The following is a 144,179-nucleotide window of genomic DNA, read 5'->3' as shown; positions in this document are numbered from 1 at the left end:
TAAATCTACAAATGCTTTGGGGGGCTTTTTAATACAGGCAAATTTCACACACCCCCACCCCCCACCCCCCGATAGTCCCCTGTATGAGTAGCAGTCTAGGAGACTGCAAATTCCACTCAAGACAAGATCTTGAGTGGCATCAGTGGGGCAACAAGCTGTTGTTATAACGAGTGTCCTCATGTATAGTTTTATACCTAAGACTGATACCAGCAATCACTATCTCATAAAACAAGTCAGTGGAAACACTTGTATTACATGTTAGAAACAGATGTAGACATTTTTCAAGGGGGAGGAGTCTGAATCAAAGATCAGTGAGCAGGAAAAGAAAAATGCAGTAAAAATGCATTATTTAGAACAAATTATCAGGCTGACCATCACCCAAGTCCTGCGAGGTAGTACAAGAAGAGAGAAAAAGGACTAAGCAGCATGAGACTTATGAAATTGTTATGATACAGGTCTGTTTCTACTGTATTTAATATATAAAAGCTTATCTAAAGAGAACATTAACATTTATTTAGCTCATGTGTTGGTGAAGGAACTTAAGAAGCCTCCAGTAGCTCCCCTGCTTTGACTAGAGAATATTTCAAAAGCAATATAAGTGTGAGCCATAACAAAGAAGCGTGGATAAACTACATCCAAAACACGTCAACTTGGAAAGTTCTGGAAGCCCTATTTTCCACTTATTTGTATGTGTGAACCCTTAATAATAAAACTGAAGTTCCACCAAAATAAATTCCAGCATCTCACAGATCAGACTGAGAGGCTGATTGGGCAAAACAGAGGGACAGCTTTGAGGAGCTTCCATTTGATTTTTATCTACTTCAAAGCAATATGGCTTCATGTTCTGTTTAATAGTCCTTACAACACCCTGTTTTTTTTCCCTGTGGTCTAAAAATGAATTTGCATTGAAATCATTTGACTTTTCAAACTTTTCAGATTTTTCATGGGAAAATAGCACCATCTGTAGGAGAAAGTGGACCCAATTTTATGAAAACATATTTTAGTTTCAAGCCATTAAGCAGAAGTTCCTACTTCCTAAGAGAGTAAATGTATTAATTGTCAAAGTAGGCTCATGCTTTATACACAGAGCAAGCCAAATGGACTTCTGCTGGTCTCAATGTCATTCCCATCTCACAATGAGAGAAGGTTCTAAGACAAAAAGCTTGCTACTGTCATCACCTCTAGCACAGTTCAGAGGTGCAGTAGCTGTAGCCTACAAACCCCAAATCTCTCTTGCAGACTCAACATTAATAGCTGCAACTATAACCTTGCTGTTGTAAAGAAGGTGACAACATTCCATGCCTGACAGTGGCACTACTGCACATTTTTGGTACTTCCAACTTTCCTGTGCATCACAAACAGAGAAGAAACTATTTGAAAAGAAGTTCCAGCAGTAAACTCTGAGTGGAGGCCTTGCAGATCATAGACTCACAAAACAGCCCAAGTTGAAAGGAACCTTGAAAGATCATTTGGTCCAAGCTATCATGGGAAAGGAAGCCTAGATGGGATTATATTGCAGTATGTTTCCTATTCCTCTCCAACTGCCACTAAAATGCTAACTTTGCTGCAAAATACCACCCATGGTGGATAACAGCATTCCTAACTTAACTCTCAGGATGTATTTTGTGTACTTTATGAGCACACACATTCAGTACAATTCACATACTTTCCTCTGTTCATAAAAGCACAGAATTCATACATGCCCTCAAAGAAAGGACAACATATGAACAGCTATTTACCAACTGTGCTAGAGTACTTTGCAAGGAGGTGACAGCGAATTACATGCAGATTGCACACTAATGCTGTAGAAACATGGCACTGAGCTTGAGTTCTTAAGCACTGGTGAGACGCACGTCTATTACTTCACGTGTTCACACAGCTTCTGGCTCTGAAAGTAAAGCAGCTACTGTAACATAGAGTGCAGATCCACCATAAGTCTCTGTATGTATCCATACAGAATAGATGTAAAACTGAATCAACAAACAACCTCACATTCCTCACACAGTATTTTTAGTTATCAGCATATCACACAGAGCAGGATATAGGGGCAGCCATCATTTGTACAACAGTCTGAAATGTCCTGTTACACAGGAGAAGTAACAAATTAGAGGCAGGAGGATAAGAACTGAAGTAATCCGTAACTGCTGCAAAAGAGTTCTTGGATATCTGAATGTAGCTGACAAAAAAAGAAAGGGTGGGGGGATGTAAGAAGCATATAGAGACAAAGAAATCAATTCAAGCTTAATCCAGTGTTCACTGAAACAGTGAGTTGAGCCTTTAAGGTCCTGTACCACCATGAAGGCAAACTTCTATCAGGCTATTGTCAGAAATATTTTTCCATTATTGCTAGGAAAAAAGAATTAGCCCCTTCAGTAAAGTTCCCTAACTGCTGGCCAAAGTTAGGTCTAACGTATGCATCCACTATCTTCCACTAAAGCACACATATAGCAGTATGTAGCTACAATAAAGCACTAGAGAATTTGGCTGCTTGTTGTGAATGAGTAAGATGTTCAACAAAAGGAGCTGCATAAACATTTAAAAGATTATTAGTTCCATGTTCTTAATCAGAAGATGCAACATCTCAATTGACAGGAATATGTTAACAGTGACAGTAACTATTCTGTAAGCCATTTGCTCTCTAAAGAGAAGAAAAGAACTCCCATTGCTAAATACTCCCTAGGAAAAAAAGTCACCAGTCTGGGACCTAGTCCCACTTCTACTGTCATCTTGCTGGCCAACACTGTAAAGTCATCAAAGCATTCTGTTTAAAATAAAAAGGAACTCTGTTGGCTTTGGAAATATTCATAGTTTATTTCATGCTGTTTGAAATGTTTATATATACACCACACCTTATTTCCTAGCAAGAATGTCTTGCAATTTTTTGAAAGGCTTTCAGTATGTATCATGACACTGGTTGCTTTAAATGTACAAGTAGAATTTCAATTAGCCTAATAATGGTTTCCTAGGAGAACAGAAGATTCACTTAGAAACACTGCACAGAGCAGAACAGCAAGTCTTCAAGCTAATGTGTGCATGTAGGCATGCTTCTATCTTTCTTCATCACATAGTCAGAATAGTGTTATTTGCCCATGGACATTTCTTTTCTCAATTTAGCCTTCACATTTCACTCCACTTTCTGTACTGACCTTTATTTCTTCATGGCCGTTAGACTGTGTCTGAATGCAAAATTTAAGGCCCATCCTTGTTCGCAAAGCCTACAGAAAATCCTTGTGGGTTTTTGTTTGTTTTTTTTTAACAGTAGCTGCACACAGCTGCACAAACTGATAATTGAAGAGATATTTCCCCTGTTTAACTGCTATGTTTTACCAGATAACATTATAGTGCCATTTTTTTTCATCCAGCCTTCAGGTGAGATGTGGAAGAGCACAGCTATTATCAAAAAACAATCAGCTTATCCCACTTATGTAACTGCTGTTACATGTGATAATACAAAAAGATGACCCAGCTGAACACATTAGACTGGCTACCCAGCTAAGGTGGCAGTCATATAGTCTTATAGGGGAAAAAACAAAAAATCATCTAACATCCAAAGAGCATAAATAGCACAATTTGAAGAAGCATAGGCAATGTGTTTTTACCCCAGTACTAGCTGCTGTCTCAAGAAAAGATAATTTCTGGAGAATACACCAATCTGGTAATTCAAAAGGTGAACACAGTTCTCCTCAGAACTACACCAACTCCTCCCTGGAGTCAGAAGGGCATGTGAAACCATTCTCTCCCAAATGCCAGTTTTGAAGTTACGGAACAAGATGTGAAGAGTGAAAGAAAAACCTCTAGGTTCCACTCCTAAGATCCTACTGGGGGCTAGTCTCACATGAAATGACATCCGATTTCTTTGGGGGGCGGGAAGGGGGGGAAGAGGCACTTAAAGCAGCAGCTGCAAACTCAAGTCTTGAACAAACTGAAGAAAAGCTCCAGTACAGCATCTATGCCAGGTGGCATTAGTTTCCAGTGAGATCCGGGCATAAAGAAGATACATGCTGTTCTCATCAATGGAGCACAGGGAGTTGTATTTAGTAAAAGTTGTAGAATTGTTTGAACAGCCCAGGAGATATTAATCAAAGACTGATTTGTAGCATCTGCCGTTCCCTCATCTGTCTTACATAACTGGCTTTGAAGATGGAGAGGGAGTTTGAGTCGCTGATATTACTTTCCATTTTATGGCATAACACCACCAGCTGTTGCTACCTTCTGGGCTAACACAGACTAGGTAAATCTCACCCATGTGGAGGCAGCTAGCTAAACAGAGCCTCCACTTCATTTACATGCTCCTTCAAGTACACTGATATATTCCACATGATGTCTGCTCCAGGTTTAATTTCATTCAACAAGCTCTTTTCATATCTAATGACCTTCTTACACAAACAGTGAGATTCCAGTAAGCTTTTTCATGTATTCAGAAATTTTCATGATACTTAAGATGATCAGGTTTTATTAAAACGTTTAAATAAAACAATGTTATGTTTATTGCACTCAATTTCCAGCTTCTCAATAGCCATAAAGGCTAGAAACATAATTTAAAAGGTAAACTGAAACTGCTACCACATGAATTCAGGAGGCTAAGATATGAGCAAAGCCTCAAGTACACAAGAAGCGTAATGTAATAGTGACATCACCACAGTATGTTGATATCACCTTCATATTAAAGTAGAAAAACGTAGCTGAGACTTGTCCATATCACAACTTCTAACCAAGTCTGAATCCAGAAACTGGCACAGTCAGTTTTCTATAATGTTACACTGTGCTGAAATGGTTCCACAGAATATAGCCAAAAATAACCAGTCAGTTGTTACAATGGCCAAAGTAAATTACTGAGAACAAGAGCTGGCACTTCTGTTTGTGAGGCATCTAGGACAATACAATCCTAATCAACTGCTAGGGGTTACCAAACATTACTACAGCATCAGTAAAAATTAAGTTTTAAAATGCCTGTGAAAAGTCAAGACTGCAGACAGCACACAACTTTTTCATAGAAAAGGAGCTTACATTTATTCATGGAGGCTGCGTATATACAACAGTTCAGATTTAACAATGAAATATAAAGCAGCATCAGCAAGGCCAGGGGCAAAAGAAAATCAGTTTTAAAACTCAGTATGGTTTTAGGACCCTATTTGAATTTTCATTAAGAACACTCTGCTTCATTCCAGCACCACAGAGCAGATACATGAAAGTGAGAATTTTGTTCTGTTTTCTCTCACATTCTTCTCAAACTCATCATTTGCAGCTCCCTGAGATTTGAACAAATTGTACTCAATCAGAAAATTTCCACTTTGTAGGGCAGCTTCCCCTCACCCCAGTGAAAATTCATGACTGTTATGTTTTCCTCTAGCTTATTCCTGTGCATACTACACTTAGCTGTGAACCTAGCCTCCTCACCAAAATGTGATGAGTAGGAATGGAATAAATGGGTCAGGTTTCAAGAGATGTCTAGCTTGCAGTGATATTTGAAGCTCAGGAATGTAAACTGGCAGACAAGCTGTCATGGGAGAAACACAGGAAGATCTCTTAGCATATTAAGTGAAAGTCTCCTTAACCACAACTCTTTCTGCTGTCTTCCCTCGCCTCACCTGCAGCTAAGGCGATACAGTGAACTACAATAACTTCAGCAGTTTCATGACTGTAATTAAACTTCCAAGTTAGGTGACAAACTCAGAGTAAAAAGATTTCACTAAATTCCACAGAGCTTTGTGTAAGTATATGACTTGGGCCTACCTAAGTGAATTTCAAGGCCTTACAGTTTTGTGCTGAGTCTGTAAAATTCATGTGTACACGCCTTTCATGCAGTATCAGATGGAAACTTAACTTTTCCAGTTGCATTTTAATTTTAGCCTGAGTCTACTGGAAACTACAAATGATAATAAAATTTCGTGGAAAAATACTGATGCAAAAGGAATTTACATAATACAGAAACTTAAGGCAATATTTGCACAAGTTCCTCTAAAGGCCAAATCCCAAGCATCACAGAGCAGCAGTCAGCATGTGTTGAGAAACACAAAATATTAATGACACTATGACAAGGCTTATATATTTCATCCTAGGAACAGGACTCCTACTGTTTATGTTTATATTCGATTTCTAAAAAGTAAGAACACGCATCACAGATGTTGGAATTTCTCCTGCTCTGATTTGACTTGGAAAGGCACGGTACAAACCGATAGATGAATACCCGGAGACTGATTGTCCCACAGAGACATTTGCATCTTTCAAGACCTATCACACTTCATGATATTGCACTGTGTAGCATAACAATGTGATGTGTCTGAATAACAAATCTTTGGCTTCCTGCTGAACTTATAAAGAAATAATAAACATACTTTGCCTTCCTTTTTCTTTGGTACATATTCTTGTGAGTGAAAATTATGCGACACTCTCTGAAGTCAAAGGACTGACAAATAAGGCTTCTCTGCCAGCATTCAAATTACCAAGGATGGAAATGTTTCATTTGTCTCTGTTTAAACAAGGCGGGCTGTTTTTATTTTTTAATGCTAGCATAGACCTATTTCCCTGCAACTCTCTCACGTTGCTCATCAGATGCATGCTCTACTGAGAAAACTCCCTTCTGAGGTTTAATATTGATGTCTCTGCAGACTGCTTTCATTGCACCGATTAGAAAAGGAACAACAAAGCAACCCTCAAATTAGGAGTCTTAAAGTGTATGTAAAGGTAGTCTTGCGAAATGAGCTATTGTAAATATAAGCAGAGTCCTCAGAATATCAGAAAATAGTAGATCATAAAGTATACAGGCACGTATGTACCACAGAACTGGAAACTAATTCAGAAATTGACAATATTGACCCATGCCAGTATTATTTCTTCAGTCCACAATACCCTTGTAAGCAATCACTTGCACCCTATAGCATTAAGCCAGTCAATGCGGATGTCAAGCCAAGCCTCTAAACTCTGCTCTCCTTCCAAGCCTGTCTTCAATAGGTTATCTGCCTAAAATTTATTACATGGCATCATCCCAGCATCTTATGAAAGCTTCATCTCTTAACTGAGCTACTTGCCCCCCCCCCCCCCCCAATTTTTATTTTAAATGAGATCAGAGAATCACCCAACTCGTGTCCATAGAAAAATCACCAGGGAGGCTTCTTATTGCCATTGTAAGGGACAATTATTGTCATTATTGTCATCATAGGGATAAGCAACTTATGTGTAAAGTCTAGATGTAACTGGAATACAGCTCCTTACTGCTTCACAAGGAAATCCAGAGACACTACATTTTCGAAAAGTACTGTACAGTCAAACTGACTCCATTTTATCTGGCCCAGTTTCTAAAGGCCACAACCATCCTTTATAAGCACTGATAATTATACAAGTGATTTATTTTATGCAGTGGGAACAGGATTAAAGGCATTCAAACAAAATTACAAAGACAGTCAACATAAAATCTTTAAATTCTTATTTTTTACACCAACCACTGCTTTAAAGAATCACGTCTTCACCATATGACACCACATTGTACATTAGGATTCTGTTACTATGCTCAAGTATTCCCTTCCAAAGAAACATACACTGGTTGCAAAGAATGCTTTGGAAAAGACCCTAATCAGGAGAAGCATGTAAGTGTCAAGAATGTGCCATTTACACTATCATCTATGATAATTTTCTAGTCATATGACCTTCATTAAAAATGTTTTTACCAAGTCAAGTGATTAAAGTGATGAAAGGTCATTTAGCACTTTCTACTCCTTGAAGGCACTCAGTCACACTTTGTGCTGCAGAGTATTTGTCTTCTCTTAGAGTGTTTAGAACTACAGAGATGGCAACCAACATTGCCATGATGAGAGAGTAGTTCATTTCTCTTAAATAAATTACACCTTATTACTAACAGCTTCTATTAGCTGACACTCTTCATTTGCTTGTTGATTACAGCAGAGGACAAATCTTACTCATTAATGATGAAAGATTTCTTCAAAGGTATGGTCAGTCTGGCCCTCTTTATTCTTCTACTATCAGTTTACATAAGCTGCTATAGGGCATTTCCAGTTACAGTAACTGTGTTTTAATATACTTTTACAAATATTGATGCAAACTAAGTTTATCTTGCACTTGTTGTTGGTGCCAATTCTTGAAGTTACTACAAACAATTTTAGACTATAACTACTGTGCTGTTTAAAAGAAACCCTCATTTCCTATGACAGAAAAATAAAAGTTAAGGCCCTATTCAGCATGATTTCCCTGCTTATAACTTGCTCAACTTCACACTGCAGACAGCCACTTTGAACATAACATAAGCCATCCAAATAATTTAGTCATTATTTCCAGATAAAACTTCAATATCAAATAGAGAACACTCTCTTCTCTCTAGACATATTCTTTCCAGATTACAGAGAAGAACTGCTGTCTGAGAGACTAAATTGAGCCTAATTCTATCATACAGAATCATAGAATCATAGAATAGTTAGGTTTGGAAAGGACCTTAAGATCATCCAGTTCCAACTCCCCTGCTGTGTGCAGGGACACCTCACACTAAACCGTGCCACCCAAGGCTCTGTCCAGCCTGGCCTTGAGCACCGCCAGGGATGGAGCATTCACAACTTCCTTGGGCAACCCATTCCACTGCCTCACCACCCTTACAGTAAAGAACTCGTTCCTTATATCCAATCTAAACTTCCCCTGTTTAAATTTTTAATATATTTGAAACAAGATTTTTCCCTCGATCTTTCCTGGTTTAAAATTTACTTTTTTTTTTTTTTAAGATTACTTCTTATATTTTAATTCCTGAATCATGTATTACTTTAAAGCTAGATTAAGCTATTTACAGAAAGTGTGGGCTATATATGGGGCATAATCTTACTCACTGTAAACTCAGTTTTGCCAAGTCATCCTTTCAAGCTTTGTTAAGTAACTGGAGGTTTCTGGGACCGCAGAAGCTGGTGGTTATGTTTGCTGACTGACCTTTTCTTTTTCTGTACAAATTGTTCTATTCCTTGGAAAAAATTAATAAACAGATTACAAAAAAAAAATCTAAATCCATGCTTGAGTACAAACAGTATCTTAACAACCACCACCAACATATGCACACATACACTGACACAGAATCACAATCTCTCAGAAGTTTCCTACAATTGTAATGCAGCCTCTCCTTATACGGGACACAGGTAGAGGAAAAATGAAACATGCAAAGAAGTTCTGATGGTCAGAACTCCCAATAATCGCTACTGCCAGTATAAAAATACCCTCATGATTTCTACATTTTACAGAACATTCAATGTTAACTTTCATTTTCTAAGAATTAACAGCATTGAGCACAACAGCTTGTAGGCATTTGCGTGTCATGCTTGTAGGTTCCAAACAAGACAACTTAGAGTTAGGTGGCAGCCACCTGTATTGTATGCAGTTTTTAACTCCATCTTTCTTAGATTAGACATCAAATATGTACATTCCATACTTCACTTGTACAATGTGGTTCATATTTTTAAATCAGAATACCCCTCAATAATGGATAAATTCTTTTCTCTGAAGGATGGAATTCATTTTAGCTACACAACAGAAAGCTACAACTGATCTACACTACAAGGTGCAGAAGATACTAATTTATCACCACAAAGTCTGATTGACTTCCATGGATGATAGAATGAAATGGAAAAATTACAAGGGAGTCACGGACAACGCAGAGACGATCAATGTGATCAAGCGATTGCCAAATTTATCACAAAGACTTAACTCCTTATATACTATTTCTTACATGCACTTACAGTGATTTGGCATATTATGATTGGATACGTCTTGAAGACCCTTAGTGACTAACATATAATTGGTTAAGTACAGGTGTGAGAACTTGACCTCGAAAGCTTGCCAACAGTCCACAGTTCTCATTAACTTGGTGAATTCCAGCTGCTTCTTATCTTGCTTGTTCAGGCTTCCTCGGCCTCTCATGGCCTTGCTGTATCTTTCAGGATTATTCAGAGTTTATGTACTACTTACGCATTCTCCCGTGAGAACACTGTCTCCACATCTCCCCCTTTTTGTTTTATATATGTTTTGGGTGACCCTACTTGAGCAGGGGATTTGGGCTAGATCGTATCTCCAACATATGCCAACTACAGGCTGCTGGGCCTGCCCCTTTTTTCTGCTGTATGGCTCTCTGATAACAGGGGAGGCCATCCTTCACATCAAGGTCTGGCATGTCATGTGTCCCCACCGCTCCACGCCTGCTGGGTTGCAGCCAACAGCGGAGCTAAAGGTTCTTCTTGGTGGCAAACACAGAGGCCAACCTAGTCTTGCCCTTGACTGTGGCAGCAGGCATTTTGTCAGCCTCAGTCCTTGCACCTTGTTGTCAATGCAGAGTTTCACCTGCTTCATCCAGTAACAAGTCGCTACTATAGCAAGGCACACATAAATTTACATTAGCAGAGTAACTATTACAGGGTGCAGCAGCATGTTGAAGATGCTGATGGCAGCGAGGGACTAGCCAAAGAAATTTCTTACAAGTGGAATTCTCCCACCCTCTTAATTTGTTCCATCACCTGCTTTATAACACTACCGTTGTATTAGAATCTTTCCAGCTTTTGCCTTAGCATTTTCTAGCAGCTACTGCAAATTTCCGTACTCTAACATCTCTTATACAACTGACAAATCCATACAAGGTGTAGTTCCTCATTAGCAACTGGCTAGTAAATACAGGTGGTTTTATACACAAAATCACAGCCTCTAATAATAGCTACTTTACAAGCACACATATTCAGGATGTTACTTTTCAGTTGCCCCCAAGTGATGTTTTGCAATCATTAGTTTTTCTCTTCCTCTATCTCATTCTGCTTGGGGTATTCACAGTCAGCTCCTGTAGCTGAGGCATCAGGTTTTTCCATTCGTCTGTTCAGCTCATGGCTTGACAAACTTTGCAGGCAGTAGCCATGGACCTGTAGGCAGGAGGACACAAATATACCCCCTCCTCCAGGTTATCAGTTCTTGAGAAGCTGACAGGTTAAACGGCACATTGTTAACAGTCACGGAGTTTGCTGCATCATTGCCTCTTTTTTTTTTTTTTCTGCCACCCTGATGCTGCTTAGGTGACGGCTCATAAAGCTTGTGGTTGCACTACCCCTCTCGCTTTTTTAGTTAGCAGTTCTTATTTCAACCGATCTACCTATTCCTCTATTCCTCCAAGTCTTGGATTCACCCCCAGGTTACCTTAAACATACTAAGCAAGGCTCCTAACCATGCACCGTGTTGCAGGTGCTCTTTAGGCTTTGTCTGTGGTGTCTCTACAAAGTGCCTCAATACCTCAATAGATTGAGAGGTTGGGTTTTGGTTTGGTTTGGTTTTTTGTTGGTTTGTTTGTTTTGTTGGGGTCTTTTTGGTTTTGGTTTTTTTTTCTTCACTCCTCGGCTCTAGCGTCCATCCTGGCCGTTCTGCCGGTGGAGCACCAGGAGCTGAATCGGAGGTCAGGTTTTTTCTGTTGTTTTTTTTTGGGTTTTTTTGTTTGTTTGTTTGTTTTTTTTAAAAAAAAGTCGCTCACCCTGCTTTGCACAGCTACAAACGCCAGTCTGCTCGGCAGCAGCTATAAAAGCCTGCCTGCTCGGCAGCAACCATAAATACCTGCCGGCAACCGCACTTTTGCATTAACCCTTTCTTGCCCGAAATGTTAAACTGCTACCGGTTAAAAACTTTTACATGAACCCAACAACAAAAAATACACAGAATACTGTCTGCCCTCAACACACACACACACATATGGGATCCCACAAGCACACTCCACACAACTACAATATTTGAAGCACAAAATCCAGACAATCATTACTCCCACTACAGTCCCACGTACAGAACGTGGCACAAGGACCCTGTGGAGACTAATAGCAAACCAGCTCCGAGAAGCATCATTGCAGTGCGAGGTGGCAGGCTCATCCTTAGCAGGTGTCCCCACAGAGGCTCTGCCTCCCCCTCATCGTATGAGGCTTGAGCTTTTATACTGACCAAAATGCACACTCATTCTGACACAGGTGGCCAGCCTATGTTGGAAGAAGTGGCCAACAATACCTATAAAGGTCTCCAAAGGTTTATAGAAACCTGGACATACTTATATTTACCAACTTCGAGTACATGAGTATCACAGAGAAACTGTATTAAATGAGTTGTATATGGGGTCCCAAGTCCACGGTCTGTCACAGTATGCCCAATACCCCTGATAAGAGCATAAGAGAGACCTTCCCACCACCAGAAAATCACACAATACATCTGTATCCTGCACTGATCTCGCTTCCCTGGAGGTTCAGGGGCGAGTGGGGGGTGGTTTTTTCTGTTGTGCTTTTTTTTTTTTTTTTACTTTAGCGTAAAAGAAAGGTTGCTCACTTCACTTTAAGAAAGGCTGAAAACATCCATAAAACGGATGTCCTGAGTTCAAATTCCAGTTCATTCAATCACTGACAAGGGGGGTGTCCTGGGGTGATGCTGACTCTTTCCAGTGTTTCACCCATCGAGCTGGCACCCACCGCAAACCGGAATCTGTAATTTACACACATATAACCTCAACCTGTTAGTTTTACTTCCACAGGACCTTTCCAAATGCCAGTTTCCAAATACTTGTACTGGACAAGAATACCCAGAGTTTTAGTCATATAACCTGAACCTAATGCCTGCCCATGTATTATAGCAGGGGAGTCATTAAAGTCTCCCGTCAATCGCAAAAAAAATCATAACATATACAGCTTGAGTATAAGAGGATTTTAACCCATATGTGGTCACTGCTTGTCAGGCCTCCTTAACTATTTTGAATCAAAAGCTTCCCACTCTTTAACCCCCTACTGTGTAGTAAACACAGGATATACAGAGAGGCCATTGCAGAAAATTCACCAGTAATAATAGCATCTTTGATTAACCCGTGCCAACAGTGCGCAGGATTTGTGCCCCCTGATACCTCTCCTACCCCCTCCCCCCATTTGCTTTCTTTAAGGAAGGGGTTTTGCAGAGGATAAGGTGGAGGCGCTGATGGAGATGTATCAATCCGAGTCTCGAGGGCTTCAAGCTTTTTCATCAATTGTTGCAGCTGAGTGTCTCCAAGGCCAGTAAGTAGTTGCTGATGAGCTGAGCAGACCGACCCGGGAGACAAAGAGTCAGAGTCTGGATGCAGAGGATATAAATCTGGCTCAGATTCAGGGGACTTGGAGTCTGATCCTGGGTTGAACTGAGGGTCTCCCTTGTTCGCAGCTATGTCTTTCTTGTCAGGTGTCTCCTTCAGTATGTGGCCATCTGCGGACCTAGCCTCTTGCTAGGGCGTTGATTTTTTCAGCACCGTTCCAGGTACCACAGGAGGTGCAAAAGTCATAGCCGCAGCACTATGATGGGAGGAGACAGCCTGTTCTGGAGCTGTGGTGGCAAATACAGAAGCTACTGCAGCCCTTTCCAATTTCATCTCTTTCAAAGTCCCAAACACCAATCTCCAAAGTGTAGAGTGTTTCTGTGCATCTTTGGTCCCTTTAATAACCTCGCAATCACGGGACCATTTTAACAGCCTCTGTAAGGCGGCACTATCATATTGCAGTCCTCTCTTAGAGAGAATGTGTTGGAGGAGCTTCACCACCGCCTGTTCCTCTTTGGATAGCAAGTGCCCCATCTCCTCCCCGGCCGCTCACCTGATCAGGGTGAGATTCCTGAAGTTTTGCAGACATCTGACTTCTCAGCGCCGGGGCAGCGCTGAATTTTGGTCAGCTCTCCGCCCCCTCCTTTTTGTCGGACCTTCAAACTCGTCTTTGTCGAGTTACCGATCGGAGGGTCCCTGTTCGGGCGCCACTTGTTGACGCGGGAGTCACAGACAACGCAGAGACGTTCAATGTGATCAAGCAATTGCCAAATTTATTACAAAGACTTAACTCCTTATATACTATTTCTTACATGCACTTACAGTGATTTGGCATATTATGATTGGATACATGTCTTGAAGACCCTTAGTGACTAACATATAATTGGTTAAGCACAGGTGTGGGAACTTGACCTCGAAAGCTTGCCAACAGTCCACAGTTCTCATTAACTTGGTGAATTCCAGCTGCTTCTTATCTTGCTTGTTCAGGCTTCCTCGGCCTCTCATGGCCTTGCTGTATCTTTCAGGATTATTCCGAGTTTATGTACTACTTATGCATTCTCCTGTGAGAACACTGTCTCCACAGTTCTGTAATGTCTTCACTCCATAGCATCTATTTGGAAGTTGTTCCCTGAAAGTTTAATCAAAAATAGAAGAGATCAAAATGCCAAGTGCCTATGAAGACAGGCCTGTGCAGTAATCAGCACCACAACTGTTACTGTAACCAGAGTTGGTCACAGCTAGCTTGGTAGGGAATGGCTTTTGAGCGAGCATTGCCTTTAAGGAAGAGGCACATTTTAGCTCTTCCTACTGCCAGTGTCAACTGCTACCTAGCATTGGTCAGGAAAATAAATAAAATTTTAAATAAAAAATGATTTTAAAAGCTACAAAAATTCCTGAGCTTGCAACACACTTGCAAGTTGGAATATTTTGGAGAGGTATAATGTACATGCCATTCAAGAGGTACCTAAAATGTTCACCTATAGTTAATAGCACTGTGATAAGCACACAAAGAATACAGTTAACATGATACAAACCCAAGAGTACCGTGTTCAGCCATAATAGGGTTCCATGTGTTGAGAAATTTTTTTAGTTTTAAATGAATGGTCTTAGTGCATGTCTTCCCACATATAGTAAAGCATGTAAGTGCTTTGGAATCATCCAGTTTATTAACTGGCTCGAATCCTAGAGTATGTATTTTCCATTACTGCATTTCACGGTGATCTCCCTTAGCACAGATTTTAAGGTGTTTTATAAGATGATTTAAAAAAAAAAAAAAAAAAAATTAAATCCCCAAACACAACAGAAAACCACACAAAAAAACACCAAACACCAAAAAACACAAAGCACACAGTTACTGTGTGATAGGTGTGTTACCTATCAGAAAACTTGAAAGAAAAACATAGGAAGGAAAAAACTCATTCAGGTGAGGGGATTTTCATGTTTTCAGGTATTTACATCCTTTTCTACTTGTTGGCCAACTTGAGCTGCAACATTAAAAACTTGGGCAGAAGAGAGCAGCGCAAGAGAAGTGTCACCTTTCTTATTACTGCTTGTACCCTGTGGGCCACACCTCACAAGCATGAAGAATCCCAGCCACATGAAGTACTGTCACCATAGTCAATGACAAAAAAGCCACATCACTCTTGCAAATGAAATTTGGCTGGAGTAGTAGCAAAGAACAGAACGCCAAGCATATTTTTGTTTGGCAAAATTAAAGGACGTTCTATCGTTTCAGCTAGAACCCATATGTCATTCATACCAAGAGATATCAGTAACACATTTTCTTCTGAAGAAAGAACACAATGAACTGATTAATCAAACCTTAAAACTGTGAATAAAACTATTACAGCCATTTGCTAAAATACAAAAAGGCATTAAGAAAACAGAGTCCTAGTGATATTTGCTATGGTTAATGCAATGATGTTTTCAGAAACCTAGCTTTACAGAAAATCAGCACCTTCTTTCTGGGACTTGAGTGCTTCTGAAGAAAGAAGTTTCTCTGACTCACTAAAAATTAAAAGATTTATTTTGTTTGTATCTACATGAATCAGGATAAGACTACTGAAATAAGTGTGCTTGATCCTACACTGGCTCAAGTCTTTCCTTATAACTGTGTGTGTCTCCAAGAATAAGTTTACTTAAAAATATATCCAAAAAATGTAACAGTCTTAAAACAGGTCTGTGGCATCAAGACAAGAGCGCTATAGAGATGAAAGATGGAAGAAGGCAGACAAGGCAAGTGTACAGCCATAAGGTTTCACCTCCGTCATGTGATCAGAGTTCATATTTTACCAGGAAGCACTATAGTTTTTCTGCCCTTTTCATTGTAATTTCAATTTTTTTCACTATGTGTTGTGGTTTAAACCCAGTCAGGTAACTCATTAACTCACTCCCCCCCTTCTTTCCCTCCCCCTGCTCCCGGAGGGACGGACAGGGGAGTCAAAAAGAATGCAACTCCCACGGGTTGAGATAAGAACAGTTTAGTAACTAAGGTATAACACAAATCACTACTGCTACCACCAATGATAATAATGATAAAGGAAATAACAAGGGAAGAGAATACAACACCTCACCACCAACTGACCGATAACTCGCCCCCCAGGCCCGACCAAGCACCGACCCATACCTCCTCCAACCCTGCAGTCCCCTAGCCCTTCCAGCTAACTCCCAGTTACAGCCTGGGCATGACATGCTGCGGTATGGAATACCTCTTTGGTCAGTTTGGGTCAGGTGTCCTGTCTCTGCTTCCTCCCGGCTTCCCCTCCTCCCTAGCAGAGCATGAGCCTCACAAAGTCCTTGGTCAAGGTAAACATCGCTATCAGCTCTGTTCCCAGGCCGAAAGTCAAAACACTGCACTGCACCAGCTACCAAGAAGGAGAAACATGACTGCTACTGCTGAACCCAGGACACTATGTCACACAAAATCTGTGCTAATTTCATTAGCAATCCTTCAATCTTCTTTCTCAGCAGTAGTAAGGTAAAGCTGAAGTGCTTAACAGCAACAAAAAGCATGGTGCTGCTAAAGCAAGTACTGCATGGTTCACAGCCCACTACAGATTGATTTCATTTTATCACAACAATTTTGTTTAGAAACAGAAAGAGGGGCCGTTCCATACCCTAGCATGCACTTAGCTGTAGTGTTACTGCAACCTGCTGGATAGCTTTCATGAGTAAGTACTGATATGGCCCTTGGACTGTACTTCCCTTAGAAGAGGGACTTTCTTATAGAGATACCTGCAGAAGCAGATAGAAGCAGAAGTAAAATGAGCCTATAATTTAGTCCACTCCTGTGCACTACTGAGGCATTTAACCAACAGTCTTGAGGACCTTTGCACAAGTAGTCATATCAGAGGTTTCAGTAGAAAGTCCAGGTGAGTGCTAAGGATTCCACTCCAAAATAAGGAAATTCAAACGAAGGCCCTTATTCCAAACAGTTAAAACAGTTAAGCATCTGCATACCTGCTTGAATGAACAGTACAAGTGACTAAATGAGATTGCTAAACCTGAAATTATACATGAGCAGAACCTTCCCAAGAGCTAACAAAAAAAGTAAAATTATCAAATTGGAAATGCAACACTCAGTCATTTAAAAGACAAAAGGACAAAACACTAGTGGTCACTGGTTTTCTTATTTAATTGCTGTTTCCTCAAAGCAATTAATGAGCAGAACTCAGAGATCACATATAATGCTGTCTGGATAGAATTTCTGTTTCCACACCATACACACATGAAATTCAAAGTGAAAGATTGGAAAGCTTAATGCAGTGAAGATAGAAAATATCAAACTTTTCAAACCATTCTTTCTCTGGCCTTTTCCTCACCCCAGTCTCTTATCACTTTTTTTTTCCCCCCCCTTAAAAGACATTATGTGTTAGGAGAGCAAAGCAGCCTGGGGAGGTGATATTTTACCATTGTCTGTGCCATTAATGCAGTTAAAAAATCCTCAGACTGGAAAAATCAGACAGATGCATCTTCCAGGTTCACATGTGCCAACTCCATCTGTCATTAACACACAGGCTTGGCAGATTCTGGAGAAAAACACATTTGTTTTCACTATAAAGAGGAAGAGTAAACTTTCTTTCTCTTCTTATAATTCTCCCCTCCCCCATAATTAATGTGAAAGACTGCATGAATGGATACTATTTAACATGCTACTGAAAAAGGCTTTAATTAAATTGGGATACGTGTGTGTTAAATTATACATCATAACCCAGGTTAGCCAAAGACATGGACAGTGGGATTGAGTGCACCCTCAGCAAGTTTGCTGACGACACCAAGCTGTGTGGGGCGGTCGACACACTGGAGGGAAGGGATGGGATCCAGAGATACCTTTACAGGCTTGAGAGGTGGGAACCTCATAGTTTCAACAAGGCCTAGTGCAAGGTCCTGCACCCGGGTTCGGGCAATCCCACACAAATACAGACTGGGTAGAGAATGGATTGAGAACAGCCCTGAGGAGAAGGAGTTGGGGTGTTGGTTGATAGGAAGCTCAGTATGAACCAGCAATGTGCACTTGCAGCAACCTTGTCTAGGGGAAGGTGTCCCTTTCCATGGCAGGGGAGTTGGTAATGTCCTTAAAGATCATCTAATTCCAACCCAACTCATTCTATGAATCTTTAATCTCTTAAACCAAAGTTTATAGCTACATTAAGATGTTTCATCATTTGCCTTTTTATTGCATATAAATTGTTACAGCACCTAGTTAAACACTAATTTTCCTTACAGGAAAGAACTTGTTCAGCACATGTTTAAAGGTGTAGTTTACATAAGGAGCAGCAAATCTGATCACAGAAAGCTAACAAGCATTAAATAAAGTAACTGATAACAACCTTTTTCCAAACTTGAAGAAAAAAATACCTTTCACTTTCAGGATAAACAAAAGCAGCAAAATCCTAAATTCAACACCAATATCCTGTATTTTCCCAATATCAATACTAAATTGATTTATGCATTATTTTTTCCACTGCAGTCACTGTACAACCATTTTTCACTGTGGCAACATTACCTATAGAGCATATGTCTAAAAATTGAGCATTCTGAATGCAACTAAGTATGTCTAAGTTCATTCTATATTGTAAGTAGGACAGTGTAAATATTTTAGATCCCATGACCTCCCACAGCTACTATTAAAAAACAGATTGCTGCTGAATGCATTTCTTTCTGTATTCTACAGGGGAACAGAATTTCAATCTCCAGACAGGGCTTTGTATTCTATTGAGGAACAGAATTTCCTTCTCCAGGCAGCGGCTTATCCCAAGAGCCTTCCAGACATTAATATTGAGAACATTCTACTTTTTTTCTTTAAAAGAAGAGTCTTTCACAGCATATCATTCCAAAAATGATCACAGACCAGTCTACAGTTTCTGTCAGCATTAAGGTACAGAGCTAACAATAATTGCTAAAATCACCCTCGACTTTGCACAATGCAGAAGCATGATAGCGTTTTTTGACAAGTACATGGCCATTTCACATAGCCAGAAAGGGCCTTTTCATTTCTTTGAGTAATGATAAATAAGATCATCATGATTTTGGAGGAAACCTCTTTTCACAAGACTAGTTTTTCCAGACAGGAAGGCTTAAAAGTACACAGTGAAGAAGTCATTATTTCTGTGAGCACCTATCTCCTTAATATGAGTATTTACCCATATATTAGAAGCAGTAGGATCCCTTCAAGCTTAGTAGTAGAGAGATTTAGACACAGCTGTAGTGGCTAGAGGGGAAAACAGAAGATTTCTGGGATCCAAACCTGGAGAGCCAAGTTGTGGCTAGCTATGAGAAAAGGGCTTGGACGTTTTTACCATGAGAGGGAAAACATTTTCCTTAGGCACAGAGGAAATCACCTTTCAGTATCTGGGTCCAAAACAGTACAAAAATTTACTGCTTTCTCAGCATAAGACTTCTCTCTTGGAAGATCTCCCAGCAAAGGGACAACTGACCCTTTTCCAAGGGAATTTAAAAATAATGTGTTTCCAATGCTTTCTTTTGGGAGTTTAAACTGAGCCTGCTATATTCAACTTTTCCCTGTAATGATTTACCTATTTTCAAAAGAAAGCTGCTCAGACTATGCCCCACTTCCAGACCAAAAGAAGAGGAATCAGTAGGTTTATTAGTGGATAGATGAAGAAACACTATTTCATAAGTGTGTACATTGTGAAATTTGAATTTACAAAAGGTAATAAAAATCCCATCAGCCCAGCAGAAGTGGTTAAGATGTACTGAAACAAACCAGTTACCAGCTTGACTTCTTGAAGCTACGCTCTGGCTCAATCTGATGAGGAGGTGGTAAAGACAGACAACGCAATACAGCAATTCCTACTCCTGTATTACACAAGCTGCTACATTTGGTTCCATGGTTTCTTTTTAGTAGTTCAGAGGCCCTCTGGAGGTTACATTTAAAATTTAGACAACAGACTACAGCATTTTAATTCCATAGGATGAAACATCTCCTTTCACAGGCAGTTCCACAGACAGCAATATACAGCATTAGATTTTGTCTTCTGCTGTCTGCAAAGGTTAGCTCAAGGCCAGAAGGCTGCTTAATCATACATAAATCAAGCTGAACTCAGGCAGTATGGAGGTCTCATATAGGCACTCTCCCCAGGATAAGTATTCGCTTGTTAAGGACTGTAGAAGTTTACTTGCTGCAGGTGATTGTGTTTGCACTTTCTACATGGGGCTTTTTATGTGTGTAAAATAAAAACATAGCATAAGACTGGCTACCCAAATTTATATTGTTAAAATACTGAAAACTATGGTAATTTAAAAGAATGCTTTATAGATTTAGAGGCTAGAGCAAGTGTTTTAATTTCATGAATTAAAATAAGCTCAATGGCTTCTTGCTAGAGAAATTACTCTCAATTAGTCTACCACATCTATGGTATTTTTAGTTCCTGTAATAAGAGGTGTATTTTTTAAAGAACTACTACATTCCCAAAAATTAAAACAGGATAGATTAGGTGTTTGCCAAATGGCCAGTGAGCATGTATCAACATGAGATTTGGACCCACTATAAGACTGCAGCCTAATGTCAAAACTAGACCCTTCCTGTCTGCACACAGCTTTCACAGCAGGGAAGCAATTTTATATCCTGCCCCAGAAAACAAAATGTCTTAACACAGTTCTGGGCATACCCAAACCTCTGTCCTTCAGACATTACTAGCTGACTCCATTTTTAATAAATTCCACAAAGAATGAAGCACTCTGCATAGATGCTTACTTTGCCACAATGCATTAACAGATCCAGAAACCCAAGCCTTCACCATTCTCAGCCAACAGCTCAGTAAATACAATGTGTCACACTGCACACATTTCACTGCTTGAACACAGGATCAACTTCACTGCAATAAATGTCTCATTGCTCTGCTGTTACATCAGTGTAACTCCACAGTTGTCAGAGTGGGCTGGTAAGAAAGAAATATAACCAGTACAAAATACGGCTATTGTAGTTGTTAATAGAAAAACAGCATAAAATACTCCTACAAATAACTGAGCTTTCCTCACACTCGCAATATATTAAGTGTATTCACAATCCATAGACATGTACTGGAAAAACATTATTATCAAGAGTCTTCAGATTCTTCTGAATGCCAAGATATTATTTTAATACTTTCCTATTGGAAATGCTGAGTATACATCCAGTTGGTGGTTTACTTTCCAATTACAGTTTCCTAATTACTTTTGGTTTTAATAACATCAGTAATTATAAGCATGTTTTGTTGATAGCTTAAAAATTATTTACTGAGAGGCCATTAAGAAAGAGAAAAACATTCCAGTGTTTGCCATTTTCCACTTCTTATTACTTGTTTGGTTTGGGGTTCTTTGGATATTTTAATAACTATCTCCTTGTCTTGAGAGAAACAATTTAAGGAATTCTGGGAATTTTTATAGACTTCATTAACATAAGGGGGAAAAAAGGGGGAAAATATTTAAAGATAAGTATGTTCACATTTATGTAGAAGTGTTTCCTATATATCCAGAAGTCCCCTGTACTTTGTTCATTCCCGTTTAAGCTGTACATGTCTGTTCAACCACACACAAATAAAAAAAAAAAAAATAAAAAATCACATAGACAAAAGATGAAGTAAATGTGACCAAGAGACAAATTCTATTAACCATTATAAACTGAGCCCAGGGTGAGTGATATGTACCTTTACTGTCATTAATACACACTTAAGCCAACCTGCTACAATAGTAGGTAAATTATTGTGTTCCTTGTTCCTTAAAAATGCAAAAGGATAATTTCATATTTGTCCATCTATTAGTATTTGAATACATGTCAAAACTTCACATTTACTAGTTCAAACGAAAAAAAACACATCAGTAGTTTGAAAAATTCAGCAGCAGGATTATACAAATTACACTTGCATTGGATTTTGATTCATTTTTAACTTTCAATAATATATATTCTATTTCAACTCGGCAGTTGTATTTGGAAATTTTATTTGACTTTTTCGTGGTTTCTTGCATTTTTACAGCTATTTCATATCATCATTTTTCCTCTAGCATTCTTAACAGCAAAGTGGAGAAATGAACAGCTACTTCACATAAAGATGCCTGCTTTTACAAAAGAAAGGATATTCCACTGCACTATCTTCAAGTTCCAGTAAGTCATCACTACCTGCTATTTTGTGCATCAAGGCTCATAAAACAGACTTTAGCCTTGAAACCAAGACCTTGCTTTATGCGTTACATGACTGCAACCTTCATTCCTGTCAACAGTCCTCACAAAATGGCTGTGGGAATTGCAGTTCTTTCCAAAAAGGGGTTGGAATATTTCTTTGGAACTGGCAATTCTTCTGCCTTTTTTAAATGCATGAACTACATTCCCACCTTTCACTCCCATCCTCCTCCAAAAATCCCATGAAAAATCTGATGGGATTTATTCTAACTGGTATCTTCACATAGATCTGATGATGAACTATGTTCTTCATCATCAACAACTTAAGTATTATTCTTGTATTTACACAGTCCTAGAAGATAGAACCTTGGAAAATTGCAGAACCATTGCTTTGAGTCACAGTATCACAGAAGGGTTTGGTTAGAAAGGACCTGTCAGATCACCCAGTTCCAACCCCCTGCCATGAACAGGGACACCCCTCACTAGACCAGGTTGCTCCGACAGTTTCCTAAATATTACTTATGTACCACCTAAATATGGCTGGGGTCTACATAGGGCACTACTTACAGCTTCTCCAATGAAAATAAACCTTGGTTAAGATCAAGTGGAATAGAGTTCCTCCAATACTGAGCAACAGAATATTTACAATATATTTACAACCTTACCACTTTTTATAGAATCAAAATAACTTCACTGTTAAAGCTTTACTCAGGTAAGACTAAGCAAGTAAGGTACAACACAAGTGTACCAAGTAGAAAAACAAAACACAGGCATATCATAGACCACAAAAAGTACTTTAAGTATTTTCAAACAAAAAAAAAAAAAAAAAAAAAAAAAAACCCCCCCCCCCCCCCCCCCCCCCCCCCAAGACAAAAAAAACCAAGACAAAAACCTTATTGTAAGTATGTACTTTCTTGAAAGTGTTTTAATGCATTTGCTGAGAGAACGCACAGGGAAATGTATCTGAAAGAGGCAGTAATTTCATCATGTTATGGTTGCAAATAGGGAAATCTGAACTAATAACAAATACTCTCCTAAAGTAGAATACATTTAGATGCTGATATCCATTATTGTCTACAATCACCCTCAAGGGAATCAAAATTACATGGGACTAACAAAACATTCACTTGTTTTAAAATTTACAGGAGGCTCAGAGAAGTTCCACATGCATTTTACCTCAGAAACAATGTGCTACTTATTCTTCCTAGTGATGGTATTTTATATAGCATTCCAGGATCAAAACATAATTTCAACAATAACATTTTTCTGACATTCTCCAAGGAAAAATTACTAGTTTCTTCCCTCTAAAAGGATTTCGATGGAATAACATCTGTGTTGAGATTATCGTGAATATGTTAAACTGACAGCAAGTCTCTAAGGGGCATTGCTCATTAATGTTTGTGCATAAAATTAAAACTTGAAATATATTTTTCAATCCATTTTGAATCATTTAAGCAATTCTCATGCAAAGAAACTATTCTGCTGCAATAATATATTTGCAGAGTAGGATATGAAAGCTATTAAAATGTCCTAGACCCCCTGCCTTTCACGCAAAAGGAAAAAGGCGACTCTGAAACATGCAGAAACATGCACTGTATTGAAATAAAAAAATTCTGTCAGACCATGAAGAGTTTAATTTCAGTTTATACAATGTAACAAAATTCAAAATTAGCTCTTTTTCCTTCATCTTGAATTCATCTTGTGCCTAGGTACTCCAGATTGTTATCAGCAGGAGAATTCTGGTAACTGTTGCACATTGGCATTTACAAGGAATTTTCAGCCTGAGTAGGCTACAGGGGGTGCCCCGGTCCCCTGATCTTCGACATTGCAATGAGGTGGCATTCTGCAAGGTCTCTGCAGCCAGAGCTGCGAAGTAGTGCTCAGAGACAATGCCAGTTAATGAAGAACTTTGATGAAAACTTGTCCTCCAACTTAAAAGTGACAAACCTCTCCATACCAGCAGCAGAAATGTAATTGTTTGGAGGGCATGTACACTTCACAGGTTACAATACAATGTAAGCGTATCCAACAGGTGTTATGTAAAGAAGTGTCTCATAAATCCTTGTTTGAACAAAAAGCAATGAATCCACTCAAAACCAAATGAAACTCCAGGAATTACTGAATGGTATCTAAATTCGATTAAGATTGTTCATGCCTTCCAAGCACAGATATCTGCATAAAGCTGTTGCTGTAAGTGCCATTTTATGGCAAGAAAAAGAAAACATATTATTGTTGGGAAAACAGACATACCACTTGCTGTTCAAAAGTCACTGGATAATTACAGCCACACTAAGATGACAGTTCTAAGTTTTGCTACAACATACAATGGTTCTAGCCAGACCATTGAGCTCCTTTCATAAATGGAAATTCAGGAACTCCAATTAACATACTCTGCATGTGATAGATTTTAGAAGGGGCTTTTGGAATGAAGCCAGTCTATAGTGTCAATTGGACTTTGTTTACTTAAATCACAGCAATCATAACAAAGCAGTCTACCTTTCAGGCTGCCTATCTCTGAAATATTATTTAGAAACATTAGCAAAAGACACTAAAGTTATATTTACAATATCCTCTATTAGACTTCCACACCTAATATTATAAACCATGGAGCAACAAGCACAGAACTGCCAGTACTAATTAATATTTTTTGGCAAGCATTTTCAATGCAAGAGCCTAAGCACAAATTCAGAACTGGATGTGTAAATGCCTCAGCAAACAGCTTCATTTTCAGAGGTTCTGAATTGCTGACATTGGAGGGGAACAAGCTCAGTGTAGCTGGAAAAAATATTGAAGCTGCTTTGTAAGGTTTTAGATGTGAAGATGGCAGTGCTTAGAGTGTGAAGTGCAGGCCTTCACAAAGCAAACCAGAGAATGTGAACTGGTGTAAGCCATTGTGGGCTTCCTTATGAACATTAGCGTTCCCCCCTCCCTCACTGCTGTTATCTCCCATCAGTGCAGTGCATTTGTTCTACTTCTCCAGCCATCAAACAACCTGGTCAGAGCCCTGACAGTTGCCTCTACAGAGCTGCTAGACATCCTGCAAAAGCTGCAGCACAACAGGAACGTATAAGACTTACTAGTCACATACGAGTTTGCAACACAGCTCTGGGACAATTCCCTAAATCACTAGCATGTGCTATTCATGGTACATGTATTACATTGCACTGTCTGAACCTCTCTGATAGAATACAACATTTACAAACATCTATCCCAGCAGGACACACAGCTCTAGAAGCTGCATGGCCCCCTGTGCTGTAGCTGTTCCTATGAAGAAACAATCACTGTAATGCTTATATCTTCACAAGAAGATATATTTCTGTTACACCAGATCTTTACGGTTGCTAGTGTGTTGCAAAAGCATTTAGAAAACAAGTATACAATTCAAAACTTGATTTAGTGGCAAATTCTTCTCATCTTGGAAGCTTTGAGCTCCCAAAGTTGAAAAACATTCATACTTCGTCATTTGCATTGGTGCTTTCCCATTGACTATGGCAGCTACTACAGTTCATGATACAGTACACTGTTATAATGTGGGGTAAGGACAGAACTGGATGAAGAGTCTCCCAAGCACTTCCATGCTGCTACACACCTGAGACTACCAAGAACCAAGACAGTCCTTAGCCAAAACATGTCTAGGACCTCCTCTAAGCCCAGCCAAGATTAGATGCTCAGGGACCATCTCACCCAACCACAGTATTAGGTGCTGCAGTGCCCCAAGCCAGCCCTGCCTTCGCTTACCTTCTATATATACAGGGCAGTAAAATAGCAATAGTTTTTTTTATATCACTCTGTACTTCTCATAGACAATTCTCACTTACACACACCCAGCCCCCAAAGGTATGTGTGCGCAAATGTCCAATCTGAACAACACAGAGCTCTTCCTGAAGAGATAAAGGATTTAGATCCAATTGTCATTCTGCGATGAATAATATAAAATAACAACTTATTGCCTGAGAACTAGAAAATGTAAAAAAAAAATAAAAATCCTCTTTACAACAAAAAATGAGCTCTTCCTTTAGCTTTCCTACCCATTCTCTGATGAAAGGCAGAAAATTCTAGTTTCCAATTGGCAACAGCATTGAGCGCAATAAACCTGCACAGTTGATAGCATAATGCTGGAATCTAGGACAGGGTCTAGGTCCAGCCTTGTAACTAAAAATTACAGAATAGCTAGTTTAGAGCACCACAAAGCATAAGGTATTTTATTCCTACATCTTTAGCACTTGAGCCCAAGTATCAACTAGAATCAAATCTCAGCAAGCTCAGTGGGAGTAGAGATGCTCATAAACAGCACTTACAAATACTTACATAGAGCCAAAAGAGAACAGATTTTTTTTCCTTTCAAATAACTTCAAAGATTATCACACAGAAAGCTATTGTGTGCCAATATCGACATTTTTCTCCATAAATAAGGAATATAAAAAAGCCTTAACATTTTCAGATCAAGGTAGACACGAGAGATTTCCAGAAACCAAAAATTAACCGAAACCCTGGAGACCATGAATGACACTAACAAAACCATCATTGCATGACACAAAGTCTTTTGCAGCAGTAGAGGTTTAAAATATCCACCTACCCTGGGTTGTTCACTTCAGCTCACGCATCATCTTTTCCTGTCTCCATTCTGTCTGCTGTCTTGATTGCAGAAGCACAGCTGCTTCTGGAGTGTTCTGTGAAACAGATTAAAACAGTGAGCTTTCTGCAGAGTCTATTTAAGTCACTTTGGTTCTCTGACCTATTTTGCAGAGCAGTACCACCTGTACTTGTGTCAACATAACATCCTAAATTTGTAGCTTTGTAAACACAAGGACTTAGCATTATCTTCCAGAAGTGCCCTCTGCCAAACCCTCTCACACTGCCCTGCCATGTGCTGGTAGAGGCATTTGTACAGCTACACAGAAAACTGTATTAAGGTTAAAGCAGATTGTTTTCCACATGGTTAGTTTTAATCTCTATCAGTACCCTAGCCTCCATCTGAACATAGCACCGCAAGCACGTCTACTGTCTGCTGGGAGAAGGGAGTACAAGGTCCGTGAAAAATCAAGACTGAAACCACTTCCCCAGTGGCAGGATGATGTCCTGTGCAAGTGAAAGGATATCTGAAACTCAAGATACTATCTGCAGCTCTCAAGATATAAACAGGTTGTAAATTCCTGAAGAACAGTTGTGAGTTCTTGAAGAATAGCCACTTGATCAACAGCAGCACTGCTGAGCATATATATTGGATATTGAATAATTGGATAATTCCTAATTGGAAGAGGACAGGAAGCACTGACATTTCAGCATTTATGGCCATATCCAGGTTAGGATTTACCCATCTTAGAAGATCTGAAGCATCAAGTGTTTAAACTTGATTCTGTTTAAACATGTGTCGTGAGTGATGTAGTATCTACTTCAATATTTGTCATGTGATGACAAATGCTGCTGTAGGTAAGCTACAAGATCCAGACTTTCAGCAAATGACTTCTGAATCAAAATGGACCTGTATCGCCAAGTCATTCAATATAGTTATAAACTCATTAAAATCCTATTTCACTTCTTCTCAGAGTGAAAGTGCAATTCTAATATTGTCCTATGCTCATAAGAGCCTAATAAGACCTACAACTAAATACTGATTTACTGCATCCTACAACTAACTGCTTATTTACTGTGTTACCTTAACTGAAAAATAATTCCGTTAAGTACGAAAAGAGAAAGACTGAACATTATAAAGCTCTATTTTCACAACGTTAGTGTAAGAAGTTTCATTCTCTCGACACATACTAAATCCTGACACATACTAAACTATGGATTTCATTGTTTTCATTAACTTTTTTTTTTTTTTTCCCCACAGAAAGCATCAGGGCTGTAGTAAGAGGACTCCTGATACAAGTGTGACTAAGCAGCAGGAGTTAATTAAGTAGGACAATGAGTAAGCGATTCTGGGTGTGAGAGGAGACCCAGCTGATTTAATTGCCAGTCTAATTATCAATTACAGCATCAAGAAATGGCATGCGAGTGAAATATTCTATCTGTTGATAGTTTAATGATGTTGAGAGACCCAGAAGCGTAGCATTAATGGCTATTTTCAGACAAGAGGAGTTTTTTCTTCTTACTCAAATAGAAGTTCTTAGTACTTCAAAAGTGACTAATAAATGTATATACAGCCTTCTCCTACTCAAATATTTTAGGTCTTTAGATCCTTTGCTCTATAAAAAAAATACAAATAAAAAGCTAGCAATTAAGCATTCCAACACACCACCTATAAAACACTCAGCTTAGGTCAAAACCTTTCTGCATTTATTTTATAATAAGGATAATAACTGTCCAGTGGTGTGACAGAGTCACATTAACTATTTACAGTGTGTTTGCACAAGCCAGTTTCCAGACAAAAAGAAAGGAAAGGGTCAGGGAACTATTTAAACCCGTAAGGGCAAAGAGCCAGTTGGCTACATTGATTGTTGGAATGTTTTACAAAGCAACTGCAAGAAAATAAAATTACAAAAAAAAAAAAAGTGATAGAAAGCCAAAAATATTAATATATTGGAGCATAGAGAACTTATTACAGACTCTAAGTATTTTTTGGGTTCTCACATGTAACCCTTGAAGTATGTTGAGGTCTTTCCCAGAACTTCTAATATTAGCATAGAGCTTATGAAGGACAACATCTGACAGAAAAAAAGAGATCACAAAAACACTGTATGTCACAATACTGATGGTATTTCCCACTACAATTACCAAAAGGCAATTTTGGTGTATAATGAGAGAAACTAGGGAGTGGAGATAGCAGGGTAAAAAAAGTAGGGAATAGAAGCAAACACCCACCATAGCACATGCAGTCTGAGCTTTGGACATGTTAACAAGCAGATCCCTATAAAGATAGGGACTCATCATCCTTCAACCATTTCTCATGTCCATTACAAACAATTAAATACACTACTAGTTTTTGGCTGTAGCATTGTCCCTTGTCCAGGTTTAAAAAAAGACTCCTAACAACTCAGTATCCCAAAAGGTGTCCAAATACTTGTTTTCTGCCAAGGGGAGCCTGGCTAATCAGTAAGCTGTGAAGTTTAGAGAACATCTCTCCCTTGAAACTCAGCTAACTCCTCAAGCAAGATACCAGCTTTTCACCTGCTTAATCACTGAATCATAAAATCAACCGGGGTGGAAAAGACCTTTAACATCACCCAGTCCAACCGCTCCCCAGCACTGCAGAGGCCACCACTAACCCGTGTCACTGCGGACCTCATCTACACATTTGTGAGCCCTTCCAGGACGGTGACTCCAAACGGTTTCCTACTGAAAAGCATTTTAAAACCAAACACACCACAGAGCATAGACTGATTTCCTCCGGGACACCAGAACCCCCGGGGGGCGGGCTCAGCCGCTCACCTGAGAGCCGCGGGCTCCGGGCCGACACCGCGCCAAACGGAAGGGGCGGTTGGGGCAAACCATCGCCTCAGAGCACCAACGGCCCTTCCCGCCCTTTTGCAACGGCCGCCGGCACGAGCACTGCCCCCTGCTGCGTTGCCCAGCAACGCCCGACCCGCAGGACCCGGCCGGGCCGCTCCGTGCCGCGGGTATGGCGCAGAGCCGCAGCGACCTGGCGAAGTCGCGCAACAAGACAGAGCAGGACAGCTGCTGGTAACGGCCCCGGGGCTCCGCTCCCCTCCCGCCCGGGGGAGGTGCCGCTCGCAGGCGGGCGGAGGCTGAGGGAATTTGCACACCCTTCGCGTGTGTCCGTCCGCGCGGTGCGTGGGCTCACCCGCAGGACGCCAGGTGCGCAACGCCCGGGGGTTCAGCCCCCTGAATGGCGTAGCCCGGGTTGAACCGGCGAAGCGAGTGATGGCCGCGGGCTTGCAGTGCTTCCCGCCGGGTGAGGAGGGACAGTGGGCCCGGGCAAGGGGCCCTTCATCGGTCAGTAAAACCGAGAGGATGTATGGAGGGGCACGGATACTCACTTTCCGTGTGTGTCATAGCACCTTTGACCTCCTCCACTTCCCAACAGGAACGTAATTTGCAAGTGCTTTCATACCTACTGTTTAATTTCCCCATTACTTCCAAGTCAGAAAGCTGTTAACTCATGCATAGACTTGATGATTATGGGGGAAAGGTCTCAAGCTTCATGCTGAAGTGTCGTGCCTTGCGACAGTAGTAGTTGGGTTTGCATTTTTCCTTTTATTTTAATGGAAGTTTTCAAAGTAATTTAAATATTTCTCTGTTTCAGGAAAAAATACATTGAAACTGAACTAGAGGCTGCAAAAAAATGGTCTCACAAATGGGGATTCTTGAAAACACCTGTTGACGAGGTAAAAATGAATGGCCTACAAGAAACACATGAAATTGCATGCAAATTGATGTAGACGTAAATTATGAGAACACAAGTGACTAGGAAAGCACTGAGTGTGCTTTACTAAGCCAAGTTCCGAGGTAACAAGTGCACTACTCTTAAGATGGATTCAAAGTTTCACTTTTCCTCTGAATAAAATCCGTAATTTATATGCTGTGCATATTTTGATATATTTCTCTTGAGAAGCATGACTTCCAATAGTGTTAACGAGGACTAGAGGCACACTGACAGGAAAATATTTCCCCTTTGTCTATCCATATGGTAGCTTAAAAGTCTAAGGGAGAAGGTTCTAGCTAATGAAATTTTCAGTGGGGGAATTTACAAGAAAATACTTGGAGAGATGTCTATTCTCAGTGCTGTTTAGATACTAGAATATAGTAGAACATAATGTACATTTGGAATCACAGTATTTCATTGCTAAAGAACAGGGTTGGTGCAGCCCCCGAATAATTATAAATGTATTTTCCATGGCGCTAGAAGTACTTAACCTGTCCTAGGAGTGTTTGAAAATTCCTATAGGCATCCAAGTTAACATCTTGGAAAACTTTGGCCCTTTAGGCTTCAATATCCATCATGCACATCTCTTTTGCACAGGCTACAGCTGAAAAGTTGACAAACTTTTGTTTGTTACTATTGTTACTATTGGTGAACATATGTATTTAGCATTTGTCAATCTTTGTTTTGTGGTCATATAAGATACGTGTGAAGGTACCTTTCTAGCCCTTTTGGGGCAGTGATGTAGTTAAGAGAGTTGGAATCAGTCAGCAATATTTAGCCTTTCATCTGAAATTCAGAATTATATCACTTTCTGAAACCAAAAAAAAAAAAAAAAATTACAATAGTTTCCAAAGCACTACAATAAGTAGCCCTGTTTTACATGGAAAGAACAGGAAATTGAGATGCAACAGTGAGGAGAATGGTGTCAATATCAGATATTACAGCATATTTCAAAAGACAAATTCCAACATTTAACATTGATGGTTTGGTTTTAGTTGATTCACCATAAAAAGGAAGAAAATACAAGCCCCAAGATAGAGCTTCCAGAACATCTGCAGGTTCGACCTGTGACACCTGTGGAGAAATACATTAAGGTTAGAAAATTAGATTTTAAAATTGCCATGCAGCAGTACCTGTCTTAAGAAAACACACAAGCTCTAAAATCAGTTGTCTTGTAGAAGTGGGCCTTTAACTAAAGGTCAAAGTAAATTGTATTTGCAATCTGAGCAATGATTTAAAAGCATTCATTTAAGACAAGGAATTGCCCTTTGGATATGGCTGTTAGTTCACAGAGCTTTCACTGTACATAAATCACTGTATATAATCATCTTTCTGTAAAGCACCTCCCCCATACACTCCATCTAGTATCACAACAGTGCAGCTCAGTGCAGAATGGTGATCACAGAGCTGTTTATGGCTGCTGACAAGCCATTGCTTAGATATATACATCTGTATTACTTCAAGTCTTACCAAAACCTAACTCAGTTTTAACTATTGGTTAAGATGCAGCCATTTTTCTGGCTTTAAGACAGTCTTCTTTTTGTCAGAGATAATGCCACTGTCCTCTTTAGTAGCAAAAATTAGTAAGAAGCCAGTTCTAATGGGCCAGTTAATAACTATCTGATTTTATATTATGTGAGTTATATTCACATATTCAGTCTAAAAGTTGTCAAACAGCTGGAAATGAGAGTGGAATGTGACTGATCATTCGACTTACAATGTGTCAGAATCACCAGTGAGTAGTGTAACTACACAGGCAGCTAAATCAGTGACATTGAGAGAGGACCATATTCATAAAAGGGGAAGCAGAATATGCTAACAAAAAGGAAGGTTAGTCCACTTAGAGTAGATTAAGGAAACAGAAGAGATTGGAAATTCCTACTTGCTGAACTAGCTTTCTTTCAAAGGATTCCAAGGGTGGGGAAATAAAGCGAGGAAGTAGTAAAAGCTTTTACTGAGATTAAATCGAAACGAAAGAGTTAGTGCTGAGTGTGGCAGAGAAATTAAATAGCAGCATTTTTGCCATTAGTGCTACTTGTTCTTCAGTTTTGTCTCAAGACTCCAATTTCAGTCAAGTTTACCTCTGCTTCAGCACAGTGAGGGTGTATGTGTGTGTTAGCAAATCATGCAGACAGCTATCAGCTGCTGAAGTAGCATGCATAGCCTAGTGCATACTGAACAAGGATCGTAGCTTCCATCTCACCTCAGAGTCATTATTTGCTAAGGAAGATAGATTACTTGTGGTTTAGGTCCCCCTTACATATTCAGAGAGAAGTTTTCCAAGTCCTTATACAGAACTATGTGTCTCTTCGCACATTTACCTTCATGGTCCTTATACAGAACTGTGTGTCTCTTCGAACAATTACCTTCATGGTAACAGTCATCATATCTGTTCTTCTCTCTAGGTTAGATTAATAATTGCTTTTTCATAGTCCTTTCCCCCAGACTGCAAGTGGGACATGGTTTCCTTCATTATCCTGCTCAGTGGGTGGCACTTTTGGCCATAAAAATTATCTTTTCAGAGGAACTGCTCCACCTAAATATCATAAACATTTTCTAATCTTGGCCAAAGAACAAAGTGAAGCAACTCTGGCAAGAGAACTGAAACATTGTTCTCTTGCTGTGTGTTTCTTTAAGTCCCCAGATGCTAAAATGATATAATGTGCCCAATTGAGATGATTCAGCCAAAGTAAGCACAGCAGTCAGTGAACAGAGTCGGTTGGCTTTTGTTTTGTTTCCTTTTTAGCTAGATTAGTTGCAGATTAATTTGATGCTTACCCATCCTTTAAAGTAGAAAGAAGGTGGAATGAGTAAGTAGTTCTTGATGCAAAAGGCAGCTTGGTCAGTAGTATCTTTAGCATTTGGCCACAAAACTATTATTCCATCTCTGCATTGCTACCAGATACATTACAGGAAGTATAAAATGCTATTTCTCCCATAGAAGTTAACTAGTTTTAAAGTATTATTATTATTTAAAGAAAAAACTTAAAGCTGAAGATAGGATTCTTCTAATAACATAAAGCCAGTAAAGCCTTTAGAAAGATATGGAATAAAACTTAAGTATGCTAACATACAATACTAAATAATATTTTGGGTTTTGATTTCCTGTTAAACGTACCAGTTTAGGCACTAAAAGACTGTTTTTTTCTGAAGGGTGGTAAATGAAAGTTAGTTAGTTCATTGGAATTTGGCAGGTTTACTCCTCTCTTTCCCTGTGCCTTGCTATAGAAGGCAACCTAAATTATTCTAATTACTTTCTAAATTATAAACTATCATGTATTATAAATCAAACTTGCTTGCAACTGGGCTATCTTTCAAAGTTCTTATTTCTTAACACTGATGTCAGTGTGTGCTCAATATATTTAATTCAGCAAATTGCATTTAAAAGCACTATTTTTCATAAGTTTTCATTTCCCTCCACACTACAGTACAAAAGAGGATGTTGCATGAGAGAAACTACAATCAAAATCCTTTTAATCATTGAATTCTACATGTTACTTTTATTTTAGGTGCTTCCATCTCCTCCAGTACCTAAGACTACCCAGCGGTTTATTGGTTGGAGATCAGCTGTGCCAGAGTTGCAACTTGAACATGGTTTTCAAATCCGAAGCTGCAAAGGGTCCTTTTTCAAGGATCTGAAGTGGCCACGTGAGCCCTCTGACTGACACTATGAAATAACAGCTAGGCACACAGATCCATTTGCATCCCTAAGGAAACATTCCAGGGTGGACTGCTGGACTGTTAAACATTCATGCTTTAAAAAATCCACACTAATTTTGGTAAAGCGCGAACATTTTAATGTGGCATTTTACTTGTTAGAGCTGTGGCATCCAAGCTGTTAACAATGCTTTAGGTTTACTTTGAAGTAACAGTGAATAAACTCCTATAAAGATCACAGAGCATGTACTACTTTTATTAGCATTAGTAAGATTATGAATTTTAAATATTTACTGGAAGTCTTAAAAAAAAATCTTTGTAATGACAGAGCACATTTTTATACTTGTTTCTTCATGAAAACCTCCATTCAGAGTCAGTTTCACAGCAGCTTTTTCAAACGTAAATACTGATTGCCATGTTCCTGACAATCCTATCCTGCTGCTCATTCCCAATTCATCACTTACCAGCACTGGAATCAGTGTTTAGAATTAGTTTTCGATTAGCACTCTGAACTGGCCCACTACTGAGTTGCTAAAGTGCCTGTGCTAGCACAAAGACATCACAAAGAAAGAGAATGAGAAAAGGCAGAGAAAAGTAGTAGGCATGGCTTAAATTGGCTCAGGCTGCCATGGAACTGCATCCTTGTATTTGGAAAGAAGCTTTCCTCATTAAAAACCAAAATGCAGCAAACAATTGAACACACCTGCAAAAAATAATTAGTAGAGTTCATCATAGTGTATCCACTGCAGCTAGACAAGAACGGGCAAATCAGAAATACGGTTAATTCATAATTATGAAATTCATTGTCTTTTGTGTTGTGTATGCCTTACTGGTACGCTGTGTAGTTGCAAATGTAAGTACTGAGTAGTTTTCAGTGCAGCTGCTGATTGCTATCAATAAAGTACACAAAGGCCACAATGACACCAAGTCACTTTCAAACATCAGTTTTGATACCAGAATAGGTTCTGTTCAATTAGTTGATCAGAATGCAAATGTGTTATAGAGTATTTATGTTATATCAGTATCTATACCAACCAGGACTCAGAAACAGTAGGGGGGTGCACTGGGAGTTACTGGTGTAGCTACCTCAGTGCTATGAAGCTCAGCCTTGCACTTCATGACCTACCTGAAGATTTGCCAGGACTTGTGAAAACTCAGAAGGAGAACCATTTAGTTGCAGCAGCAACTATTTGCAGGATATAGCTCCTACTGGCTAACATGTTTAAGCTAGAAGAATGTTTAAACAAGGAACAGCCTCCAAGAAGTCAACACAGGCAGCTCCCTGTAACTCTGTATTACTTAAAGAGGAAAGACTTTCGTCTTTAATCCTGCTGCAAGGTCTCCTTTATGTTCTGCAGCTAGCAACATTTATTTCTTGAGTCAGCATTAAGTCCTTGGCTTTCATAGCTGTAGGTCAGCAGCTAGTGTTTGTTCTTTCCTTCTTCCCAAGAAATGACTCACAATGATCAACATCCCACCTTTTTTTTCTTTTTTTTATTTCACATTCAGTTCCAAATACCCACAAAATAATAATATTTTACTTTTTCCATATTCTTTGCAAATAATGGAGAAGTGACTCATATCCTTTGGAAAGCTTACCCAAGAATAAGAATACATAGCAGAAGTAACTTCAGATACATTACTTAAAAAACAAAATAAAGAACAACTTGGAATCAGAGTCTGGAAATTTAAGCTAAATTGCAGTTTAGCTACCAACTATAACATGTATAAACTGTTCTTTGAACAAGCAACATAATTGTAAGAACAATATTTTAAATCAGTGTGCTTGCTTCTCATTGCTAGCTTTGTATATCTATTCATTTTAATCACAGGCTTCAGTTTATTTTAAGGTCACGTATAGATCCTCTGATTCTTGTCTGATTTATATAAACAGGTATTGTAAAAATTACTGTGTGATTTAGTAGCAGCAAAATTACATGAATTCAGGCCAAATGAAAGGGGAGCTTCAAGACCACTATTTTTTAAAACCTGTCATATTAAAGAACCAGAGCTGGCACCTAATAGCCAGGAGATGTTTGTGTGAAGTGAAATCCAAATCCAGATGAGCCATGGCTAGATTCTGAAAACCAAAAGAAGTTTTGGCCAGCATCTACAGTTGAACATTTCTGAATCTTATTCCCACTGTCTGAGTAGTAACTCTGTACTAACTGTAAGGGCTTTCAATTATGCTGCCCATCATTACCATTACAGCCTATTGGGATGTATAAGGAGTATCATCCAAATTTGAACTCATTCCTCTAGCATAAATTTGTCAGTTGTTAATTGAGCCGTGTATTGGGGTTTTGGTGTGCAAGAATATGAATCTACTTCTTTCCCCAACACTTTTAGCTTGACCCTATCTACTTCTTTCCCCAACACTTTTAGCTTGACCCTTTATACCTGAAAAAATTGTGTAGAATTGTAGCTGGGACAGGACTGCCCAATGAACTGCCCCAGTGGTGAATCCAAAAGGCCAAATACAGAATTATTAAATCATCTTGTACTGTTTCAAAACTGACATATAATTTGTGAAAATTAACCTATTTATTGGAGCCAAGTTGGGCACATGAATGTCACTGCACACTGTAAAATACCACACCATCGCCAAGGTCAGGACAGTGTTAGTAAACTCAATGCACACACCAGCAAAACACTTCAAAACACAAGTAAGTCATTTCAAAAATGCAGCAAAAGTCAACATAATTTTAATTCTATTTTAAAGTCTTAGACTTGCACTTCTGTGCAAGTCAGAGCAGAACAGGCCATTTCTAAACATACAAGATACACAGTTTATTTTCAACCAAAACCTGAAAGCAAGATGCAAGTGTATTTAGATGTCTTCTATGCTTCAACTTAAATTTTGTTTGATAAAGCTTTCTGTGGTCTAACGTTCACATTAGCAAAGTGGTCTGAATGGAAATCCCTTCCTAGCTGACTCCCAGTTTTTCAGAACACTGAAGCCATCTTATCTTCTGACTGTTGTTTTCACATAAACTAGTCATTTGCTAACAGGCTGATTTTAAAGAACTATGGATGGTGCTTTCTGAATTGCATAGGTAAAAAATGTACTGTATCGATACACAGTCACCACAGCAAGACATGAAAATAGGTCTGCCAGACATCTTTTGTCACCATGCATGTGTGCCTGTGTATACTTGCCTGGATGTGTGATGAAATAAGAGTAAAGGCTTATACAACGGCTGTATTCAAATTGAACTATGAAATGGGAATTGTCTTTCTCACAAGCACTTGCTTTATAAACAACAAAATTGGGTGACAAAAACCTGGTGCATTTTCCTTCACAATGTGTTCTTTTCTGTGCTGTTAGAACTGGCACAGAACTGGCACTTGCTATTTATAATTTCATTAATGTAAGACATTTTACCAGGAGCTCAGAGTTGAAAATGCATTTTGCATCAGAGAATAAAGGGGTTTTTATTAGATAATAGTGAAATGGTGATGCCGAATTAGTAGCAGTGCTGAAATTGCAGTCACCATACAAGTGGTTCTATATGTTTTGAAAGAAGCAAAATGAAAAGCAACCACAGCATGTGCATAGCCAATTGATCCAGCTACTATGGAAGGAGGCTGCTTCGAGAATAAAGCTAATCACTGTTCTGCACGAGACATTTCTACAGCTTCATGCTGTGCCTATCCTAAGGGATACCTGCTGCAGTCCTAACTTCATGCAAAAATTACTGCCTCCAGTTCCTGCTATTGGCTACTCTGTTAGCCTGAAGTAACACTAATTCTAAACTAAAATCATTGCTTACAAAACAGGAGGTATGTTATTGTTTCCTCTTCAAGGACCTAGGGCTCCACATTCCCACACATCATTTCCTCCTTTAGTGAAGGATTCTTTGTGGTTTCTTCCACGTTCTACAAAGTACCAAAGCAACAAACACTAGTATAACATAGCCATTGGCAACCAGAACAGAAATCTCTACTCCCACGTGAAGCCCAACCCAGATCACTTCTTGCATGAGGCTTCTAAATGTGTTGTATTTAGCTCCCCTTGAAACCATGTCAGTGTAGCAAGACCGATAAGGCCCACTCACAGACCATTACCTTCTTCCTGACTCCTGTGGTTTTCACATCCCATCAAATTGTTATTTAACTAGTTGAAAGCATGTCAAACCACTTCATAGGACCATAGTGTAATAAATCTAACTGTACTGGAAAATGATACCATTGTGCTGTGAAACTGATGAGGTTGCCAGTGCCCCTTCAGTCTACTCTGTCACACATAAGACCAGCAGTATGGAGAAATAAATTCAAAACAAACAAAATTGGAAACTTTGTGAAAACAGCACCAATCTGGTTTGTACTGCACCAGTGAAACAGAATACTGGAAAGGGTCATTGTTTTTGTCAGATGAATTGGAGGTAATTTTGACCTTAGGGTTTCAGGCTGCTCTCACATGTCTCAGGATTTGTTTTGTTACACAGAGAACCGTTCAAACATATTGAAATAATGCTCTTTCCTGTATACCTCAGTGATGGATTTATTTCCACAAGGGTTTCTAACTGGAAAATCTCTGATATAACCTGAAAAGTACTGCAGGGCAGGTTTTCATCTCCATGCAGAAAGATGCAGTGTTTCCACCTTTGAAGTAAGAAACACTAATGAGTCTGAACACTGGGTTTTACAGGCTCTGACAGAGGATGAAATGTCCAAAAGCATCCCAGGACAGCAGTAAGCCACCAGACATCTAGCACACATATCTTCTTATAGAGTAATTGGAGGTTGTGTTCATGAAGAGGGTTCTGAAGCATCTGCATTTTCTCTGCTCCATCCACAAACTGCCATGGCTTCAGATGGGCGTTGTGCAATGCTGTAGCTTATGGACAATATGTCAGCATCTATGTCAGCATCAGGGAGCCAGTTCACCGGATATTCAGAGAAGGATGAGATGAGCCCAGACCATCCAGTTAGTGTAAAAGCAAACATAGCAGCTTAATAGAATTCTTTATAATTTAAGCAAATGGAGTTATATTTACCATAACATGCAAGATTCTAGCTGGACACGAGGCAGTGTATTCTCCAGAACATCATTATGCCTGATCCCCAGTGTAAGATTTTCCCAGCATTTAATGCTTTAGTTATTCTTAAATCAGTCCATTGATCTCAAAAGTAACATTACAGAGCCTCAGTAAACCTTCTAAAAGTAAAAAAAAAACATTCAGTGTGTGTTTAGCAACAGCACAGGAAATTATAGATCAAAGGCTGGTTGTTACTTCTTGGTGCCTTTTTTTTTCCTCTTTAAGAGATGAGAGCATATGAAAACTTTTGAGTTTAGAATAAGCAACGTTCCTGTTCTTTGGAAATGCATAAGAGGGGTTACATTTTATGGAAGAGATGTGCTAGGTACAATACATCAAAGTATCGTTTTTAGACAGTATCTCTAAGGGTAATAACTTGTCATATCTTGTATATCATTTAAGTTTATTACTCCTGACTTGTGTCAATAACAAAAAGCTGAGGATTTTAATGCTACCTAAGAAAAAGGTAATCATGTTCCACACAAGTGGCACATCCAAGTTTTTGCTTCATTTCTCAATTTAAAATTATCCATAATAAATAAATTTCTAATTCTAGTTTACTTTAAAAATAATAATATAATATCTTTATGCTGATTATGTATTGTGTAAACTGATGCTGCCACAGCAGAGGGATAGAACAAAAGATTGTTCAAGATACCTTCCAGTGCTACTTTCATATGTCTCTCTAAGACCTAAAAGATAGCAGCATCACAGGGTCCTTTACATATTCCTCATGTATTTTCAATGTCTCACTGCAAACCACACCTGAAGCATATCTAAAGCCCTACAGCGCCCAAACCTTTGAACACTTGGATGCCCATTCAAACTTCAGATCAAACACAGATAAAACTGTTTACTCAACTGGAACTGCTAAAGCTTGCTCTGAATTCACTCGAAGTCAAGGAACATTAAATCTGTCACCATTCAATGTCCATTGCACACTAATTCCAATACTGATGCAAGCTGCTGGTTTAGGGATTTTCAAGTCTGTATTTATTCATTTAGTAGTTTCAGAATGGAGAGACAGAATTACATCAGTAAATCTGGAGCAAGAGAAATAAACTCTAATAATGGAGATGCAGGTTTACCATTTTTAATGGGAGGCAGCTCACTAGGTATCTGTTCCAAGCTCTGTTGTTCTTTCTCATGTGATAACCTTACACATCCTCTTTTAGGTGAGGGGCATGCTGCAGTTACACAGTTCTGCTGAAGTCTGGCTGAAATTTCAAAGCAAATAATCAGCACAATGTGTTTTTATCAATGTAAACCACACCCTGTGGTCACAGGTTGCCCAAGTTTGTCCCTTCACCTCATGTTTCGCACACCCCATGCTTTATCTGCTTCAGTAAAGAAGTGAAATAAACTGAAGATTCACTAAAGATTGAAATAAACTGAGAACTTCGAAGCACAAAAAGAGATGCAATCATGAAGAAATAAACAACAGAAAGAACCCTTCATTCCTACCACTGTCCTTTTCAGTTAAGTGGCTCCACTGACACCAGCTTCACTGGGAGCAGCTGTTTGCCCTGCCAGTACCAGCCTGGGATTAAACTGGTGGCTGGGCAGGGCTCCTGTTAAACAGCATTTTTAACATCTCCAATAACAGCATTATTTATCCTTTTAATACAGGGAGTTTAGAAGTAGCCATTTTCTCTCTCTACCTCCTTTACAAAGCCTCTTTATTCATTTTTTTCTCTCTGCTTTCCAGAATGATCATTGTTGTAGAGAACAGCCTCGCACCCAAACAAGGCATGGCAGCCTTCACCCCCGCACACACACACTTCTGTCTCTTGCTTTTTCCCAGCGATGCCTCCAGGCTGCCGTGTGACACCCAGCTAATCTGTCCTGCTGAGAGCTCCAGCCTGACCTAAACCTGACAATGCCTTCTCACTTCTGCCAGCCTGAAAGCAGCCCCCCCCCTCCTCCTGAAGTGAGAGACGGTTAATGCTTTTATTCCTCACCGGGGAGCAAGATGAACCCAGCTTTGCTAGTGAATCTCCTTTGCTTGCTGACATGCGTCAGACACAACATTCTCATCCTTAAAAGCTGGAGCAAAAACAAAAACAAAGCAAGAGCCCAAAAAGCCCCAGTGAGCTACAGTCCCTGCCTGGAAAAACTAAACAGCCATTATGCTCTTCCTGCCAGAGCACAGTCGTGTCCTTTGTTTAAATGAATGCTATAGTAATTTCTTGTGCTCCCCATCATGTGCATTACAGCTTCCATCTTAGCGTCATATTTGCTTAATGAACAAACCCCACATATTTAAAGTCTCTCCACGGAAGTCAAGGTACAGCTGACAGGCTGGAAAGAGTGCAGAGGGCCACTCTCCACTGGCTCACTGTTGTCTGTCCCCACCTCATTTCCTTCCAGGCTATAGTCACAGGCAAAGTTAGGAGTTGTCTTTGGCAACACATCCTTCGGAGCAACAAAACACTCCTTCTTGCTAAAGTGCAAGTTCTGAGAGGTCAGGCTGGCTGTGCTGCTTCTGCTGCAGGAGAATGGAGGTCTGTGAGCACTGGAGCTGCTGGGTCAGGGGCTGGGAGCAGGGAGAACTCTGACACCCCCAGCTCTTCCCTTGCAGCACAAAGCACCGGGAGATGGGACCTGAAGCTTGAAGGCAGGAAAACTCACTTTAGCCTACATTGCTGGGGCGTTTGAGCCACATAGGGTAAAGGGAGCACACTGCAGTGCAAACTAGACAGTAACTGGGCTCTCAAGGAGCACTGATGATGGTTTTTTACCTCCTAACAAGCTGTGTCCTTAATAATTTGAGTTCCTTATTTGCAAATAAGGAAAGCTTCCCCAGCTCTCAGCATAGTTCTGGCCAAAACAGGGTTTTCAATACATTTATTTGTCCTTCTGTTTGTTTAATGTAGGAGCCCTGAGGAACTGAGAGTTTTAATGTGATAGCCCCTAACAATGGACAGCACAAGACTAACTCCTTCACCTTGGGTCATTACTATTTAACTTGTGAGGGAACAAACTTTCATACTCAGCAAATCACAGTTAAAATGTCCCTCCTAAATTTGTGTGGTAGGATTTAAAAGATTCAAAAATTTAAAAAAAAAAAAAAAATTTAAAAAAAAGATTTAAAAGATTAAAAGCAGATTGCCTAAATCTGCTTTTAATTCTCCTTTGAGGATCAAGTGAAGGAACCTCTCCTGATGACTACAGACTTCTCTATAAAATTACTGCTTTATTATGCATAATTCAATTTCATCAACTGCTTTTCTTTATTGTCCCTTCTAATTATAGAATCATAGAATAGTTTGGGTTGGAAAGGACCTTAAGATCATCCAGTTCCAACCCCCCCTGCCACGGGCAGGGACACCACACACTAAACCATGTCACCCAAGGCTCTGTCCAACCTGGCCTTGAACACTGCCAGGGATGGAGCATTCACAACCTCCCTGGGCAACCCATTCCAGTGCCTCACCAGCCTTACAGTAAAGGACTTCTTCCTTATATCCAGTCTAAACTTCCCCTCTTTAAGTTTTAACTCGTTACCCCTTGTCCTGTCACTACAGTCCCTAATGAAGAGTCCCTCCCCAGCATCCCTATATATTATGCACACATACTTGTAATTTATTGGAATATAGAACCCATGCCCAAAGAACTTCACAGAAGTACATACACAGTTCCTTTGTAAGGAGAATGGAAATATCAGTGAGGCCAATCAGGAATTTCTTTACTCGTCTCATTCCAGATTTGGAGGCATTTGTATAGGTTCACAAACCACCTCTGAATTCTGTCTGAATCTCTCTTCGATTGTTACCCAGTCATTAATTAGCTGTACTCCCGAATGTATCACAGCACCTTCAGTTGGGTTTTATAAGTGAAAAACAAAGCCAGATGAACAAAAGTTTTAGTGCTTCTAACAGCCTATTGAGGACAACACTGTAACTCAATTTGTTGCTGCATCCTGGCTCAGGGAGACCAAGGTCAGGGATGTTTGATATTTCACACGGATTAATTTGAAGCTTTGCTGATCATGATTCAGGACTGGAGTCAAATTCAGACCTTTAAATGATACGCAACAGGATCCTTGCTTTCTCCAGAGAGCTGCAGAGGGAGTTTGGGCAATAAGGTCTTACCTTTCGACTTCAACAGCAGTTGTCTGAACTCAGTCAGTGTGGATAACCCCATCAAGGCAGAAGGCCAGGGCTGCACAGGAAGGCAGCATGTTCAACTTGTTCCTCCTGAGCCCACATTTACTGTGCTGACCTCTTCAAGAACACCCTTCCCTTCGAGAACATCTGCGTAGAACAAAACAAAGCAAACAAACTTCAAATGTATTTTTCTGCACATATCAAATTACCTATGGAATGTAATTCATCTCAACTGTACATCACATCTGCAAGTGTCAAGACAGCACACAGTCCGGAGGCATTTACGTACAGGAAAGATGGAATGCCTGCAAGTGTCTCCCAGAGGAGAGACTCGACAGGCCACTGGAATGGATGGTTTGTGGTATTGATTTATTAATTTGTTACATGCTAATCATTAATCAGCATCTGAGGCATGACAATACAAGAGGTCAGACAATCAGCCATGCAGTTTGTTACCCACTGGCCTGCAGAACTCACGGAGCATGAGCAGGCAGATGAACTGAACTTCCTTCAAGCCCAGAAGGAACTTCAGTTTCATAAACTAAATGCCAACACTGTTTTGCACTCCTTGGTTGAGCTCAGCCACGAAAGCACTCATGACTAGATTAGGGAGAGCTTGCCTCACGTCCCTAAGGTCAGAATTTGGCTAAACATATGCAGAACATGTTTGGCTCGTTACACATGTGCATATTAAATCAGCAGCAAGGGAACAGAAAGACAGTATATGGTAAAGATACTGGAATTGGACTTCAAAGATCAGGATGCAATTCCACAGACTCCCAGGGTGACTCTGGCCACAACAGTCACTCTCCCCTGCATCACTTCCCATCTGTAAAAAAGCAATATAACCATCCCTCATTTTTTACTTCATCCATCTTTGCAATTTAGACTCAGGAGTTCTTTGTAGTGGTGTCTCTCAAAATACATCCAGCTCCCAGCACAAAATGTCCTCCTCAGAACAGCCTTATGGAAATGCATCCAAAAAGAAAAGAAAACCCAACCAACCTTATAAAATAGCCACTGATGAGATGAGACCACCAGCACAACAATGCAGGGAACAGCTGTAATCTGTGGGAGGATTATTTCCTTGCCATAAATGCCATCTATTTTTCAAGACGCGAGTTATTCCCTTTCATAGCACAGTGAACTCAGTATCTGCAGACAACTTGCCTCCCAACCAGTGCGTTTTTCAAAGATGCCCAGTAGCATGTGATATTAAATAGAAGATGTCACATCTTAATGACAAATATTAGTACTAGCCTGCTTGACTAACATAATTTGCTTCTTCATTGGATATTTTATTCCAGATGAGCTGCTTTTCATCCATCTGTATTTCCCAGGGAAAAAAAATATGCATTCTGACATGCAATGCTAATGTGCCCTCTGCAGTCACCTCTTATCTCTAACTTTTCATTCTCGCCTCCCATTCTCTTCAGTGCATGAAATGAGGTCTAGCAGCAGCTACTGGTCAAGACTCTCACACACACACTGGATACCTGCCAAGGCTTTTGGGGTGTTTAGCATGGACAAAAGGTCCATTCCTTGGACACACATATTTAAATTTAGCACTAAACTGGTGGGAAAAAAAGAGAAAAATATGTAAAATGTCACTTTCTGACAAGCAGAAAATTAGAATTCATTCCCCTAAGAATTAAATGGACTTTTCTGCTTCCAGTCACTAACTATGACAAGGTTAACATTTTTCAGTCTAATGACTAAGGACATTATGTGTGCATGTGAATAAGAAATAAAATTACTAGAGGGTATTAGCTAAGTGTGTGACAACAGCCCAAGCTGACAACAGAACTCCAGGGATGCAGATTCTAACAGTGCCCAGTTGCTGTGGAGAACCAACGGGTAACAGAAACATGGGGTACCAGTACATGAGGTTCTAATAATAATGATGTGCAAAAGATGACAACATAAGCAATCACAGGAATAGTTACATCTCTGGATGGAATTAGGTCACATCTCTAAGTGCATCCAGCATGCGATCAGTACTCCAGGCAGGGACACTGAACTGGGTATCACATTAACTAGAGGCCACAAAAGCCCAAAGACTCTCTGGAAAGGAAAAATTCCACATCCATCTTTCATTTCCCCAAAGATTCTTTCACCACTGCCCCCCTCCCCATTCATGACTCAATTTTGATAAGGATTAGAGTACAGCATCAAGTCACCATTTGTGACTTGATTAGATTCCGTCCTTCCCAGTTCAGTTCTCCCTGTAGCTCCTCGCTGCCTTACTCAACTATGACAAACATAACACATGCAGCTGTGGCTTCTAAGGCAGCAGTGGATTTCCATCCAGTGTAGCACTGAGTAGGGAGGACTCAAAGAAAGGAGAAGCCTATGTGTTATGGATACGCTCTAGGTACTGAGATACTGGAAATCATCAACTAATGGCAATCTTTCTGGACATCAATGAAATTGGGGCAGTGAAAGGTAAGACAGGAAGATTATATCTTCAAATACCTAATTTGTCCTGTGAGAAGTGTAAAAATGATGTTTAGAGACATGGGTCACATTTAAGAAAGCACTCTTAAACGGTGATGGTTAACATGTATCTAACAGAACGAAGAAAGCTGCAAGGACATCAACTGACTTCAATGCAGAGAGCTCTTCTTTTATTATTTCTGCCTTTGATTGGGTTTCAAAAGCTACCTGGCCACAACTGAGGAAAATCTAAAGCTTACAATTGAGGGGACAAATGAAACACTTGAAATTAAAATAGGCATTAGAACTAAAAAGAAGAAAACCAGAAGAGAACAAGCACTTTCAAAACCACGGAATCCACCTCCAGATTAGCCAACTGGAAAGATTCATCAGTTTCTCTCTGCTTTACTGTGGCCCAGCAGGGTGCTCATCAGCCTGAAACAATACAGGGTTTTATTTTCCTACTCTAAAGTCAGTGTGATGAACTATAAGTTACAAATTGCCCAGTTACGGTTCGTGTTTTCTGTAACATCAAAAGCTGGATCCTCATCCATTCATCTGCTAGTAACAGATGCATTGCATCTTACAGTCTCTGAAGGCGTTTTGCTTGGTCAAACCAGCATGAGAGGATCCCTGCATGTTTTTATAGCAATAGAGAAGGCCTCACTATGTCCATCTAACTCTTGCCAGCATGGCTACATCCCCTCCATCTACCCCTTTGCTTTGTTTGCTCCCAGAAAGAGGGACAAGTATATTTGGAGATCTTCAAAGAGGAAGATCATTTACAAGCCAGTTCATGGATTGACAGTGCTGAACAGGAACCTCTTTAGCTGGACCAACCATTTCTCACCATGCAGTGAGCACTCATGTAGAGATGAGCTGTGCAGGAGAAGCATCAAGACAGCTTTCACCTTAGACACAACTTCCCCAGTGCCGCATGCCCTGCTCTGTATGTCACACCGCGCTGTGACTGGAGTCCAGTTACTTTGGTCCCTGGCCTCATTACCTCACAGTTCCCTGCAATAAACTGCATAAGCCACTTATCTGCTGTAATCCCTCTGAATGAGTTTTTGTTCCTCTGTCCCCTACCCTCCTGCCCCTACAACTTCCTCAGCCTTATTCTGTCATCAGCATATTTAAGGCACTTTCAAAATTACATTCTGCTCAAGGTCACTGCTCTGAATTCACTTCCCCCCCCAGCACATCAATGCTTTAACTCCCATCTGATTTATTTATACTGTTTATTATCAGAGACCAATTCAATCAATACAAGCTGGAATTCAAACACACACATGCACATTTGAATTATACAAACACTCATCACGAGATAGAATACAACTGCTATAGCCCAGATCATTCCTCTAACATATGGGCAGCTTATAGGTAAGGAGGCTCACAGCACTGAATTTTTATACCTTGACTTTTGCTTGACCCCAGTGGTTGTTTGGTTACTGGAAACCAAAGGAATTGGAATAGCATCACAAATTCCACGGAAGAGGCTTGGCAAGGGATCACTGCATTTCTTATCCCAAGCCAGTAAGACCATATTTTAAGATGGGCTCTTCTGAGTTAACAGTTCCTTTATTAGCTTCTGTACACATAGGAATTACAGCAGAACACCATCAAACCATAGCAGACAGTCATGTGAAGCAAACATTGCAAACAGAAAAGTATATGGACAACTGGAACTTGAAGGAAAACCAAAGCACTAACCTTAATTGCAGCCTAGGTTAGGCATTAAACCAACCAAAACAGGATGCTGGAAGCACAGTAGAAAGTGAATAACTTTTGGCTTCCCTCTGCAAACCACTCTTCTTTCTAAATGTTAATGGTCAGCAGGATCCTCAGGCATGGTTCACAACCAACTTCTGGTTGTCTTTGAACACAGTTGGTGGTTACAACTCAAGGAACACTGCAAAGTCACAAAAGGAAGGCAGAGAGAGCATGCCTGCATGGGTTCTGCTACAGACAGAGATCATGCTATAGACACAGGCAGACTATGCACACTGGACTGCAGTCTTCAGGGATTTGAGGCACAAAGACTGATTAATCAGAAAACTCCAGTGTGGTGCATGAAGTTTGGGAAAGAAGAGCACGCGCTGTTCTGTACAGAAGTGTTTTGCATTTGCTTAGTTAGCTTCAATGCTGACAGAAGTCTATTGTGCCAAGTAAAATGCAACGCAGTGTCCACCATCATCAATTTGGGGGTCTCCAGGACTAGGCAGCAGATCCCTGCATACCTATTACCTTCATAATCATAATCCCCAGCTGATCTGCAGTTCTTTCAATTTCTCTGTCCTTTACTACCTCCTTATTGCTCTTCTTTCTCCATCCTCTCCCTAGCATAGAGGATTCACAACCACATCACTCTCTCTTCCAATCACTCTTCTGGAAAAGTTGTTTCTATTTCTCATTACTGAGACAACATCTTCATCACACCAGAGCTGCACTGGTTCATACTGGACACAGGCACAGCTGTGGTGTCAGGGATTAAACCACAGCCACACTGAGCTCTCCTGGACTCTGACAGTGTTGAACTTCACGCCTGCATCTTCCCTGGCCTGCAGTTATGTGAGTTCCAGGAGTCTCTCTGAAATTTTGTTTTAATATTTCACCATTTATGCCCAGAGAATATTTTGGCTTCTCTATCAATACATTTCTGCTTGGAAACTCCCAGTTTGAATGCTGATTGTGTTTTGCATAAATTAACTAAATTGCAGCCCTTCTGTTTCATTGGTACTTTTTGTCTGCTTCCTTCATGAACAATGTCAGGGAGATTGCAAGCTGACTACAATTCTCTTTCCTAAGCAAGAGGAAAACAACATCTAAGAGCCCAATCAGTATAAGTTTCCTGATGTCTGTTGGGTTTTATAAGCTACATTGTACTCTGGCATTTAACAATTTCTGTACATTTGCTTCACTTTAAGGAATGAATGTAATGATTGCCACAGCACTCTGCACTACTGTTGTCTATTGATAAATATGGAACAGGTATAACAACAAGCTAGCTCTTTTATTCCATTTAAAAATTCACTGAGCTAACAAGCTATCTGTGCAATGCCAAAGTAATGACAGGTCCTTGCTCTTGAGTTTCAGCACTCAAATTTCCCTAGGGAGTTACGCTGCAGACTGCATTTCACAAGTAAGAGAGGACCAACAGTGATGTTGGGCTTACAGGAGTGTTGATAAAACACATGAGCACAAAACTCCATTCAGGTGTTGCTTGAGTCTAGAGGGACCCATAGTCCCACAGCTAAGGAAGTTCCATCAATAAATGGTACATTTAAAAAGAAATTACCTCTGTCCTCATTGAGAGGAGCTTCTAACATCAAAGACGTTTCCAGGCTATGAACTGGGAGCAGAGGGAGAGGTTTGTCTGCTGCCTTTGGGTGCACAGCTCTTGTGGGTGGAACCCAGATGCTACACAGGGAGATGCATCATTCACCTGGGGACCTTGGTATATGAAGCAGAAGATGCTGAAAAGTAATGCTGCAACACGGGCTGCTGTACTTTACTCCTTTATAGGCACATCCATTCACCACAAGGCACTTCCTTGTAGCACCTCACTTTGGGCAGCAGCACCAAACCTTCCTCTTCTGCAGCATCTGCATGGGAAGAGCTTGGCAAGACAAAGCAAGCATCAGCAAGCGTAGCTCAGGTGAGATCAGACATTCTAGAGAAAGGGGAAGTGTTTGGGGAACATTTCACCACTGTTTGAAAGTACAAAAGGTGACAGTTCAGAGACATCCACAGCTCTCCCTGGCTACAGTGACTGTTTCTAAAGAGCAGGAGTCATGGTTTCAGGCTTGCTGAGCCTTGTTCTTGGGACTCTGGGGAGCAACAGCCAGCACAATGGCTGCAAGCAATACTGGAGTCTGCCCAGGCAAGGGAAGGGAGGGAGGTGGTGATAATGATAAAAGCCTGTGATTAATTATTCCTGTGCTTGTCATCTCTGTTTAAGCTACTGCCATTTCCATTCAGGGGAACCACAGTCCTTCCAAGAGAGTTGTTCTGGATTTCTTAATATTAGGAGACAGTTGTGATGTTTGTCCTGCCCTGGGCATAATTAGACTTAAGGCATTTTAGTGCCTTTTCTTCTCCATAATGATCTATCTCCCTGTTTCTTTATACGAGGAACCCAAAGTTCATTAACAAGTCCTTGCTTCTGGAGAGCTGTGCTGCTCTCCGAGAAGAGAAAGTAATGGCTGCAATGCGAAGTGGACAAATCTTGCCTTGCCTGTGTTTCCTTTCTTTGGAAAGGCTGTTATTACAGCTTCTCTTCTAGAAACACCGCATCGGTGCAATAGAGAAACAGCATTTGCAGAGATTCCTGACGCTATAAAAGACAGAAATCAAGTTCTCAAGATCCAGTATGAAGCAGCGACCAAGCAGAGCATGGATTTCAGGAATCCAGAGCCCCTATCTCTCCAACAGACACACTCCTGAACCCTGCATTGCAGTCTGCTCTCTCCCCTGATGTTTATATCTGGTGCACACTACAGCAGAGCTGCTTACTTTCAGACAGGCAATACGATCTGCTTTGTCTACATCCGATTTGTATTCCTCAGAATTGAAACTCTAAGTAACAAATACAACATTGCAACATGTAGAATCAGCATCCAGCAATGCTGCCCTGCAGTCCAAACAGTTCTCCAGAACTCACACAATAGCACACGCTGTTGCAGGGTTTGTCTCACCCCGACATAAATTCTCTTCTGATCTGCCCCAGCACAATTTTGGATTGGTGCCCACCAATCTATTTCCAAACTGCAACACATCAGTGACCACTGTTCTGTCTTCCTAAAGGATAAGGCTTCAGCTTCCAGAAAAGAAACTTGGTATTTGTCCCTAACTACAGTCACATAGCACATGATCAACCCAAAGCCCTTTCAGTTTACAAAGAAAGCTTAAGTAAGGGGATATTTTTCTTAGATCACTCTAGAGAATAAATTTGTGTTTCTCATCTCAGTCTTCATTCCTAGGTCTCAGCACAGTGCATAGTCTGGCATCAGGAACATGCAAGGAAGGTGCAAGCCCTGCTTTCAGGCCAGGCATCTACCCAACCCTTTACCTGAATGAGGCAGTCAAGGGCTTGGGGGGTGCAGCTGCATTTTTCAAGCATTCCAGGTTAGTATTTTAACTTCACTAACATGGAAACTTGGCTTAGGGACTCACTTCCAGGAAGCTGAGGATTGTGAGCACAGAGAAACAATTCCCTGAGCAGACTAAACTGCGTGAGCTAGGCAGCCCCATGTCTGGATACCTGCCATATCACACTTACTGTGCTTATCCTGAACAACACTCCGCATCTCTGCCTGGGACCATCTGCTTGGAAACATACATGGGAACATAATTCAGATCCCCTGATTTTTTCCTGGAATGCAGGGCACCTTTGCTTGGGTACTACAGCACCCTGCTCTGCAGCTCTTCCCACAGAACTAGGGCATTGTGACTTGCCTCCATTCACACAGTACACACAGTCGATGGGATCAGAGCACTCAAATCAATCCTTAGTCCACACCATTAGCCACAATCTCTCCCTTAAGGGACTATAAACTAAAGGTATCCCAAGTTTACAGCCAGCATCCTTCTGATCCTTGTTTCACCTACTCAGACAATGTTGCACAACAGGACACTTGATTTCTATTGTGTTCTGGCTATGGCTACTCCCAGGCACTGATCTGGAACACAAACTGCAGTTCTGAGGCCAAAATTCACTAATTACCTGGATATTTATGTAGCAGCTTTATGTATCAGTTAAAGAAAATGCTCTGACATAAGGAAACAAGAACAAAAAGTTCGTTATTTGTTGAGTCTCCCAGCTATGCACAGGGCTTTGCAAGCAAAAAGGCAGCGGGCCAAGTTCCCAGGAATGCTTGGTTCCCACTGAGAACCACCTCTTCCTCAGTTAATTGGAAGCTCAATGCCAAGCTCCTTGGAAAGGTGTCTCTTTAAGCAAAACAATGGAAACTGCTCAAGATATAGTCCTTAATAAATCCTCAGAAAATAGACCGGGAGCTGTTTCCTTCTACTGATCGTAAAGAGACCATAAGTAGTATTTTTATCTTTAAAGCATGTAAGGAACCCGAGATACTAAGAAACTTTGGAAGCAGATGGGCAAGTCCCTTCACCTCATCGCTGGCTTCAGGAAACCCCAACCTTAAAAGCCCTGAGGCTTAAAATGTTGGAGACACTAAGCAAGCACTGGGCAATTGTAATTAGGCACTTACACGCACATCAACCCTGCCTGCACTCTTCCACAGCAGACAAACTGCCCTACTTACAAAATAACCCTTAACTGATCTGCCAGAGGCAATAGAGCCAGTCAGGGCCAGAACTGGATTAAAGATCTAGGGATTTCCAGTCCCCTGAAATACCCATTAAACTGTATCGCCCTGGTCTATTGCCAACTATTAGGAAATTACCCAAGCAAGGAACATTCCAAAGAGCACTTGCAGATAAGCTCAAGCTCTGCTACAAGCCATATTAACTAAATGGATGGTTTGGCTGGGGAACAATGTTATAAATACTTAAGCTACAAATTAAAAGCGTGTTTGAGAGCTGTGCTGTCAAGTTAATTGTCATCTTAGCTGCAGCATCACCAGTACATGAGCTTATTTCATAACTAAAACCTCCAAATCCCACGCACTGACCTATATTTGAAGTGTGGGTCTCTGGGAAAGTTACTGACTGTCCCTTGAAATTTGCCAGAAGCAAGTGAGTTCGTATGTATTGCAGGATAGGGGACCAGGCACCCGCTGCAAGGCTGGATTCCCAGTGCTGGAGGGTGGCACAGCACCAGGGGATGTCCTCCTCCCCTGGAAGGGAACCATGGGTTGGTTGTTCTGTTACCAGGTCCACAGGCAGGCAAGGCTCACCCCACTTTGTCCCTTGCTGACCCAGCCAAGTTGTAGCTCAGTGCAGTCACATAGCCATGATGACAGAGGTGAAGGGCTCTCCTTCCTAGCAGAGTCTGAGAATGCAAATCCACACCTGCAACAAATGACACGCAGTGTGAGCGTGACAAGGCATACGAAAGGAGATAATGCCACCTACGGGCCACAGGGCACAATTATTTTCTGAAGGCAGATGCAGTTTGTTTCAGTCACATCTAATCAGTGGAATTAGCAAACCTGTCCAGTGAATAAATGCTCCTGCTTCCAGCTCACACTCTGCAGTTAAATACTTTTTGTTCCATTCAGGCACATTGCCACTGTTTCTGCACTGGGAGCTCTCACTAGGAGAGGACAGTGTCCTTCAACAGGGACAAAGTGAGGCGGCTCAAAAGCCTGGACTGAAGAGAGCATGGCCAGACAAGGTGAGGTTTCCTCCTCAGCACTCACTTTCAACAATAAACAAACAAACAAAAAAAATCATCAACAAATGCCCTTTTCTTCAGGACAACTGAGCAACCTCAGCTGACCCAAAGGCCTGTCCATTGTGCAAATGCCAATTTCTGGGGAAAGAGCTGATTTAGTGGTAAAGCAACAAAAAAGCCTAAATGTCAGCCCACAGAACTAGTGCTTACAACTCTGCCTGTGTTTCTAGGGCCGATAAAGCACTGCAGAGGCCTGATAAAAGCATTTCTAGATAATGAGAAAAATAGGACTAAATGAACGAGACTTAAAACAGGGAAGAAAAAAATTCAGAACCCTGTTTTTCCAATATTAATTTCTGCTACACCAAAAGTTGAAGAAACACTTAACAGTGTTTTGTGTTGCCAAGTCTATACCAGAACTAATGTGCTGAATACATTTCCCCCCTGAAATATGTGAGGTCATTTGGGTATTATTCTGTGGGCTGGGTAAGCAGGAAAGTGGAATGCTGAGCAGGCACAGCCAGAGAAGAATTGTGCTATCTGGGAATATTACTGTATCTCAGGAAAAACTTGGCAGTTTCAACTTGATCTCTGTGGCTGACAACAAACTGTGCCTCAACAGCCTGGTGTGCTGCCTATTCCTTCTTCTGCTCTGGTCCCAGTAACTGCATATGGCACAGTGCCTGCAAAGTCTTCTGTAGCTCCCAGACAGGTTGGCTGCAGAATAAACAAACTTTGTAGTCTCTTTCAAAAGAGCAGTCTGATTCACTTTAGGTATCAAAGTCTCATATCTGTTCTTACAGGATGCTTGCAGACTGCATAAATCACTCCAAGACCAGCTAAATAATACCTGCTTGTGTCTTATTGTTGATTCTCTTCTATCTAATGATATTTATTCATAGCCATCCCTTGGGGGGAACATTAACTTTGGTTTTACTTTTGTACGTAGTTAGTAAACAACACACAACCTAGAAATTTTCTTCACAATCCTTGTCCTTCTGTTAAATTTGCTGGAAACTGACCTGAGCTTTTGGTGAAGAGGACAAAGACAGCATTGCACACATAAGCCCAGGTTCCGTAGGAGGCATAGACTTCGGGCCTCAACTCAAACCCATGCTGCCTCAGTATCACATTCCTTCCCAGGAGGAGGTTTTTCTGCTAAATAAACCCAAACACATTAGTTCTAAAGTGTTGCTGAGAGGCCTCTTGGGAACAATTTTCAGGTGTCTCACGCTGCTGTTCTTCCTGAGAAACCATTTCCATGTTGGGCTGCATGTTCTGCAGTGCACCATGGTTTTCTCATCTAGTAACTGGAGGCACATTATTAGAACAGCCGTGTGGTTTATTTCTTAAAAAGAAAGTTTTTTTTCATTTGAGAATGAACAGTGTCAACAAGCTTCCTGCAGGGCTCTTATGCCAATGCACCTTTCATTTCAAAGGACACCATCTGTCTTTGTGACACATCCTTCTGTTTCCTGCTCTATACCAAGTAGGAAGAATCTTTAATAAACAACGAATTCAAAACATGGGAGAAAACCAAATGAAAGCAAACAATTTGTCCAGTAGTAAAACACAAGCCATTTGCAGCATGAGGCAGAACAGCAGCTTGCCAGTGAACTGAAACACTACACAATAGTCAACGGAAGGAAGCAAAGAGCCCTGTCCCATCCATTTGCAGTGGCTAGGGAAACACAGAGGAGCAGAATGCAATTAGCCAGGTTGGAATTTGGCCAGGGCAATGGAGATAACAGTTCTTTATGAAAGATGCCAAAGGATACTTCATGAAAGCATCTGTTCAGGCCTGGAGGTTTACACTACAATTCAGCTAGAGTACCTTGCGTTGCTGCTGAGACAGTATTTCAGGCCTAAATCAAGAAAGCAGCATGCCCTCTATTAAAGCACCACAGAAACTATTTGTTCTATAAAAAAAGCAAAGTTTTCTTACTCAGACTTAGGATCCCACACTCAAGACTGTCTGTAAACTAGCACCAGATTAAGTGGATGAGACAGGAAATGTCCCTGATTCTTGATTTTGGTAGTCATGTATCGAGTTCCATTCTTGTTCTGGAGTCAGTATGGTAAGAGGAGGATGGACTGTGGAAGAGAGTTTCTACCTCTGATTAACAGACAAGTCACTCAGCCTCCACAGAATCCCCAACAGACAATTTCAACCTTCTAATAGTGTTCTAAGATAACCAAGAAAAAGGCTGTGTTTACATACAGGGAAAAGCAGTTTGATAAAATACACTCAAATCAGTGCTACAGAAAGTTATAAAACAGTGAAAAGAACTGGCACTCCAAGTGTATGTGTTGTTTACTAGCAGCAGCAAGTCTTACTCCTAAATTGAATAGACCGCAGTGATGGAGGCCTCAGGTAACCAGGCCCCTCAAAATTACCATTTTCATTATGAACTCTTTCCAGTAAAAGTAATCTACTATGGCAACTCTCTTCCATTATAGACTTCCCCACAGTTTGCTCTGAAGTCTTCGTTTGTAAGTATACTCAGGGAACAGCCTTTCAGCTTTTCCACATACAGTCAGTACCCCACCCATTCACAGAAGTAACAGAATCAACCTTTCGTCTTTCCTGCAGCAGCTGCCTTGAGATGCTTCCAGCTGTCTCCTCACCAGATGTGCACTGTAATTGTTCCACCAGGGACAGTATCATTTGTCCTTAAACGTCAACATCTGGCAGATCTATTGTAGGGATTTAAAAGATAAAAGCAAGTCAACATATCCTCATAGAGGACAGAGCAGCTTAAAAAAAAGTTAGATGGTGACTGATGGTGACCGAATTATTTCACCTGTGCTGGTGTTCTCTGACTCTACTGTCATAATGCACAACAGACACCTTGGGTGCTGTGATTGATTGGTGAGCAGCTACACAAGGATTTTTGTTCCTGCCCACCTTTAGATTTTCACTTGGATGACAAACTTACTTGGAAGATACAGAAGTAGAGAACCAAAGTAGTTAACTCAGGTAAATACCAAAGCTGCCTGTATTTTACGTTCCTGTTTGCTTTGTTAAAATCTAGATCTCGACATACATGTTTAGTCTAATGTGTAACAAATAGATCATATGGCTGTTTAATCTGTTTCCAGTTTACTGCTCAGGGGTCTCGTGCCCCTCACTCAAGGCATGTGGTGGCTTTACCAGGGCACGCAGAGACTATTCTCCTCACTGCTGCATCAGCTAAAGTCTTGTAGAGAAAGAGAAGGGAGGTCAGGTATTCTTCTGCAGCAGCTGGCAGAAGTGCTAGAGCACACGATGGAGCAGCAAGTGTCTGAAAAAAGGCAACTGCAACAGCAGAATATATAGAAGACTCCTGAAATTAGAAACAAAGCCAATCAGCCAAGTGTCAATCATTCACATAATCCCCCCACCCTTCTCTAGGCCTAACAACTACAGAGTTTGTTACTGCAGGATGTCCAAGAGCAACACCACACCAAAATAAAGTCCAAAATGTCCTTCCAGGCTAAAGTTTGGAAAGGTAAGGATTTTGGATGAAGATCTGGATGCCAGTCTCAAGCAGCACACACATTTTCTTCATTCAATAAAGATCTTGTTTAGAGTTTCAGTTCTGACAGAACTTTAGCTGTAAAGCACTTCTGGTATGTTCTCCTCAAGGAGAAAGTGCAGGAGAAGCTACTTCAAATCTCTGAACATCTAATGGATTGTTTACTACACAGCATGATGAACTCCACATTCAGCCCGGGTTTGACAGATGACAGCATTTATGCCAGGGGACATTTCACTACTCAAAAGAGCACACTCACATTTCATCTAGACAAAAGTAATTTACCACACATTGGTTTATAAAACAGTCACAGGATTTATTGAGATAAATACAAACAGAAAGTTACATAGATTCTCTATTCCAACAAATGAACAACACTTCCAGAGTGTCTTCCCTTAACTGGGCTCTAAACAACACTGTGTACAGACACAACTGCCACTGGGGCAGTCATCCTGACTGATGCCAAGTGCATATCATGCACAAGATACCAGTGAGGCTGAGTTCTAAGCAATATAACTAACATGCTTTGGATTACAAGTGCTTGATAATTTCCTATAGCATCCAAGCAATATTGCACCTACCAGCGTTTTCATGTTCCTTAGCTAGAAATGTTTAAAACGGAGATTCTAACAGCTGATATGAAAGTGGTTCAACTACCTAACTTTGCTCCATCTGGCTTTTAAAATACTTATATTTGCATAATTTAAGCAACCCAGAGAACTGTATGCAAACACACCGCTTTATTCATCATTGCGTCCACTGGTCTAGTACAAGATGTAAAGTGCAGCCCTTAGACATGCTGAATCGTTTGGTTCAGTTCTAAACCAGAAAAGAGGCAAACCTTGTAGAGGGTAAACCTGTTTAATAGGCCTGCATATTGTATACCAAAAACCCCTCACCCCCAAACTACAATGACCCCATTAGAGCATGCAACTGTAGAGTTTTAACAGTTTTTAAATGCTCTACTGAAATCATACCATTTAAGCCAGACATGATTTCTGGAGCCAGAGAGGTACCAAAATACTGTTAAAACCAAAGAACTTTGTTTAGTCTTTTAGTGAACTCCTATAGCTGGTGGCTTACTGTTTACACATACTCTAATTAAAAACTCTTAGTGAACACTAACCAAACATGCTAAAACAGATGGAAGCTTGTGTTTTCCAGTGGATTACTGCAAGAAAAAGGTAACTATTTAAGAATATCTGACAAACAGAAATCTGGGTTGGGTTAATGTTCAAAGGATTTAATTTATATACAGTGCATTTCAAACATACTTACATATACACACACTTAAAAAAATTGGTTCAGTGCTGAGAAATGTAATGAACTTATAATAAAAACCAGAAGTAAAACCTTGTCAGAAAGGCCTTAGAAAAGTTGAACTGTTAGAAAATACCAGTATAATGCCAGCATTAGAAAAAAGATATTAGAACTAGGAAAAAAAAATTAACTCGAGGTCTTTTTGTTAAGAAATTGCAATCGTAAAAAGTCTGCACTGAAGAAGCATTTGCTTTAAATTATAAAAAAACCTGTAAAAAATAAAATGTAGAATCTTGCAGAGTTTACACTGTTGCTATACCAGCAGTGATAATTTCTGCCTGCCACTTCCAAAAAGCATTTTGTGGTCTCACAAGAAAACAATTTGTTACAAATACTGTACATATTATAATACAAGACTAGTTAAACCTATACAAAACTGAGCCCTCCAAAAACACAGAACCCAGCTGAGGAACCTGTTTGCTGTAACTGCAGGCAAGCCAAATTTAAATCAGAACAAAAAAAACCCAGTAATTTCTGTAAAAACCTTCACCTGTGTGAACTACTTACTAGTATAAGGAGTATATTTACTACTCATACTAAAAGGGAAATATTTACACAGGTATGTCTATAATAAAGTATCATGTTCAGAGAAACTAACTTATTACATGAAACCATTCTTTAGTATTTAACCATTTTTGAACAGGACAAAACTCCAATTTAAGAAAATAAGACTTGTTTTTTTTCAGGCCCTATATTATCTGCAAATCTGGAATACAACAGAAATCAGGATCCACCAAAAAGTATCAGTTTATAATTTTCCAACTGGCAGAAGCTATTCAATTTCAGTAACAGAACTTGGTTCTACCTGTATATTCTTTCTTCTGAAACACCTATTTAAACACACTGGAAAAGTCCTACTTAAGATTACAGATCTCCAAAACCTTCATTTATCATTTGCCCCAAACCTTGCCATACAATCAACAAGTCATAGAACCAACTGCGTCACCACCTTTCCCCTGAACATTCATTAGCTGGGGTTTTTCACAATTTAGAGTTCCTTCTTTTTCTTAGGAATAGTGACCAGTTTGGCATTTGAACACTGGATCAGTTAAAGGTAGGTTTTGTTTTGTTTGGTTTTTTTTTTTTCAAAGGAGGTGTATGTAAAACAAACAACAAAATCCTGTAAGATTCTGTCATACCCTTCTACAGATACAGCACATGCACTGAAGCCCTTAGATGAGCTGGACTTTGCCAGGGCAGAATAAATGACTTTCAGTTTGGGAAATGTACAGTCTACCTACTAGGAGAGCCAGCAGTGAGGAAAACAGACATGTTAACACCTGTAAGGGTACAGCTCAGAAATCACAAATTAATAGAAATTAATAGAAAAGTCACAATATACAAAGAACCTTGATCTCTCTGTGCTTTGAAAAATATCACATTAAGTAAAAATGAACCATGCCTTAATTCTAGCAGAAAAAAGTGAAATTACTTTGGAGCTCTTTTCCACTGATACAGAACTAAGTTCTTCATTGCTTTTTGATAAAATTCAAAACTATTCACATATATACACTTTTTTCAGTTAAAATGCAATACTTGAAACAACACAAAAACTACAATGAAAGTGAGGAGAGTATCTTCACGTAGGTTTGCTATAAAACAGGTTTGAAGGTTTAGAAACCATTTTGATCTTATAGTAGACTTCTCTACTACTGTAAATGTTTTGTTAAAAAGGAAATACAAATTTCAATTACACTGAAACACTGAATATGGTGTAGGACTTACATGAAACACTTAACTGCAGGTGAGATCAGTTATCACCCACATTTACAAAGAAACAAAAGATCAAAGGAAGTATTCATGCATATGAGACAAAAACACAGCCTTAAATGAAACACAGGCATGAAATGAAGACTCTAACAGTTTTAATACAACCTTTCCAGGTCAAGTAGGTAACAACTTCCTTATTTGTACACATTATTCATACCAACTGTGAAGATAAGGTGAATAACCATTGTGCTGTTCAGTGTTTACTGCAGAACACCACATTAGTTTTGTTTGTCAATGGTAGTATTGTCCATGTTACCCTGTTTTAGTTTTATGGTGGCAAAGAAGGACACATCTTGATCTCTGTCAGACTGCAGGGCTAAAATGGTCTCTTCTGCAGCTTCTAGATGAGGATTGCCAACGCTTTTAAAATAAGCTAGAAGGAGAGAAGAAAGAATTTTAATCAAAGCCAGAAGAATAAACCCTAGAGCATAAGAAATACAGAGGATGCCAAAAACATCTGGGGTAGCTCATCCAATATATAGGCTCCTTAGAAAAACTACAGGAAGCTAAGGAAGGCAACAGAAATATGCTGCTTCTTACCTTATTAGGTGCTTAAGCATTTCTAGGAGAAATTATTTTTGCTAAGCCCTAAATCAAAAATGTATCAACAAGTAAAAGCAAGCTCAGGAAGCTGCTGCTGTACAATGGGCTACAAAACACTCCCCATACTTTAATTCTGAAAGGAAGATAGGAGGAGATCTCTGTGCATGTTCCTTTGAATAATCTGAGATCAGATGATTTTGTCATTGTTGTTTTTAAAGAACTGTAGTACAGAAAACTGTAGCAGCAAATGATTACATTATTTCCTGGCTTAAGACGAAAGTGACAAAGCAAACCATTTCAAAAAAAGGTGTAACAATTCACCTGAAGGACCCCAAATGCAACTATTGCATCGACATGAAGGTTTGAAATACATCAAAATAACCTAATGTTATGTTTAAGAAAAAGTATTTGCCAAACACATGCCAAATCCAATCCTCAGCAGTAACTGCAGCACTTTTGGTCCTAAACAAGGCCATAACTGCCCTCTAGAGGATGAAAACCCAGTTCTTAGATTATCAATGCCAATTTCTGGCCCTTTAAGGATGATAAATATTCTAAGACAGAAACACCACAGTACGCATTGCTAAAACTAAGTTTCAATGCAGTATCCCAGTTTACAATGTGCAATTCCATTTTCAGTAATAACCGAACCAAACAGCCTTTTAAACCAATTGATAACAAACTGCAGTGGCAGAAAAGCCAGCACTTGTTAGATGTTAGCTCTTTGAAAGGACATTGATGACCACACCTTTCTCCAGTAAGGTCTGCCTTAGAGCCTTGGCCAGCAGAACCCTTACATTTGGCACAGGATCTGAAGCAAGACTTAACAGACTGGGGAGTAAGTGTTCAACAAACTGGTCGACAGGCATACATTCTTCTTCTACTACGGCCTACAGGATAAACACAGAACAGAAGCAAGCAAGATTTATGTTAATAATACACAATTTGCCATTCCTTCCTATGCTATCCTTAATTTGGTCTGGCTATTAAACAAATACACTCTATGTTGGTGAAGCAAGTACAACCTTTGAAATACTGTTATGAAAATATGTCTTATTGTTCTGAAGTTCATCTGAAGATGACCCAACAAGAGCAGCTATTTTTCTGTGAACTATATTTTAGGAAATATAGTTCTCTTGCCTGTATCACCCTTTCGCCTTTCAACACTCAATCCTTCCTCCTCATTGCTCCCAAAGTAAGCATTTTTGGTTTGAAGGCGGGTGAGTAAGTGGCAATAAGGAGGGAAACAGTTCTGGCACCCAGCACTCACAGGTAGTTTGAAGAGCACTTGTGAACCTTTATCCCAGCATATCAAATTATTACAAAATGCATCTTTGTTTAGGACTTTATTCTTGGACTTTGCCACTGGGATACCAGAAAATAGAAAGATCAGCTATTTCAGCTGGAGGCACAAACCAAAGCAAGGACCACAGCTTCCAACTGGATAGCCACATGCTAGTACTGAGACCAGACCAACTCTGCCACCATTTTCTGTGAACTCAGAGTCACAGAACCCAAAAGAATGACAGAAAAACTTGCGAGTCCAAATTTCAGTTTTGTCCACATTGCTGAAAAACCCTAAACTGGCTCCAAATTAGATATATACATAGAAACACAGAGAGAACATTCCAACCTGACAAATGAAGGCAAAAGCTTGTCTTCCAACCCACTTGGAGCAGTGGCGAAACCGCACCACGAGTTCATTAATGAAATTTAATCCCAGTGCATTTGCATTGTTTGCATAGAACTTCTGTAGTATTGCCACAACCTGGGAAGCAGGGGGGGGGGATTAAAACAGAGATGAGACTTTACTTGTAGCCCTTAAAAGGTTAACAAAAAAACCCATTATTTCATCCTACAGAGGGATACCAAAACCTGTAGTCAGTACAAACAGCTGCACCTGCAGGACTTTATGAATACTGTGCTTATTCTGGAGAAAACAAAGTACAAGCTATAAAAAAAAAGTTGTTTGTTCAAGTGAAACAAAAAAAACACTAAAAAGAACTTAAAACCAACCATTAAAATAATGCCCCTTTCCATGGCACCATGAAGAAAGTAAGACTGAAGGAATCTTTCTCCTCATTCAGGATATCTATGGGATGATAGCATTATTATGAAGTTCATAACAAATTAAATTAACTTTGAGGGAAGATCAGCAATTTTTTTTTTCCTCCAGAACTGGGGAAGAAATCTCCCAAATGTTCTATATCCTGGTTTTCATCCAGTTGCTAAAATCATTTGTAATTCAAATGCAACAAACAAAGATTTCAATATCTGTTCAAGTCTGACAATACAAAATACTTTAGAAATTTTTCACTTTTCCCATACTGTTTACCTTGTTTATTAAAACATCTCTATATGCCCTAACTTGTCTAAAAGAAAATAGTGATCTCAAGTATCCCTCTCAAATATCCTCATCTCCTGTCAGGAAGTGAATTAAGTCCCTACCAGCCTGAAAGAGATCCACCGGACTTCTGAAACTTTATCGGAGCAGAGAGTTAGTGCAATATGTCTTAAGTAGTCATAGACATCATTGGGATTATAGAGCTCCAGTATCAGGATTAGCTGCCTGGAACACAAAGAAAGTGGTTAACTCTAGTAAGTGCAACACTAACATGCTCTCATTTACACCAACTACTAAACACAGGGAAGGATCATTTGGAGCCTCAAAAATGCCACAGTTACTACAAAGCACCTGAACAGTTTGTTCTTCTCTTTACTTCCTAAAAGGTGCACATACCTATTGAAGAGTTATATGCTTTAATCCCTCAATGAGTACAAGAGATACTTTTATCTAAAGTAACTGCACCAGTTAAACAAAATTATCCCAAATACTAACAAAAGCTACAAACAAAATACAATGCAACTTCAGACCACTATTCTTGCAAAGCAAAAATGGAAGGTCTACTTTGGTGTAGAAATCTACAGTTCAGGAAATAGTTTGTGCCTTTGAACTGCACAGAACTCACTCTAGCCACACCACTGTCATGTTACCAGCAGCCTGCACAAACCAACTACAAAGCAACAGCTCTCCACTAGATGTCAGGGAACTGCTGTACAACACTCCTGCAGCACCAGAGCGAGATTTTGTTGTGCCAAACTACAAAGTGACAGCAAAACCTCAACAGCCCAAACAAAGAAATGAGATAAACATGAAGGTCAGATTTTGCCTGCAAGTTATGCCTACAAACATTCTTTGAGTGCTTCAGATATCAACAGGGCTTGTAGACAAGGAACTGTAGGATGTTACTTTATCTCCATTATACACAGTCATGTGAAAACACCAAATTAATAAACTATTTTTAAGAGCTTTCTTTCATATATGTAAGAAAGACTTTTTACATAACATTCCACTTACTGTTACAAGGCAGTCTAAAACTGAATAAGATCTGAAACCTCACTGAAGAGTACCTATCAGATTGCTGTATTTCATGAGCTGCAAGTGAACCAGCTCTCCATTTTAGTATAATTGCAGACATTTAAGTTTGTCACACTTGATTGCCACATAACTTGCCAAAAAAACCCCACCCCCAAACAGCAACAAAAAAACCCCAGATTAAATAGTTGTAAACCTTTAAACCTTAATTAGGATGTGTTAGCATATGTATGTAATTACCTATTTCCAGATTAGCAATATAGATTAAAAATCAGAAGTTAACCAAATTACATACTCTGCCAGCTCGTAACGAAACCTCCAGTTCCTGCTGTTATCAGTCACCACAAATTCCTGAAGTTGATAAAGATACTCTCGCCTTTTGTCTGCATGAAGTAACTAAAAGAAAAACATTACTAGTATAAAACTGGTAAAATTTTGTACCTGCAGTTCTCTGCTCTATTATGCCATTCATAACTGCGTGCATTTTCCTACTTGAAAGCAAGCAATTACTGACAAGATGCTTACTGAAAACCACGCACAATCAGCTGAGAGCCTGGACACACAGAACTACCATCCAAAAGAGTCCTGACTTCTACAAGGATAGCAAGTACCATCTCTGGGCACAAAACCAAGCAACCAAGCTCTAAGGATTTGTGTATATTATGCAGCAACTCCCAGCCCCAAACACAAATTATTAACAATCCAACTTTCCAGCTCAGCAGCACAAAATACTAATTCCTCCACAGGAATTAGTAACAGCTAATCGTATTAGTAAACAGGAGCATTTACAAGCACATTTACAGTGTCTTTCCAATCTTGATATTTTGTTGGGATGAGACAGAAGAGACATGAGAAACCTTAAAAAAGCCACAGACACACACATACACACACAAAACAGCAGTAGTGTACAAAACTAAACTAGATACTGGTTCACAGAATCACAGAATAGTTAGGGTTGGAAAGGACCTTAAGATCATCTAGTTCCAACACCCCCTGCCGTGGGCAGGGACACCTCACACTAAATCACATCACCCAAGGCCTCATCGAACCTGGCCTTGAACACTGCTAGGGATGGACGATTCACAACCTCCCTGGGCAACCCATTCCAGTGCCTCACCACCCTAACAGGAAAGAATTTCCTTCTTATATCCAATCTAAACTTCCCCTGTTTAAGTTTGAACCCATTGCCCCTTGTCCTATCACTACAGTCTCTAATGAAGAGTCCATCTCTAGCATCCCTATAGCCCTTCAGATACTGAAAGGCTGCTATGAGGTCTCCATGCAGCCTTCTCTTCGCCAGGCTGAACAGTCCCAACTTTCTCAGCCTGTCTTCATATGGGAGGTGCTCCAGTCCCCTCATCATCCTCATGGCCTCCTCTGGACTTGTTCCAACAGTTCCATGTCCTTTTTATGTTGAGGACACCAGAACTGCACACAATGCTCCAGGTGAGGTCTCACAAGAGCAGAGGGGCAGGATCACCTCCTTTGACCTGCTGGTCACGCTCCTTTTGATGCAGCCCAGGATACGGTTGCTTCCTGGGCTGCGAGCGCACACTGAAGCCGGCTCATGTTCATTTTCTCATCGACCAACACCCCCAAGTCCTTCTCCGCAGGGCTGCTCTCAATCTCTTCTCTGCCCAACCTGTAGCTGTGCCTGGGATTGCTCCGACCCAGGTGCAGGACCTTACACTTGGCATAGTTAAACTTCATGAGGTTGGCATCAGCCCACCTCACAAGCGTGTTGAGGTCCCTCTGGATGGCATTCCTTCCCTCCAGGGTATCAACCGAACCACACAGCTTGGTGTCATTGGCAAACTTACTGAGGGCACACTCAATCCCACTGTCCATGTCAGCGACAAAGATGTTGAACAAGACCGGTCCCAACACCGATCCCTGAGGGACACCACTTGTTACTGGTCTCCAGCCGGACATTGAGCCATTGACCACAACTCTTTGTGTGCGGCCATCCAGCCAGCTCTTTATCCACCGAGTGGTCCATCCATCAAATTGATGTCTCTCCAATTTAGAGACAAGGATGTCATGTGGGAAAGTGTCGAACGCTTTATACAAGTCCAGGTAGACGACATCAACTGCTCTACCCCTGTCCATCAGTTCTGTAGCCCCATCATAGAAGGCCACCAAATTGGTCAGGCAGGATTTCCCCTCAGTGAAGCCATGCTGGCTGTCACCAAGCACCTTGTTTTTCATGTGCCTTAGCATGCCTTCCAGGAGAATCTGCTACAAGATTTTGCCAGGCACAGAGGTGAGACTGACTGGTCTGTAATTCCCCAGGTCATCCATTTTCCCCTTCTTGAAAATGGGGGTTATATTTCCCTTTTTCCAGTCATCGGGAACTTCACCTGACTGCCATGATTTCTCAAATATGATGGCCAGCGGCTTCACAACTTCATTCTCCAGCTCCTTCAGGACCCACAGATGGATCTCATCAGGACCCACGGACTTGTGCACATTCAGATTTTTAAGATGGTCTCGAACCAGTTCCTCTCCTACCGTGGGCGCAAGGTCTTCATTCTCACAGTCCCTGCATCTGCCTTCCCAGACTTGGGTGGTGTGGTCAGAGCCTTTGCCAGTGAAGACCGAGGCAAAGAAGTCATTCAGAACCTCAGCCTTCTCCAAATCCTGTGTAGCCAGTTCTCCTGAGAGCTTCCTGAGGGGGCCTACACTCTCCCTAGTCTCTTTTTTATTTGCTATGTACTTGTAGAATCCCTTCCTGTTATCTTTAACACCTCTAGCTAAGTTTAATTCTAACTGGGCCTTAGCTTTCCTAACCTGGTCCCTAGCTTCCCAGACAACATCCCTGTACTCTTCCCATGCCACCTGTCCTTGCTTCCACTTATTGTAAGCCTCTTTTTTCATTTGAATTTTCCTCAGCAGCTCCTTACCCATCCAAGGAGGTCTCCTGGCCCTCCTGTTGCACTTCCTTCTGGTTGGGATGCAACACTCCTGAGCTTGTAGCAGGTGATCCTTGAACAGCAACCAACAGTCTTGGGCCCCTCTGCCCTCTACGGCTGTATCCCATGAAACGTTACTAAGCAGGTTCCTGAAGAGGCCAAAGTCTGCTCTTTTGAGGTCCAGGGCAATGAGCTTGCTGCACACTCTTCTCACTGTCCTGAGGATCTCAAATTCAAGCATCTCATGATCGCTGCATTCAAGGCTGCCCTGGAGAGTCACATTTCCAACGAGTCCTTCACTGCTGGTGAGCACGAGGTCAAGCACGGCACCTCTCCTTGTCAGCTCCTCTATTACTTGCAGAAGGAAGTTGTCTTCTACACAATCGAGGAACCTCCTGGATTACTTGTGCCGGGCCGTACTGTCCTTCCAACAGATGTCAGGGTGGTTGAAGTCACCCATGAGAACAAGGGCCTGCGAGCGTGAGGCTTTTCCTATCTGCCTATAGAGTGCTTCATCTGCAGGTTCTCCTTGATCAGGCGGTCTGTAACACATCCCCACAGTAATGTCTCCCATAGCTATATTCCCTTTAACCCTGACCCACAAACTCTGTGGGCTGCTCACCTGTCCCCAGACAGAGTTCCATACTCTCCAGCCTATCCCTAACATAAAGGGCAACTCCCCCTCCCCGCCTGCCAGGCCTGTCTTTTCTAAAGAGCCTGTAACCTTCCATTCCAACACGCCAGTCATAGGAGCTATCCCACTATGTTACTGTGATGCCTATTATATCATACCCCTGTAGACGTGCACACATCTCTAATTCCTCTTGTTTGTTCCCCATGCTACGGGCATTTGTATAGAGGTTCCTGCAAATCTCAAAAACACTCTCAATATAACAGGAAAAAAAAAAAATTGAGAAATTAAATTACACTTTCCTACCTTCAGGAAGTCATATAGATGTTTAAGGACACCAATACGCACTTCATCCAGATCTTTCAAGAATCCATTGAAAATTGGCACCAGGTCAGCAGCTGTTAGCTGATCCCCCAGGATAACTGCTAGTTCATGTATGGAGAAAGCTAGCGTCCGACGTACCTTCCACTGCAAACAGCATAAGAAGTGAAATAGATTAGGCACCAAAACTAAAGTAAACAAGCTTTTGAACTACACCTGTGTGAACACAGACAGCAGAAGAAACAGGACTAGTTACACAGCAGTAGAAAATCATGAAGTCTGACTTAAATCTTGAATGTCACATTTTTAATGCGTATTTAAACCCTCAACTATACAACTAAGTGAACAAACAAGATACAAAGGGTGCTGATTTATCATTATTTTTTACCTGTACATCTGAGGCCAGTGTCTCATACGTATCTTTCAGGCAGTGCCAGTTCTGCCTGCCCAGTGTCAAGGCCACTCCAGGAAGACTATACGCACAGTGTTTGGCTATTTCAGTATCAACAGTCTGGGCTCGAGCTGGGTCAGTCATTGACAAGTATTGGTCTAATAAAGGCTGAGGTATGATATCCTACAGAGAAAGACAAACACATTTTAAGAACAGAAAGAAAATACACTTGTTGCTACAGTATTCTCTTGCTACCAACCAGCTGGCAGCAAAACACAGTGTGGCAAGACCCACACTTTTTTGGGCCAGCTTTACAAAGTGACTCCTCGTGATCCTCTCACTAGGATATAGCGGTCAACAGTGAACAGTAATTATTACTTTATTAACATGTTGCATCAAACCAAACAGAAAATATCCTTTTTGCAGAAAACAGTAAGTCCAGTGACAAAATAGTACAGTTACTGCCCACCTTGGCTGCACAGATTGCATCTGTGCACCAAAAAGGCAACAGAATTTTTCTTGCTTTCCAATTTAAAACAGGATTTTGCTCAAGTGCCCAGAGCATTCCCTCATGCTCTGCAACTGATCAATTGCAAAAGATATCACTGTATTAAGCATTAAATGAACTGTACCCAGTACTCCAACAAAGCAGTTTCTATTTTAACCACCTGTAATTTTGACTTGTCATCATCCAGTGGCAAATTACTTTCTTGCTCTTTCTTTAAAAATACACTGGTTCCTCTATGTTGTTCCTCCGAGTTCTGTAAAAAGACACACTAGCTCGTGAAATTACAATTACCGCTGGTTAGGATATTTCAAAGCATCACACTACAGAACAATGCAATTCAGATACAGAACAGCCTTTTACAGACAAAGCCTTATTCAGTGTGCTTATACAAGTGCAGAAAGAGTTGTACACTAAGGAAAACACTACTAAGACCATAGCAGCAGCAAGGGGAACAGTAGTCAGATCTACTTCTAAAAAAAAAAAAAAAAACAAACATCTAATTCAATACAATAAACCCAATAGTCAGACAGATTTAGGTTACTCTCACTATACTCTTAACTATATTTTATTCTTGGCATGCATTTAAGTTATATTAAGACATTTTAGCAGTTGCTCCAAGTCAATCTTTCTTCAGTAAAGAAACTTTACTTGGTTTTGATACTTCTGGAAACCCCCAAGCATATGAAGCTAGGAAGCATATACCTCTCTCCAAATATTAACATGCAACTTCAAAGTAATTAAAGGTTTAAAGCTTCTAAAACATACAAAAGTTCAAAAAGTTCACACACCATTTTACATTTTTGTTTCTAAACAAGAAGAGCTTTTCCTTATTTTTCATTATTAGCTCCAGCAACATTATATACTGTGCAAACAATTCTTTTTACTCCTATCTCTACGTTATAATCAAGAAGTAGTAATCAGGAACTGTGTATGTGTCACCACCTGATTCAGCCTCCCGTCTGGTGATAAAAGACGAATTTTAGATTCATTACAGGAAGAGGTGAGACTATTTGCTACATTTGATCAAAAAACAAAAAAAAAAAAACAAAAAAAACAAAACCACCTACAAAACTACTGTAAAACTTTCACTCTTAAGTAATGTGTGTGAAAACAGAAATAACCCTCAATAGCTTTTCTTTCTCTTTTTTAATTAAGGTAGCATATGATACTTCTGGACTAATAATATTCAAAGGCTTTAGACCAGAAGCAGATCAATTATGCCAGGGACTACATGAATACACACACTACTAAAGCAGGTAAGAATTAATTTCAGACATGGAACACAACGCATACTTACTGTGCTTTTCAGTACACAGGTGGTAGACTGGTCACTGATGTTATCCTGGGAGGCACGGGATGAAAGAGTGCCCTCCTCCACCTGGCTACAGGTAGCATGTGAAACAGCTGTTTCATCTGATACTGTTTTTTTCTGGAGTTTGCCACTGCTTTCCTTCATGTTTTTGGTCTCATAGTCACCAACAGAATCAAACTCAGCAGCTCTGAGAGCAGCAGACAGCACTTGGACCTGAGCTGCATAAAGCAAAAGAAGCCTCTATACTCTCTTCTGCACTTAAAAGCATTCAACTTGTAGTTAGTTAATCTAGAAATGATATATTAGCAACTGCTCTTAGAAAGAAGAGGCCCCTTATTCTTCCACAAAACCAGCACAAATAAAGAGCAATGATTTGGAGGCATTAACAATTTCAGTAGAACTATTCTACTAGTTTCTACTGCTGAAAGGTATGTCCAGTAACCCCCTGTAATGAGGCATCACAGCATACCGGCTCTCCTCCCATTCTTCATACTGTCAAACTTTAATACAAGTTCTTCTGTTCTACTCTTTAACTGATTCAACTGCTTGGAAAAGGCATCAATATGCATTTAAACATTTCTGAGAAAAACTTTATGCAGAGGAGGGAATTAGTGAAACCATCTCCAAACCATTTTTTTTGCAGAAGTAGATATAAAACAAAAGGTCAGGTTTACCACTATCACCAATATTAGGACAAACTGTATTTGCACATAGCTGCACAAGCCTATGAGAAGTACAGTTTTAAGAGGAAACACCAGAGCATGCTTTAAAGATGAAGAGTACCAGATGAATTCAGCTGATAACAGGCAGCTCTGTCCCTAAAACCACAGTACTTGGTTACAGTACTTAAAGATGGTTTCAACAAATTTCAACAAGCTCTTTTCCCTTTTGCAGTTAGAGCGAATTTATTTCTCATATGAACAGGAGATAGGAACACTTCCCCACCTGTTCTAAAAAGAACTCAGGTCTTGTGAAAGAAGGCTGTTGCTTAACTTTCTACTGTAATTACTGCCAATTAAAATGCAGTCTAAGGGTTTGTAAAGGCTAGGAGAAAACATGCTCAGAGGAAATAGATTTTGCTGTTAAAGAGTCTCACCTTGAACATCTGGATCATCTATATGCTCTTGTAAGCTTTCTAGAACTTTTTTTATTTCAGTACTAGCAACACAGTTATTACATGGCACTGAACAACTATCTTTATGCGTTTCAGTCTTGAACTGAAGCAACTCCAGATCCTGACTTATATCAGGCAGAGGAGGGCGCCAATATAGAAAAGTATTAAATATGTCCTCAGCAGACTGTAGCCTTGAGCTCATTCCAGGAAAACTGCTGTCCTTAGTGACTTCTATGACACCAGCAGCAACTCTGTCACCCTGAGACAATCGAGACACATCTTCTCCAGGATTGGTACAACAATATGAACTTTCCTCCTGTGTGTCTTTATTTAGGTTCTCAACAGAGAGCTTTGTATGAACTTCAGCTGAAGTCTCTTCAGTCGATGATTCCGGTTTGATTTCCATTGGTTGTTCTGAACTGATAACAGACACAAATAAATACCCAAATAAAACTGAAAATTCTCTGATGAGTTTTCAGTGAAATACTTCATAAAACCCAGCATAACTACCTAAGTTTATTTTCCCTGCAAAAAGACAGAATTGGTTACAGCTGTGCTTTCTTTCACCAGTTTTCCCTTTACCCTCCTGTGAAGCCAAAGTGAGTATTTCAATAAAACAGCTACACTCCAATAGACACGTGTCCTCACCCTTCATACCTTTTCTAGAACTATATTCTCAAATTGAGATTTTTTAGCCATGAAATGCAAAAAAAATAATTATCTTTTTCTCTTCCACTACATCACACCATCTTTCCTTCCCATGATTTTACCTGGACAGTATAGCATTTGTACTGGAGGACATTAAAGTTTTATTGTTGCTTGGCTGACACAAATTGGAATTCACATCTTGCGTTGATTGTTGGATACTTAGTGTCCCATCTTCTTGAATGTAAAGACCAGCGCTCGAAGGGTTTGCAAAGGTAGAAATAAATGGGCCAAGAGACTGAAAAGCAGCCTGACGAACCTGTGATAGTATAAAGACAACAGTCAGGATTCATGCAATTCCCACAGACTTACTGCTGGAAAATAAAAATTTGGTTCCATTTTTTTACTAAGAACCAATTGGCTCATACTAAATAAAATGACCAGTTACCAAGTAAGTGACACCTAAGCAAAGAGTGTTAGAATAGTAAGCATTATCTACAGTCACAGAAACATTTTAGGGGTTAATAAATTTGACGGACATCCCCGTCTACTTCAAGGCATTTAACACAAGCAACGTTCTCAGAAAAGTGCTTACACTTACAGAAAAAAACTGTTGATAGAAATTTTATGTAGTCAAGAGGAAAAATAAGACACTGTCCTAGAGAATAGATTTCAGTAGATTAGACTCTAATCTCAGCAAGTTTAAACAACTTTTACAGCACACTCCTGACTTGCCCATTAATGGGCAAGATCTATCTAGGAAGACACATTAGCTATAGGGCAAGCGACTTACCCATCTGCAAGTGTCACTAATAAGACTGATAAACAGTGGGGATAGTTTGCTTCTGCGAACTTCTGGGGATGTGGTATAAGACACTGCCATAAAGCATTCAGCACAAGCTTTTCTCATTCCCCAAACACTATCAGAACAGAGCTCAAAGAATTTGGGAATCTGTCAAAAAATAAGCAAAACCAATAATTAAAAGCTAAACAGACTGCAGCAACTTACTATCAAGTCATTTTTTGGAAACTCTAGAGAATGACAACTCAAGGGAAAATAAAGTAAGTGAAAGATAGAAGAAATAAGGACACATTAAAAGCATAGATTAACTAAGAAAACAGAAAAACTATCTGTCTCCCATTTACTTCATCAGGATTTTAGGTATAACTATATGCACTAGGAAAGAAGAGAAAGAATTATTAATGGCCTAATTTTCCTGGAACTAGAACTTGACTGATAATCTAGTTCAGGGGAAAAAAAAGGGTAATTCTAAAGTGTGTGTGTATATATGCTCTCAATTACATTTTAAAAATTACTTTTCAAAACAAGAACTTTGCATATGTAGCCATTCCCAGTTTTGCCAAACTTGCAACCAAAGCTTTCAATAAATTAATTAAAAAAATGCAGGTACACTAATTAATTTACAGAGAAAATAATACAAGAAGTCATCACCAAACCTTTTGAACTGAGAAATTCAAGTCTTGTCAATTGATTTTGATTTTTACGTACCAGCAATCTTTCTGTGGCTTCTTGCCCAACTGCATTACAAATGTCACCAAAATTAGCTGCACAAATCTAAGAAATTAAAAAAGTCATTAATAACATTCTGGCTCTTTCAAGTGCATTAGTTTTATTATCAGCTTCACCATGCATTATTTATCCCATGTGACAACTGTATACATTTGACTATTCAAATTTCAGCCATGTAACTACATCCTGTAATATTAACTCATCCTGAACAAAGACTCATTAGATCAGGCTTCCATAAGCCACATGCCTTTGAAATCAATAGGAATAAAGGTTTCTGCATGAAGAATATCACCTAATTCAGTAATCACTAAAAGGGACAATAAACCTACTGGAAAGTTTAAATTACTTTGAATAGCAGCTGTCAAAACCAAAGCAGGCTGAACATGATACAAAGGTCAGGACTTAGATGTACTGACAGAAATATCTTTGCTATAGCTGTGATTGGCTTAAGTACTTTGCTGAAGCAAAGTTTAATCAAGGTCTCAAGTTAGTGCCATTTACAGTACATTACAAATGATATAATTAAGGGAAAATGGACATCCCCTCATGCTGGAAAAATACGCTTCCAAAATCTGAAATCAATTAAGATAGGGCTGTGTTAACATAGGATTTATTCATTCTTTTTTAGAAAACCATAATGCAGCTCAAATTCCAGCAAGCACAGCTTGTTAAGGACCAAGCTGCAGCTCTGCATAACCCTTAAGTCTACTAAATACTTTAAGACCTTTTATGCTACAAATTTCCTTTTGTACTTGACCATGAATTAAAGTAAACCTTACACATCGGGGATTTCTCCTTTCAATAATACCCGATTATTTATTTATTTTAAGGAAGGATGTCTCAAATATCTATTACTTTTGAACTTCTGGTTTTGCAATAAGAAGGTGGAAATCAAGTAATTTGTTTGCATCCCATAAACAAGCATGGTGGCTTAAAAAAAATATAAAAGAGGTTATGCAAAACTATTAAATGTACAAGATCAGTTTAACTGCTACACCAAAGCTATTCACCAAGGACTGTTACCTACTGTTACCTGTTTCTTTACTAAATGAGAACAACTGTAACCATGTCAATAAAACTGCTCTTCCAGACACTGTCAAAGTTCATCAGCTGAAGTTATGACTAAATTATTCAGGAAGCTATCTGAACAGCAACATACAAATTCATTTTTAAGTGGTTTAGGGTTGAAAACACACCAACCTTTCGGACTTGAAACAATTTCCCATCACTGCACAGTTCACAGAAACGAGGAAGCAGCAGGTGCTCAACTGTTGTTCTGCTCAACATAGAAGCCATTTTACAGATTATCTAGAAATCAAGAGGGGAATATGTGTAAGGAAAAGTATAAAGCTTGTAAGCACAGCCAAATATCTCTCCTAAAAATTACCTCCAAGACAGCAACTACCATCAAATAGGTTTAACTGCTACTCATTATTCATACTGTTATACACCTGTTAGATGTGAAGCACAACTACAGCTCTAATTTAAAATTATTCTGTGCCTGATGAGCATAACATTTCTGCATGTAATCATTGTCCTTTTTATTCAGTTAAATACGTTCATTAAAAACAGTTTCAAGGTGTTTTACGACGTGGCAGACACTGGTATTTTGTACAGAGAAGACAAAAGTTCCATTGCACTAGCCAGTACACAAAATCATAATCTTTAAGCATATTAGAAATATCTCAAGCTTAAGCATGCAAATAAGCTCCTTGGCTTTATCAGGACCACTCAGATACTTAAAAAAGAGCACAGTCCCAGCTCTTTATATGCTTGTACAACACAATAAAATACAAATTTGCCAAGCAACACGAGAGAAAGTGGAGTGTACGACAAATTAGTTATATATGGGAGCTAATGGACTCCTTACAGGAATGATCCTCAGAAATTTTAGGAGTTCCCATCACAGCAGAACTAAAGTTAGTAACATGCCCATTAATTTAGCTTTCTCTGAGGAACTGTCAATTTCAACTCCCATTACAAACCTTGTTTCTGCTGTGAAAATCAGCTGCTTTGGATTGCATGTTCCCTTTCAGCTCCAACTTTCAGGGATAACTTGCTGCAATTCTCATACTTGCAAAAGTAAAAAGGAAGGAGCTCCTATGCTCCTTTCTACTCAACTGCTCTGCCTGTAGCACGAGGAATTTAACACTTACAGAAGTGTTGTCAGATTAGCAGTACTCATATTTAGTCTTTCTACCTTCACAAAACCAAGCTTTATTCCTAGAAACGTTTGCCTTTGAAATAGAATGCCAAAGAAGAACTAAGGAAGACACCATTTAAGGACTTTCCAACAAATCTTCAAGCTCTTAAAATGCATCTGGTGCTCAGATGTCAGCCTGGAAAATTGCCTAAGCAATACCCAACTCCCAAATAAGGAAGGGGAAAATGTAGCTGGTATAACTGATTTACAGGTCAAGTGTCAGATACCCATGATGAAATGTAATTACACACCAGCACTTTTCTGTGGAGTCAAGTGATTTCTTGAAAGTGAAAAGGGCTTGTTTTTTATAAATGCCTATGAATTAAGATCAGGCCATCACTTCAACTTTTGCTCTATCAAGTTTCACAGTAATGTTTTAAATGTAAAGAAACTGTTTGAGAACATAATCTTAAGAAGTTTAACAAGGCTGCCAAGAACCAACTGCATTTTAAAGATATGTGGTGTTCAACACTACAAATGACTAAGAAACCTACATATTCAAGGCTTAGCAGCTTAGTGTACTTCAGGTTAAACTGTATCACAACAGCAGGCTCTCAATTCCCAACACAACAACTAACAAACAGGGAAAGCATAAAACAAAAATAGGAACAGTATAAAAAGTTTAAGCTCAGTGATTCAAGTAAAGCTCTCAGGACACTAAGACTGCAAGTACAATTTTTGTTTTCTGGGATTTATGCTCTTGAGTATCTCACACAGTTGTTATATTCTAGGAGTTTTATAACAGCATTGCTAAAAGCCAGAACAAATGTCACCAAAAAAGAAGGCACAGCTACAGGTTGGGCGGAGAAGAGACTCAGAGCAGCCCTGCGGAGAAGGACTTAGGGGTGTTGGTAGATGAGAAAATGAACATAAACCAGCAGTGTGCACTCGCAACCCAGGAAGCCAACTGTATCCTGGGATGCATCAAAAGGAGCATGACCAGCAGGTCAAAGGAGGTGATCCTGCTCCTCTGCTCTGCTCTCATCAGACCTCACTTGGAGTATTGTGTGCAGTTCTGGTGTCCTCAACATAAAAAGGACATGGAACTGTTGGAACAAGTCCAGAGGAGGCTATGAGGATGATCAGGGACTGGAGCACCTCCCATATGAAGGTAAGTTGAGAAAGTTGGGGCTGTTCAGCCTGGAGAAGAGAAGGCTGCGTGGAGACCTCATAGCAGCCTTCCAGTATCTGAAGGGGGACTATAAGGATGCTGCGGTGGGACCCTTCATTAGGGACTGTAGTGACAGGACAAGGGGTGATGGGTTCAACCTCAAACAGGGGAAGTTTAGACTGGATATAAGGAGGAAGTTCTTTAAGGGTGGTGAGGCACTGGAATGGGTTGCCCAGGGAAGCTGTGAATGCTCCATCCCTGGCAGTGTTCAAGGCCAGGTTGGACAGAGCCTTAGATGAGATGGTTTAGTGTGAGGTGTCCTTGCCCATGGCAGGGGGGCTGGAACTAGATGACCTTAAGGTCCTTTCCAACCCTAACTATTCTATGATTCTATGAGACCAAAGAAAGAAAAAAAAAAAGTAAAAGATGTAAGATTTCTTCCAAATTTACTTACATTCACAGCTTCCACCTTGTATTCATCATCACTGTCAGGAGCAGAGAGGTCCAACAGAATTGGACACACCTTATTTTCAATGTCACTCTGAGCAACAAGATCTTGTTCTAGCAGTATAAGCAGTGCTTCCTGACCTGCCTTTCTAACCTATTAACATGAGCAAACAAACATGTATCACTATGAATACATTGATGCAAACCACAAAAAGCATATTTTCAATGAACACGCAGATACAAGTTAAAAGAAATAAACCACAAACAGAAAAAGCTCTCAGTTTTTACTTCATAAGGAATTAGTAATAAATGCTACAGTTTAATATAATCGTTAGGTGACATTTCATCAAATTCTGAGGAGAATCCAAAAAGATAAAGACAGGACTTTAAGTCATGCCTCCTGGAACAGGCTGCATCAATACGCTGCTAGGCAAATCCTGTAAGTTTCCCCATTATCTGCTATAGAACAACCCCTCAGACCTCCCCAGCAGAGTGTGCTGAAACCAAAACACAAAGCTTTACATAAAAGCTGGTCATCGATCAACATGGAATTTCCTATTATCTCGTCCTCATGCTTTAAAATCACTGAACCGCACAGATTTTTTCCAACAATTGAACTCATGTGGTCTGGTTTTCCTACCTGATTGTTAACATCTGTGAGGTATCTCACTACTATGGGCATAAGGTATTCAAAAAACGCTGTTGGGAATTTTGGTCGATTTTCTTGCAGAAAAATGGCAATAGGAGGTATTTGTTCCATCAGCTCTGTACGTACAGTCGGCTCTAGTAATAAAAAAGTCAAAACAACATCCATAAGTGTGAAATTAAGATCAAGTATCTTAAGAAAAAAATGTAGCCTTTTTTTGGCTAATGCTTTCACCGCAGAGGAAAATTAAAATATTAAAAGAAATATCACCGATATTGCCTGTTCTTAAAGGAAAACTGAGTAAAATAGAACAGGCTTACATACATTGCAGTCCAGAGACTTGGGATCCCAAATAAATCAAAAAAATTGAGAGCACTAGCTAGAAAACCCAACCACCATGAATGTATGCACATGAAGTATCAAAACACACAACTGTACCGGACTACATACACCACACATTCAGGTGTAATTAATTCCTTGAAAAATATTACTTTGGGCCCTATACTAAGTAAGAGCCTTCATTTACACAGCCACCATGCAGAATGCTTCAAAACAGAAGAAAAAAAAAATTATGAACAGATATTGCTGTGAGATGATTTAGTTTCTTCTTTCAAAATATTTATTGCCATCTGTATTTCAGCTAATGTAAAATAAGATGATGATAAAAATAACAGCTTTCAAACCTGCATCTTCAGAGAGCCTGACCACTATTTCCATTACAGTCAGGAAGTCTTCTTCATTACTACTGAAATCTCGAAAGACATCCAAAAGACCTCTGGCAATAATCTGCCTGTGAAGGTAACAACATATTAATTGTTTTAATATCCTGCCAATGACACATAGATGTGATGTGAGGGGAACTTATCAAATGCAAATAGGCACCATAAAGACAACCAGGCTTTTCTCTGAGCTTTCAGACATACCGATTATAAAGTTCCCCCATGTCCCAACATAAAGATAGAATTGAGAGATCTTATTCAGATAATCAAGAATGAAAACCTCTTTTTATGGAAATGCTACATAAAAGTTATTGAAACAAATATTAGGCTTGTGCTTAGGATAACAACAGAAGTAGTGACACTATCATCCATGATACTATCAGTCAGTTATCAAGTTTACCTGTTAAATATGTTATCGCTGAAGGCATATTTTTCTAGACGAGCCAGTGGAGTTAAGTTGTCCTGGCCAGGAATATCCAAGAATGCAGTTATTCTCATGCTGTCACAGTCTGGTCCATAATCTTCGAACCCAACTTGAAAGACAAGAAGAGTAACCAAAATACAATAGAAATAAATCCAAGAGTCATCAAGAGATGTAAAATACATTACACTGATAATTATTTCTTTTTAGAACTATTCTTCAAAGGCAAAGTATCTGCACAGCACTGGAAACAGCCTACAAAATACATAATCTTAGGTGATTGTACTTAACCAAGTAAAGAACAACACTTCCACATAGACCTGTAAGTTCAAGCTTTGAAATTTAGTTCATTTCAACTGTCAAAATCTTTAGCTTTTAACACTTTACTTCATAATCTGAATGGACTAACCACATGCACTGAGTTAATAGGGCTCAGCTGACAAAACCACATGCCACAAACTGACCAACACATTCAAAAGGAAAGTCCTATTAAAAGAAACTGAAATGTTAAACAATGACAAAAAAAATCCCAAAGTGTATTGCTTTAAAATAGCAAATCCTTGGGCCTGTTTCAAAGTTCCTGGGATACATTTTTCTCACTGTAGTTACTGGGTCCCATGTATCTAAATTAGACTGGTTGCTTTGGGAAAAACATCGGCTTTGCCTTACTTGTGAATATTCTGGGAGCTGTCTACTGCAGACCTACCAACTACAAACTTACCATGTAAGCCTACTCTTTAGGAAGGGAGAAAAAAAATATCTTCTTTGTATTTGCAGCTTCAGATCCGAGAATGAACTTTGGCTTTAAACTACATTACTATTCATTGTAAAACACTTTTTATATAAAAAGACACCTCTATTGCTGAGAGGTACCTGGCCTCAGGTTTTTCCTACAGAAGAATTTCCTATTTCACATATAAAACTCTGCTTTCCAATTACTTAGCATGAGCCAAAACAGTCTCAGAAACACAGCTTATTTAAAGAAGAAATCACCTCAACACATTACAGCAAAACGTTATACCTGGATAAAGCAGACTGGTTTAAGCAAGCACAGTCTCCAAGATTGGATTAAAAGACTACAACAGTTCTCAATTCTGCTGCTCTTGCAGACATGCTCTGAACAGCAAATTCAAAAGAATGCAAACAGAAGAAAACTGTGGGATTAGAATAAAGATTCACATTTCAATTTTTCCACATAGATGCTACAAGTGAACCCACAGCTACAGGATCAGAAACATGCCAATTATTCATGGCTTTTTATAATTGCTACAAATTGTACTGGCCCCCTTATTTACATTCAAATGGTCATTATTATTTCTAGTGACTACTCTTTAGATAGTTTTAAGTTCTGTCAAATTCAAAACATTTATCTCCACAAGCATATAGAATTTTATCACACAGATCTGTCTGGAACTGATTTGTCCACATGCTCTAGGGCAAGCTTTCCCACCAAGCACAGTATCTAAAGATACATCCAGCATTTGCTGCTTCAAAGAAAGCCTAATATATCACTGAAAGCAGTTATACAGTGTACACAGGAGTGTGAATTTCCTCTAAGGTTGCCACAAACTCTCCATATCCAAACCTAACTCTGACCATCCTTCTATCTATGCAACTGTAACATGCATATGTATTTTTGAAAATGCACGCAAGTTGGACACACTTTCAGTAGCTGATTTTTGAGGCCAGCCATGTGTTATACACAACCATTTATTAGGGGTAATAAAAATAAATATACTTGCCATTAACTTTCTTTAGTGTCCACCTGTTCTTGAATTAAGAAGCAGGTTTAAAACTGCAGACTCTTACAAGTCCACTTCAAATATTTCAGACTTCCCACCAACAGTGAAGTAAATTCTCACTACAATACTACACCTGGGACTAATTTCATAAACACAATGAACATGCTTTCATTTACTGGAGTGGTTCTATTACTCATTTAAATTAGCTGAGCACACACCAGTGCTTCTTGGACCAGAGGGAAAACAGAACAACTATTTATGCTCAGAATCAGGAGGGTTAAATACCTGACTTTTTTTTCCACATACTCTCAGTACATATAAGTAACAGTCATGGCAGAATCCATTTTGTACTCTCTCAAGAATTTTAATTTTATCTTTCCATGCACAAAATAAGCAGCCATAGGTACTTACAAATGTCAGAAAGTAAATTACATAAATAATGAACCAGTATTTCTTATCTAACATTCTTTCACAGGTAAATCAAACATCCAGTATCTTTGCTTCTAACATCAAATGACTAAGCTTGAAACCTGTTCACCTATAAATGAGAATAAAAGTGACAGTATTCACAGCTGAGCTGGAGTTCACCTTGCTTTAGTTTGACCTACACTCAAAAGCTGCTTAAATCTTGTGACCATGTAGGTGTTTCTTACAGGCTCTAACCATGCAATTCAACACCATTAGCTACTATCACTATCCACTTTTCACTATACAAAACAGTAAATACAAGTGCAGAGTGCAATGATTTTATGAACTCAAGGAGGCTATTTTCTCTCACTGTTTCTAGAAGGAACAGCAATTTTTAAAAAACATTTCTTTCTTGTACAGAGGGTGTAGTAACCCAATGTCTCACCTTACAAAAGGTGAGTTTCAAACTGTATTCAATTAATTTAGGCAGATTTTACTATTGCTTGTGCCTAGATTCAGATGAATCTACCAGACTCTCCATTTGTTCCAATGGAATTGATCTTCAATGTGCATTAGACTATTTCACCAGTTTAGATAAGAACATAAAAATCCTGTTCCAGTGATTTATTTCACTGAGACTTTCCTAAAAGGCATCATGAACTCTTTACTTAACTGGTCACCAGATCAGCACAACAGTATCCCAGCCTAGATGGGACATCTAAGTTCTGATGTAACTCAGAAGACAGCTTTCAATACTGTAACTCTTAACTACATTGTCAAAATAATGAACTTAATCAAAGAATATCTTTAAGTCATAAAATAAGATTTCAATAGTGTTCTAAAATGTACATTTATAGTGCTAATCCTAAAAATGGTAGTTTCTTTTACACAAACTTAAGTGACCCATGTAAAAAGTTTATTAATTACTGCTTATGGCAAAGTGTTCTTCATCTGAGTGTTATTAGCTTAATGACTTAAACTAGTTTTGCCTACTAGCACTAAATTTCTCAATCAACTTACCACACAAATGATTACTAATACAGAACACTTCAGTCAGCATGATGGTCACCCCTAGTTCAAGGCTAACACATAACAGAACACTACAGGAAGATTGCATTTATTTCCACTGCTTGCACTTTACTCACTCAGCAAACAGAACTGAAGTGACACACTGGTTGTAGCTGGGGATTCTTACTACAGAGAGAGGAAAATTGGAGAGGTCACTTGGAGCCATAAAGACTCAATCAATTAAAATTGCTGATCATTAGCACTATCAAGAGCTTTGCTTGGGATGTTTTGCATTTGTTTTTGTGGGTTTGGGGTTTTTTGTTTTGGGGTTTTGTGTTTGTGTTTTTTTTTTTTTTTACTTAGGGCAGAGGGGAAGATAGTTTCAACTCTTAAGGGACTACAGCAACAACTGTTTCAGCCCTACTACTAGAGAACTCGCTGCAAAATAGGATTTAAATCAGGATAAGCACATTGAAATGTGTAAGTTATTGACCTCCTCACTTCAATTCTGTTCAACACACGTTTTTTGTCATCTAAGGTGATGACTTCTTACAAACTGCTTACTGCAGTAAGCAAATACAAGAAATAACCTATAGCACCTCTTTTTAAGCCTTTTTTTTTAGTGTTAAATCCCTGTGTGTCAAATTAGTGTACTTCAACTACTACTGTACACTCACGGTTTTTAATTTCTAGCTTTTCAAACATATAACTGCATTAAAGGAGGACACATTTTACATAGTTTTAAATTCATTAAGACCCACACAGTTTATCTGTATAAGGAAAATGCTTACTGTATTTTCAAATACACAAAAATACAAACAAAGTGAATCAAGAACTCTTATGTACACAATCTCGTCATTTATACAGCACTTACAGCCCAAAAGATCCCAAACTTCTCTTTCTGAAACTTAATCACAATACAAACACTTTTTTCCTGCTACCAACTAATGAAATGCAGAAACCTTAAAGATTGAAAGCAACAACACATAAGAGCAGCAACTAACAAAATCCCACAGAACAACCTGGCTGCCAAGCCAATGTCCCTACACATCCTTCCAGCGGAATACTCTGGATCTCACTTGTATTTTAACACTTCCCCTGATGTTCTTGAATACCCCCGCTTTTCCTAAAACAGCGTATTCATGCTACATTGGGGCAATCCATCTGTTGCACGTTTTCAAGTACAATTAAACAATAATTGTCTTGCGGTAAACAGTCTCTCACAAGAAACAAATTCGAGTATCAGCTTAAATTTTATTTAATAGAAAAGCCAATCCAGCATCCACAGCACCAACGAAACAACCCCAGACAGCCAGCTGCTTCCTGAAGCAGTTCAAATCCACAGAATTATTAGTCAAAGATTCGTTTCCTTAAGTCACAGCTCTTGCCAAGCTGTCTGACAGGTGGTCAGCTCTACTCCCGTAACACAACTCTGAGCTACACCAGCTTAATGTAGTATCTACGACTTTAACTAAAGCCAGCGACGTGTTAGCCAACCGAGTACACACAAGGGAAGGTTTTCTTTTATTCCCGCTTCCGAGGTGCGCGCGGAGCCCCCCAACAGGGTCCTGACGAGCGCCTGTGCCGCGAAGATGCGGGAACTGCAAAACTCACGGCGTCCTCAGCAGCCTCTACAGCACTTAGAAGTCTCACCCGTTCGAGCCACCACAGCTCAGAAAGCCCTCGACTGCTCTAGGCTCATTTCCACCGACAACAACGGAGCTAACCCTCTGAACCACGGCCAGCCGGAGCGTTTTCCTTCCCCTTTCCTTCCTCTGCACCGAATCCAGCACTTCAGCAGCCATGTGAGGCAAAGAGACTGGTCTCTTGGAAGGCCGCAGGACCACAACTGCCCCCCAAAACCCCGCTTCAAGAGGCCGCCCACACATCCTCCAGCGCTCGAAGCGCCAGCCAGCGCCTGGGGGCTCGTGAAACGCGCCAGGCGGGGCGAGAGCCTACAGCCGAGGGAAGGAACAAGCCCGTGTGCTGCTACGGGCACACTCATACACTCCGAACTCTTAAACCTGAGCACCCTGCAAGCCCTCACCAGCATAAACAGCCTCAAAATTCCTCCCCTCACCTTAACCTGAATAAAAACGCGGAGAGGGAAAGAGAGCGACGGAAGGACCCCGGGATGGGAGAGCGGGAGAGGGCCTAAAGAGCAGAAAAATAAAAAACAGTTACTCACAATCATCTAAGTCATCCTGCAAATCCACAAAATACAAAGGGACCCCTACAAACAAAAACAGAAAAGAGATACCGGGGTGTTGATTTCAGAGGACTACGGCGAGGACGGCGGCAGCCTGGGGCGAAGCGCCTCAGCACCCCCCGCCGGCCAGCCCCACTTACCAGCCATCTTGGTATGGACATGGGCGAGGAAGAGGAGGGGAGCGGGAGGGCAAAGGGAGGAGCCGTCGGTACTTCCTGCCTGCGGGTCAGCCCCCGCGCAGCCGGAACGGGACCGCTTTAACCCACAGCCCCAGCGAGGGAGCGAATCACCCCTCAGCGCCCGGCCTCGCCTCCTCACCGCGAGGGAAAGCGCGGCGGCGACGGGCGGGGGCGCGGTCAGGTGACGCCGGCGGGCCATCCAAGATGGCGTCGCGTTCGCGCAGCTCTGCGGAGGAAGGTTGGCTGGTAATCACGGTGTGAGGGAGGCGGGGGGCTGCCCCCGCGGGCCTCGGCGGAACGCGCGCCCCGGCAAGGGCTATGGTCGCACTGGGCTGTGTCTTCGGCGCTTGTTAAAGGCACGGTTTGCGCGGCCATGGCTCTGAGGGAGCTGAAAGTTTGCCTTCTGGGGGTAAGTGCTGCGCGGCCGGCTCCGGGGGCGGTGGTAGGGAGCGGGTCTGCGGAGGGGCTGGCTTGGAAAGCTTTCTGCAGTGGTGGAAAGCCTCTGCGTAAGGCTGGAGAGGCTCTGAGCGGGAGTTCTTTCCCTGGGTGAAGGGTGGGCCTCGCTCCCGCTGCGGCTGCCGGCGCGCCCCGGCTGTGGGGCCGCGTCCCGCTGAGGAGAGCGGGCGGCCGGAAGGGCCTTCCCCGTGCACAGGGTAAGCGTTCTCCGGGGGTAAATATCGCTCCTTTTTTTCGATCTTTTGCTGTATAAAAGAGGAGAGAGGGAGCAGGGGCACCCAGTGTGTGCTTCCCTCTTCCCTGTAAGCTGTTTCAGGCTTGGAATTCACTAAATAAATAAATAAATAAAGGTACCTGAAATCACACTCGAGGGGGAGGGGCCTGAACTTTTTTCTTAAACAGCATATGTAGGCTTTAAAAGTGTCTGAGGCGTTGCAGGTGGTTGGAGAAGGAGACATTAAACAAACTGAGGTAGATGTTTGGAAGAAGTTAAGGCTATAAAGCTGTGTTGTTGGTTTGGTTGGGTCTGAGGGCTTCACTGGAGAGCCTCACGTTGCATAGGTGCAGTTGCCCCCACCTGTATCTAAATCTTGAACTGTACATGCCAGCAGACTCGTTTTCTTCCTCTAAATGGCCACACTGCACTTCAGGGGAAAAAAACTGAGTGTTTCTGTACTCCTTTTGTTATGAAGGCATTTGAGGTAAGGACCAGCCACTGTTTGCATTCACCTGACCTGAGAAACCTTTCCTCATGTAAGAAGAGGAGAATAAGCACCCAGGAAAACTGGTCATTGAACTCCTGTAGTCAGGAACTGCGTCAGTGTTCTGAGATTATAAGCTTTTCTGTGAGAGGAAAGTAGCTTGAAAAAATAAGCACAGCTATGCATACTGTACCCAAATTTACTACAGCATTCAGAAGATTCAAGAAAATGCATGAATAGTGTAAAATTTTATTTTCAATTAAGCAGGTTCTCAGAGTTTTTTCTCTTTAAATTTTAATGACTCATGAAATGTAAAGCAAAATGTTTGTCTTCACTTGTCTTAATTAAATGACCTTTTAAAATATCCAGCTTCTATTGAGAACAGTCTTGCTGCTAGTAGTTGAGTTCTTTTACTCCTAAAGGTGCCTTTCAACCATGAAGTCAGTGGTGCAAATACATACATGACCCAGAATTTTCTTGTTGCGTTTCCTCTTTGGCCATTTATAGCTCTGTGGAATTCCATTAGATACATGTTTCAGGTGTGTCACAGAAGAAATTTCAAGTCTTTCATTAAGCAGGGTGGGACAGCATTAGTCAGGGGTTGAAATGTGTGTGTCACTCTTGTGTAACTTAATGTGCTCCATTGGCTTGAAAAAATAAAATGCCATACTCAGTTGCTGTCTATTTTACTAAAAAAGTCATAGATGGTCTTTCCCTGTTTCTTGTTCAAATGCAATCTGTGCATAGCTTTGGAAAAAAACAGAAGTTTGAATAAATGATAATAAGCATGAATGCAGATTTTACAGTCCTTCATAAAAATATCTTAATTGTTTAGAAAGCTAACTTATCAGAGACCTGTCATTTCTACTAAATTATTGTAGTATCTGAAGTATATTCAGAATATAACTTCTCGGAGATTCTCTGCAGGAACATATGATTCATGTACAGTGTACTGCAAGATCTGAGGACAAAAAGAAACATCTGGCTATAGTAACTAATGTCTCTTTCAACTGTTTCTGTCCTATTTTTAGGATACTGGTGTGGGCAAGTCAAGTATTGTGTGGAGATTTGTAGAAGATAGCTTTGATCCCAACATCAACCCAACAATAGGGTAAGAAACTAAGTAAAAGAAATTTATTTAAGACTAAAACCAAATTGTATAAATATATGTCTGTACCTCCTGAATAGATCACTTGATTCTCCACTGTGGCAGCTAAATGTGGTAATAAGCATGACTGCAGCCTTCATTAGCTCATGAACTGCCTTAGGAAACGTAGAAGTGTATGCAGCACTCCTATAACTCCATTTTCTTGTGTGAGATCTGGACCCATTTTGAATTCTTAATCTAAGGTAGCAAAATTGTGCTAGAGATCCTGGGTTCTGAATAAATGATGCTTCTGTTAAAGGAATAATGTGCTTTTTCTCATTCACTACTCTTAAGTTGTGAAGGCTATTATGTCACTGCATGATTTTATTTTTTAAGTTTTTTTTTATTATATTAAAGGGCAAGTCTGTTTTGAAGGTAGTTAGCATACTAATTCTGGCTGTAGTTCTCTTAATGAATTAGTTGTAATTTTACATATCTATATGCAATACACAAGTGTAAGTAACTGATGAAATTGTTCATGTAATTGGTCTCACAGGTAAGGATGTTTAAAAGTTGAGCCTCAGAATAGCAACATTACTGAGCTCAAATCTTCAAATGCATAGAAGGAGGGCCAAACACCAGGAGTTCTTGGAGTGGGTGGATGTTTTTATTTCCTTTGCTGTCTCTTCTGCTTTGAAAGTGTCTTATGAGCTGCTTTTCTTGGTAGCAGTTCCTTACTTTACAGGAGGACATGACTTCACTTGATGTCGAGAAGTGTGTGGGGGGGGGGATGTCAGTGCAACTTCCCGTCTCAGGTGATGCACAGGCTGTACTACTTCTTTGACCAAGAAAGATGCTGCTGATAAAAGTCAGCTGTATCTCATCCTGTCCTTCTGAAAAAAAAAAAAAAAACAAAAACAACCCAAGTATGGTTCTGCTGGTCTTCCTCCCTCTCTCCCTCCCCATTTCCCCTTGTGCTCCCAACCTTCTTTTTTTTTTTTTTTTTAACTCTTGCATATAAATACTGGTAGTGAACTGCAAGGTACTCTGTAGGAAGTATGCTTTTTAAAATAAATTTCCCTGTTAACAAAGGTAGCTTTGGAATGAATTTCATCAAATCTTGCTGTCTACCCTCCAAAGTTGCTTTCTTTCAATCTGGTAGTTTTCTGGCTGTGTGGTGTGTTGGTTGATTTCCTTTTCTTTTTTTTTTTTTTTTTTTCCCTCCTCCCTCCAGTGTAGCACCTATCTGGAGGCAGGAAAAAAAGGGATCACAGGCACATGTCTTCCCAAAGGGCATGTCTGTAACAGATGCTATGTAGTAACTTAAGGTGCTGGTAGAAGATGCTGGCTATTGTGCTAATGAGGCTAATGCGCAGAAGAGAATTTGTCTTCATGGATTTAATGATAGCACTGGGATTAGTATACTTTCTTGAAGTGACAGACTTAAAATATATCTTTTAGCCATCTTAACACAATCATTCGTTGGCCTGAGGATTTGATATCTTGGTAGTTTGCTGTAGTAGTATAAATGAACCAAAACTTGTCTAAATGGCAGGGATGCAGTCCCAGAATTTTAAGCAAATTAATTTTGAAACTTTCTAGACCTTGTTTTAGGAGGTGGGAAGAACAAACTAAGGATTAGAGGAGTTTTGATCATTCTAAAACTAAAGCTGAGGACGTTTAAGTTTACTCCTGTGGTTTTGAGTTCATGAGATACAATCTTGTTTCCTGTCCCTTTTTCATTCCCCTTAGCGTTATCACTTCATTGTGAATGTTCATCATTCAGGTTCAAATACAGGCAGCTGTAGAAATCCTGTCAGAATTCTGCAACTTTTGTCTTCTCAGGATGCTGAGAACATATTCTGCTTTGCCTGACCAGCATGTATCTGATATATGCCTGATCAGCATATATCAGGCACTGCAGAATATCTAGTCTTTCATTATAGCATCAAAAGGAATTATGAATGAGTATAAAACTACTTCAGGTGGATCTTGTTCAAGTAGTTATAGTGCTTACTTAATTGGTAGAAGCAGCTGGGAAACTTAGTGGGGATAATGCCCATTTTCTTACTAGAAGCGGTTGAGTATAGCTGTAATTTGGAGGGGTTTGTTGACCCAAAAGTGGTTTGTCTTTAAGCTGGTTTTCTTGGTTTTTTTTTTTTGCTGTTGTTATTTTGTGCTTTGTTCTTTTTTTTGACATCTGTCACAATGGAAGCTTCCATTTGTCAAAGAATTTCAAGAAGCGTGCAACCTCTGTTGTCGGCTACCATTTGGGATGTTTAGTTGTGATGTGAATTAGAGCAACACAGCTGTTCAGTTCAGATTGACTGTATAGGAATGTTTTGGTTTATAGAACCAAGTAAGGTAATTTCAGAGAGAATCTATGATTTAGGGAGTTGTTTCCATGTTGACTAGAGAATTCAGAATTGATGCTTAATTTGTAGCAGTCTTAAGGAAGTGGAAGTCTTTTTGTGGTTTGCAACAGATACTCCTATCACTTTATTTCTTGTTACTCTCTGTTAAAATACATAATCTAATTAACTGTATTAACATTGAAATGTATTGCAGTTAGACTCTTCTTGGTGATGCTGCAACCTTTTATTTGGCCTCTTAAAAGAATAATAAGCTTTGGAGATTGAGATGCTATTTGGCAAACTATCTGAGCTTGAGGAATGGAGAGGAGGTTACCTCTTAGTAGCTGAAAGCATTGTGTAATTGCTCCCTTTGCTTTTTAAAAATGTAGATAGCTGTTCTGTCCTCCTGCAGCACAGAAACGTATCCAAAGACTCCAGTTATAGTAACTACAGAAGTGTCACAAACATCATTAAAATCTGTGCCCTGGTGGTACTTAAGATCCAAGAATGAAGTTCAGAGTCAGGTATTTCGTGTTGTTGATCATGCTGAGAGACTCCTGCTCTCTGAATCTACAGCAAGCTTGGTGTACTGTAGGAAGCTCCAGCACGGGCAACCACCTGCATTCTGTCCAGAATTGACAGTAGAACAAGTTTGGGAACCTTCACTATTGTCAAGTGACAGGAATTAAGCATGCAAATGGTATTGAGGTTCATAATGTAGGATCTCGCATGCTTAAAATTATCATGGCATCTATAGTTCTTATTCAACAAGGATTTGAATTCAGTGTGTGGCTTCTATAATAAAAAATGTGCCTACAGGTAACAGAGCAAAGAACTCCCCCTTGTAAAAGATTAGGTCTTAGAATTCCTGTTCATGTGGAAAACACAGTGATTCATGTAAAGTAGATCAAGTAAAACACAAGTACTCTGCAATGTTTTTCAATATGTTACTGTAAAACAGCTGGAAGTTGGGTGGGGGCAGCTGGAGCATAGGAATAAGTGAGTGTGGGGGATTGTCTTCTGAAGTGCATAAGCCGCTGCAGACAGAAGCGTATAAGAACAGGTTTTGGGAGCTGTTCAGAGTGCAGAAAACAAGCAACTTGCTCATTATTGACTTTTCTCTCCTTAACACCTACCTGTAGTGATATGAACCTTCTTTATCTTATTCTCAAGTATGGACTTGCCAACATTTATCTGAATGTTAGGACAGAGATAGAAAAAGCTGATACAAAGGGGAAGGATTGATCTCTTTCCCTCTGGAAGTTTCTGGTACATGCTTAAGTGATTTGCTGTGGCGATTCCTCCATTTAGGAAGAGTGCTGTTAAAAAGGCTGACCTTCCTGATTTTTTTTTTTTGGCTGTACATCCTTCAATTTTATCAAAAGCTTATGAACAATAAAAGCTTAAAATTTGCATTTGTGTTCCTTCTGTTTTGTTAGTTGAATTTCATCCTATGAGGCCCTTTGCCTCATTAATTTCAGCCTTTATGTATGAAAATCTGTATCGGTTTTGTGTGCATGTGTGCGAGGAGTGCTTCTATTGGAATGCAGACCTTTTTGAAAGTTCATGGTGGTGATGTTCTAAGAACGTGATTATATTCTGAAAAGCATAAGCTGTAATTTTTTTTCCAGAGCCTCATTTATGACCAAGACTGTACAGTATCAAAATGAGCTGCATAAATTCCTAATTTGGGATACAGCTGGACAGGAGCGGGTAAGTAGAATCAATATCTGTGCTGATAGTTCTGGCTAGAGATTGGGTCACTTTTCAGCCCTGCCCTTGAAAGTCACAATGTGATCTGGTTTTATGAGCATGTCCTAGACTGGTTGTTTTTAGGCAGGTCTCTGCCTGTAAATATGGTTTTATTTTTCATTTTTGGTATGGTTAAAGGACAGGGTTAAGGGTGATTACCTAAGAGGAGCATATAAAAACAAAAGATTGGATTTAGATTCACTAAGAGTGCTATTTCAAAAGAAAACAGAGTGGAGAGGGAGCCAGCAGCTGTCTCTAGCACCTTTTCTAGTTGATTTTTAAACATTCAGCTGGAGTTACTTTGCAGCCAGTGCGTCTGGCAGCATGAGAATCAAAGTGAAACGAATAATTGTGTTTCATAGTATGAGTAGGCCCCACTTCTGGGAAAATCTACAACTGCTAACTGCTAAGGTATGGGCTTAGGCTTTAAAAAGCAACGTTTCAAGCAGTGTTATAGGTAACAACTGATCTTCTATTATAAAGTTTTCTCTCAAATCTGATAAGTTAGAAGCTATGTCAAGAAATCTATTTTGATGTTTTGATCTCTGCAGCATGTGTAGTTCTGAGGGGAGGCAACCAGAGCTTTCAAGAAAATGACTACTCAAATCAATTCACTAGTTTGCGTGATTTTCACTTAGAATTTCAAAGGAAGACTTTGCTAGTGAACTTGCTTGTTTATGGATTCCTAGTAACAGTGGTAGAAATCATAGTAGCTGTATTAAGAATGCTGTCTTGCAGATTCTTGACTGGTAACTATTGGCAATTATCAGTCACTCGTGATGAGCTTATTTAGGATGAGAATGAATTGTAATAAAGATAGATACCAGAGCTGTCTCCCATACGCGCCAGTTTGATCAGGTTGGGTTATTATTTCAGGATAATAGCTGGAAAATGCAGTTGTACTATTTTTCAGGATTGGTTCTAGAAAGTAACTGAAGTATATTTGTATTGCATTTCAGTGTCCTAGATTTTGAATGACAGTTTATTTCCATCCAGCAGCACTATATAAAGCAAATTTATGTTGCCAGGGATGTGTCCCAGGGATATGTCCAATAGTATCCATGTTACTAGAAATACCCAAGTCCTTCCATTACCAGCACTCACTCAGCATTTCTGTGAATAGTTTGTCTTAAGTGAACATCTTAGCCCATTTGGAAATGTTAATGCTGGCATGTGAGTCTACTGAGAGGTAGAATATGACTTCTGAGAGGCTGGTACTCTTAAATTGAAAGCTTTATGAACATGCCTGCCGCAACTTGGCAAGAAACTTCCAATGCATATTAGCATTCCATCCTGTTCACTTTAGCTGTGTTTGCAAGCCATGGGAGAACACTGTAATTTGGATTCAGCACACTATAATCAGAGTAAGCATCTCTGCACATGACCATCATGTTCCTTGTATTTGTTTTTAGACTTTGAATGATACCTCTTTAATTTCTTTCCATACAAGTTGTGTGGTATCTTTCTTGAAATAAAACCGGGAAAGGTCTCTGACCTGTGAGCTGTGATATCTGTGAAGCTTATGTTCCACACCTGAGAAAAGTCACTTGTGAGGCCACAATATAGCCAAGGAAACCAGTGAAATGGGAGCAAGAATACTTACTTAGAAATTATGTCAGTATCTTCATAAATGTTTCTTTCTTCAAAACAGAGCAGCACTGTCACATGCCGCTAGTCATAAATGGTCTGTATACGTGCCTTTCCCTGAAATCCATAGCAGAGTTACATCTGACAATGACTTATGGAAGGGATTTCCTCCATGATATCTGGAATGCCATAAATGTCCACACCATTCTTGGAACTAAAATGTCTCTGCTGAGCTATGATACTTAATGCACAGAATTTGTAGTCCTGACTTCTTGAGGATCATTTGCTGTTTTCCACTTCAAAAGCCCAGGAGTGAATAGTTCCATGCTGCACTGGGCAATCCCATGTTCTAAATGACTTCAGGGAGTGGTGGGCCTGCTTCACTCCAGAGGTGGAAATGTGCACTAAACTCACTTCACACAGCTCATTGCGCAGCCTTATTTCTTCTCTCATTTCTTCTACACAGTGTATAGTTGATAGGTGATGACATGTAGCAGATCACTTACAGCAGTCAGGTTTTTTGCCTTCTTACCTTACAATTTTGAGTTTCTCTGGATAATTATGTCTTAATAATTCTGTCAAAACACAAATTGGAGGCTGGAGGGTAAGCTGAAGTATCTGGAAAAATAGCAAAAGGAAAATTCAGTGTTTCTGGTGACATCTGTTTTGTTAATGTGTTTTATCTGCCTGTTGCCCTTAGGTGGAAAAAAGTATCTAAGTGTTAGCAGTCAGGAAATGAGAGTAATGCAAAATCAGCAAGTGCAAGTTGGTTTATTCCCAATGTAAATAGTCAAATAATCAAAAAGCCAGGCTGCAACTAGTCCAAGAGGTGGTTTACCAAATATGTTTCCCTTTACATTTTAGTACTCGGGAGGAAGAGAGGGATTATGTCCCAACATGATCTGAATCCCTGCCCGTGTCTCCCTTTCCCACTATTAAATATTTTTATATTCTGAACTTTGTGTTCAAAATCCTGTTTTCAAAACAGAATTTGAGAGCCAAATGTAAATGCTCTGGAATTCTGCTTTATAGCAAGATTTTTATGATTTATAGTAGTGCTCTCAGTTGAACTGTACTAAGCAAAAGGAAATTGGTATTTTATTAGAACTGAATAAGCTTTTATGAAAAACTGTATTCTAGTCATGATTCTTACCCTGAGTAATAAGATGCACAAAAGCACTAAATTACATACGCTTACACAAAAGGTGTACGTGCAATTTACTCTGTGCTTTAACTGAGAGTTTTGTTTGCTAGATTAGTTGTCTGTCCCTTTTTAAATTGCAGAATATCACACTGTTTTTAAGAATGCTTGAGTTTTGATGCAATTTAATTGTATGCTTTATCGCTTTTTTCAGTCCTGGATTCATAGTGCTGCCCATGCAAAGGCACAGGCTTGGTTTATATTCTGCAAATGTACTACCAGCCAAATATACCTGCCCTAGATCTAATTTTGGATATTACAATAGAAATTAGATTGGATATTAGGAGGAAATTCTTTCCTATTAGGGTGGTGAGACACTGGAATGGGTTGCCCAGGGAGGTTGTGAATGCTCTATCCCTGGCAGTGTTCAAGACCAGGTTGAACGAGGCCTTGGGTGAGATGGCTTAGTGTGAGGTGTCCCTGCCCATGGCAGGGGGGTTGGAACTGTATGATCTTAAGGTCCTTTCCAACCCTAACTGTTCTGTGATTCTATGAATTACAGTAGCCTTTTGCTATCTAGCATGTTCCTTAAAGCTCTGTTTGCAACAGGTCACATGGCTGTTGGCTTTTGCAGTTTTCTGTTTTAAACACGCTTCTAACTTGGGGGGGGGGGGGGGAGCCCTGAGGCTGTAAATTAAATTACAAAGAAGGAAACCAACATTTCTAGTGTTGAAGTGTGCCATGACTGATCCATGGGGCTAGAGGTTGACACCAACTTCTGAACATTTCAGAGCAGCAGTAATACATGCTAGATTTCTTGAAATTAGTTCTTGTCCAAAAGCTTGAATGTTTTGGAGGAAGAAGCTGGTTCAATTTTGACTGTTTTCACCTTGTCTGGTGTTTAAAGTTGAGCATATATCCTCTCTGTGCATATAATCTACAATCTTTTAAATGAGAGATTCTGATCTAGTCAAAGTAAGGTCAAGTTTGGCTTCCTGCTTTTTCTCAGTAAGTGTGCTGCTGATCCCTAAGCCATCTATTGGTTGGCCTTTGTAAAACAGTACTTGAATGGAAATTATGTATATTGTTGCACAGCATCTCTGTAATTGTAAAGAAAAGTTTTCCACTAATGTGGACTTTAAAGCTAGTTTTCACTTCTTTATAATATAATAATGATGAGATCATGGAGGTCAGTAGAAGATCAGATTCATAATGTCTGGTGTCTTTCTTCCAGTTTCGTGCTTTAGCCCCAATGTATTACAGAGGGTCAGCAGCAGCCATTATAGTGTATGACATCACAAAGGAGGTAAGAAATGTGATATTTTCCCAGCATTACTACTTTGTGTGGGGTATGAGGGTGTCATGGGCCAGTTCTGACTCTTTAATTTCTTCTTTTTCTTTATTTTCTTCTTTTTTTTTTTCAACACATCAGGAAACTTTCTCAACATTAAAGAACTGGGTTAAAGAGCTTCGACAACATGGACCTCCGAACATTGTTGTAGCTATTGCTGGAAATAAGTGTGATCTTAATGATGTAAGGTAAATAACTTGGTAACTTGGAGATTTTCACTTAAGCTCGTAGGACTAAATATTTTAACATTTCAGATCAGGTGAAAGGTATAGAGCAATCCAAGCTGTTTTGTACTAGCATTGTAGTTTCGCAAGTGGTCTGAGCTGTTTCTGCTGTCAGAAGACTTGGTTAGTCTGGCCTTGCACAGTCTTGCCCACTTCCTCCCAGTGTTGGTGTGAGTATGTGTGTGATGGTGTAGTAAATCAGGCTATAAAATAGATCCAGATTAAAACTAACAGTTTTAAAAAAGGAAAACTCATCCAAGTATATTTATGTTTCTCACACCATGAACACTTGCTGGCATAACAGAGGTGGGATAGCAGGGTTAGGAATGAGCAGTTTACAGTGAGACAGGATTACCTTTTCTAGAGGCAGTGCCAAGTTACACAAGTCTAAACTCCCTGTGAAACTACAGTGTAATACAAGCTGTTTATCTCACTTTATAAGAAGTACCCCGTCAGTCTGTAGCACCTCATTTTGTTAGGAAAACATCAAGCCTGTTGGAAAGCATTGTGTAGGCTTTTCTAACTTGCTTGTTCAGGTGCCTTCCTTCCCTGCTTAAATACTGGGGTGGAATTGGCTCACAGCTGAAATAGTTGCAGGGAGTGGGAAAAGTTCTTGAGAAACTTTATGAACAGCCAGAGTTTCAAGAAGGCATGTACTAAAAACAAAAGAAGCCCTTTTTTATTGATGTCCAGGTTGAATAAGCCAAAATTCAGAAAGAAGGTGTGTACAGACTTTCTGGGTTTAGATTTTATTGGAAAAGGTACCACAGCTCTTGTCTCAAAGGAGACAGATGGTTATGTGTTTAAAGAATCACTGTAAAGTTAGTTTTTAGTATAATTTTACAAATTGTTAATATATAGGAGTTATCTAGGGAGCTCTAATAACTTTTGTTAGAAGTAGCATGTCTCTTGAAAGAACTGATGACATTAATTAGAAGGCAGATATAAAGCATGTAGGTAGTATTTGTCCCAAATGTTTATTTCTTGGTGCTTAGTTGACATAAATTATGCTAACATTGTTATTCAAGCTGATTGAGCAAGATTCCTTGTACTTCAGTCAGAGGCAGTATTTGAGTCAATGATCTAAAATCTGTGCTTTTGATACCCTGTAGTCCCTTGTTACTGAAAGCAGCCTGTGTTTTCTAGAAATTGTATGTAAGGTGATACAACATATAGTCCAGTCTTCTCTCTACATATCGAGCTTTGTTTTTCATGTTATTAAGGGAACATTACCAGCTTGCCTACCTTAAGGTTGTAGAGTAACTTTTTCACTTCTTGACTCTTTGCTCAGTCTAAATATGTTTCTGTTTATAGCTACATTTTCATACTACATGTAAAGTAAATGCTATATGAATGATCTGTGCAGTGTTGCAAGATACTTATTTTTGTAAACAGCTGTAGGAAATCCACTGGGTTAGTGGAATTAATGCTTTAGTATCTTTTCAGTACATCTAAAACTGTGTGTGTCAAGATTAAAACACCCTGTAATGACTGATTGCAGACCTACACTTAAAGCACTCAAGAAACAAACTCCACTGTAATGCTGTCAGATGGATTGTTTAGTTTATGATTGTTTAGTTTATGATTGTGCTTCAGTGATGCTCATACCTCAAGGCAGGGAGACAGCATAAAGGATGAGCATTAACTTCAGGATGAAGGAGGGCTGTGATGCCAAACAGGTAAAATACAAAATACTCATTAGTGAGACAGTTGAAAGCTTAATCTATCCCTAAAGGTTTTTGACTAATGGTGAGTTTTTGCATTCATAGTTTTTTCTTTGCTTTGTTTTTGCAGAGAAGTCATGGAAAAAGATGCTAAAGACTATGCAGATTCCATTCATGCAATATTTGTAGAGACAAGTGCGAAAAATGCAATTAACATTAATGAACTCTTTATAGAAATTAGTAAGTATTGAAACAGTTAATATGCTTTCTTCTGAAAGAAGTTCAAGTAGAAATTTGATTACTTCTTGTGGTATTCAGGTGAGAGTATACTGGCTTGAATTTGTGACAGTTGGGCCTGAATGTGAACTGCAAAATGAGCTGTATCAATTTTTGGCCGTCTAATGACCTCTGAATAGTCCTTTTAGAGCTTTTAAGCTTACTGTGATGTTGCTGGATAAATAGCAGGGCACTCATGTCAAGTCAATGTCATCCTATTATATCTGTTATTGAATGCTTCAATTAGTGCTTCCAAGGTTATGGAAGAGAAAGGAATAGTGTGGAGATGATCCAGACTTTATACAGCTGAGAAAAGGAATGAAGTTCTCACTCTTAGTGTTTGTACTTAGTGCATTTGAAAAATAGAAGAATTCATGAAGGCTAGATTACTGCATGGGAAATAGCAACTATTGTGTGTAGATTTTCCACGTGTTTCTGTGTTACCTGAAGGTTTTTAAACTTAAATTGCAAACCTTTTCTGATTCCTTCATGGAGTGAATGACAGTAAGTTTTCTTGTGTGAATACAAAGCAGACAATATTCCAAACTGAATTCTGTTCAAGATTATTTGCAGGATGTTTCAGGCAGTAGCATGAATGTATAAAAATAGTTCTTATAAGCAGTTGAATATATTGAAGCTGATGTAAAAAGTATGTGCTGTAGAGTAGCTTTCTGATATACTGACTTAATAGCTGCTCTCTAAAATTGATCTTGAATAAATTATGGAAAAAGTATCATAAATCCTCCTCAGAAAAGAATACTTAACCAGGAATAGTCGATTTTAATGACTGATTAGATGACTAAAGCAGCTGTGCTAAACCCAATGCAGGTGATGTGCTGTGGAAATACAGGTCAAGATGGTAGCTCTTAATGAAGATATTCCAGATGGTATTGCATCCTGCAGAGTATATTCTCTGGGTAGTTTTACAGCTTAGCTCTCAAAGGCTGGCTCATCCTGAAGTGTAAACACTGTAAAATTAGCTTAAAACTGCCTTTGCTCTTCTGTGGGACCATACCTCTTGCAGACATAGTATAGACTATTAATGGCCATCCTCCTTTTATGCAGGAATGTTGTCACTAATGCTGTATGACTAATCCAAAACATACACTGAATGCTTAGAATTACTTTCAAGTGTAATGTTTGCTGTAATTTTTTTTTTCTGACTCCTTGTAGGTCGCAGAATTCCATCAACTGACACCAACCCCCCGTCTAGTGGTAAGGGCTTCAAACTTAGAAGACAGCCATCGGTGACAAAGCGCAGCTGCTGTTGACAGATCCCTTAGAAAATCAAACTTGTCTATACAGTAGGTGGTCTTGGAAGTTAATAGTTCACGTTGGGTTTATATTATCAGTCTTAGATCTTTATCTGCTGGTGTTAATACACACAAGGTCCCACAAAAATGGACCAGCTCATCTGACATCTGTACACTCGCAGAAGAGACTGCAATCGTAATGTCAGCCTGTTTACTTACGAAAAGTGTAGTATCTCTTGCATTCAAAGGGAATCCATCATCACTTTTTTGGCCTTGCTTGACAGGAAGGTGACTATATGGATGGTAGTACTGAAATGTTTAATAGTTTTGTAACAAACATTTTAGGGTGGTTTTGTGTTTTCGTAAAAAGGGAAATGAGCACTTTTGTGGGACTTAAGGGTGGGAAGAGTCTGGAAGAGCTAAATTGTAGCTAATCCAGACAGTTGATGAGAGGTGGCTACAGAATAAGCAACTGAAGACAAACAATAGGCAAATCAGTCCATCCAGTCCCCAAATCCCATTTGCACTTTTTATTTAAAGATGATATGTGTCAAGGGTGGGGACGCAAGCAACAGCTCTTAAACCACAGACAATCTTTCTTTTATGCTGACTTTAATCACTGTAAGGCAAACTGATGTATTTGTAGGCTTCTTTTTGTTCCTACAAGTTTTTTAATAGTAAGATGGTGGTTGAAGAAAACCTAGTTGTAGTTCTGACTAAATTAAGTGGTTACTAACTAAAGCCAGGTGCTGTAAACAGATGCTGTCAGTGGTTCAGGTAAGACCTAAAAGTTCTTGGGGAAAGCTTTTAATTGCTTGGCATGTGTAAAGTGTTCATATTATATTTATGAGACCAGTGTCTAAAGTATTATAAATTATGTAAGAAAACAAAAAAGAGGAAAAAAAATGCAATCTTATACACTCCTTCCATTCCATACCAATGGATAAACTCCCAGGGTATCTCCATCAGGTGGTTTTTCCTGCATTCTATGTATTGCCACTGCGACTTCATCTAGAGGCAGACTGAAATTCTTTCTCTTTCAATCGGATTTGAAAGGGCCAATAGGGAATGCTGTTGGTGTAGCATGAGGACTGTCTGTTGAAGAAGTTTTCATCTGCGGTGCACCCAGTCTTTCTTGTTTTGGGCACAAAAATACAAATAGGAAGTAACCTTAAGACCATGTGGTAATGTAGATCATTACCTCTTGGTTCCTGGGCTTTTTCATCTGTGAGAGTTTTTAGCAGATCAGTGTTTAGTTTATTCTCTATTGGTTTTAGTATTGGTGTTAGTTTCAGTTAAACTGTAGGTTTACCATACCCCTTTGTACTATTTTATTTATTTTTACTTTTTGTTTCCTACCAGAACTAGTGAGAAACTTTATACTCTTGAAGAAAAAGAGCTTAATAGACTTGAGTATATACTAAAATACACTGTTTAGCTTTAGTATCAAAATAAGGTCATGTTGATGATGCTTATTCTTTGTTTGTAATCTGGTATTCTATCTCAAGTATTTTCTCTGAAGGAAATACAGAAAAGTTGGTAAAAAATGAAAGGACTTGTACTTCAGATTAGTTTGTATTAGTGAGAATTACTGTTTTGCTCTGGAATAGATCTACAGGTGAACTATTACAGTGAGATTTTGAATGGGTCAGTATGTTTTAATGAAACTTGGTGACTACATTTTATCATGCCTTCTACCTACATGGCAATGTCATTGTGCCTTCTTTGCCACAGTTGTACAGGCTATGTGCTTACAGAGAGCCCAAGAAGTAGATCTTCATCAAATGAAGGCTGTTTGAATCTTCTTTTAAACATTGGTCCTTAACAAAGCATCTCATAGTAGAGATAGGTTTGTGTTTGGTGTTTAGCCTGATGTATATTTTTATTCTGTCACTCAAAGCAAGTAAATTATTAACAGAAAACTTCATTACTCCTACAAAATGCTTGATGGAAATAAAGAACAGAATAGACTTGCTTCGGGGCATATTTTTAATTATAAAAAGGCAGGTTAGTAATTCAGTGTAGCATTTTCACAGTGGCAGTCACAGAAATCCCTGATTTCTTTGCAGTGTCTAAATTCTTAGTCAAAGATTAAATCTTGGTAAATTTCTTAAAAATAAATTGTGTGATTATCTAATTCAGCAAGGTTTTGAAAACATTTTATGTTCACGGTGCTTCAGAAGTCTATTTTATATGAAGATAGCAGGTGCTTCAGTATCTTAACTGCAATACAGAAATTTCTGCTTTTATTCAAGTTGGTTTGTAATCTTGAAATTCTTGACCTTGGAAGTATGGTAGCAGTAGAAGCAAAGTCTCAGTTATTGGGAATATCTTTCTTGTAGATTAGTAGAAAAATGAATTTCAGATTTTATAATTTATTATTGCCTGTTATCATGTAGTAGAAATGGATTTTAATCTGTTTTTTAGTGAGATAATGAAAACGACTTAACAGTATCCATCCAAGATATATTAACTTGAAAGCAAAATATTGGACACTAGGCAAGACAGAGAGCTAGGCTAGTACTGAGGTTATTGTAGTTCTTCAGTCAGAGATCCATAGATCTTAGCAAATCCTTATCAACTGCTTTCTGATCTGTACTATTTGCTATACACCAAAATTAGACTTTAAAAACAAAGAAAACAAAAACTCAAAACAACAATCTGTCTCTTCTCAAAAGTAGCTAAGTCTTACTGCCTGCCTACTTTTGTTACCAGTCTGAGTGGAATGCCAGCGTATTTCATCCGCTTTTTTGCAGTTCTGATCTTGAATTACTGCAGTTAATGAAAACGCAGAAATAGCCAGTGTTTCAGATTGTCCAAACTACAAACACAGAAGTGAGGCTGCTTTTTAATGCATGCCTATTTCAAATGACAGACTGTTGATGTAAGTTCTCTTGAGCCAAGATAACTGTTTATTGATCAGTTGGCCCTAGCTGAAAGCTGGAATGCAATCTTCCCTGGATGAGATGCATGTGTTCATTGTTTCATTTCTGTTGGAGCAAAATGGTTACTTCTGTATTAATAATTTGTTAGGCCATCTGCTTTCATCTGGCACTAGGCATGCTGAAATTGACGGTATTTTGTCCTAACATAACTTCTCTATTTGGAGATACATTAGCCTTTGAGTGTTTGGAGTGCTGATCATTAACCATTCCAGCTAAATTTTTAATAACTTCTTTTTTTTTTTCTGTTAAGTTATTGAAAAAGCTCAGGACTGATGTTTTCTTCCATGTTTGCCTTTCTGTTTAATGAATGGAGCTTATCATAAAGACTAGACTTCCAGATACTCTTAAAGGGAATTAATTGCTGCAAAACAAGTTTGGAAGGGTTGAGGTATCAAGAATGTAAAAATGTAGTGCAGTGCATGTTGTGTCATTGATACAGAGCATTTTTTAACTGACAGGGTATGACTGTTTCCGCTTCTAAACACACAAATTCCTTCCCATGAAAGTTACAGATTTGTACAAAAATACCATTTGATAAATATTTAGTTCTTAAGCTTTGGAGCAACTTAAATATGCTCCCTAAGTTTTGGAGGGTGTCTTCATCCAGTCCTCTAAATTGCAAGCGTCTAAGCTGACTTGCCAGGCTCCTAATCTGTGCTGTTGGTAGTTTTGTAGTGTATTTTATATACATGCTGAAAACTGGTGTTATAAAATGCTTAAGTAGCTGAAATCTGGAAGCTTATGTTTAATAACAGAAGCATCTAGTGTTCAAACTACTGAAAATTGTTATAGGTGCTTTGAGGAATTCTAAAACAATTCTAACTTTAGCTGTTGCCCAGAAGGTAGAGACTTTGTTAGTAGATCCATGTTGAAACAAAACAAATCATTGCACTTCAAATCCCTTACTGACATCAGTGAGGCCTTTCCTTTAAGTCCTACAGGATCAGACAGCTAATAGTTTAGGGGGGTGTTTTATGCAGACCTGGGTCTTTGATATGTTTGTGTGCGTAGTACCAGTTTAATGCTACCAGTTTGCACAAGAAAGGTTATGTACATACTTGAGAATAAAAGGAGAGGAGGTAATGCCTACTTACTGATTTGAAAGTCATATCCTTTAACCTGGTTGAGAGGTGTCTGTATTTGTGGTTAAAGCATCATTTTAATTATCAAAAAATAATTCAGGCTGAATATCTTGAATGGTTGAAAAGTTGGTTGGCCTCAGTAAGATTTTTCTTACAATGTTAATCCTAAATTATTCATTAACATTAGTGTTAAGTTCCACCATGATATATTGAGTGTTGGAAAAGGAAGCCTTAGCAGTGATGTCTGAATGACTTGTGAAACAGTCTTTAGTGTTTATTGAGGATGGTGTAGTTATGGTATGCCATGTCAGCAATCTGCAAAGACTGTCTTGGGAATTGGTGAATTACAGGACAGAAGCTGTCTGACCTGTGTAGCTATTCACCCTGTAGTTCACTCATAAGCAGCAATAGCTACCTAGAAGTAGAAAAAAATCATCTTGACTATGAGGAGAACCTGAATAATTCACTGACTTAAACTTCTACACTGCCTATTCATTTTCTAAAAAGCTTCATGTATCTCTAACACTTTAAACCTCTAAAAAAGAGGCTCTTCATGTTTGAGAGAAGGACAAACTTTCTTCACATTTTTAGCAGGAAGTTATTTTAAAGCAACATGAGACTTTGTTGCCGCAAGTCAGTTACTTGAAGCAGGAGAATTGTGTGCTTGGAATTAAGCATTTTAAAAATCCTCACAAAATTCTCTAAAGAAAACTAGTGCCAAAACACATTTCCCTAAAATTACTAGGCCTTCTGACAACAATGTTTCTGAAAAAATCCCTTCTGTTATTTTGGGGGTGTCAGAAGCCTGAATGCAAACCCTTTCCTGGTCAGCTAGAATCCAGAATGCATGACTTGAAAAAATCAAGCAAGCATTACCAAACTTTATCCATGAAGTGTCACAGATAACAAATCTGTCAAGGGATATAAGACTAATCTGAAATGCAACAGTACTGGTGGCTTAGTCTCTGGCATGCAAAAATGATCCTAGGGTCAGCTTTTTCCTCCTTCCCATTTCCTCCCCATCCTTCTCAAGTCTGGATTTTGAACATGGTGTTGTCAGAGTGTACATGCTACAAACAGCTACTTAGAAATACTTAGAGAAGTTCTAGTGGCTTAGAGTTATTTGGTGCTTCCTATTTTATGTGGAAAAATCAAGGCTGTAGGATGATTTGTTCCCCCAGAAACTGGGACAGTGTTTGCTGAAACTGTCCTCATTCTAGAATTAAGATTTCTTAGAAGAAAAAATCTGCTGTTCCCATTACCTCCTCCTGCAAGTTGGGGTTCTGCAATTTTTACTGAAACACTAACAGTGAGTTTTATTCAAGGAGCTAGTTACCTTTGTAAAGGTATTCTTCCTTTAAGAAGGTTGGGTTTTTCTTTGCTTAATTTCTTTTAATGTTTTCACATATGTGTTATTGAACAAACCAACTGCTACTTTTTCAAATGTTGAAGGTTACAGACCATTTTCTGTCATGCTCTTCATCTGTGCGAGTGTGATACGCCATCCAGTTGTTGCACTTGGATATGCTGTAACTCTGACACCTAGATGGATTTCACTGCTACTATCTTGCCTCACTTTTACTCATGTTACAGTATGTATTTCCTATTAAATCCATTATGTTTTCTTGACAGTTTGTTCTTTGTTTCCTTATGGGATTTAGCCAAGAATATGTGGAGAATGACCTTTTCCCCTCAAAGGTTCTAGAATTATCTGTCACAGTGGCACATGTTTGTGAACAAAATGGTAATTCATTAGTACAGCCTTATGAAACTGTTATGAAGACATAACAGCTGAGACATGTACCATACTGTATTATACCACATAACAAAGGCTTTAAAAGCACATTCACTTGGGGGAGCAAGTTATTATAAGGCTCTAGTGGCAAGACAAACTCTTCTGTATTTTAACTTCCTTTTTTATATACTTTCTATTTCTGAATATTGTACATCCAACATTGAAATTGTGACAGTGAATTGATTTAAGACACAAATGTATCGCGTTTTTTGCAGCGGAAGTTGGAACTGGATGATCTTAAAGTCCTTTCCAACCCTAACCATTATACGATTCTGTGATTTTTGGCAGTCTTTCCCCTTGTGCTCCCCATACCCAGTACAATGAAGAAATAAAGAAGTTCTGTAGGTTTCTTCTAAATGAGAAACTTTTGCATTTGCATTTGTGCATTCAGGGCACAAAAATAACCTGATGTGCGTATAGCTTTTGCTGTGTAGTAAATGTTTGCCTGTAAAATTAAGCTTGAAGGTTAACCTTTGTATCAGCAATTCTTGTCCCTCATAAGAATGTTCTGCCTTTTCATTAAAGGATTGGCTTAACCTGTTACAAAGGTTGAAAGGTCTGTGCCTTCTTATTATAGTATCTCTCGTAAAACAAACTTAAGCCGCTCGAAGTTACAGAGCATTTGCAGCACTGTAAACTGCACAAATTTACAACCATCGCTTCACTGCATGAAATGTAGTCAGATTACTAGTGATGAAATATTGTAGTGATGAATTCCCAAGCTTATGAATGTTTTGAGACATTTTTTTAGTCTTCTCTTGGGCTGGTCCTGAGAGTGTGTACAGGTTTGTCTGTATTGTTGGTTTGTAGATGCTAATGAGGAAAACCAGGCTTTTGTTTTCTCCTTTTTGTTTTGAATTGTTACATTCCCACATAGTGGATAGAATGCAAATAAGGAGGTGTTGATTTGGCATAATGTAAACAGCCTTTTCAGCCTAAGCATTCGTAATAAACTTTTATAGTGTAATAACATGCTCAGTCACTACCAGTCTGATGTATTGTGCAAAAAAAAAAAAGGTGTAAACATTTTATTAATAAAAGGCTTTGTTTATAAATGTGCTGGCTTTGCTTATAAATGCTTTCAAAATCCTCAACATCTCAATAGCAATAGAACTATGGAGAGGAATGTAAGCAATACCATAGCAGAAGTGAATTTAAGTAGTAGTTTGAATAGTTTTTTTTCCAAAAGTGGTGACTGCTGGTCATTCAGAAACTGAGGCTTTTCCCTGCTTTATGTATACACAAAGGCAGAAGACAAACTTGTACAAAGAAGGGATGGGGAAAAACAGCAGAGAGAATGCAGCTTTTGTGTAATGCTTCCTTTCTTTGCAGCGTGATGTCTGAGAAACTGCAGGCCACACACCAGAGCAAGGTCTGACAAATTCTGCCAGGGTCAAGTTATTAAATATGTTGTTTTTACCTTAGACTGCATGAAACATAAAATTTGTGACTGCTTAGGCCAGGTTTCTGTCAATCAAAAGTGCAGAGTGCTTTTAATATCTGCATAGTGGTTTTGGAGCCTGTCATGCTGGGAAGGGAGCCTTTATTTGGTAATACAGCCAGCTGGTTGGCAATTTGCTTTTTGGTTTTTTTTAAAAGCACTGCTTTGGTGGTTACGTAGGGCACAAAACTATGGAGCTGGGTGCAGTTATCTCACTTGTCTTCTGTGAGGCTGAAAAGATGTAGTTTTCTTGTTTTGGGGTGTGATGCAAGTTTAACATGTTCAGTTAATAGCAGCCTTCAAAAGCATAAATAAAGTCCTGTTTCTGGTACTGCTGTTTCACCTGAAAACATTGGCTACAAGTGTCTGCTGAGCCACTGGCTGGAGCTCATATGCAGGAAACATCCTGTCATTCTTTTAAGAGACCTGGAATAACTTAAAATTATTGCTCAGTACCTGCTGTTTTTAAGTTATCCTTAGATGTGTGTAAATGGCTTTTGAAGAGTATCAAATATATTTGTATAAGGGGGTAAGAATGTTAATCAGAGTATAAGAAAGATAAATACAAGGAATGTGCTAGAATAGAGAGATAAACATTTATGTGTGTTTGCATAGGGAATCTAGATAACCAAATGTAAACCACCTAATTTGCACACAAACAATGAGAATGTTTTCTTTGGATAAAGTCTTTCATAGCTTTTCAGGTAAAAGTTATGCACCAGATTAAACTCTTCTTAATACTGGAACAATTTTAAAGCTTTCAGGTGTTCTTTGTAGTTGCCCCGTAGTGTTCATCTCTTTTCTTCTGTTAAACAAACCCTGACCTGGGCAACAAGTTGTCCTCTGGTCTTGTTCATAAAGTGAGGATGGGTTTTTGTATGTAATGAGAATGTAGTATTGCAGGTGGCCTTCATGCTTGCCTGTTTCAGTGAATCTGATCTGCACAATGTTAAATGTACACGCATTATTTACATATAACAAACCTGACAACCTGCATTCATTGCTTCATAAATTTCCAACTTAAACAATGCTGTGCTTTATAAAAACTTCAGTCTGGATCAAAGCATGGGCAAGTCCTTCGCATACAAGCAGGTGGGTTCAGAGCTGCCAGCTGCGGTAAGATGATACAACTTGGCAAACCCTTTAAGATGTGGATCATCAAACGCTTTGTACTTTCAGAAGTAGAACCTGGAAGGGTCTGAGTAGCACACTGAGCAGTTGCTTACTTCAGGGTTTTTTATTATGTATGACTGTATGTTGTCTAAAGTTTCCTCTGCTGTATTCCTCACCGTTAGTTTCCAATTAACTTGCAGATTCATATAACACTTGTCTTTTCTACTAATTGCTGGACTGAGAATGCATAGCTCAGTAAGAGAATCTGTTTAGAAAATAACCCAAAGAAATTAGGTGAAAGAAGATAACCTTTCCAGAGTATCAGCCACAGACAGCTCTACTCCAGAGTGAAATTAGTTCTCTTCTGATTCTGAGATCTACTAAAATGTCACATCATCTGTAGCTTACGCTATAATTTAAACTCCCAAAAGTAGCAAAAATCAGAAACCAAGGACTTCTGAGTAACTAAGAAAAGTAGACTAGCAGAGACCTAAAAAAGAAAATGCTCTCTTTCACAACCTTGTGTGACTATCTTTTCTTGAGCAGAGAAGAAATTTGAAGAACAACACAGTATTTGCGAGTGTTGCCAAACATTGCTGAGGCTTCTAAATATTAGTCCTAATGTCTCATCTAGGAGTTGGCAGGTTTCATTTGCGTTGTGCAAAACCAAGAGCTATACTAAATGTGTATGGGTGTTTGTTTTGGTTTGGCATTGAATGAAAGAACAAAACCGAAAGATGAAATGGGGTTGGAGGTGGTTAAGCAGAAGAGCTGGAAAATGGGGGATATCATGGAGAAGAGCAGCTGAAATGTTGAGATGTGGTGTGAACAATGGAGATGGGCTTGGAACACTGAATGCCTTCATCCACTTTAGTGCTGTTTTAACATCTATATCAGCCATTTGCTGTTGCTTTTATCACCAGTAACCCTCTTTTTAAGAATTCAGATCTTTTTAGCTACCTTGTCCTTTTTTTTTTTTTTTTTTTTTTTGCAATTCTGAAGTAAAACAACATGATACCAAAAAACTCACATGAGGGTGAGGCACACTGCACCACGCTGGTTGTATTGGTGTGTTGAATGAGTTTTCCCAATGTTCTACCATATTTCTGTTCACCTCACCTGTTTGCTAATCAGCCTTGATTAGGACTTGCTCGACCTAAACTGTGTGCTTTGGGTTCCTATGCTTTGAAAGCCAACTGATGTTGATACACTTGCTTTTTATCTCTGCAATTCTTCTATGTCTGAAGTTGCCTAACACATACTTTTTGGTGTATATCAGTTACCAGTTTTTAAGACTGGTGTGTCTCTGCTGATAAGGGCATCCCACACTCCTGTTCCATTGTTACTCCCTGCTGACTTTGACTGTTACAGCAATACTTTATACATTCTGAGGAACTTCTAGAATGTTTAAACAACTGAAGTGATAGAGGAAGGAAGTGTACTACTATTGGAGTATTGTGTGCAGTTCTGGTGTCCTCAACATAAAAAGGACATCGAACTGTTGGAACAAATCCAGAGGAGAGGGCCATGAGGATGATCAGGGGCTGGAGCACCTCCTGTATGAAGACAGGCTGAGAAAGTTGGGGCTGTTCAGCCTGGAGAAGAGAAGGCTGCGTGGAGACCGCGCCGCGGTGCCCGCAGTATGCCATTCCCCGGGAGCTCCCTGCGCTGGCTGCTTGTCCCCCTAGTCCCCTCCACAGGGATGCGGCTCCGCGGTGAACCACGAGGCGAAACAGTCCTCGGTGTAGGGACTGGAGGCCTGACATAACAGGCTGCTACTGGGCAATACGGCGTTCGTTACCGGTCGTGATTTCCAGCGTTAATATGAATTAGACCGGTTTCAGGTAGCTGGAGTCTGACGACCAGCCCGAAGCCAGCTCCGCCGCCCGCTCGGCCCCGTGCTGCCGGCAGCAGGGCGGGCGGAGGCGCGGCGGGGGGCGGGCGGGCGCAGACGTCAGCCGCAGCCTCTCTCTGGGTCCCTCCGTGCTGCATCATCCCGCCTCCCGCCCTCTGCCTGCGTCCGCGCCGGCAGCCGCCGCCCGCCTTCCCTGGCCTGTCCCCGCGCCGCCGCCCGCAGCACCTCTGCTTTCGCCGCTCCCGGGCCGCTCGGCGGGGCTGAATAAACCAGCCGGGCGCGGCCCCCCCCCCCCCCCCGCCTGCTTTCCCTCCTCTTCTCCCTCCCCCTTTCCTTCCCCTCCCTCCCCGTCCCTTCCTCTCTCCGCCTGGTGCCGCCACCGCCGAGGAGGAGGAACATGGCGAAAGCGGAGCAGGTCCTCAGCCTCGAACCACAGCACGAGCTCAAATTCAAAGGTACGAGGTGGCGACAGCCGCCATCACCCTCCGCCTCCCCTCGCCGGGCCGGCGGTGCGGCCGCTCTGAGGCCCCGCTCCAGCGGCAGCCATTTTCCGGGGGCCGGGGCTAGGTACCAGCCGCTAAAATGTCCTTCAGTGCCGGGGCCGCCGCGCCCCCCCCCCCCCCGGGCCTCTCCCTCCTGCCGTGGGGCGGGGAGATGCCCCCAGCCCGGTGGGGCTGCAGCGGGAGCGCCGGGCCTTTCTCCGGGCCTGGCCCCGCAGCGGCTGCGCCGCCCGCCCCCACCCGTGCTGCAGGGCCGAGGCGGCCTGAGGGAGCGCGGGGGGGTGGGGCGGCTGCTCCGGCCGGCAGCGAGCCCCTGAAGAGCCCGTTTCTTACCCGGGCTGGCTTCACCGCGCCGCGGCGGAGGCTTCGCTGTGCCCGCCAGGCGTGGGCCAGGGGCTGCGGTGGGCAGCGCCCGAGCCCCGCGGGGCCGCCCGGGTGCGGGGAGTGTCCGAGGTGGCGGGAGCAGCCCCCGGGCTCCGCAGAGCTGCGGTGGCAGGGGAAGGGGTTGATGCCTCAGCTGGTGCCAAGGCAGCGCTCGGCGGCTCCGAGACACCCATCCCCCGCCCCGGCCCTGGAGCTGTCAGGCAGCCGGGGCGTGGGGCACCCGAGCGGTGTGTGCGGCTCCGCGGGCTTTGCAGAAAATACGGGGCCGCTGGGCAGCCTTTCGTGGCTGTTTCACGTTATTACTGATAGAATTCGAGAAGCCAGTTAGATAATTTAATCGTAGATACTCATGCAAAAATCCATCCTTTTTTTAAATAAAAATCTTGAATGGGTTTGGATTTTTGCTCGCATTGAAATTCCTGCCTTGTAGCCTGATGGCACTACTGTAATACAATATTCTTGGATTACAAATAAGCATTCAGCAGGTTTATTTATGCTACAAGAGTCAGAGGTGACTTACAGCTTCATTTGACTATCTGGCAAATAGGTTTAAAAAAAGAAGTGATTTATTTACTAGCTTCTTTTAAAAATGCTCCTTTAAACAGCTTTCATGTGTGTTTTCAAATGTAGGGGAAGTTTTTATCTGTTTTTATTAGTAAATATATTGCAGGTAATAATATAAGGTGGGCTTATCAAGAAGCGCGGTAATAAACACTGGGTGGAATGAATGTATCCTTGCTGTAAGCTGAAGTATTTGCATGTTGTTATGACAGCATCATCAAACATACTTAAGAAGGAAACTACTGCTGTTTTAAAATTCTTTATGTTAAGTATGATTAGGTGAAAATCAGCTCTTGTTCTGAATAATATTGTGGTCAACAAGCAAGTGAATCCACACTCAGGTGGGCAAAAGGTGGGGACTTAATTGGCACTGGCTTGCTAAGGAGATACAATTGTGAATCAGGGTTTGGTTGGTGGGTTTCACTTCATCATAAACAGATATAAACCAAGCTAAAGTTTGGTTCTTGCTGAAATAAAGATTGCCTGTCAGACTGGTAGCCTTCCAATTGAGGTTCTGGGCTGAATAATCAGTAGCTATTGAAGTTAAATCAGCCAACCGTATAGATTTTGGTTACCAAATATTTAGCCAGTAACATATATTCTGTATAATATAAAATGTTACTTGACTAGCTGCAGCTATTAAATGCTTTGATTTAAAAGTATTCTTAAATATTAATGTTCAAACAGACAATGCTACAGGTAGCATTCATGTGCCTTGGCAATATGTTCTAACAGTCCTTTCTAACAAGTAGTGCTGACCACTCTCCTTCATTCAGGAAAGGCCAATTTGAAATATTCATGAAGTAAATTTTGCTCGAAGTATTTCTTGTCCTGCTGGGTTTTTGGTAGTGTGGCAGTAATGATTTTCTCACCTTTGTAAATAGTAGCATTTTTTTCAAAGCGTTGCTTTGCGCAGTACGAGTAGATACAAACTGGCAGAGGTCAGTAGTGCTGCTCACTGGTAGGCCTGTGCTTTCTCATTGGTGTGTCCTGGAAGATCTGATGCTTAGCATAGGGCAGTGATGTCAGTAGGACTGTAAACCAGCTCTCACAAACACTGGAAATGAATAAAGGTCATAGTCAAAATGCAGGTAGAAAAAGCAGAAAACTATTCCGATGCTGTTAAAATGCTCTGTATAGCTCTTAAGTATAAAATCTAGTGGGAGGTTATGATATTTGCAAAATGACAAGAGGAAATAAGATACCCCAGTGAGGATTCATTCTGTCCTAGTCACTATGCACTTGCAACCATCTCTCTCTTAGCCAGCACTTTTCACTTGTAAAGGATGAAGTTCAGAAAGGTCAAATGCAAAGTCTTGCACCAGGGTCTTGGCAATCCCAAGCACAAATCCAGGCTGAGCGGAGAGTGGATTGAAAGCAGCCCTGGGGAGAAGGAGTTGGGGTGTTGGATAGGAAGCCCAGTATGACCTGTCAGTGTGCGCTTGAGCCCAGAACGCCCTGTCTGCTGGGCTGCATCCCCAGAGCATGAGCAGCTGGTCATGGAGGGGATTCTCCCTGTCTTCTGTGCTCTGGGGAGACCCCCCCTCTACAGTTCTGATCCATCTGTGGGGCAACAGCAGAAGAGGGATGTGGAGCTGTTGGAGCGAGGCCAGAGGAGGCCACGGAGATGCTGCGAGGGCTGGAACAGCTCTGCTCTGGAGCCAGGCTGAGAGAGCTGGGCTGGTTCAGACTGGAGAAGTGAAGGCTCCTTAAGGGGAGACCTTAGAGCAGTTCCAGTGCCTAAAGGGGCTACAGGAAACCTGGAGAGGGGCTTTGGACAAGGGCCTGTAAGGACAGGACAAGGGAGAATGGCTTTAAACTGACAGAGGGGAGGCTTAGATTAGACATAAGGAAGAAATTCTTCCTTGTGAAGGTGCTGAGGCACTGGCAAAGGGTGTCCAGAGAAGCTGTTGCTGCCCCATCCCTGGCAGTGTTAAAGGCCAGGTTGGATGGGGCTTGGAACAACCTGCTCTAGGGGAAGGTGCCCCTGCCCGTGCAGGAGGTTAGAACTTCATAAGCTTTAGTCCTTTCCAAGCCAAATTGTTCTATGATTAAAGACCTTTTTTTAAGAAGCATTTGCAGTGAATTTTCTAAATTCCTTTGCCACTCTGCTTTAAAATATTGTGTGTGTGATTTGTTTGTCAAAATATCAAAGGAGTTTTTCATGCTAGAATTTTTTTTATGGCATGTGAACATGAGCAGGGGCTGTCTTTCCTCCCCACCTCTCAGCTCCTACACCGTAACGCACATGATCCAAAATAGCATCAGCATGTGCTGTACTGAGATGCAGCTGTGAATAGTGGGAGGAAGGACACCATGATGTGGCCGGAGGTGCCTATTTCCTTGCTCTTGTCTTTGATGCCATGTGAAATAGGAGCTCTGATTTCTTGCCAGTGATTTTTCTCTTCTGTGTGGTTGTTGTAGACTTGCAGCCTAGGTGAGAAAGCATCGCACTAAAGGTTTGCTGCTTGCTGAAATAGTGAAAAAAAAAAAAAAAAAGAATTGTTACACATGACATTTCCATTTGTTTTCTTTAAAAAAAAATTAATCTGGGAAATAACATGCAAAAATCTGCCAAGAATTAATTAGATTATACTATTTGAAGCTGTGACTTTATGAATTGCTAGCTTTAAACTTAGACAAGGATGGAATTCTGTTCCCTTTTGCCAGTTGCTTTTTGACGTAGCTGGTAATTACAGTGCCACACTTCTGCTTTTGGGTGCTACCTCAAGTATCTCACAGGGTGGCTTCACAGTGAGGCCTGTCTGGAATAGATACTGTTTGTTTCGTGTCAGCAAGCCAAAATTTGTTAGAATGTAACTTATTTAGGTGTTTGAAATGCTGCTGCATTCTTTGCAGATGCAAAGTGTCAGGGGAATTGTGTTTAGCTGGGGACACACTCAAAAACTGAGGTAGCACCCTTTTTAGAGGTTTGCTACAGGTTAGGATGGACTTATGACTCAGCACTCTGTTGCAGTGCTCCCCAAGTGGCAAAGAGCAGTACTGTCAAACGCGGGATGAATTCCTCGCAAAACTGTGAGTTGCTGCCAGTTGGAAATGTTATTTCCTGTTCCCAGTATGAGATTTTGCACCTGCACGTATGCAACGTGTCACTGTGTAACTCTGCCTTATCCAAAGGGCACAATAATAAGTCAGAACAACCAATGCTCTCCAGTCCTTATAGTACTGATTCAGACCTGGCCTGAGGCCTAGCGGTGGTGTTTCCAAGCCATCACCTGTCACTGGCTCAAGTGAATCCCCTGGGTACATCAGAGGTGCCGTCAACACCTATAGGTGTGCTCAGTCTACGACTGTATCTGCAGTGCTGTGAGGGAAGTATTTAGTGTTTAGCCACAGCCCTGTGCAGCTTGTGTAACCTGCATCACTGTGGTGAGGTGGCTGCCGCTCCCTAATAAGATTGTTTGTGCTCCTTCAGGGAAGTCTGTGTAGACTACAGAGATCTGTTGCTGCAGTGTAGGTGTGCAAAACCCACTTTATCTGACGTGAATGGCCAGTGCTTACCAGGTACCAGGCTAAGGCTCTTCGATGCAGAAGTTCGGTAATGTTTGGGATGCAAGATTAGTCTTTACTGTGCCTGCAGCTGTCAGGTCTCAGAAGAGAGGTTAAGGACTTAACTGGACATTGTGACTATGTAGTTACACCTCTGTGTCTGTCATCATCTGTCTCTAATGAGCAAAGCACTCCTGCAGTGAAGGTATTTGGAGGGATTTCACTCTGTGTTCATGCTGTCCTGATCAATAAGGTTTTCTAGTCACTGACACTGGAACAGGCTGTGTTTAAGAATGTAAAATGCTGATGGTGTTGTGAGAAGTTGCCTGTTTAGTATAATTTATATGTATCTTTTAAGCTGAACTTTTACATGCCATTTTCTTTAAACTATCTGCAGCATAATGGCAGTTAGTGCTAGGATTTCTTTACTTTTTGAAGGCTGCTGTGTCAATAGCTATCTACTTTTCTGCTGGAAAATGTACCAGTGCATGCTTCCCTTTGACTAGCCTGATTACTAGTATAATCATTGTTACTGCATTAAATATGAATAAACCTTCACGTGTCTCTACATATTTGAATTTGTTTATTAAATTATACCCTCAAAAAGAGGACATAGGATTTAAATAATAGGCAGGCTTCTTAAATCTAAACAAATCTGAAGTATGTAGCCCAGCTCTCAACCAAAATTAATCATTTTCTGGTTACACTTAAATATTTGCAGTTTATGTTGTGCTTACTATTCCTGCAGTTTAGCTAAATCAATAGCTTACCTAATTTGCTGCATCTCACTGAATTACTCTTATCTCATGTGCACCATTAGTTTTATAATTCTGTCATTACTTTGCATAGACTTTAAACTTCAGTTTAAAAGAGCAGTGTTCAGAGGAAAAGACGTGGAGATAAATGGCATATCTCATCTTTTAAAAGGTGGAATAAATTGAAGGTGGTGCTTCTGTTGAGCTTCTGTAACCTGCTGGTGTCCTGTACACTAGACATGTGACACCACCAGCCCCACCGGGAAGGGGGGGGATTGTATGTGTGGGGCTAATGGAAATTTGAGATTTTGAGCAGGCTGGTTAGAGAGCCAAATAACCATTATTTGAGCAGCAGTCAAGGAGGTTTAGCTGCATTTTCTGTTAAATTAATGTATTTAGGTCTCCCAGGACTATTTCAAAACAATCTCCCAATTTGCTTGAAGGCTTTGGCCGATTTGATTTATGGGTTAAGGGCTTTTGAACAATTTTGTACTGCGTAGACTTCAAGAATTGCAGTTAGAAGTAACAAGCATTAATATGATCAAAGTATTACTATTTCAAGGAAAGTCCCAATGCAGTGATAAAATCAGCATGGGCAACTGTTATTTAGTAGTTACTTCTTAGTTTTGTTGGGTTCTGGTTTTAATATGATTAACTGTATGCCTTTATTGTAAAGGATGGGACACGTACATGTTTAACTCCCCATTCCTTAGGAATCTCAGATTTGTGCACCAATTTTCAGCTTACTTTGAGTTGTGGAACCACCCATGGGTACATGAAGAAGTTTGTCAAGTTGGTTATTTAAAGCCCATCAGGGTGGTGGATTGCCAGTCCAGTTTGGTTGGTGGGATGTGTCTGCTATTCATTGCTTCAGAAAATATATCAGAATGGGATTGAAACAAATGATATTGAAAATACATGTGTAAGCATAAGGTAATGGGTGGCTGCCTTAACTCCTAGGAGCATGGCTATCATGTCAAAGACATGGTTATGTATCAGAGTGGGTGCAGGTTCACATGGATGCTTAGCAGTAAATTGTATTTACCAGCTGCTCCCCTGCATGCCATGTACAATGTCTTATGACTTGTGAAAGAGGAATATGGAACAGAAATTTGCATAGGAGTTTTCTGATTGTTTCTTTTCACTGGAAATGAAATTGCCTTTTTTCCTGTCACTTCACAGGTCTTCTAAATTGAAAATTTATCAGTAGTCATGCAGTGCTTTGTTTCTCTTAAAATAGGTTAGCTACCTTTGAATACAAGGCTGAATTTTGCTTAATTGCACTCTAATTCAGAATTAGGATTGTAAAAAATGGGAGTACAGTCCTTTAAATAGATTGTCAGATCTGTTTTGAAACTCAACTGGAAAAAAGGCATCATCACCATAGTGAGTGATCCAACTTTATGAGCTCAGGTCAGCTTACATCTATGAACAAATACCCAGTTTTAAAAGAAGCTTAATTTCTTGTGCGTACCCAGCTCTGGAAGCTATTGATTGCATCAAATTAATTTTGAATGCAGAGAGCATCTACATACATTACAATGCAATTTTTGTAGACAACTTGGTGACTGAGGGTTTGTCTTATTTCTTGCTTTAGAATGCCTCTAACCAGTTTTCTACCGACCCAGAGACAATGCAGGAATCAAATGACCCTTACTAATTCTGCCTGCATCTTGCAGTGACACTGATTTGCTATTATCTTGTTAACATATTGGTCTTATATTTGTTCCCTGCTGGGAACAGCTAATAACTACTGAATGCAAATGCATTTCATAGTTGGTACAATAACAGCCTTTTTACTTTTTCTGTCAGTGTAGTTGGTTGGCTTAGAAAGCTTTATTGATGGTGTTTGCAACAGTTTTGTTTGTGGTAACAGCTGTTATTTCAGACTTAAATTTCATCATTTCATCTTTGTAGAGAATGTGATCTTCAACATTACCATCCTGCTGCTGCAAGCTGGTTTGTTCTTTTTTTTTTACTCCCAAGTAAATCCTCACTGATTTAAGTGAGAATCTGGTCCTCTCTGAGTAAGGGACTTGACAGTTCCTACCACAAGTAACACTGAAGCCTTCTTTAATTGTCTTCCTATGTGATGACCAGAGGCAGAAAGGAGTAACACTGTTTTACGTAGATATATTTAAATACCATTTTATCTAAACTAGGAGGCAGACTTATGCAAAGTCTCTTCCTTTGTCATTTGACCCAATATTTATTCAATATATAAATCATTTCATACCTGCTTTGTAGACTGAGATGTCCTTAGAGGCATATAGGATATGTTCTGAGATGTCTCGGATGTTGTTGAATTTAAAACTTGGCCTGCTAGGCAACCTTTCATAAAAAGGGATTTGTGCCATCAGTATGGAACAGCTGTCACAATCTTGCTGTCATTGAATATGTATGCAAAGTGAATCACCCTTTCCATGTTTAATTCAGTGCAGGATTAAAATGCACACAGATTGAAGTGATTGAGTGTTTACACTCACTAGCAAGACAATCCAAACTGAGAGTTGACCAAGTCTGTCCTTTCTGTCTTATAGCTGTTCTGGAAATTGCTTCCTTCAGCTGTAATTCTTCTGGCCTCAAGAACATTAGAACAAATTGGGCACTGCTGCTGTCTGCAGTACTCTATCCCACATTGTTATAAATACTATATGAAAATGATCTCTAAACTACTTCAGTGTTTAGTTCTCTAAGCTGTCAGCAAAGTCCCTCATACCATGGTGCTATGGATTAAAGATTTCATGGTTCTAAATTTAATCCTGTTTTCTTGGTTGCTTTCCATGAGGGGTGGAAAAAATAAAGAAGGGGGAGGTGTGCCTGGTGATCCATTTACTTATGTGCAAATTATGAAGTTGTGTAGGTGTGGGGTTCACTGTGGACCAAACTTGTGTTTTTGCAAACAATTTGCAAGATGTAATTGAAGTTAGCTGTGCTTGTAGAAGGCATGACAAATGACTGTGTAATTCTTTACATTTAAATCAATTGCACTCTTGTTTTTCTCATGACTGTTCCTTTTCATCTGACCAGTTGCTTCATCCTTAATGGTGCTTCTAATGTTTCTCACAAGCAGGAGCTGAGCTTCCTGTGTGCAGTTTCATGTTTGGACTGCCACTGTTGCCTGTTTATATTTGCAACTGCTGCTTCTTGTGATATGTGAATTAACAATATATTTTTGCATCTTCTCCAGATATTTGCATGCATAATTTCCTCCGCTTTGCAATGTCTCCTCTTCTGGCCTTCCTACATTTTTACTAGACTAGGAGCAAAGGTGTAATTGCAGTAAGGTTTTATTTGGGTTTATTTTGTGTAGTTGTTTTTACAGTGTGCTGATTGGTGTCAGATAGTAGTGCAGATAATGCTTGTGGGAGTTTGTTTGGAAGAATGCAACTTCACATATTTCTGATTTGGTTTGGTGATTTTGTTTTTTAACTTTGATCCTGAAAGCACAGTTAATAGACTAGGTTTTAAGTGGCTCCCTAAAAATGTATCTTGCTAAATTCAGGATTCTTTCCTTATTTGTAGCTGTAATTATCATCTCGCTGCCTGTATAAACATGGGTTTTTTTTAACTTACTCAAAAAGCAGCTACTCACTGTGCATCCCAAAAATCTGTAATTTAGCTTGTTTCTCATGATGTTTCCAATTTATGCATAGTTTTGCAACTTCCTCAGTTGCCATTTGAGTTGCACATCATACTTGTCTATTTGAAGAGTATATATGAGCATAAAACTAGAGTAATTGCTCCTTCCCTACCATTTTAATGTGCATTTGAAATGGAGATTAGTGATGAAATCAGTTCAGGAAAAATCACTTCACAAGAAGTACAAAAAGTGTAGTTTGGGATTATGATTAAAATCACAATGCTTCTTCCGGGGAGATACTTTACTTTGACTTCAGTCTGTAGCACTCTTTTTTCCAGAGAAGCTTGCACATCAGGCCACTATCATTTTCCACTGCTGCATCCTCACTTCTCTCTGGGGACCTATGCTTTGTCTCAGTTTTCTTTCAATACCCACCCAGCAACCCCCATGAATCACAGACTGGTTTGTGTTGGAAGGGACCTTAAACTCATGCAGTTCCAAGCCTCATCCAGCCTGACCTTGAACACTGCCAGGGATGGGGCAGCCACAGCTTCTCTGGGCAATCTGTGCCAGGGCCTCACCACCCTCACTGGGAAGAGCTTCTTCCTAATGTCTGATCTGAATCTCCCGTCTGTCAGTTTAAACCCCATGTTCTGTCCTTATATGCTTCTATAAAAAGTCCCTTTCTGGATTTCTTGTCAGCCTCTTTAGGCACTAGAGCTGCTCTAAGGTCTCTCCAGGCTGAACAAAGCCAGCTCTCTCAGCCTGTCTCCAGAGCAGAGCTGTTCCAGCCCTTGGAGTATCTCCATGGCCTTCTCTGGACTTACTCCAACAGGTCCACATCCTTCTTATGAATGATGTTTCTAGCTATGTAGAATAAGTAGGTTTCTTATGATAAGTAGGTCTTGCTATGTCATGCTTATTGAAAGAGATGTAGCTACTGTTCCACTATCAAAAAAGTATATGCTATTTTCTGATTTGTTTTCATACATGGAGAGAGTTGATACATGTGATATTTGTGAGTGGAATGAGTGAAGTAATAGGATATGTTTGTCATTCAGTTCTAAAATGATATGAAAGCAGAGTTGAAACAGATATACACCTCTAAAAGCTAGCCAAGTCTTCTATCAGTCTCTCGTTTATGCAGTTGTGTACAGAAATCTTTTTTAAGTTTGGGATGTAGAGAAAATACTTCCTGTGCAATTTTGTTGCTGAAGATGCCTGTAAGCAATGTTTGGGTGCAGTAAAACTGGCGAGATCAGTTGGAAAAAGCAAATGACACTGATACCAAAATTATTTGAAGGGCGTACTCCTCCATTTATCTTCGCAAGATTATGTGTGGCCTCTCAGTTCTTACAACTGTGAAGTCAAACTGTTAATGATTTTCTGAGGAATAAAAGGTGGCAAGAATTACATACTAACAGATACCCTGAAAATAGCCTTCAGTCTTGTATTTGGTTTGGGCTTTTTATTTGTCGTTTGTTTTTTCCCCATCAAACATGAGGCATGCTCTGGGAAAAATGGTTTGTGCCAAAATGGGCCAGAGAAGGACACTGATTGATCCACCCAAATGGAATTATTCACTGCCAACTTTGCTCCAACTTTGGCATCTGGATCATGTAATTTTGCTGGGTTTCTACATTTTTTTTTTTTTTCTCTTGGATCATTTTATTGATTACATACTTATTTAAAAAAAAATCACTCCATTGCACCAGCTATTGCATGGGGAGAGGTTTGAATGGCACTTCTGGTTTTGTTTGATGCAGTAGAAGTGGAAATGACCAGTTAACTCCCATCAGTTTACTTCAAGGGCTCTTTTGGGTGAGTATAGTGGTGGTAAGAGTAAAGGAATTGATGCCACAGGGGTGGGGTTTTCTAGCTACATTCATGTAGAATCTGAGCTGAGACTGAAAAGTTTGTGAGTGGTTTACACAAGACTAAGAGCAGCCTAAATTTTTTCTTAAAAATAATTAACCAAATTTTGGGGTCTTTGGTCCTCTCAGTGAGTTACTTGTGAAGTAAGATGTTTATGCAACACAGGCACTTCTTGTTTCTCATCCTTTGACTTCTTTGATTTCAAAAGTTGTGGATGCTCACTTAATTATGAATATTTCCAGAGCCAAATGATGATGATTAAAACCTGGCATACAGTACTTTTTAAAACACTAATCTTCACAAGATGCTCTATAATTAGATAAGTATTCTTCTGACTTCACATAGAAGAAAACTGTAAGGGTCCAAATCTGCTTCTGTTTTGGAGTTGCTGTCAACTCTTAAGGCTCTTAATAGAAGAAGGTGGAGCCCTTAAGTGATTTGTCTAAAGACAAGTAAGATGGTGGGAGAGTTTGATTGGGTGTTGGGTGTTCTTGACTCACAGGCACCTGGCTGAGAACTCAAGGTGTCTTGCTTGACATTTCAGCTTTTTTTATTTTAGTGTTTCTCTTCAAAGGTCATCAGCTTACAACTTTAAAAAGCGTACAGTAAGACAAATCCTACACCTCGTATTGAGCCTTCTTGCTCATCGCTAGTGTTTTTATTTTTACTACCTCTATTAATGATAGACAGCCTCAAAAATGGGAGAGACTGTGGAAATAAAATGAAGTCAGTTGTTACTCTCAGAGCACTTCCTGCTGTGGGAGCAGGAGTCATTGTGTGATGGGGAAGGGAGCCTGAAATAACACACCTGGCCACTGCCCTCAACATTTACACATGCAGGGTCAGTGTGTCTCTTCCACTGCATGAATTACTGTTCTGTGTGGACATCTGCTAGATAGGACATCTCAATGTGAAGGATTTGGGCTCTAGAGAACAGCCACAATTTAAGTTTTCCCTCTACTTCTTTCCACCATCTCTCTTACTAAAGATTCCTTGGTTACCTTTCTTTGGCTGACTACTATACCAGGTGATTAATGGCTTTCATCTGATGCCTCGATGGGGTTAAATCATGGTGAAATACATCTTTCTTCTGTTGTTGCATTTCACTGCTTTTCACAAAAGTACTGGAGGGGTTGTCTCACTAGAAGCTCTGCCTCTGTTTCTACCTGTTTCCAGTTACCTTGCTTTTGACTATGTGTCTGTGGTGCTGAGTTAGAGTGGCAAAAGTTGTGTAGGGAACAACTGATGAAAGTGCATCTAGAACATTCTGGGAATACATTGATGAGAACTTATTCTTTGTCTTGTTGATCAACAGTTACCAGTTTAACATGACTGCAGTGGTAGAAGTGTTCCTGCAGTTCGATTGCTCTGAAAAGCACCAGTTCACTGATTTTTTTTTGAGGGATGCTTGACTTTAAACAGATGAGAATTTGCATTAGATTTAAGCAGGAAAAAAATGGGCATGTGCCTTCATTATTTTTTAACAACTGTGCCAACACTACTCGTGTGATTGCAGTGCTAGCTTTAACCTACTAAGTATGAGACCTTGTTGCCTTACGTTGACAGAATGCTGTGCAGAAAGATGCAGTTTTCCTGATGCCAGTGTCTTGAGTGCTGCTTGGTCTGGCTGAAAACTGATTCTCCTTTTTCTCTTCCCCGCTGCCCGCTCCCCATCTTGTAAGTGGATTTATTTTCAGCCCAAACAGCTCCCTGGCTCAGCTCAGTGCACGCAGATGAACACTGCAGCTAGCTCAAGCAGTTGGTGGAAATGAGAAGTCAGATCACCTCCCCTTTCAGCAGCAAGAAGGACTAGGGCAGAATAAAGCAACCCTGGGACTGTGTCCCACCTAATGTGTGTAGTTAATTATAAACTTGTAGTCATATTTGCATGTACAGATCTGCAGAGGACTGTGCGTCTTTGGTTTGAATGCCCCTGCCCAAGCCTTTTCTGTCGAAGCTTTACCTCCGCTGATACTTGCACTAACTTCTTTGTCATGCTGAAGAGAGCTACAACAGCATTCTTGCTGCACATGTGTATGAGGATTGTTTATTTGCCAAGCTAAAATGCAGAATTTTGGTTCAGGTGAGAAATCATATTAAGATTCAGTTGTGATATAGGTGTGTCATATGATTTCTGTGAGTAGTGAGTGGCAGGAAACTTATAGCAAGTACTGTGCTGATCAAAGTTATTTGCCTGGATTTGCTGGTACAATTACAGGCAATTTTTATTGCAGTGAGAGTTATATAAAATTTAAATAGAGTTGCCATCATGTTCGTGTGACCTAATTCCCAGGCTTTTGTATTACTAAAATGATCCAGGATATTCTAATGCAGTACACTGCAGAATGACACTCTTAGGAGATTGATACAGCACTGGTGTTTGAATAGGAAATGGAGCGTGGCAAATTTTGCGATAATGCTGGGATCTTCAAATGTGAAGGGCTGTGTGCCTGGGTGGAAAGCCACAGCTGTGGTTTGAAACTAGGCCGGCTGATGTTTCCTTACCTTCAAGTAGTGCTGCTAGTTTGTGTATCACTGGATGTCCAGTTTGCATTAACACAAGCTAACTTTATTCTAACTGGCAAGAAAAAGTCATCAAGCCCTTGTGGAACATTCCAGACTTTCACCGCCAAATTCAATTTACTACATTCTTCCTTCTGGACAGCTTGCTCCCATGACAACCCCATGTCAGATGATGCATGTACACAATCTGAGGTTCCCATAACTTTGTCCTTGGAATGACACCAGTGGCATTTTTCTCATGATCTTTTAAACACAAAGGAGAAAAATAGTTCCTTTTTTGTGTGTGTGTGTGAATTGTCACTTGAAAGCATCCTGTTTTAATATGTTTCACTTATCTAGAAATATTAAGAGCAATCAAAATTACAGTATTTTGTGTATTATGAAATAAATGTGTTTGAGTGCAGTTTCTGTTCAGGTACACAGTAAGAGTCAGTCTCCACTGCAGAGTCAACTTAGAATCACAGAATCATAGAATAGTTAGGGTTGGAAAGGACCTTAAGATCATCCAGTTCCAGTCCCTCTGCCATGGGCAGGGACACCTCACACTAAACCATGTCACCCAAGGCTCTGTCCAGCCTGGCCTTGACCACCACCAGGGATGGAGCATTCACAACTTCCCTGGGCAACCCATTCCAGTGCCTCACCACCCTTACAGTAAAGAACTTCTTCCTTATATCCAATCTAAACTTCCCCTGTTTAAGTTTGAACCCGTTGCCCCTTGTCCTGTCACTACAGTCCCTAATGAAGAGTCCATCCACAGCATCCCTATAGGCCCCCTTCAGATACTGGAAGGCTGCTATGAGGTCTCCACGCAGCTTCTCTTCTCCAGGCTGAACAGCCCCAACTTCCTCAGCCTGTCTTCAGGTGCTCCAGTCACCTGATCATCCTTGTGGCCCTCCTCTGGACTTGTTCCAACAGTTCCATGTCCTTTTTATGTTGAGGACACCAGAACTGCACACAATACTCCAAGTGAGGTCTCACAAGAGCGGAGTAGAGGGGCAGGATCACCTCCTTCAACCTGCTGGTCATGCTCCTTTTGTTGCAGGCCAGGATACTGTTGGCTTTCTTGCTGCTTTTGTCCAAGTACCACCCAGATGCACCAGTCTGAGTGACTGTATGTGTGCTTACAGCCCACCTTGGGAGTACAGGCGTTGTCCAGGTGGTGTGTATACTTGTATACATAGTCCTTCCACTTGCAGTGAGGACAAAGGCGATGGAAAGAAGTGTAGAGCATTTTACCTTACTGAACCTTACTGAACCTGTGGGTATGATTCCACAAGTCCTAATGCCTTGCATTGAAAAATGAAGCTTCAGGGTAGATACGTGTCTCATACAACTGTAAATACCCAACCCAACCTTACCTGCAGTGCTCAAATCCAGATGTAGAGAGCAAGCGTGTAACTCCAGTGCAGAATTAGCTTTTATTTATACTGGGATCAGTTCGCCCACATACTCCAGCCTCCCCAGAAAATGTCAGATCTAGGTTATAGTAGTCTAACAGCAGGCTATCAGGGTTTCATTTCAACCTGAGTTGGCAGTCTGCGGGCCTCACTCTTGAAAAGACAGGCCAGCCAACCTGATAATATTTCACTGCCATGCCCTAATTACCCTGAGTAATGCTCTGTTGTCTATTTCTTTTTTTACACACTTCAGAACACCTAAAATGGCACTTTAATCCTGTATTTGGCTGCTGTGTTTTGCTTTGCTACAGTATTTGAACAGCAGTGCCCTAAGGCACATGCCTGCGCACAAGTTTGCTGAAAGTGGACATCAGCCTTCTAGTAGAGTTGTGCTGGCTCATCTGTAAATTCTGTAATTTGGGGAAAATGGAACTTAAACTGTTTAAAGTTTAGTGGACAGAAAACGTCAATCAGACAAGAAGAAATGAATTTGATCTGCTAAAACGTTTTGTTGCCAAGTATTTTGATATGATCTGTGTTAGCGCTAAGTAACTCCATTCGGAAATCATTTTACACACAGAATTGTTGTTTTACCATTACAAACAGCAGCTCTATGCTGGGGCACACAAATCCGGCATGCGTTCATGGATCAGCCAAGTACAAACATGGTATTTCCCACAGGAAATCTATCCCAGCATGCAGACTAGTAAAGTACTACTGAGGATGCAGCTGCGTATGTTGGGCTTTGTAGAGACCACTCTCCCTCTGTGCTGGAATAGCTCAAGCTGTGATTTTTTTAGTAAAGGCACCTCCTTTGTGTTTAGGCATTGAGTAATTTCTTCTGAAATGTTCTTCCATTAGAGCTATCTTGAAGATCTGCCACTGCGTTTAACACACCTGAATGTTTGCTGGGTTTTTCTGCTGGTTTGGCTTGTTCAAGTTCTCTAATGGCTCATGGCTATTCTGCCCAGTGTTTTCCATTAGACTCAGAAGTCTCTGCATGCAGAACACAGAGAAAGCTCAACACCTGTTTCATTCTCTTTTGCTCCCAGTGTTTCACCAGGCACAGGTTTAGTGAAATCTTTGTCATAGGATATGAAAAATTTATTGCTTCAGTTTTTTTTTGCTACCAAATTGCAGTGTAAATGCAAAGCTAGGCTTGGTTGGAGCTCAGGCAGAAATGATGTTCCGTTGTTGTCTGGTTGGGTTTTTGTGTGTGTGTGTGATTGTTTTGGGTTTTTTGCCCTTCCAATTATTTAAATTAGATGAAGGATAAAGGTTGCAAGACTGCAGTACTTCTACAGCTGTATTAAATATTATCTTAGGAGATAAGTTTGTGTGATAAGTTTGTAGAAAAGGAAGTGAACTTAAATTATTTTAAGCCAACCATGCTGCAGGAGAAGGATGGTGGAATGCTGCCTGCTAGTGTTCTATCATCATCATCATTCACCCTTTTGGAATTTTAGGGCTATCATTTCTGCAAGGAAAGGTTCAATACTTTTTTTGATCAATTTGCTTTTTTACTTCTGAGGATAGATGAAGATATTTTATTCAAGCATCAAATTAGTTACTTTTATGCAGAAGACAGTTGATCAAAATGTGCTTAGGTGTTTTATTTTTCTACCATCTGAGCATGCACTGTTGTTGTGTGTTACCTGTCTGATCTATCAGGGTCTTACAGTGAATCAGTAAACTCACCTTGCCTCTAACCTGAGGGATTTTGGCAGTTTCGACTAGGTAGTGAGGCTGTGAGAAACTGATTTGCCTGCGCTTGGTATCCCAGAACTTGATAATGGTTTGGTTCTGGCTTTTCTAACATGGAAATCTTTGCCAGTGCTCTCAGCATCCAAGAATTTTCCAATTTCCACATGGTCATTTCCTGCCTTGGGTCAGGTGGGATATTTTATGAAGGTTTTATTTAAAAATTAAAACCAAAGATTTGGTAGGCAAAGAGGGTGCCCCCTGAATGCTGATGTGGCTGGTTTTGGTGTGGCATTTCTGAATACCTGGTGAAATCCTGCTTGTGTGGAGGCACAGCTTGCATATGCAGATGAATTTTGTCACCATTCCCTTTTTAGCTCATGTACACTGGTGTACTCCCCTATTTATCACCTGTAACATATATGGTATCTCTGTAAGCCTGGTTTTACTGATATTCAGTAGTTAGAACAGGGTAACTGTGATGCAGCAGAGAATTTGGCATTGTTGGAATGCTGTGCTGGAACAATGTATAAATGATTTTTCCCTTTTTGTTTTTCTGTTAATGATCAGCCTGAGCAGTTGTGTTGGACATGCTGTGTGTGAGAATGCTCAGAGGCCTTGCTGCACCTGCAGCTTTGCGTGCATGATTACCTGTATGTGCCATAGATGGAAATTGGACATCTAATTACTTTATAAGATTTGTGAACTGAGACTTAGAGCCTGTTTAGCCTCTGCTTGAGAAGTCCCTTCTGTGTGATTTCACGTCTGCTTTTGTTCTCCTCAGGTCCTTTCACAGATGTTGTCACTACAAACCTGAAACTCGGCAATCCTACAGACAGAAATGTGTGCTTCAAAGTTAAGACCACAGCACCACGTAGATACTGTGTAAGGCCTAACAGTGGAATTATTGATGCAGGAACATCAATTAATGTTTCTGGTAAGTCATTCAAGCAGATTTTTGGTGATCAAAAATAGCTTCTTCTAATCAGTTATTTCTTAGAATGCTTTGCCATTTGAAAGTATTATTGAATGCTTGTAAAAGCAACAGGTTGTGATTCCATGTAGAAGCAGCCATTTCGTATATCCTTGCTTCCTTTATTCCTAGTCTAGCAGTAATAGCCTTGGTTTTATATCTTGTTTTGGAGGGGAAAAAAAGGGAGAAATACATAAATTACTTCTGTAGTTCATTAACAGCCTTAGCCAGCCTCTCCAGACCAGTACTGCTGCAGCCCTGCCCTCCCTGTGGGATTATTTTTGCACAGTTAGTTTGTTGCCAGTTTATCTTTCTGAACCAGCTCCCTGCAGGGTCAAAACAAGTGCTTGGATGGGTATGTCAAAGGAAGGATCAAATCGAGTGGGCTGCAGACACACCAGTCAAGACTGATGTTGGCTGTTGTTGAGCTGCCTAATGTAACCAATAATGAAAACATTTCCTTTCAAACCACGCTTGTGTTGTGTTCCTTGAAGATGCAGTGTGCTTTGGTGTTAAAAATGTCAAGTGACTAAATCTTTGTGGTTCCATAGGAAAACCTAATGTTTTTCTCTGAGTCAGTAGCTCTTGACTTACCTAAGTTTTGGTAATGAAAAAGCTAGGAGTGGCTTACTTTCAAAGCATAAAGAGCTGAGTATTTCTCATAGACAGAATGTCTGTATATTATTAACTTGCTGATGATAAATGCCCCAAAAGAATATTTTCTCAATGACTTCTCCAGTCCATGTTATCGATTAAAAAAAGAACTTCTATCAAAGCATGCAGTAGTGGCATGCTGCATGAATGAAGCTGGACTCTTCTTAGTTAAGAAAATGATTTCTGTAAAATACATTCAGATTTGTTTTACTGTTTACTAAATGTTAATATTCTCACGGTAAGAAAAATTACTTACAGATAGGTTTTACAGTTTGCTGCTAGTCTCTTACCAACCTTTTCTAGCCTGGAATAAAAAAAATGGGGAGCTAAAACTACTGCTTGAAAAATAATGAAAATGTAAAAATCAAGACTGTAGTTTTTTACTTAAAATGTAAAATATTTGAACACTTCACCCTTGGAAAGCTTGCTTCAACAAAATAAAAAATGATCCCAAATATACTTTGCACTGTAACAGTAAGAGTCTCTAATCCTAATGTAAGTCTTCTTGTGCATACCTGCATTGGCTCACTTATTGATCTGTTGTCTTTGGGATTTCTGCTGTGTCGGTTGAATGTGCATATGATTGCAGAATTGTGCTCTGCTTGCAGATAATCTCTGGGGAATGTCACGGTGAGGAGATAACCAGTGCAGTGTGGTAGCTACAGGTGGGGCAGGCAAAGCGTTTCTGCTTCAGGAGAAGGCTAGCATGTACCCAGTAAGCTCTGAAATGCCTAGTATGTAAATGAGAAAGCTCTCCAGAGAGAAATTTTGATCTTTAAAACTCAGGACAACTCCCCACTAAAGCTGTCTGTCATCTCTGCTAGCTGCAGGCAAGCATATTAAATGTGCAGAAATCAATGAAGTGATAATGAAAATTAGCATGGTTCCTAGCTACAAATTATCTTCGTGCTATAAAGATGTGGATTCTTTTAATCTTTCAAATGAATTTTCAAAATTAAAAGCTCACTTCCTTTGCAGGCACATACCATGCTTTTTTGATCTCAACATCGAGTGTTTTCTTAAACTCCTGCTTGCAATGACCCTTCACTCTACCTTGAGCAGAATATAGTATAGTAGAGTGTGGTATGAACCATCTTTTGTTATGCTACCAGCATGCCTGAATCTTACTTGCTTTTCCAGCTCAGCTCTTCCCAGCTGCATACCAGATAGAATATGGATCTAGTCCAAGACCTGACTTAATGTGTCCTGTTATGAGAGATAACTGTGCTAACCCTAAGCTATGCTTTGCTCTTGCTGACATAACTTTGAAAAATTTCCCTTTTCTGATAACTTTGTTTAGAGTGATTTATGATTCAGTTAGTTTTGCAATGGCTATGGTATATTTAATCATAAGTTCAGATTTGGGTTCAACATATTTTCATACTGAAAAGAAGTAATATAATAACACTCCTAAATTGCCAATCCTTATATTAACATTATATTTTAAAATGCAGGTAGTACACATTCATTATTTTTTAGGTACTATATTAAGGTAAATTTATAGGTAGATGTGTTACAGATTTCTGTTATTATAAATGTTAATTCTTAATTTACTAAAACATTCTAAACTGAAGCTGTTTTTATCTTGTGCTGTGGTTGAATTTGTCTTTCAAAGAGCTGTATACCTTGCACTCCTGGTAGCTCCTTTAAGCCACGCTCTGGACCTAATTTTGGACTTGAAGGTGGTAGTGTCTTTGGTTCTGATTAGCAGAAGAGATCTTTTGGATAGGTGGGATCAAAGATGGGACTTTAATCAACTTAAAGAACAGAATTTTTTCCAGATTCACAGAAAGGGGTGAGATGTGTTGAACCTTTGCTTTGGAGTAATCTTGCTTAAGAACGGAGGGCTGATTTTGGAGTTAAGTGGAAAATAAGTGGAAGTCGTTTCATTGCCTCTAAGTCGATTATTTTTCAATCATGTAATTCAGTCTTGCACAGGGTGTAAATATAGGACTTGTAAACCTAGTAAATACTACTGTGAGAAATTATTATAGTTAATTCAGTTGTAACTTCAGACACTTTAGCTGGGCTGTATATACTGTATGCAATCTGTCCTCTTGAGAATTGCTACTAGCTTCTAACAGAGCTGCTTGGTAGCACTGTGTTGATACCGCACCTTGTCTCTTGAAAAATCAGTGCCTAAGTATAATAGCATGAAGCTCTGGAACAATTTGTTAGGGTAGCAAGAATGTTACTGGCTGAAGCTGAGTTTGGGGCAGCCGTATCTTCCTTGCATTGTAGTAACCAGTTACGTTTGTTGCACTCCTGTAAAACTGTATCTGTGCTATTTTGATGAAAGTATATGAGAGAATATTCTGCCTTAACACAGAGGCAGGAGTTGGAATGTTATTCCACTTTGTTTTGTACTAGTATGGTGGTTCATTAAAAACATACAGAATGCTAGAAAAGCTTGCTTTATTCTAGTAGAGTCTCAAATACTGGCTTCTTACGCAGCTTCTCCAAACCGTCAGGATTTAAGGCCCTGTCAGCATGCACTGCTTGCTGCAATGTCAGGTTTGTAGCCCGTGTTTTCACCTATTATGTAAAGGCATTTAATTTTAACAGCTGAGTTTATGTAACTATTGGGAAGTGTATGTATGTGCTGTCATCTGATTTCATTGCATTTACTGTGAAATACTTTGAAGAGTATTTGCACACATTACATTTTTGTTAAACATGTCTTATTTCCACAGAGATATCTGATTTTGTGGCTTCCAGGAGGTTGAATTCTGAATAAAAGGCATGAATGGATTACAGAGGAAAAGTGGAAAAATTATAAGCCTATACTGATGAGTCTGCAGATATAGGTGCTTAACGGGAGGAGAGAGGAAGTACAGATGGTACCATCTGTGCACACTGTCCCACTGAAGACAACAGTGTGAACATGCTTCCAAAAAAAATGGGGAGAAGCTGACATTAGCCTTAGGTTGCTGTCAGATATCCTTGGAGGGGAGTTTTTAGTGTTTTGTAAACTTGCCTGGTTTTGGAAAGGCAGTTTGTTGCCTTCAGGAGGGTGCTTCTGCAGCGGCTCTTCTCTTTGGTCACAACGGGTCTGCTCCTTTCTCTAAGACACCAATCGTGTCCCATCCACTGCTGCAGCCCCTAACTCTCCCAGGGTAATGTTGCTGCTGCACCCTGTTCCCCTGGGCCTCCCAGGACTAGGTAGTGCCTGCCAAGGTTTGGTTTTGTCTGCTTGCTTTAGAAGAATTTATCTTGATATTCACAGATTTGACATATTTTTGTATGACTGAAATATTTAGAGAAGGAACTATGTAAACATGGAACAAATGTGCAATGGTGCCCTGGATTCTGCCTGTTTCTGTAGAGATGAGTGTCCTTCACTCACCTCTAGCAGAGCTGATCAAATTGCACCGTTGGTCTTGAGGCTTGCTCCTGTAGCTTGTTGGGGTATTTTATGTAAAGGTGACCTGAATGTGGTAGATTTGGTCTATCCAGACCATAAAGAATTTCAGGCAGTGCTATTTGGGAAAATCACCAGTAAAGCTAGAAAAGAAATCAGATTCATAGGCTATTGAACGGACTACTTAAGAGTAAGTAAACAGTGATGTGGTGAATGGAAATAGCAGGAAGTTACTAGTGACATTTCTTGAGAATGATTCCTAGTACTAATCTTGCTTAATGCTTTTATAAGCAATTCTGGCACAAAGAGTGCACTAAAAACCCTGATCATGATGTGAAGTTGGGAGGCTGAGGAGACGCTGGAGAACTGGGTGTCCTTGAAGGCTACAGTAAGAGAAACAGAGGATGAGTTTCATCAGAGAAACTGCAGAATCATGCACTTGGAGAATAAAATCCTCCTGCTATAATTGCAAGCTTGTTAAATGAAGGGGCTGGCCAGGGTGACCAGAATGCTGACATAATGAGGCTGGGAATAAGGCAAATGTAGTATGTGCAAACAGGCTGGATAATGGAAGAGAGAAGAGTACGAATGCTCTTGTCCAAGGCACTAGTAAGATTTCCTGAATGTCTCATGGGAGCAGCTCATACAGAGGAGTTGAAGCCAGGACAGGTGCAGGGAATGAATGGGGAGCCTGGCCTGGAAAGGACCCACTGAGTCTGGCTTGCTTCGTTTACCAGAAGGCCAAGAGTTACTGTGATTGATGTTTTGGAGTGTGCCAGAAGTGCATGATTCTTCCCCTTCCTTGATATTTAAGCAGAAGGGCAGTATTGGTCTAGGACCAAGTAAACAGGCCATTAATAATTTTAGATGGAAACTAGAGGAAGGTTGCTGATGATCTGAGCAGGGAGACCTTTCTGTTCCTTCTACTTGTGGAAGGGAGTGCCAGATCCTAGCAGGCGTTATGGATAGGGTTTAGTCTCCTTCCATGTTCCTTGCTTCAGATTCCCACTGTTCCTTGAGAAAGCAGGTTTGCTCTAGGAAGCCAGAAGAGTTTAATGCTTTTGACATTGTTATTAACATTGCCAGTAACTGTCCTAGAAAAAGGAAAGAGTATATTAGGTGGTCCCTGCCTTGCCTTTGCTATCTACAAAGCCCTGTGTAAAATACCAGGGGTGTAGCAGCAATGTGTAAGAAAACTGCTCTCCATTTCTTTGGAAACACTTCAGCACAGGATGTACATATCGTCAGTCCTCTGTGTTTGAATTTTGACAACGCCAAATGGGGTAACAAATATAACCTGTGTTATTCCTCATTCCATTGGAGTCTCAATGACTTTACAGTCTTTGCTTGTGGTAGAATACTTCTGGTGCTTTAGCTGGAGGGTGATGAGTTTAAGAAAGTGGTTGAAATACACACCCCTGCCTGAGGGATGCTGGTGCTAGCAAATTTGAAGTTCATGTTAATCGTTCTATTACTTAGAACTCTGGGTTCTGATGAAAGCTGGTCAGAAATTTTTGAGATGAGTTGACTGATTTGAGTAAGGCATTTTAAAGGAAACATACACTTCCCACACAGTTCTTGTGCAAGTTATGCAATTTCCAGTCAAAACAACAGAGCCACATTCACAGTAGCCAATTCTTCAGCAATTAGGACAGTTACATGGAGCTGATCTTTCACCGAAACCCCCAACAGTGTGTGAATAAATGTTGAAATGGTTTGGCTTCCTCTTGAACAAAGTACTTATTTCTGAGCTTCCCATCTGGCTTATAAGACATTCGCTGAATAATTTGTGTCAATGTGACTTTCATGTATTGATCTAAAAATACAAGTACTAACAACATTTGTACCGTCAAGCCCTCTCTAGCCGCTTGCTCTTATGATTCAGTGAATGGAATTTAGAGCAGTCACTGGTTTTTGAGAATGGCTTCAGCACTACCACTTGGGAAATAAGGATTTTCAAATGAGTTTCTAGTTGCACACTGCAGAGCAAACTGATCTAACTGCAGACCTAGGGAAGTTCCATAACAGTGGATAGTTTTAACTACTCAGTTGGATTTTACACATTATGTGGGCTTGGAATAAGTTAGGTGTCTACTACAGGGGTGGAAAACTTACACTGCTGCTTTTCAGTGAGGTATCGTGCAGTTTTGAAATGTTTGTGCTTTCACAGTGCAGTCATTTCTGTTTGGAAAAACAGTTTTAAAAGCAGCCTGTTAATAAGCAAACATTTTTTTTGGACTAGTGTTTGATTACTGAAAGGTGAGTTAAAAATATATAATAATTCTTAAAAGACCTCATCTGAGAGAATTTGCTGCCTTCCATCTTGTGGGGCTTTAAAAGTCACGAGGTTGTTGATAGCCACAGATTGTGTGCATAATAAAGGTGGCATGTCCATAACATATTCTACTCATTGAAGGAAGTGAACTGGTTTGACTTGCCTTCATCAGCAGTAAATGGGATCTTTTGGATATTGCTTTTATATGACAAACCCTGCAGTTAGTGCATGTGAATTTGGGCACATAATGTCAATGAAAGTAATCCTAATTCTTGAGCCGCTTCTCTTCTTAGCGATTGAATTGAGGGACTGAAGTAGCTCATGGGTTGTGAAAAGTGAATTTTAAACCCGGCCACCATTTTTTATGTTAGCAGTAATTGCAGTATATGCAAGTTCATTTTAAACTTGAGGGCGTGGTAGCTTTTTGCAGTATCTAATAATGAAATGTATGTGTATGAAATACATAATTATGCCTCATCAGGTTACTTTAACATGTTAGTTCTTTACTCAAAAAAGATGAGACATAGAAATTCCAAACATTATATAAATAATATATGATATACTTTACTATATACTATGTTATGTGCTATATAAATAACATCTTAAAAAAGCACGCACACCCCTTAAACCTCTCTGCCCCTGAACACAGTCATTTTCTCCATAAGCAAATGCTGGAATGTTTGTGATTTTTCAAATGGAGAGAAATAGATTTCTTGCATGCCTTTCAGAGGCTAAGTTAATATAGCATTTAACCCTAAACTGCCATCTTTAAATTGGTAACAAACTTTCAGCAACTTATTTTTGGAAGAGAAATATTTGCACTTGATAAAACAAATACCATGAGACTCTTAAATCTTAAACCCTGTAGAGGAAATTTCCATCCTGAGACTTGAGCCTCAAGGTTTAAAATGTTTGAGGTTGTCCCTGTAGTCTTTCTCAGGAACCATCAGCAATACAATGTGTACAACTATTTAAAATGCCAGCTTATTACTTCTGCCCCAAGGAGGAAGGAAAAAAGATGTTTTCTTGGAGGATATTTCCCTCTGTCCCAGAAGATATGTAAATTACCCTATTTACTATGAATTACTATTATTATCTTGCTGTAGTTTGTATATGAAATACTGTAGCATGATCAGCGCTTCCAAAATTCTCAGACAAAAATCTAGATGGTCTGAAGTCTGTTTCTCTTATCTCTTGAAATTTGATTTCAAAGTGAGGTTCCCAATCTCAGTGGCTGTTTTGGTCATAATGTACATACAATTTGAAACCATTTGAATGTTTGTATTTCTCAAATCTGGTAACTGTATCACCAGTGCATGTCTGCATCAGAGCAATGTTAAGATAATGTATTTTTGGGTTTTTCTTGCAGTGATGCTACAGCCTTTTGACTATGACCCTAATGAGAAAAGTAAACACAAGTTTATGGTTCAGTCTATGTTTGCTCCAGCTGATACTTCAGATATGGAAGCAGTAGTAAGTATTGAAATGCATTAAAATGGATTTCTTTACAATTGTATAATTTTATAAGACCTTTCATTGTGTTGCCTATGGGCTGTTGTCTGTCCACACTGGAAGGATCCTTGAAAGCTTTGCCAGATTTCTATCTCTGCCTTGCAAGGTGTTTTCTGTTTATTTTGAGCTCCAGGAATCTTGCACTGAAAGAGCTGGTATCTGTAGTTGCTTCTTTAAGACAGTGCTGTCAGTAATAAGATACCAAGCCATGAAAAGAAAAATATTAAGTAGTTGTATTTTTTCCAAGGTATTATTTTTTTAGCAAGGACAACTTGAACTGTATATTCTAAGAATATGTAGAATATACTCTAAGTCTGTGGCATGTTTTTATGTTTATGCCTCTACTCTCAGACTTGAGTCTTCCCTTGAGCAGCCCCTTTTTCCAGGAGGATGATTTTAAAGTATTGCTTTTTTCTTTATCCCTACCTATGTTTCTTATGGCTTAGGTAAATGGAAGGCCCTCACAGATTTTGTCCTGTGGATTACAAATGAGAGTAACAGAGGCATGTAGGTGCTGAAGCAAGGAAGGGCAAAAGATGTAGAAATAAGGTGTCAGGCTACATTAAGACAACTTGGAAAGGAACAAATCGGTATGTCAATTGATGGCTTTTCCTATAACAGCAAAATTTGCTACTGCAAGAAGGCACAAGAAGGCTTTCTCTAGTTTGGCTTTTGTTGGCTTGAGAGAATACTCAGTAGCTAGTGAGGACACAATAAAAAAGAAAAGGCTATTACTCTAAGGTGTGGGTCTTATGTGTGTTTGTATGTATGTGTATTACTTTAAAAAGCCAACCTCAAAAACCTCAGAGTACCTATGGCTTTTTTACAGTAGTCTTTACAGTATGTATCATCTTTCGAATAGCTTTCTAAAGCTGCAGCCCTCTGCAGGGTTAAGCATTTCCTTTCTGAAAGAGATTTATGGAGCTATACTTGTTTAATGGCCTCAAAATAAGATCCAGTGGGAAAAACAGCAATAGTAATAAAATGTCTGCACCACTAGAAAGATAAGCCAGATTGCCTTTCTTTCTAAACCTTTTAATTTTTATGAGTTACTTTATACCAAGAAAATGTTCCTCTGCTAGCAAAGAACATTTTTTAGGACCTAGGTGGCCCTTCCAGTTTTCCAGAGCTCTACAGACCAGTATGATTTCTTTGCCTGTACCACTTTATCAGCTGTTAGCTTTGTTACCGCTCTCCATGGCTCTTCCTATTCTGGATAAACAGGTGAGACAAATTACTGGAGTACTATAAAGCTTTCAACACTTCACAGGCAGCCAAGGAGCTCGAAATACAGCTCTGACTTCAGCCACAGAAGATCTGAAGTACGATTCTGCTATTTAGGATGAGTCAAATACTTGCTCAGGTTCCACAGGGGTTAGCCATAATTTGACACCTACTTGAGATATGCTGAGCAATACCATGCTACCAGAAGTATGGTCAAAGTGAAGAGAAGCATGTGAGATATCCAAGATGTAAATGTGGATGCTTCTTGCTGTGTATGACTACTATGAATCAGTCTTTTCAGTTCAGGGTTACAGCAGATATTGAGCAAAGATTTATAACTGTTAATCCCTATTAAAAATATTGAAAGGGAACTTGTTTATGGTAGACTCCATAATTGGGGGGAGAGAAGGATGAGAGGAGAAACTCTCTTTTTATATGTAGCACATCTGTTATTATTTAGACATTGATCCTGAAAAATGAGGTGGAAAACAAGGAGGGAGAACAGCCCTTTAGTTCATACCAGTCAGGAAGAAAACCTCATGTGGAATTTGGAAAGCAGAAATTGCTGAACAAAGACTTCAGAACTAACACTTAGTGATTAAGGGTTTTGTTACCTTTCCCTTCCTTTAATGTACCCCTCCTTTTTTTTTCCCCCCCCCCCCCCCCCCCCCCCAATCAGGACCATAGCTCCCCCTATCTATGCTCATTACTCTTACACAATTCCCAGTTCTCTCATACATTACATGTGGGGTTTTTTCTGACTACTTAGAATCTGTTTCCTTCATAGTATCTGGTCTTTCTTTGATACCACTCAGTTACATGTTTGGTTTAATTTTTCATTTTTAATGGTAACATGATAGACACCTGTGGGCTTTTTGTAAGATGATATTTACGTCACACTGCATTTTTCATCTGCCTTTATACTAGTGTTTAATATTAAATTAATAATAAATTATTCTAGTGGAAAGAAGCAAAACCAGAAGAACTCATGGATTCGAAACTTAGGTGTGTGTTTGAGCTACCAGCGGAAAATGATAAGCCAGTGAGTATTTCAAACTGCATATTGAGTGTTTTAACATAATACCACAATAAATCATGTAAAATGGCATGTTTATACAGACAGCTATACAAGCAAAAGACAGAACCCTCTGTTGCACTGCCTGGATGGCATCACCTTTTGAAAACACAATATAAACTATTTAAAAATCTTAGTGAAGCTTAATGTAAGGAGCAGCTAATTTGAACAATGCACGTACAACACCAGCACAAAGAAGTCTCTGAGGTGATCTGTTTTCATTTAGTGAAATATTGCAGGATAAAGAATATTCTTTTAAAAATTGAAAGATTGTGATTGATGGTCATAAAGCTGAGAGTTCATCCTGAAGCAGGTGTAACTGTCAGCAATATTAATTTTCCTGTCCAACACCCCCTTTTGCTTCCTTGGTACAGCACTGATTTTAGCAAGTAGATTGGTAGAAAGCTAGTAAGGAACACATAACTGCAGTTAGGGGTTATGTTGCAATTAGCAGCTATAATATTGCAGGATCCTTTTTTGTTAGGTTAATGAACGCATTAATTTTTAATGGCAGTATGTAGTGTCAAATGTAGAACTGGTAACGGATTGAATACACTGAGAAATGTTTCCTAGTAGGTAGGTGCTGAAGGCACAATTGTTCCGCCTTGCACTGGGCAGCTTTTAATTCCCATTGTTACAATGTCATTAAGATGGAGAGGTGACAGCCAGCTCTAGGGAGAGAACAGAGGGGCAACCACAGCACAGCAGGAGGGTAGCTCCTGGCAATCCCTGGTTCCTGAAGGAGCTGCTTTTGTTTGTGCCTGGGGAGGGGAAAGGTGAGGAGAGCACTAATACTCCACAAGCAGACCATGAGCAAGTAAGTTCCCACTCACATTGTATGACGTGGACTAAGGATACTTCCTTTTCTATGTATGCAGGGACTGAAAAGTCAAGTTCATTCTGTCTGCACTTACTGCTGCTGATCTGGTGTGTTTTTTGAAACAGAAATGGGAAGTAAAGGTTACAGAAAGAAAAATGTTGTTCATTTCTTTTGATACAGGCACGTGTCAGGTGTACAAAGACAATTTTACATGATTCTCCTAAATATCAGGTGTGTGGTGTGATGTTAACAACTAACCAAAAATCACTCTATCCTTTCTTAACAGCATGACATAGAAATAAATAAAATTGTATCCACAACTGCAACAAAGACAGATTCCTCTGTAATGTCTAAATCAATAAGTTCTTTGGATGACACTGAAGTTAAGAAAATAATGGAAGACTATAAGAGGCTTCAAGTAGAAGTTCAGAGGTTACGGGAGGAGAATAAACAGTTTAAGGTAAAGATACTTCTTTATTTTTTTCCAGATTTACCCTTTTCCTGAAAAAGAAGCTTCCAACTTAAAGGTTTGGTTCCCTGACCTTGGCATGATACTCTAATATTCTAATGTAAATTAAAAGATAGTGTAGGTTTTTCCTCTATAAGCTGAAAGTGTTGAAATAAATGCTTCTTTGAAAGGGGCATCCAAGTCATGCAGTCAGGGAAACTGATTGGATAGCAAACTACTTAATTCCTTCTCTTCTGTTTTCTTTTTCCACCTGTTTTCCTCAGTCTGAAGCAGGCATTCAGTGTTGGATTTTGCCCTGTTCTCTCAAACTTATGGGAGCTTGAGGGCACTGTTGTGCAAATACTGTTTTAGTAATTGCACCTACAATACATCTATAATACATTACAGTTAAAATGACCAAAGTGAGACAGATTAATAGGAAATATGCTTCCTATCAAATCCAACACATTGCCCTGAAATCAAGTAAATGGGAAGCCTTTAACACCATGCTGAGAATCGCTTTTTACAGCAGTTTCATCTGTTGTAAATGCCTAGATCACAGATAACAGCACCAGTGAAAATTTGGAATTTGTGCCTGTTGGAGCTCAGTGAAGGGAACTCTGTTCTGGCAGCGTTGATGCTGCTTGGCTTGGCTGATGCATAAAGAAATTCTTTAGACTTTTGTAAACCAGTTTTGCTCTGCACATAGAATTAAAAATGTATATGGCTGAGACACGACCTTCTTCTTGTATTCTTGCCCCTTTAAATTCAAAAGTGAGAAGCACTGACGTACTCAGAGTCTTTAGAATTTCGCTTATCTGACAATTTTTAAGGCTGCAATAACTTTTATTATATTTTTATTAGTTATTTTTTTATGTATAGACTTGAGGCTTTCGCTTCAGTATCTTATGGTTTTGCACTATAATACTGTACCACGTAAAGTCTAACGCTAGTGCTTTGGCTGTATACAAGTTTGGTAACAAAAGTCTCATTTTGCTGTCTCCTAAAATGTTCTGTGTGTGTGTAATGGAGTGTGCTAACACACAGCTGTGCTGCGCAACATCTTGTGTTATGATGTTGTTTTATCTGTTGTCTCATATCTTTAAATTGAGAGAGCTGTCAAACTCATACCAAGAATATATCCTAATTACTGCCATTAGTTTCATGTCAAAATGTCAGGATTAATATGATGGGGGAAATAGATTGCCCTTCAAATGCTGATAAAATTCGCTTGTGACATCTAACTAGGCAAATGATGAACATAATTGCCTTAAAGTTGCGTATTTTTCACAATCAATTTTAGTTATACTGAAAAGCCTTTTCCCCAACAGTGCTGTATTTGATTACAGAGCAAGAAAAGCACCTTCATGTCATTCCCTCCATCACTGCTTTTGAAGATCTGGAGCTCTGCAGATTTTGGACAAGGCTTCCTCATTGCTTCCCCTGTTACCTTAGTCAACAGGAGAAAAATTCTAAGAGCATGTGGATTTTTCTCTGCTAGTCAAGTAGATACAGAATTCTTTTCACTACACTTTCCTTCTCAGGATTATTGAGGAAAATAGAGTTCTAAATTAGCTTTCACCTGTTTTATTATGGCCACCTGTAATAAATATGATAAGGGAGAATATTTAAAGCTGTCTTTCAGTAGAAATAATCAATATCTCTTCCTTCAGGAAGAAGATGGACTGCGGATGAGGAAGGCACCTCAGACAAACAACCCAATATCTGCTTCTGCAGCTGCTGTCAAGGACGAAGGGTTCAGCTCCAGACTACTTGCTTTGGTGGTTTTGTTCTTTGTCTTTGGTGTAATTATAGGAAAAATAGCCTTGTAGAGGCAGCATGCTGGAAATTGTAAATTGGTTTGATGGTTCTGCCATATCATTGGATTAAATTTATTCATAACAATGTTTAAAAAAAACTTAATGTATGACATCTCACAGGTCTTGCCTTTAAATTACCCCTGCACAAATACTATGTAACGTAATCTAGAAAGTTTCAAATGTACAGTGAGTGGATGAATGAAAGAGATTATGCTTCAGTGATGAAGGGGGGAGAAAATCACGATTTAACACTACAATGGAATATTGTATATGTCATTTTAAACATTCTTAGACCCTGGTATATGTTGCTGGATGACCTCTTTTTAAAAAAAAAATTTAAAAAAAAATAAAAAAAAAAGGAAAAATAGAAAAAACTCTTCCTCCACTGCCGGAGCTGGCCCTATTGGATGTTTGGAGGTGGGTTAGGCAGGAGGTGTTGATAAACTTCTGTAAAATATGTTAATCCACCATTCTGCTCATAAATTTAACAGTTTCTGTCAGTGTCTTCAACTCTGTGCAAGTTACCAATTTCTTGGCACTTGAATCTTGAGAAACTGAAAAGAATTGTATGTGGCAATGCTGAGTGTGCTAGGCATCATTAAGAGGCATATATTGACTGGTATGACTCTCATTTGGAATAAAGGTCAATGCCTTGTTCTCATAAAGGGACCAAGCTACATTGCTGTTGGTTCATTTAGTTGAATGAAAATGTTATTCAGAGATGTTTAATGCATATTTAACTTATTTAATGTATTTCATCTCATGTTTCCTTATTGTCACAAAATTGACTAATACTATATGGTATGAAAAGGCACCTGTTTAAAGCCAGTGACTAGAACTAAAAATTCGCTGCTGTAGTGATGCGAGATTCTTCTGCCTCCTGGTGTTTTGGGCACTACACCATTGTTGGGAGTTCTGATTATCTGAGCATTGGAGAAACAGTGGTCAGGAAACTGGTTTTGTATGTAAGTGAGTCTAGGGGGACAAAAACTATTAGTAGTAAACTAGTCCTATGCCGTAAAAGACCAATCCTGTTTGACTATGTAGCATCTTAAAAAAAAAAAAAGGAAAAAAAAAGAAAAGAAAAATTAAATAAAGCCCCCAAATTAATGTTTCCTTTGTTACTTTTGTCATGTTCTCACAGCTTTAGGGGGTGGGGGGAGGAAACAGTATTCTCTGTCAACTTAGTTCACGGCATAAGGAAAGCCTTGTTTGAGGATGATTTATTTTTCTTTCCAGCCTAATCTTAAAATCCATCCAAACCACCCTATCCTGAGCCTGATACACATAAATGCTGGTCAGAGTAACCGTCCTGACTGCTGAGGTACAAGGTAAAAGGTAACGTCCCATTTTTCAGTTTAGCTGGGTTCAGTAGTTAAGATGCTTAGTAACATGTTGAAAGTAAGGTTAAGGTAATCTTGTGCTAAGCATACTTTTACTGCAAAATACATACACTCAATGTGTTGTAACACGTTGAACTTAAGTGGATGACAGCTCTTGAGCAGGTAGAATCCTGTATATTCTTAGATTAGGTCCAAAAACCATCGGTGACAAGTTTTAGTAGCATCTGTCATGGTTTGAGGTAGGTCTTTTAAAAGCAACTTCTTTCATTCCTTCATTATTCCTGTGTTTTCTTGGGAAAGCTGTTTGGGCTGCAGCCTGTCTGCCATGCTCGTTGACCTTTATATTTGTTCCACTTATGTCTCAAGGGTTTCCTGCTTTGCAAGTGCAAAGAAGTGACATTTTATGTGATGTTTAATGAGAAGATAGGAGGAAAATAATCTTACTGGTGTGTTCAGCTTAGGAACACAACTCTGGCAGTACCTCCAGAAGGTTCAGCTGAAATGAGAGGGGTGTCTTCAGAATTTTAAAATGTGAGTGCCTTGTCTGCTCAGGATGGAAGTGACAAAGCTATTCAAGTATGCCTGTAAAGGGCAGAGGAGATGGGAGATGAGCTGGAAAGAATGAGGCAGAGAGTTCAGTTTGACAAATTGGGCACAACTGATCAAGAAAAAAGATGCTTTCTGGGCAGTAGAAGCTAAAGAGAACTTTTACATGAAACACTTTAAGAGAACCTTTTCAGAAAGACAAGGTTATAAATGATGTTGTAAAATTAGTTTTCATGGCTTTGATGAATGTATTTGAGAGAACCCGAACCGAAGGGAGTTGGAGCTATGCAGTATTTTTGAAGAGGCTGTTGTAAATATCTTGATATGACTGAAATGTGTTATCAGAAAAGCTGAATTCCTAACTTGCTTTAAACAAAAGATATTGACTCTTTCAAGAGCCCTTTGTTCTGCTGCAAAACAGCCTCAGAAAAGTTTGGGCCTTTGAAAAAAAGGCTGTATGCAGAGGAGGGTTGAAGGGGGAGGATTGAAGCTTGGAACTGCTCTCTTGTGAGTATATCTGTAATAATGTTGCAGGGCACTTTTACACACACTGTTAGCTACCATAGTGGACTTGGCTGGCCCGGGCAGCTCCCAGCTGAAGGGGAAAGCCAGCAGAATGTCCGTTTTCCTTCCAGTGTTCAGTATGCACTTGGTGATCTGTGGCAACTTGGAACTTTAAATCATTTGTGAGCAAAGTCATCCCTGTTGTTTGCACTGCAGGGTTATAAAGAGGTCTCAGAAAACGCTCTCATGCTTTGCTAGATGCCTTACAAACGTGTGATCAAGGAGACCAACAAACAGAGGACTGTAGTTAAGGATCTGTTGGCAACAGCTGTAGCCTGCAGTTGGGCTGACCCCTGCTATCAGTCCTAAACAAAACTCCTAAATTAACTGCTCATCTTTTGGAACTTAACAGAATTCTGAGGTCTTTCCTCACCATTTCTGACACAGCTGACCAGCCAGTAACACTGAATTGTCAGGGTTATGCTTTTGCCGAGCTTAAAATGACTGATGAGTGGAATCCTTAGTATGTATCTGGTCAACCAGATACTTCTTTCATACCCAGCAGAAAGAAATCTGAAGATGTTTTTTCTTGTGAGGTTCCTAAAAAGGCGGTCTGTAGACAGATTACAGACCAGATTGATGGATGTTCTAAACCTACCTGGATCTTTTGTAAGTTGTTCCTTACACAGTGACCCCAGAGCAAATGTTTTCATGAAGTATTCACAGAAAGTGAATTATTCTGGAGGCATTGTGTATCTTCAGAAGTTATGCATGAAACATAGAGTTTCTAAGTAAGATTGTCTGGTGTCCTTGCACAACACCAGATATAAGAAAACTGTAACTGATACATAATAGTACAAATCAATATATTCCTTAATCTAATTATTGTCCTTACTCTTATTTTAAGATGCCCAGTTGCATATACATTTATCATTAATTTTCATGGGATCTGGTAGAGGCTGCTTAGGTAGCCTTCATTTTGTGGAGCTGTGTACTCCTGTCTGCACTCTCTGGCCAAATCTGGAATAAATAGGTATCTAAAATGTCCTGAAGCCTCATACTGGGAAATGAATGCAAAATGATTTCTACTATTTTTATGTAGTTATCTACATCTTAAAGCAAATATTCCATGCATGACTGATGGTAACTATTGCTCTGCATTGGCACTTGTCAGCTGTGACTGCACAACTGCAACAATTGCATATGTAAGCCAAGCACCCAGCTTCAAGTTAGCATTGAATAGCTTTAGGGATTGAAGAGCAAGATGATGCCAGGTGTGTCACATTGAGAGGGACTGATGTACCAGAACGTAATTTTCTAACACTACAGGATTGTAACTGCTTGGTGGTGGTATTCCATGTCCTGAAATGTCCTTTTTTTTGTCCTGAAATGCTGTGAATGGGATAAAGTTGGAACCTCATTTTGCAGATGGCTGTAGTTTCTTCTCACCAGTAAACTATACAGTTTTTATTCACTGCACATGTAAAATTGCACTTCTAATTGTAATCTTGATTTAGCAGTCGGCATATTTACATGGTGTGTATTTACATACATACAAAAATGGATTGTTAATGTCTTGAGATACTTGATGTTGCAGTTGCCTAATGAAAGAAAACTGTCATCCCTTTTCTTTAGCAATTGTGTATGACATTTTCATCTCTTCATCATAACACTTCCTTAATTCTCGGGCACAGCAGTGACTTAACTGTAGTATTCTACGTTTTTGCAACTATACTTCTCTTGCTCTACATGATGTCCTGAAATGCCATATCCTGAGTTCTGTTTTCTATATAAAGTAACTGAGAAACAACCACAACCAAAAATCCCTCTGTTTGAAATTAAAGAACATGTGAAACAAGCGTGCTGAACTTCATGTTTGTTGTGGCTGTGTTACAGCTGCAATAGTGCTTCACAGCAGCGCTGGAGCAGCCTGGGGTGGGAGAGCTGCTTTTTCATTGTTTGAAAATGGGTTAGATCCATTACCCAAATCCTCAAGTGAGCAAGCTGAGAAGGGACAGGTGGTGAGTGAATTTCAGTTACATACTTGAGATTTTTTTTTTGGAGCCAGAAACAGTAATATGAAAAAGAAGAAAGTAATCTCTAGAGGAGTGAGATTAGTGCAGTGCTGTATGTGAAAGCTGCTATTCTTTGTAATTAGTTATATACCTACAAATCAATTTAGTAATTAGAAAATACTCGTGTAAACCAATGTTTAGGCATTTTACAAAGAAAAGCAAGTACTGAGCAAAGCTGGTTGGTTGCAGAGTGAAACCTAGCAGTTCTTTGGATACATGTCCTAAAAGGATGACAGTGGGATGCAGTGCTGGTGTAAATCATCTGTTACTGTTAGATAAATAGTGGGATTTATTGTTCAAGCAGGGCAGTGCTGATCCTTTGACCATGTCCAATTAAGATTTCTTTATGTTATGCTGACAGCCTCGTGTATACTGAATCACTTTGTCTAATGGGTCAGTGCAAAAGTGACATTACTCATTGTGCTGTTATTAACTTCTGTTTTGATAAGCTTCAGAAGACAAGTAATTGTGTGTTTCCACTACTCATATTTGCTTAACTATAAAATGTGTTTGTTTTATTAATGGGTTGATTTTTTTTTTTACTGGATAAATGTAGATTATTTTTTAAAATAACACAAGTACCAGCCAGAAATCTCTTTACCCTGTAACTCTCTACTGAGCGTGCACTTGCGCCCTTCCGCATGCCT

General features: G+C 39.9%; 4 protein-coding genes and 1 long non-coding RNA gene across 8 annotated transcripts; 3 read left to right on the top strand and 2 right to left on the bottom strand.

Moving 5' to 3' along the window:
- Positions 1-29,713: 29,713 nt before the first annotated feature.
- Positions 29,714-34,383, top strand: CIMIP1 (ciliary microtubule inner protein 1). Its single transcript, XM_062604080.1, has 4 exons — positions 29,714-29,783; positions 30,367-30,448; positions 31,482-31,580; positions 33,996-34,383. The coding sequence occupies exons 1-4, from the start codon at positions 29,722-29,724 to the stop codon at positions 34,149-34,151; spliced, it is 399 nt and encodes a 132-aa protein (XP_062460064.1). The 5' UTR covers positions 29,714-29,721; the 3' UTR covers positions 34,152-34,383.
- LOC134156211 (uncharacterized) lies at positions 31,123-33,997 on the bottom strand. Its single transcript, XR_009961855.1, has 2 exons — positions 32,853-33,997; positions 31,123-32,807 (listed from the first exon to the last, which is right to left on the bottom strand). It is a non-coding gene; the product is annotated as an uncharacterized LOC134156211 (long non-coding RNA).
- A 22,478-nt stretch (positions 34,384-56,861) lies between the features above and the next one.
- On the bottom strand, positions 56,862-84,135 carry LOC134156252 (serine/threonine-protein phosphatase 4 regulatory subunit 1-like). 3 transcript variants are annotated; one of them, XM_062604164.1, is made up of 20 exons: positions 83,995-84,135; positions 83,834-83,878; positions 78,467-78,599; positions 78,031-78,137; positions 77,342-77,484; positions 76,709-76,855; positions 74,141-74,248; positions 72,920-72,985; positions 72,203-72,361; positions 71,535-71,728; positions 70,747-71,183; positions 69,636-69,868; positions 68,499-68,591; positions 67,828-68,013; positions 67,425-67,586; positions 63,871-63,971; positions 62,648-62,768; positions 61,833-61,967; positions 60,948-61,089; positions 56,862-60,029 (listed from the first exon to the last, which is right to left on the bottom strand). In XM_062604164.1, exons 1-20 carry the CDS (start codon positions 83,999-84,001, stop codon positions 59,875-59,877), a joined length of 2,874 nt encoding a protein of 957 aa, XP_062460148.1. In that variant the 5' UTR covers positions 84,002-84,135; the 3' UTR covers positions 56,862-59,874. The 3 variants fall into 3 exon arrangements, with proteins under 3 accessions (XP_062460148.1, XP_062460150.1, XP_062460149.1); XM_062604166.1 differs by having other exon boundaries at positions 60,997-61,089; XM_062604165.1 differs by lacking the exon at positions 83,834-83,878.
- Positions 84,136-84,204: 69 nt separating this feature from the next.
- On the top strand, positions 84,205-97,936 carry RAB22A (RAB22A, member RAS oncogene family). The gene is made up of 7 exons (XM_062604190.1): positions 84,205-84,442; positions 86,222-86,301; positions 90,263-90,344; positions 94,346-94,417; positions 94,544-94,650; positions 96,481-96,590; positions 97,800-97,936. Exons 1-7 carry the CDS (start codon positions 84,407-84,409, stop codon positions 97,895-97,897), a joined length of 585 nt encoding a protein of 194 aa, XP_062460174.1. The 5' UTR covers positions 84,205-84,406; the 3' UTR covers positions 97,898-97,936.
- Positions 97,937-108,266: 10,330 nt separating this feature from the next.
- VAPB (VAMP associated protein B and C) lies at positions 108,267-143,316 on the top strand. 2 transcript variants are annotated; one of them, XM_062604187.1, is made up of 6 exons: positions 108,267-108,565; positions 125,687-125,839; positions 133,535-133,638; positions 135,863-135,943; positions 137,083-137,323; positions 138,918-139,056. In XM_062604187.1, exons 1-5 carry the CDS (start codon positions 108,508-108,510, stop codon positions 137,299-137,301), a joined length of 615 nt encoding a protein of 204 aa, XP_062460171.1. In that variant the 5' UTR covers positions 108,267-108,507; the 3' UTR covers positions 137,302-137,323; positions 138,918-139,056. The 2 variants fall into 2 exon arrangements, with proteins under 2 accessions (XP_062460171.1, XP_062460170.1); XM_062604186.1 differs by having other exon boundaries at positions 108,271-108,565; positions 137,083-137,256; positions 138,918-143,316.
- Positions 143,317-144,179: the final 863 nt, after the last annotated feature.

The sequence above is a fragment of the Pezoporus occidentalis genome, unplaced genomic scaffold (genome assembly GCF_034315485.1).
Source record: "Pezoporus occidentalis ecotype Australia unplaced genomic scaffold, CSIRO_AGI_Poc_V1 ctg83, whole genome shotgun sequence".
Classification (NCBI taxonomy): domain Eukaryota; kingdom Metazoa; phylum Chordata; class Aves; order Psittaciformes; family Psittacidae; genus Pezoporus; species Pezoporus occidentalis.
The sequence above is the reverse complement of the archived record's forward strand: the minus strand, read 5'-3'. Positions and strand labels throughout refer to the sequence as shown.

Coding starts and splice junctions, on each gene's coding strand:
- CIMIP1 (XM_062604080.1), top strand. CDS start 29,722: ATGGCGCAGAGCCGCAGCGACCTGGCGAAGTCGCGCAACAAGACAGAG. Junction 29,784..30,366: donor ACAGAGCAGGACAGCTGCTG/GTAACGGCCCCG, acceptor TCTCTGTTTCAG/GAAAAAATACATTGAAACTG. Junction 30,449..31,481: donor TGAAAACACCTGTTGACGAG/GTAAAAATGAAT, acceptor GTTTGGTTTTAG/TTGATTCACCATAAAAAGGA.
- LOC134156252 (XM_062604164.1), bottom strand. Junction 72,986..74,140: donor AATTGTTTCAAGTCCGAAAG/GTTGGTGTGTTT, acceptor TTAATTTCTTAG/ATTTGTGCAGCTAATTTTGG. Junction 67,587..67,827: donor CACTGGCCTCAGATGTACAG/GTAAAAAATAAT, acceptor TGCTGTTTGCAG/TGGAAGGTACGTCGGACGCT.
- RAB22A (XM_062604190.1), top strand. CDS start 84,407: ATGGCTCTGAGGGAGCTGAAAGTTTGCCTTCTGGGG. Junction 84,443..86,221: donor TGAAAGTTTGCCTTCTGGGG/GTAAGTGCTGCG, acceptor TCCTATTTTTAG/GATACTGGTGTGGGCAAGTC. Junction 94,651..96,480: donor TGTGATCTTAATGATGTAAG/GTAAATAACTTG, acceptor TTGTTTTTGCAG/AGAAGTCATGGAAAAAGATG.
- VAPB (XM_062604186.1), top strand. CDS start 108,508: ATGGCGAAAGCGGAGCAGGTCCTCAGCCTCGAACCACAGCACGAGCTC. Junction 108,566..125,686: donor GCACGAGCTCAAATTCAAAG/GTACGAGGTGGC, acceptor TGTTCTCCTCAG/GTCCTTTCACAGATGTTGTC. Junction 125,840..133,534: donor AACATCAATTAATGTTTCTG/GTAAGTCATTCA, acceptor TTTTTCTTGCAG/TGATGCTACAGCCTTTTGAC.